At 40.7% G+C, this 124445-nt stretch overlaps 3 protein-coding genes across 11 annotated transcripts in view; 2 read left to right on the forward strand and 1 right to left on the reverse strand.

Moving 5' to 3' along the window:
- The window catches only part of PI4KA (phosphatidylinositol 4-kinase alpha), a 91262-nt gene extending 68076 nt beyond the window's left edge, over positions 1 to 23186 (reverse strand). For both annotated transcript variants that reach the window (XM_024219476.3, XM_024219475.3), the window contains exons 1-13: positions 22987 to 23186; positions 17812 to 17928; positions 16493 to 16586; positions 12708 to 12796; positions 12092 to 12164; positions 11430 to 11689; positions 10591 to 10657; positions 8244 to 8392; positions 7425 to 7490; positions 5483 to 5579; positions 4883 to 5074; positions 3311 to 3411; positions 2026 to 2155 (exon numbers count right to left, since the gene is read on the reverse strand). In XM_024219476.3, coding sequence (XP_024075244.1) covers positions 2026 to 2155; positions 3311 to 3411; positions 4883 to 5074; positions 5483 to 5579; positions 7425 to 7490; positions 8244 to 8392; positions 10591 to 10657; positions 11430 to 11689; positions 12092 to 12164; positions 12708 to 12796; positions 16493 to 16586; positions 17812 to 17928; positions 22987 to 23145 — 1594 coding nt within the window. In that variant the 5' untranslated portion in view covers positions 23146 to 23186. The remainder of the gene's footprint in view (positions 1 to 2025; positions 2156 to 3310; positions 3412 to 4882; positions 5075 to 5482; positions 5580 to 7424; positions 7491 to 8243; positions 8393 to 10590; positions 10658 to 11429; positions 11690 to 12091; positions 12165 to 12707; positions 12797 to 16492; positions 16587 to 17811; positions 17929 to 22986) is intronic.
- Positions 23187 to 23556: 370 nt separating this feature from the next.
- On the forward strand, positions 23557 to 46839 carry SNAP29 (synaptosome associated protein 29). Of its 3 annotated transcripts, none has more exons than XM_024219474.2 (7): positions 23557 to 23644; positions 25208 to 25604; positions 28954 to 29150; positions 31218 to 31303; positions 32506 to 32610; positions 34558 to 34743; positions 46821 to 46839. In XM_024219474.2, the coding sequence occupies exons 2-6, from the start codon at positions 25353 to 25355 to the stop codon at positions 34713 to 34715; spliced, it is 798 nt and encodes a 265-aa protein (XP_024075242.1). In that variant the 5' UTR covers positions 23557 to 23644; positions 25208 to 25352; the 3' UTR covers positions 34716 to 34743; positions 46821 to 46839. The 3 variants fall into 3 exon arrangements, with proteins under 3 accessions (XP_024075242.1, XP_024075239.1, XP_029768489.1); XM_024219471.2 differs by lacking the exon at positions 46821 to 46839 and adding an exon at positions 44098 to 44880; XM_029912629.1 differs by lacking the exon at positions 46821 to 46839 and having other exon boundaries at positions 34558 to 37851.
- An 8020-nt stretch (positions 46840 to 54859) lies between these two features.
- CLTCL1 (clathrin heavy chain like 1) lies at positions 54860 to 110070 on the forward strand. 6 transcript variants are annotated; one of them, XM_024219493.3, is made up of 34 exons: positions 54860 to 55009; positions 71139 to 71346; positions 72245 to 72247; positions 76981 to 77249; positions 77646 to 77807; positions 78958 to 79071; positions 80862 to 81035; positions 82199 to 82396; positions 82876 to 83076; positions 83220 to 83372; positions 84116 to 84238; positions 85140 to 85277; positions 85659 to 85823; positions 87068 to 87248; positions 87674 to 87837; positions 88795 to 88920; positions 89512 to 89654; positions 91731 to 91965; positions 94103 to 94225; positions 95922 to 96067; positions 96637 to 96820; positions 97410 to 97602; positions 98107 to 98264; positions 98435 to 98599; positions 99212 to 99319; positions 99727 to 99894; positions 99984 to 100133; positions 100674 to 100805; positions 101255 to 101365; positions 102165 to 102335; positions 104175 to 104396; positions 106002 to 106022; positions 108231 to 108306; positions 109916 to 110070. In XM_024219493.3, exons 1-34 carry the CDS (start codon positions 54968 to 54970, stop codon positions 110029 to 110031), a joined length of 5043 nt encoding a protein of 1680 aa, XP_024075261.1. In that variant the 5' UTR covers positions 54860 to 54967; the 3' UTR covers positions 110032 to 110070. The 6 variants fall into 6 exon arrangements, with proteins under 6 accessions (XP_024075261.1, XP_024075264.1, XP_024075262.1 ...); XM_024219496.3 differs by lacking the exon at positions 106002 to 106022; XM_024219494.3 differs by lacking the exon at positions 72245 to 72247.
- The last annotated feature ends 14375 nt before the right edge of the window (positions 110071 to 124445 follow it).

The raw sequence follows: 124445 nt of genomic DNA on the forward strand, positions 1-124445 counted from the left end.
ATATCTTTCCTTGAGTTATGTATACATAAGTAGAGAAATACCTGGCAAGTGAATGCAAAACAGACTAGGACACAGGTGAGAGAGAGACTGGTGCTCTGAAGAACTTTGGTACCATGTGAAGCATGGCTACCAACATGAGCTATAAATTTATTTCATTACTCAATTCACTTTCAGAAATCTCCACCCTTCTCACTTTCCATGGTTTTGAATATTGCTTTAGTATTAGCTAAAATAATTTAATTGGCCGGCTCAAAGCAGAATACTCAAACTTACCATTAGGATTTTTCAAATCAAATCTGCTGGATGTGAATAATCAGTAAACAATTTATTAAACTGATTTTACATTGCCTTACTTTTAATATTTGCATCTACCTTAGTATCTCTAACACTCTGAAATATCTTGAGCCAGATTCATTCCTGGTGCACTCTGAAGTAAAAAAAGCTACAGGAGGGATTAATTTCCCTTCGTGTGTTTCAAAGCGTGGTTTAATCTGATTCTTTAATCTAAAAGAACTATTGGGTAAAAATGAAGTCTCCTACTCAACATATCTGCTCCCTGTTCACCTTCAAGTCCATGCTACTTATTTTTCTTGATAAAACAAGTTTTCACTCCTGTGAATACTGCATAGACAATAAGGCTATGGAAAAGCAAGCTATTCTACCTTGGGCATCATTAACAAAATTGCCATCTAAATTTTAGCTGCAGACTCTTTACTAGTTGTGGTACTGTAAGAGGCAGAAGGAGCACAGATTCACATTCAGATCCAGGGATATTCTGCAGGACTGGCAGTTAGGAAAAAAAAAAATCAACATTCAATTTGTAATTGAAAACTTTGATATAGAAATCCTGGAGAACAAATAAAAATGGAACTCCACGTTGTCAGTGAGTCGCTTTTCCGAAATTAATCATAGCAATATCCAATATGTAAAAAAAAAAAAAAAAAAAAAAGTTTATGATTAAATTTTTTGGTGGTCAGGGAACTTACAAGTCATAACATTGGCTCACTCGTCTATACACCAAACGGTCAAAGCGTGTCTTTAAATAGACTACCATGCAGCAATGAGCATACACTTCTGCTTTCCATCTAAACTGTTTGATTTGTGGTTCTCATCCTCCCAAACCATCCCCAACTAATTGGTCTGTTTCATACACCTAACACAGACTGAAAGCAGCCCAAGGCAACTGGCTGGCAACTCATGCTGCACATAAGAAGTGGTGGGATTTTCGGGGGGGGGGGGGGGGGGAAGAGAGAGAGAGAGAGAGAGAGAAGGAGCACCTAATCTTCCTGGGTATGAAACAGAGGATGGATGGATGGATGGATGGATGAACACAATTCTTTAGTTACACTTCAATCTATGCGCTAACAGATGAAATTACCAAGCATAACCAAGATGTCACAGTAATTTTCAAAAACAGGCTTAACATCTTTAGACATGACACAAAAAATAGATCATTTAGAACCAACCAAAAAAATTTACAGAAACTAGGTTATTTGACCAACATGAACACACATTTGTTGTACCTTCTATTACAATCTTGCTATTTCAAAAGTCATAATTTTCTGCTGATATATTTGTTCATAGATATATATACTCTCTCTCACACTCACATACACACACACACACGCTACACATTTAATACCTTGATAGTATTGTGGGTCAGAGGGGACACTAACTGTTTAAGAGAATGAAAGTTACTGAAATTATAAAATATGACAATATTAGGCAAAACTGACTTTGCAGGGTTGAGAGAGTAGGATGCAATGGACTTGTATTTCTGTATGGTTATTGCTAGCTCTGAGACATCAGGGTGTATTTTTGCATGAATTTTTTTTGCATTCCCTCTCTTCCTCCAAAACAAAACAAAACAAAACAAACCCAACCCACAAATAAATAACTTGGTAGAAAATGAAAAAACCTTTAAGTAAGTTGTAATAATAAAAGGAAATTTAAGAGCAAATTAATGTTGTTTGTGGTACACCACATGACTGGACCATAGATGGAGCTAATATTGCTTTCATTTACCTGTATGATACTGGCTGTGGTACTTGTAAAGTTTCACTAGCACTGGGGAAGGAATAACGAGGAAGTCCCTCAAAGACGGAGTGACAGAATGAACCACAACAGGGAACCTCTCACACAAACGACCTAGACCCTAGAAGAAAAGAATTGACGCATTAGAACTTCTAACTTTCTTGCTGTATAAGCAAACCTATTTTTATTTTAACTGTGTGCTCATGGCTTTAAAAACAAAAAAAATCACTGCTGAGGGATTTGTACTCCAGTGAAAGAATGTTTCAAACCTCTGATATAAAGGATCACTCTGACAGCATGACAAGTAAGCAATTTCTTGCCCTTTTCTTCCCAGGGGTTTCTCAGAAGATAGCATCTAGTATATCAAATGAACAGGCTTCCCTGGAAGCAAAGTTATGGAATAAACACATTTTAAAGAGCCCTGAGGAGTAACATGTCTTTGCTATTCCGGTCTTGATTACAGAATGACAACTGTGGACTAGTTTTGCAAATTGGATAAGTTTCCAACTAGAATGAGGCTGATAACACCATACTCCTTTTTCCCTTTTAAAAATGAATTTTCTACTCCAGGATAACACCACACTGATAATCCTAAAGGATCACGTACATTTATCGACAGATCATGTGCAGCATGGGCAAGTTTCTGCACACTACCCTGCCAATATGAATCAACTCTGACCTGAAAAGAGATCACCATAGCAATGAGAAGGCAGGTCAATCTCCAGGACTTTTTCCACATTGCCCTTTACACAGACTGCCAACAAAGAGGTTAATTAGTTCCAAATGTGGTAGGGCCTTTGTGAATGGGACGCCTCACTTTCTAGGCTGGTTTGCGTCCGATTTAATTAATTTCACACAGGCTACTGAAGCATCATCAGATGGTCTCAGGTTTTGACCACTACCAACCTCTGTTGGATTTAAACTGGTGAACAAGAGGGGAAAGGTTTCATATCTTGACTAATCCCAGGAGCCACCCAGTCTCACTTCACTTTTTAAAATTGGTCAGGTAAAGCAAATATGAACCCAGGGTTGACAGAAATAAATGGCTGGTACAATAACCTGTTGATTGAATCCCACAAAGAAAATCTGAGCTAAGTAGATTCTGGGAAGCACCACCTCACTGTGGTTTCGAGCCCCTAACATGCAGAGGACACTGGCAAGTAGTAATAGAACCAGAAGATGAGAAAACTGTTAAATTAGTCTGTAAACCCCCAAGCAATGTTACTAAATGATTGCTGAAATCAAAATACTCCTTTTCAATCCTTTAAAGACAGACCTGCAAGCAGCAGATCAGCAGCGGCAAGTGAGCAATGATGACTTTGCTGGAGGTCTTGGACTGCAGCTTTTCCGACAGCTTGATGCACAGGTTTTCTGCACCTTTGTTCCAAAAGAAGGAAATCAATAATAGAGCTGAAGAATGTATGTGAATTTATTAGCCTAGCTAGTACCATGTGCTTACTGAAGACCATAAAACAGGTAGGGAATTTGCTGGATTCACCTACTCCAGAGTGCAGAGACTCCGAATAATTTCAAGTATCAGAGGGGTAGCCGTGTTAGTCTGGATCTGTAAAAAGCAACAGAGGGTCCTGTGGCACCTTTAAGACTAACAGAAGTATTGGGAGCATAAGCTTTCGTGGGCAGAGCATCTGACGAAGTGGGCATTCACCCACGAAAGCTTATGCTCCAATGCATCTGTTAGTCTTAAAGGTGCCACAGGACCCTCTGTTGCTTTTTACGAATAATTTCAGTTTTACAGAATGTTATCCGTGGTGTTTTGATTTGGCTTGAATGGTTTAGGAGTCTTTAAAACTTTGCTGGTAACATTTTGGTAAAAAGTTTGGGAATCTTATTAATATCTGCAATAAACAGTTCTTTCAAATATTCTGAACTGAGATAGCTACAGGTCTCAAAGACAGCTTGGGTTTGTTTGTTTTTTAATTGGATAGCCATCTACAGGTATTTAAAATATTTAAACAAATGTTTAATAGATCAGTGGGTAGAAGTTTAAATTTAAAGAAAGGAGGAAAATGTAGGTAAATATCAGGAAAAGCTTCCCGACAATGATATCTACGAAAAAGTGGAAGCATCCTGTTGAGACATTCGTCGTCTGGATGAACTAATGGGCCTTTTCCACATGATTTCTATCAGTAATTTTGCAAGATTTTTAGAAGATCTTGCATGTCCATGCCTATATTTCTGATACTGTAAAGTTATATTTAACGGCAATATATGCAGAATGTATGAGATTTAATGCAAATATCACTTTTAGGGGGATCTTTCCACTCAAGTCAGAGTATCCCACATAACACAAACATAGTATGACCTTAAGTCAGGAAAACATCCCTATTCAGAAAAGCACTTTCTTACTTTAAAAGCACGTGATTAGGTGCTTTACTGAATCAGGTCTATATTAAAAAGATATTCAGAATGATTTATAGCAACTACAGTTAACATATTCTGCATTATGGAGATGTCAAAGCCTCTCTGTAGGCAAGGATGAATTTAGATTTGCACTTCATGGTGCAATAACATAGTGCATTCTCCCCAAACTTACACAACTTAGTCTCTGAATTCAGAAAGTTCTCAGAAAATCCTTTAAATCAGTTAACCAGCTTATGAGTTACAAGCATTTTAAAATGACTCTTGCATTTTTTCTGGCAAGGTTGACTTTCTTTGGCTTTCTCTAGCAAAAAAATTCCTGAAGTTTATCATTAAATGTATTTTATGGCAAGCATCATGTAATAGAAATGATCCTTCATCAACTACTGACAATGGAGAATGAGTTGTACAAAACACTTCTGGCAAGACAAAAAGACATTCTGACGAGACAGAAGCATGTATTTTTCACCTTGCTCATCTTTCACAGCCCACACCATGAGATCCACACAGGCTGCATTAGCCTGGCAACGCAATTTCAGAGGGCTCAGTTCATTGTGTAGCCGATCTACATCATGCAGAATTTTCTGAAGCTCTGACTGGCTGCTGTTGAACTGTTCCAGCACAAAATCATGGATTTCCTTAACAAATGAGTTTGGAAGATCTGCAGGAATAAGAGGGAAAATATATTCTAGCAGAAAGAAAGTAACTGTGCCCCAGATAGCATATACATGAGATCAATCCATTTTTATATTAAATATAAAACATTCATAAAAGATTTCTTTCCAAATGAGAAGTAAAATAATTTCATAGCAAAGACCACTGGGAAATTAACAAATTGAATGCTGATTGTCCCTCCCCTTGGCAGATGACTACAACAGATTAAATAATTACATTTTATAGGGCAACTTTTATACCAAAGTGCTTCACAAACTGTATAGCATACATTCAGCACCCATGAAACACTGCACCCTTCCCAGCCACTTGGAGCACAGTATTCAATGCACACACTGCTTATATTCTCCCCCATCATATTACTTCGTAGAAAGTTATATTATTATAAGTACCGTACCTTTCATGTAGTACAACGTGTCTCTTAACATTTTAAACTGGGCAAGGTAAAGAGGGTCACTGAATGTTTTATAATAGAGATCTGCATTAGGACTTATCTGTAAAGGTAAAAAACAGCTGTGAGTTTCAAAAGGAAACGAAACAACATTTTCCTATGAAATAGAAAACTGAAGAACAAATAAAACCCCTTATTCAGATCAGGTAACTGTCATTTTCTATATTAGAGATGTAATTGTGATAACTGGTACTGTTTACATTATAATCACACACCACACAGAAAGGGTTTGGGTTTTTTTTGTCTTCACAGTTAATCAAGATGCCAACTATACCTGTTCAATGCATTAAATAGTACTTAGCTATCCCATCTATTTAAACACCACATACTGTAACAAAATTCTCTGTCTAATGAGAGACTCCAAAATCATTTTTAATTGGAAAAGCAGGAACAGAGACGACAGTTGTTTCCATCAAAACCTACGTTTTGCACTAGCAAGAAAGGCTGTAGACAAGAGCATAGTTCTTTTCCACAGATGAAAATATATGAGTTTGCTACAGCTCTGAACATACACTCAGCTCAGAACAGCTCTATGTCTAAAATTTCTGAGATCACTAGAGGTGATGTTGATAGAGGATGCTGTGCAATTGTAAACAGTGTGAGCAATCAGTTAGCCCCAGAAAGACTTATATTCCATGCAAAATATGTTCATTGAACGTAGTCATTCACTGGGTCAAAAGCAGCTAAGCTTGGAGGACATCTTGAAAATACAACAGTATCAAGAACTTCCAAGCCAAAAACAGTGAAAAGCAAACGAAGGTCAACACATTTTTGTTTTGTTCGGGAAGTGAGAATGAATGGGAATTAAATTAAAGGCCTTTACCAAAGTTATACCTTTAAAAAAAATAATAATCTTTGGGTTTACTCTATTTAGGAAGTATTAACAGGCTTACACATCCTTGCCATGTAAATATCGGAAACAAAGCAATAATTACAATGGTGAGGTTTTTTTAAAGAGACGTTATAAAGTATTATAATCACCTGCTCTCTCTATTTAACAGGGTATTACCATATTACAGAATAAGCATGATTACAACAACTATGACATGTAATTTCTAGTGATTTTATTAAAACTTGAGTGAAATATCTGATTATGTATATTTAACGTCTACCAAATGTTAATAATAAAAAAAAATGGACAGGTGTGCAGGATTTTTTTTTTCCCCCCCAGATGAACATACTTTGTCTGGGTATTGAATAAATGGTATCCAAATATCTAAGTATCTATTTGTCTTCAGTCTGTTTCACTGGGTACATTGTTGCATTAATTATTCCATTACTACCATCTCCCATATTTGTTAACCATTCTTCTACAGGTGGACTACTTTTCTTTTTCCAATGAGAAGCTATGAGTAGCCTAGCAGCTACTAGCAGATGGGAGAATAATAATTTGTTTTCTTTTGTGTGACCACTTCCACTGGGAAGCCCCAGGAGGATTACCAAGGGATCATTTGGTAATATATATCCAACAATTTGTGATATGTGGTTACAAAATGCATCTCAATACTCTCTAATGACTGGACAAGTCCGCCACATATGCATAAAATCTCTTTCCAAAGAATTTTAATAACTAGTTTCAAATTCTCCATGCTGAAGTGCTTAGGATGCCAATGCTGCAGGGGAATGTGTGTTTAAAAACAAATATTTCCACAGATTTCTCATAAGTTAATGAAAATATTTCTACTAGTCTTAGGCTTTGAAAAAACTAAATTCTTATGAATCAGAAGCATAAACCAAACATTAGTTGAGTGTCCCTTATCACGTCCCTTATTTTTATTCATTTTATTTTTAGTCATCTCTTACCTTTGATTTCACAATAGTTAGGACTTTAAAAACCATGTGGGATTGTTTTTAAACATTTCAAATGGTAAATTAAACTAAGACATACCTCTGCAACTTCATCTACAACGGCATCTAAACTTTTGAGAACAGAATCCCCAACAATCTGTTTCACCTACACAGAAAATAGAAGTTTGGTGTTATCATTGGCATTGTCTTGGTAGAGTGTTTTACCGTCACAATTTAGGCTGGTCAAAGAAAGCACTCAATCATTTGAATATTAAACATCAGACTAAATTAAGGCGGCAAAAAGTTATATAGTAATTCCTATTATCATCCTTTGTATTACCACAAAGGCCCTGAGCAATTACACAGGATGTGCCTAGAAGAGCCACCAGGCTCTGCCATCAGATCCAGTCCCAATAAACCATCCCCACTAGAAAATGGCACTGTTCTCAAGTTACATCAGATTAATTTGCCTGTCAGGTGCAAACAAGATGGCTTTGCCAATGCAAACATTTCAATACTAACTTTATTACTTTAAATTACTAACATTTCATGAGCAATATTAATTAACAATATTAATCATTAAGGCCTGATGTTAATAATAGCATAGAAAAAATATCCTTCTATTTATATGCTAAGGTAAACACAGCATGGACACAACCTACATATATGTGTGTGTGTGTGTACACATACATACATACATACATACATACATATATGTGTGTGTGTGTGTGTGTGTGTGTGTGTGTGTACACACACACACACACACACACACCCCTACCTTACATTGCCTAATTACACAAGGCACCTCCTCTTATACACCTGAAAGCTGCTCACTCTGCAGCTTACACAAAATACCCTCAACTGCTGTGTCTAAAGTGAGCACACAGAACCCAGACCTTAACATCAGCTCATACTGTACCATGAGCAGCAGCTGGCGGAGCATTTCCAGTGGAATATCAAATTCCTTGTTACTAATACCATTAAAGAGAGGAGAAACTGAGAAGCTAGAGCTGATTGTAGAGAAGTAATAATCAGGGTCCAATGCACTCCCATCAGGTAGGTAGGACCCTGCAGACAAGAACACAATAACATTAGGTTATTTCAAAATGTTTATTGTGTTCTTTGTTAAATGTGAAGGAAGACTCTGGGGCAAACTATGAAAAAAAAAGGTATTTTGCTCTTACATTTCAATACGGTAATGGTCTATCCCTGATAAACCATGAAGGGCTTAATCCAGTTCCCAAAGAAGATGAATCAATCTATAACAACTATAATAATTGATATCCATCTATAATCTAATGTAAACTAGAACTACAGATTCAGCCATTTGATACATCCAAGGTTAGAGAAAAAATTCTGTTAAAAATATTTGCATTCATTTTGTAAACAGCATTTGGTAGGACTTTTGCTCAACTTCTGCAGTATGTTTACTTCAAAAAACCCTCTGTGCACATGATTTTGGATGGAAATGTAGAAATACTAGCTAACAAATTAATGAGAAAATCTTGCAAAACTACGTAAGTTTAAAGTCATACTACACCTTCCATCTTAAATAGAAACCAAGATACTGTTACAATTTGAAGGTACAAGAGAAATCAATATATAGTTTTAATACTAGAGTACACTGGTCATCAAGAAGCCACGTATGAACTTTTGGCACCCCATTCCCTTTCTGGCATCACAAACTTGCTTTTTGTAACTCCTCAGCTGCGTGAGTTAATACAGTGTTTTTCTTGTGATTAACAGACTTTCAAAATGTATTATTTACTGAAAAACTAAAAATATATATATATATATATTTTGTCCAACTCCTGTGTCTTGGATAGAATAAAAACAACAAAGGCCATCAATTCTCTTGCATCAGAAAGTAAGACTATTACAAACTCGAGTCAGGAAAAACCAACAAGTGTGTAATTGTCCAGGTGCATTATGGGGGATAACGCAAGGTTTATCTGCCTTTGAAGCATTTGATAGAAGCTAGTGCTGAAAGCAAAATACCTAAGTAGAGGGACTATTGGTCTGTTCCAGTATTATAGTTCCTATGGTTCAGAAAGGGAACCCCTAAGAAATTCCACATACATCTAGCCCAATCCACAGTATGCCCCATTCATCTACATTTTTCATTAACAGCGTAAGAGAAGAATTCTCTAACTCCCCCTTTCCTTTTTTTTTTTTTTTTAATCCAAACGTGAATACCTGAGCTGAAGAGGTGTAGGTGGGTATGACAGGTTGTACAGATTGACCTAAGACAGGAAGGAATTAAATGAACTGCCCTGTGACCAGGTAATTAGGCCAGCCTTCCTCTGAAACCCCTGTTCAAACTATTGATCCTGAAGGGAGAGTCCTCCAGAAATAATTAATAGGAAGGACAGATAGGAAATAAAAGGGAGAAGACAAACTTAAGCCAGAGTTGCCCAGGAGAGGGAGAACACCATTCAGTCAAAGGCTGGGAACAGCCCAAGCAATAAGGCCCCCCCAAAAGGGCTAAACAAAGCCAAAAGACAATGAAAGACCCAATAAGTACAGAGCTCACTCTCCTCCCACTTCATCAAGAGTATCAATTTATTTTTTCAGCTCTGCAAGTGGCCCACTGAAAGGTGACCGGCTCATCTCATTCACAGCTGGAATTCTACCACTTGATTTTAGTACTGTATCCATAGCAATGAGTACATACATAGTCAGTATAGCCTTTCAAGATCTCCCTTTTGTGAGTTTTAACTCTGACTTTTCCATGACAGTTCACAATTTTGGCACGCCAAAGTAAGAGTTCCTATAACCTACACATACCAAATTTATTTCAAGTAAGGTGCGTTACTTTGGGCTTATACAACTTGCCATCAAACAGGATTCAAGATTCCAATCCTCAGTCTGCCATTTTAGCTGTACAGTGAAGTACAATATAAAACATTTGTTATGTAAAGTTATTCTGCCTAATCTTCTAAACTATGTTTTGCCCCAGTGTGATTAAGCTCTCTAGGACTAGGCATAGACTGCTTAGCAGTCAGAAAATGTCTCTCTTGGAAGCTAGACAAAAAAACATTGTTGTTGGAAACCACTATTGCTGGAAATAAAGATTATCCAATAACTTGTTAATGCAAAATGTATCAGAACTCTACCACATACGTGCCAAAGAATTACTACCAGCAACCCTGAAGGCAAAGAGAATGCACGGAGGTTTGGGTTCCCTAGCCTTCCTATTGGTAAAGAGTGACAAAAAACACACTGCTCTTTGGCAAAATAGTAAAGACTGGAAGCTGAAGCTTTACCTTCAAAGTAATGAATGGCAGATCCTCCAGGGGAGCTAGGAGGGGGAATTCCACGTTCAGGACTGACCTGAAACACAAGATAATAGTTACATTTTATCATTAAAGGCCGGTGAAGCCTTGAGAAATCTAAGATGATATGGACTCAAATATATTTTCTCTTTTAAAAATGCATATTATCATTAATATATCCAGAAAGGTGCTGATGAGACCCCAACTGCTACTGAAGTCAATGGGAGTTTTGAGTGTTTAGTAACTCTCAGGATCGGGCTTGAGTCAGGCCACAACTTCAAACACAAAGGGGCACTGATGAAGAAGGGAGTGAGTGTCCTGGTTAACGGAATGCAGTAGTCATCAGGATTCCTGGGGTATATGCCCAACTCTGCTAATACCTCATTCTGTGATTCTGGGCAGGTCATCTGAAGTCTGATTTTCCAAAGGGGGTGCACGCTTACAGCTCCTCCTGAAGCCAAAGGGCATTGTCGGAGGTCATCACCTCTGAAAACTCAAACTGTTAACTTCTCTGTCTAACTTTCCCATCTGTTAAACAGGTATGCATTATTATACCTGCTACACAGGGATAGTGTGAGGCTTAATGATTGCAAATTCTTGGAGATCTTTTAAGTAAAAACTATTAATATGGAGGTAGCTAGCTTAACTGTCATCAATTATTCTGTGGTTCAGGGAGAGCTGAACAACTGAAAAAGGGAGAAAGCTTTGAATCTGTTCAAGTACAGCACTGAATGACTGTCAGTGGACATAATTTTGAGCATCTCTTAATTCCACCAAAGAACAGAAAAGGATTTAAGCGCTGTCTTCATTGTAAAGGTGGCCACACAAACCTGTGAGATGCTGGACACACTGCTGGTCTTTCTCTTTAAGGATCCTTCTTGACAGACAGTGAGAAGAGAGCTGGGAAGAATTGATCTAAAATCATTAAAAGAACGTCTGCGAATTCCTTCAAGTTCTTCCGGGACTCTCAGGGAATGTGGAAGAGCTTTAGGGAAAAGCTTTGAGAGGAGAGACTCTTCTGAATTGCTGTAGCGACCAAATGCTCGTGAAATTCCAATCAGGCACGGGACTGCATATTTGCACAAGTATTCTAGAAAACAAAATTAGGTCATGTATCTTTCTTACTACAGTATACTACTAGCAGCTTATGACTTCCTCTTGCTAGCTTTGCTACAAGCTCACTAAAAGCATTGCAGCACAGTATACATCACAAAGCCAGACTTGCATTATTAGAGGAAGAACAGCAAATTTACATCATATAAGTAAATATGTATTTTCAGCATAGCTCAAAATTTACCAGTCAGCATACAAACAAAAGACAGAATGCTCTCACCAATTATGGACATTCTATCATCAATTACAGCCCAAATGATGAATGCTAGTTATATAATACACCTTTTAAAAAGCATGGTGGTGAAGGTTAGAGAGCAAGTGAAGTTCAGATGATGCTAAAATAAAGATGCAACACCAATTTAAAGAACTGTTCCAATACCTTTCTCCTGGTTTTGTGGGGACTGGCACATTCCCAGCAGGAACTGCATCACTTGCAGAATTGCCTCTAAAACCTACAACAACCAAGGAAGACGTACAAAAACATTCTTCGGTGAACACTTTAAAGCTAGCACATGCCAGATCATTACATTAAGTCAAATGAAACTTGCAAACATTAATTTTGAACATCACATATTTTAAATTGAATGGGTTTTTGATACTGTCTGAAAGAAAGATATGTTTCTCTCTAACTCATTTAACTAAAGAAGCCTCCTTAGCTAAAGTAATAGCCTAAATAAACTCATAAGCATTAGCATTTTGAGAAAGCAATATCTCCAACTCCGGTATAAACACAATAATTCTGAGTCACTTGGCTTTGTTATGGGCAATGTTTTTGGGCTCAAACCTCAAAAGACATGTGTGAGTAACTTTTGAGCACCACAGGACTATTCACAGAAGTAAAGTTATTCAACTGCAGTGTTTATGTGATCGCGTCCTTTGTGAAGAAAAGCAGCCTTGGTATTCTTTATTTTAAACCCTTTTTGCACCTTTTTGAGATAGTTATTTAAGCAACAGACGTCTAAGAGTGCACATTGAAAAATTTCAGTGAACTCTACCTGTTCTCTAAGAGTGGCATCCCTATAGGCAACATCTGACAACAAAGTCACCAAGCAGAAGCTGAAGTTTTCTGCAACTGGAAGCATGCCTACAGAAGCGGGGAGGGAAAGGGTGGAGAGAGGAGAGACAACATTACAATAGGACTTGGGTCAGCCATTTGAAAATAAGAAGTAATATTTTATTATTGTCACAAGAAGTCATAAGGCATCCTTTCAATAATGCCCCATGGCACAGCTAAATCAAGCAAGTCAGTGTATGAGTAACTCACATATACATGAAGATTTAAATCATACCCTTTAGCCAGTAATTAGTGAAAAACAAGAGAAATATGTTGCTTTAGAGGGAATAATAAATATTCCTTGTTTCATATATAAGCCATGGCAGAAGACAAAGATTGAAAATAAAGTAGTCATTTGGCATTAACATTCAGACAATGAACAAATTCCAGTGTTGAAAGAAAGCGAGAAAGAAAGGCATACTGATTCCAAGTCTGAGAACTAATGAAAGATGCAATAAAGGAAAAGGAGTAAGCGCAACAGAAGCGGAAAGATTTGCTAATATGGAATAGTCATTATTGCAACAACCTATAAAGCTAGCATATCTGTTTCAGAAAAGCCAGTGTCTTCCCAACATGCAGGAGAAACCCTATTGTTTAATAATCATAAGGGCCGCAGGATCAGGTCACAGGACAGGACTGACATAGGCTGCAAGGCAGGATATGCTGATGAGTAACAACTTCACTACCACATTATACCCTGACAGGTTATCCACTGGTGACAATAATGGACTGGAGTGCAGACAAGACAATAGCATCATTGTCCAAGAGAGCTGGCTGTATTTTAAAGAATCCTTATTGAGGTTGCAGGAACAAACCATCCCGATGTGTAGACAGAATAGTAAATACGGCAGGCGACCACCTTGGCTTAAAAGTGAAATCCTTGCTGCTCTTAAACACAAAAAAGCAGCTTACAGGAAGTGGAAGCTTGGACAAATGACCAGGGAGGAGTATAAAAATATTGTTCAGGCATGCAGGAGTGAAATCAGGAAGGCCAAATCACAATTGGAGTTGCAGCTAGCTAGGGATGTGTTAAGAGTAACAAGAAGGGTTTCTACAGGTACATTAGCAACAAGAAGGTGGTCAGGGAAAGTGTGGGCCCCTTACTGAATGGGGGAGGCAACCTAGTGACAGAGGATGTGGAAAAAGCTAATGTACTCAATGCTTTTTTTGCCTCTGTCTTCACGAACAAGGTCAGCTCCCAGACTACTGCACTGGGCAGCACAGTACGGGGAGGAGGTGACCAGCCCTCTGTGAAGAAAGAAGTGGTTCAGGACTATTTAGAAAAGCTGGACAAGCACAAGTCCATGGGGCTGGATCCACTGCATCCGAGGGTGCTAAAGGAGTTGGTGGATGTGATTGCAGAGCCATTGGCCATTATCTCTGAAAACTCGTGGCGATCAGGGGAGGTCCCGGATGACCAGAATAAGGCTAATGTAGTGCCCATCTTTAAAAAAAGGGAAGGAGGAGGATCCGGGGAACTACAGGCCAGTCAGCCTCACCTCAGTCCCTTGAAAAAATCAAGGAATCACTTTTGAAGCACTTTGAGGAGAGGAAAGTGATCAGGAACAGTCAGCATGGATTCACCAAGGGCAAGTCATGCCTGACTAACTGCCTTCTATGATGAGATATCTGGCTCTGCGGATGAGGGGAAAGCAGTGGATGTGTTATTCCTTGACTTTAGCAAAGCTTTTGATACGGTCTCCCACAGTATTCTTGCCAGCAAGTTAAAGAAGTATGGGCTGGATGAATGGACTATAAGGTGGATAGAAAGCTGGCTAGATCGTCAGGCTCAACGGATAGTGATCAATGGCTCCATGTCTAGTTGGCAGCCGGTATCAAGCGGAGTGCCCCAAGGGTTGGTCCTGGGGCTGGTTTTGTTCAATCTTCATTAATGATCTGGAAGATGGCGTGGATTGTACCCTCAACAAGTTTGCAGATGACACTAAACTGGGAGGAGTGGTAGATACACTGAGGGTAGGGATAGGATACAGAGGGACCTAGACAAATTAGAGGATTGGGCCAAAAGAAATCTGATGAGGTTCAACAAGGACAAGTGCAGAGTCCTGCACTTAGGATGGAAGAATCCCATGCACTGCTACAGACTAGAGACCAAGTGGCTGGGCAGCAGTTCTGCAGAAAAGGACCTAGGGGTTACAGTGGACGAGAAGCTCGATATGAGTCAACAGCGTGCCCTTGTTGCCAAGAAGGCTAACAGCATTTTGGGCTGTATAAATAGGAGCATTGCCAGCAGTTCGAGGGACGTGATCATTCCCCTCTATTCGGCATTGGTGAGGCCTCATCTGGAGTACTGTGTCCTATTTTGGGCCCCACATTACAAGAAGGATATGGAAAAATTGGAAAGAGTCCAGCGGAGTGCAACAAAAATGATTAGGGGGCTGGAGCACGTGACTCATGAGGAGAGGCTGCAGAAGAGAAGAATAGCTGCTTTCAACTATCCGAAAGGGGGTTCCAAAGAGGATGGACCTAACCTGTTCTCAGTGGTACCGGATGACAGAACAAGAAGTAATGGTCTCAAATTGCAGAGGGGGAGGTTTAGATTAGATATTAGGAAAAACTTTTTCACTAGGAGGGTGGTGAAGCACTGGAATGGGTTACCTAGGGAGGTGGTGAAATCTCCTTCCTTAGAGGTTTTTAAGGCCCAGCTTGACAAAGACCTGGCTGGGATGATTTAGTTGGGGATTGGTCCTGCTTTGAGCAGGGGGTTGGACTAGATGACCTCCTGAGGTCCCTTCCAACCCTGATATTCTATGATTCTATGATCATTTGAATCTCTTGGACAAAAAAAGCAGCTAACAGTGGTTGAGTAGATGTGCCTTTCAGGTGGCAAAGATTTTAATAAAGCACCCCTACCAATCCTTGCTGAAACTAAGTTGAAACTGAAAAGAACCTGAGTAACTCATTCTAAGAGGTTTTAAACAGAGAAGGCTGGACATTCTCAGTAGGAGAGGAAAGTACAAAAACCAGCTGATGTCAGAAAGTTGCAAACTATGAAGTTCAGAGTTGTTCCCTGGTAGGAAAGTGAGATTTGAGAGGAGAGAGAAATGCCCTACGAAAAACATATCAGACAGGTGGGCTTAGTCTTTCCTGAAGAAGGGAAAAATAGGAGTTTCCAGTTTCTATAGCCTTGCTGTGAAAAGGGAAAATCCTAAATATGTAGCGCATAATTTAATAAAAATAAATAAATAAACGAACAGCAGCAGCATGCACTCTAATTAGGAGCTTTTCGGGATTTCAAAATACTTTTACAAACATTAGCAAACTAAACCTTACATACCCCTACATGGTAGAGAAGTATTCTCTCTACCATTTTAAAGATAGGTAAATTAAGACGCCAAGAAGTTAAGTGTTTTACCTAAGTTTGAACAACAAACCAGTGGCAAAGCTGGGAATAGCACCCAAGAATCTTGACTATCACTCTCCGCTCTAGTCATTATATTGTCTCCTAACAACTTAGCCCTGAAGATGTGACTGACTGGTATCGAATTATTTGGAAAGCAGCTAAGCTGACATCAGGAAAGGTGTGAGCTATTCAACTTCCTTTCTGGCCTCTCAAGAAGAATCAATTTTACTGCTGTATCTTTCCAGTACAGGCAGTTATGTCAACAGCTAAAAGCACAAGGGAGCTGATCACTTCCCTTAGAACTAAGTTCTGGACTGAGTACAATTTCCCAAGCACATACTCTGAAGAGTAAAACTTAAAACAACCTCTGCCTTTTCGTGCAGTGCTTTCTTCTATCCATTGTACTTTGGGAAGACCCCTCAGAAGCCGGAGAAGATAAGGAACCACACTGTCTTTGTGCTGAAAGAGAAAACATTTGTTTGAAATGGAGGATAAAAATTGAGTAACAGTTTCAATACACATTAGTCATGGAGAGGAAAGGTAAAGTGACTATATATATAGAACTCAAGTCATCTAATGATTACTTACAGGCTACCTAAATATCGCATAACAGACTTAATACAGATAAAGGTAAATCATGTAACTAGTCCAATGCTATAGATAAAATTGTTCCATCCTGCCAATTGCTAAATGAGACAGGACACTGTTGGTCTATCATGCAATTTGGGGCTGATATGTCTTGATCTTTTGTCTCTAGTATGTTGACTTGAGTCTAACAAGGAGCAGAAAATCATTTTGCTAGATTGCTAAAACAGTGGAAACTCCCAAATTCTAATGCCAGCCCTGCCTCTGTTGCATTCCATAGCCTTGAGCAAATCACTTAACCTCTCAGTACAGGCGCTCAGTTTCCTAATGTATAAATTGGGGACAGTACTAACTTCCCTCGCAGGGGTGGATTAACACTTGTTCAATGCTTTGAATACATAAAGCATCATATAAATGCCAAGTTCCATTACAAGTGATGTGGTTTGCCCAGTTCTTAGTAATGAGTTCACATCACAAAATTAAAAAACAAAAAAACAGCAAAGCTGTTAATAATATCGCATTCATCTAGATCAACCAAGGGGGAGGCTAAAACAGAAGTGGCTTATGGCCTGATCCAAAACCGACTGAAGTCAATGAAAAGATTCACATTGAGTTCAATGGATTTTGGATCAGGCACGTAAGGCATCACATCTCCCTCCTTCTAGAGATGACACCCCCTTTAGGGCAGACCGAAGCCTTCGCATCAGCTCATAGAAACATCATGGCTGCCTGTCCCAGAGAGGCCAGACGTTTAAGATGAATGTTAGTGAACAACATAAACAGCATTATATGTATAGGTTTTCATCCTAATCCCTCCCATGCATAAAAAGGAAATTATGGGCCTGATTTTCAGGTGTAGGTATATGTTCAAACATAATGTGTGTGAAAATTTAAGCAAGCAATTGCACATTACATTTTTGTGCAAACCGTTCTAAATATCGAGTCTAGATAGAGGCTACGTTCACTTCCATACTTGGCCATGTCTTATTTCAAGCAAGGAACTGCCATACCTACATTTCATTCACCAACCAACCCCATTTAGAGATTTATTCAAAAGTATTTCAGCTAAAGAAAGTTAAAATGAGGGAGAAAGTTGTACCTGAAGGTCAGACTCAATGAGAAAAATTCCCAAAGCAATCACAGCATCTCTGCGGCGCTCATCTAGCTGGAAAATCCCATGGAAATCCACTGGGCACATACATAGCAGCTTCTGTACCTGCAGAAAGAAAAAGAAAAAAAGGAATCTTAGAACACTGCATTGAGGAACACATAACATACACATTAAAACTCTGACTGCCAATACCCACAAGTGACCCTATGGCTATGTCTACACCAGGGATCGGCAACCTTTGGCACGCGGCTCTCCAGGGTAAGCACCTGGCGGGCCGGGCCGGTTTGTTTACCTTCCGCATAGGCTGTTTCGGTCGATCCCGGCTCCCACTGGCCACAGTTCGCCGCTCCAGGCCAATGGAAGTGGCGGCCAGCACATCCCTCCTCCCGCGCTGCTTCCCACAGCCCCCACTGGTGGGCCGCGTGCCAAAGGTTGCCGATCCCTGGTCTACACTATGAACTAGCTCACATACACATACTCGCACTAGTTCAATGAGAAAGCAGAGCCGCGGTAGTATGGGCAGCAACAGCAGAGGCATGGCTGAGCTGTGCAAAGTACAAACCCACCTGAAACTACCGCCATTGCCACTGCCCATGCTACTGAAGCTACACTACTATTTATATTTCTGCTAGCTCTCATTGAACTACTTTGAGTATGTGCACACAAGCATAGGAATGACACCCCTCGTTTGTAATGTAGATATAGCCTAAGAAAACCAAATTAAAAGCCCTGGCTTTTCATTCTTAGAAATCAGAGATGGAAGAGACCTAAAAGGTCATTGTGCCATTCCCCTGCCAAAACAGGGTTCTTCCATACAGTACATTCTCTAGTTTTTTAAACATACCAGGCAATGGGGCTTCCACAATTTCCTCTGGGTAGCCCCCAGTGCCATCACTAATGTTTTTCAGGGCGGAACACTGAGTTTACTGCATCAAGTCAATTCAAAGAGTCAATTCCACACCAAATGTCCTTTATTATTCAGCCTTTTAATGAAAATAATCAGGTTCCAGTGCAAGTGAAGAATGATGTTTAAAGAAAGGAAAGAATGGATGCCAACTGTCCACTTTTATACTTAGGGTAATTTAACAATTCTCTTCTACAATTGTATAGTCTTTAGGTCTCCAAGAAGTCTTTCTGGAAATCTTGAAACTTTGCATAAATATCGTATAGTATATGACAGGGCCCAATCCTGCATTCCTTGTGCACTGAAAACTCCCTTCCACTGAATTCACTGGGTTTCTGGATGTGCAAGAAATTCACAATAGGACTTTATATCATTATATTTGCTCATCTCCCTTGAATACAGAAACCTCTTCTTAACCATGGATGGAAGTAGATGTTGTCATTGCTACAGTGATGCTTTCTTCATACACAGTATTGCTAAAGCAAGCAGTATTGCCTAGCTGGGTGGGACAGATTGTTCAAATCCTTGTAACCACGTAACAGAATAAGTTGCCAGAGCTAAGTATTATTCTACCATTACCTTACCTACTACTGTAGTATCTGCTTTCATATCTACTGAATACACAAGCACAGACTATATCAAATCTTACAGATGTCTGCTTTACATACCGAAAGCGGACATTATTTAAAAGGAGAAACCTGTAAAGACAAGTCATCAAAATGGCCTGACTTTCAAAGGTGTTGAGTACCCACAGATCCTACTGATGTTGAAAAGGGGTGCTCAGTACCTTTGTCTGTCAGGTCACTTCTTACTTAAGAGCCTAACTTTAGGCAGTCAGGTTGAAAAAATGTTGACCAAGTATTTTAATATCCGAAAAGGAGTATTTTCTACTGTAAGACCAGAAAGGAAAACAGTTATTTTTATTATGAACTATTATATAAGAGTACTCAATATGTCTTACTGGATAAGTGTCATTTCATTTGCAATTCAGATTTTCAAATCACTGTATTTCATGGTTCTCTCATCCAAACTTCTCTAACACTGAACAGTTTTAAAAAAGGTTCCCAAACAATATGCTTTAGTTTATAGTACAGAAGCATAAAAGCAGTGTCCCCCCCCAGCATCTTGTGTTGTTCAACATATTGATAAAAAAGCTGGAAAAAGGGGTGAACAGTGAGGTGGCAAATTTGCAGACGATATAAAATTACTCAAGATCGCAGTCCACTTTGGATTTAGGTAAGACTTACAAAGGGATCTCACAAAACTGGTTGACTGCGTGACAAAATAGCAAATTAAATTCAATGTTGATAAGTGGAAAGAAATGCACACTGGAAAACACAATCCCAACTATACATATAAAATGATGGGGTCTAAATTACCTGTTATCAATCCAGAAATATCTTGGAGTCATCGTTGATAGTTCACTGGTAACATCTGCTCAATGTGCAGTGGCCACCAAAAAAGCTTTCTCCACACCATTCAGGTGTGATGGTTAAGGTTGAGCATTGCTTACTGTTAAAATATTTTATCATACCACACAAATGACATTGTTTTGACTGATGTAAAATAACACCATAGGTGGTTATGTGAAATAAAAAAAAATCCAGTTTATTTTACTGCTCTTTGTTTACTTTTTGCATTTCCCACAATTTAAGGACAGCAGAAAATAAATCAGTTTCACTCTCCCTCCTTCCCCCTCCCCCAGATTTCACTTTCAGGTTCTTTAGCAGTTATAGTTCTGTTCTCAAGCACTTTGGGAAAATATTTATTTTTATGAAATTTATTTTGGGTCAAAATTGAAGGTGACATTGTCCGGTAAGCACCATCAGTGTAAAGAAAACTGGGGAGACTTGGAATTTACTCCACTGGGCTTGCAGTCTAAAAGCCTGTCCCTGCCAACAGTTAATACCAGGCATATTGCTTAATATTCTGAGTAGATTACTTAAATGAGAAGTAAGCATTCACATTAGTAAGCTCTGTGCCTGGTAGTCTCAGTGTGTTTGGTCTTCTGCACAGAACTATATTGTATGCTGGGGCTCCGATTTATCTTAGACTTCATAGTCATTGATAGGGCCATAGTTTCCGAATGCGCATGTCAGAAGTGGATGGTTGTATAGAAAGTGGGCATAAATGTAAATTTTTGTTATATTAACAAAGTACCTGCATTTTAAATAGTTTTTTTTTTTTTAATTAGGCATTGTATCTTATGACTGCCACCTGGGACTTGTTCATTGTAACAGAATAAGAACGGCCATACTGGGGCAGGCTAATTAATGGTCCATCTACCCCAGTATCCTGTCTTCCGACAGTGGCCAATGACAGATTTCTTCAGAGAGAATGAACAGAACATGGCAATTCTCCAGTGATCCATCCCCTGTCATCCAGTCCCAGTTTCTGGCAGTCAGAGGTTTAGGGAAACTCAAAGCATGAGGTTGCATCCCTGACCATCTTGTCTAATAGCCATTGATGGACCTATCCTCCACAAACTGATCTAATTCTGGGAACCTTAACCATCACAGTACTGCCATTAATCCTAAAACACATCCCTATCTCCTAACTACATTATTCATAGCGTACTGACAGTTAATCTTCTGCATCACATAAAATTGTTCAAATAGTAAAAAAATAAATGTAGTTATTTTCAATAATCTAGGGTAGTTAACAACACAACAAATTTATTTACCGATAAATAATCTGACAGCATCCCTTAAAATCAAATAATAACCCTAATCCAGGTTCCCATAAAATACTCTAAATACGGGTGAATCTGTAATGAGAGGACTTTATTTTTAGTTGACTACCACATCAGAGATAGACGTCTTGGTAGTCCATCAAACAAAATTAATTCTAAAAATGTACAAGAATTGGCTAGGGACAAGTCAGATACTGTTGTTTACATTAATGCAGAATTTTCATTTTGGAAAACTCAACTACCCATTCATTTATGTTTTAGTTCAAACAATTTTATATGCAATAATAATCTAGTAAATTATAACTTATCATTTTATCATTGTTATGTACTACAAAACAAAAAGAGCTCCTACGAGCCAACCGTTCTTTGTGAGCATTAAACACCTACGTTAAGGACCTATTCCAGGCCTAACATTCACATATTTAGGCTTTGCTCTCGTAGGCTTGCTTTCACTACACGTTTTTAAACTGATTGCCAATTAACTCAAGGTAAGAAGCCTAACAAAGACATACCCATAGGTCTAAAGTCCTAGACCAAACTGATGCTCCGCAGGTACCATGTCCTACTCAGCACCCTTGGGAGACTTCCTATGCCTAGTCTAACTATGCTAAAAAAACCTGTTGGAACAGCACACTTGCCATCAACCTAGCCTTATACATTCCTAGCTCCACTACATACCAATACCAGGCATTAAAGAATGTTGCTTTAACTTGACATGACACAGGAAAAAATAACTTGATTTCTTATACATACCATAAAAACAGATCTAATTATTGTTGTGCTAATTCAGTGGTTCTCACACTTTTGTACTGGTGATCCCTTTCACAGAGCAAGCCTCTGAGTGAGACCCCCCTTATAAATTAAAAACACTTTTTTATAAATTTAACACCATTATAAATGCTGGAAGCAAAGCGTGGTTTGGACTGGAGGCTGACAGCTTGTGACCCCCCATGTAAGAACCTCATGACCGCCTGAGAGGTCCCAACCCCCAGTTTGAGAACCCCTGTGCTAATTCCCCTTAAAAAACTAGGTTCCTTAGGTATCTGTGGAAAACTTTCTCTCAGCAGGCTGTTAGGACAAGTGCTCTTCAAAAACAAAACCACCGGATATTTTGAAAGCCTTCCTGACCATTCATCAACGTTCGTAACCTGAAACCAATTTCTGTTAAGCTCTTCTATAGGTGAGCCACACAAATATCATGCACAGATCCAGCATCCACATAGAGACATATAAACTCTGACACACCGCCTTCACCACACACTGACTCCATCCCCAGGCATGACACCCAGCTCGTCACAGGAGACACACACCCTCCCAACATGTATGACGCACGGAGCACCCCCAGGCATGAAACCCTGTTCCCTCCATGTATGACACCTACCACAGAGCGCGCACCGCCCTCTATGCAGGACACGTCCCCCCCCGGGACACACGCTGCCCCACATACATGACGTACAACTCACATACGTGACACTCCCTGGCGCCCCACATACATGACACCTGCCGCCCCAAGAGGGGTGGGAGGAGCAATGGGAGGAGCAAAGGGAGGACCCCCACCCCCCGTTACCTTCTCCAGGGGAGCGGGTCTCTGCACGGCCAGCGAGCGGGACAGCGACAGCACCGTGTTGAAGTAAAAGCCCCGTGAGGAGCCGGAACCGGAGCCAGAGCCGGAGCCGCTTCCCCTCCACGCAAACCCGGCAGCAGCCGCCACCGCCAGGGCCGACATATTGCGGGCCAGCCGCAGGGCGCAGCGCACCCTACGCTGTTATCCTCTCCCTAGCTCCCTCACCACTCCTCTCGCGAGCGTCCCCCACTCCCCGCGGGAGCTCCGGGCTCCAATCAGATAACACCTATGGCGGCGCCTACATTGACTTGACTTCCGGACTGGAAACCCATCCACTCACGGGCAATGGATTATCCCAACTCTCAAACCACCCCCCCCACTCCAGTACTAGCAATGGATTATCCTAGCCCCAGCCTGAAGGTTCCCGCTTCCCCAGCCTAGAATGGTTTCCCGCACACCCCCGCCCGCGGGTAGGGATAGTTTATTCCAGCCGCTTCCCCCGCGCAGGGGCAGCGATGGTTTAAGCCAGTAGTCACGGGGTGGAGGAGGCCGGCGGGTGCTGGCACCGCTCGGGCGGGAGTCGGGGTCGTTGGCGGTGGCAGCGGGTGGGTGAGGACTGGCGGCCCGGCTCGGCCCCTCACCGCGGGAGCGAGGCCAGGAGGTGATCTCGGTCACAGGGCCCCTCGGGGGAAGCGGCTCCCTGGCCCCTGCGGGGGGCGGTGTCCCGGCTCCGAGGGGTTGGGGCCCGGAGCGCCGGGAGTGGGGGCGTCTCGGAGACGGAAGGGGCGTGGGGCTCCCCCGATGGGCGGCGGTATAAGGCGGGGGCTGGGGTGAGGGGACCGCGCCGCCGCGTCTGTCCGGGGTTCAGACACCTCCGGACCAGCTGTGTGGGGCGAGGACACACACGTACCCCGGGGTGGTGCTGGCGGAGTAATTCCCGAGCGCTTCCCGGGGAGCGGCCCACCGCGGGGCAGAGCTGGGGATCTGGGCCGAGACCGGGGAGAGCCCCGTCCCCGGCGGAGCTGCCGAGGAGAAGGCTCTCCCGTCTGCCGCGTGACGGGTCCGGGAGGAGAAGGCGAGCGCTAGCTAGCAGGAGGCTCCCTGAGAGAGAGGCTTTAGCTCTCCCGTGGTAGCTATTAAAACAAGCTGAATGCCAGTGCAACTGCAGTGACTTTGCTTGTCAAAGGGTAATGCTGACTCCTTTCCCCGCCGCTCCCCCTCCCCGTTTTAAATAGCAAAGGAGAGAGACATCTGCGGTGATTTGTTTAGTCTGTTCTCTACAGGTTCTTATACTGCCCCCTCACCGTAGTATCTGAGCACCTTCTAGTAGTGTATTAAGCAACGTGACTAATATCTGTCACGTGTGGCTCATTCTTTCTTTCATCCTCTTCCCCAGGGGAAAATTGAATGTGCAGTGTCATGTTTTGTTTTATAAATTCGATGTACACTGTGCTGTAAGTATTAGCAAAAGCAATGTTAAATAAGTACCTGTTATGCGTGAAACAGAAGGTGGTGCGATCTGTGATGGCTTGTAGATCCTGTGGGAGTCTGTTCCACAGTCTTGAACCAGCCCCTGAGAATTTCCAGGTGCCTGCACAGATGAGTTTTACCTTACAATGGAGAGTTCCATTGTGTCCCAGAAGAGGCATTTGTTCTACTGGGGGAAGGAGGAAGGGCCCTGCAGGATTATGTGCAGAGGATCAGTGTATGTGACTGAAATACCAAGATGCAATTTCCCACCCAGATATATAATGTATGTGCTCCTCTCTCCCTTATGTATCTTCTGTGGCTCATATCACAGCTTATATTTTTATACCTTAGTGAACAGTTTTTCTTAAAAAGAACAAGGAGTACTTGTGGCACCTTAGAGACGAACAAATTTATTTATTATTAAATGGGCCATCCTGATTATCACTACAAAAGTTTTTTTTCTCCTGATAAATAGCCCACCTTAATTGATTAGTCTCGTTAGAGTTGGTGTGGCAACACCCATTTTTTCATGTTCTCTGTGTGTATATATATCTTCCGACTGTATTTTCCACTGCATGCAGCCGATGAAGTGGGTTTTAGCCCACGAAAGCTTATGCCCAAATAAATTTGTTAGTCTATAAGGTGCCACAAGTACTCCTTGTTCTTTTTGCTGATACATAATAACACAGCTACCACTCTGAAGTTTTTCTTAACTCAGTGTTCTAAAGATAAATAAAAACTGTTTCCTTTACAGGTAAAGATCTTTCATCCTGTTGAGGTTCAATTCCTCTGAAACTAAGCAATTGCTGTAGGCCCTGGGAATACCAGTGTGACTCCAACCTCACTTATCTCTAGTTTCACTCGCACTATAGCAAAGGGAGAAAACAGGAATTGGCATTATGTCATCTTACACAAAAAACTATAATCCCTTTGATGATGATGATGATGATGAAGGTTTGAAGCCAGTAAAGTGGAACAATGGAGATGACATCGTTGATGACCCTACTGAAAGGCAACATAGGGAGGCTACAGATAAACAGAGGTATCTTCAGCAGGAAGTTCTGAGGCGGGCTCAGGCCACAGAGGCCAGCACTAATAGATCTCTTTCCCTCATTTATGAATCTGAGCAAATTGGAGTAGCCACATCAGAGGTAAGTTCTTAATAACAGTAATATTGATTTTATACCAGATATAATCAAAACTTTACATAAGTGCCCTTTTTGTTTATTTAGTCACATATTAGACTGACTCAGCAATATTAACACTAAACATAAAGAGATCGGTAAGGCCCAGATCTTGTAAACATTTAAACATGTGTGTAACTTTCCTCAGTAGAGTAGCATGGGTCTAAATGAGTGCAGGATCAGGGGACAAGTTTGATTGTGACAATATTTTCATGCTGAGTGGCTTCAGTTTTTAACTAACCATATCAAAAGGGTCCATATTGGCCTACTGGTCTTATTAAATGTCTGAGTAGTCTACACAAACTTCAGAAACACCTGAAACCAGGAAAAAATCTAGTTCAATACCTTAAAAAGCCTTAAATAAAAGTGCCTGCCAATATTTTGCCTGCTGTCATGGTGAACTGCTTTATAAACTGTATTTAAGGGGGTTTAAAGTGAAAACTTAAAGGTCTTTTATCAAACACTTCTATTAGTTTCTCTTGGTAGTCTGTAGAAACTGTTCATTGTTGCCGGGGCTGGGAGGTGATAATGACAACGAAGCTGTTAATTAGGTGTTTTTTGTTTGTTTTTAAATCCAAGTTGCAGCTTCCTTGGCTTCTTTAAAGTCTTGAGGAGAGCGTACCTGAGTTCTCACAGTAAAGCTTTCCTTTATAGAGTCTGATTAAGACTCTGATAACATTCGTCTGATGTGTATTTTGATAAAAATGCCAGTCAAAAATTAGCAAAACCTATGTAGGTATTCTGTTACCACAACTGTTTAATGAAAATGATGGTTCTACCTGTGTAAAGTCTGATAGACCTTCTTTTTCCTGGTAAGTTGTGGCCTGAAACTAATACAGCACTTGATGCAATGTGCTTAGACTCATCCCTGTTAATCATTTCCCTTAGTCTGATGGGGATGTTTCAGAATAAGTGGTGATGATACCTGTTCCAAGTATTTAGAGTCATTAATTTGGTCTTCTGGGCTGCATCATCTGTTGAGGGAGGATGTTTGCTCAAATGGTAGTAATTTGTTTGCATATACTATTCTGAGGGAATGCATATACACAAGTCATATAATTGTCTATAATAACTTGCGTGAGTAACATGATTTAGATAGTGAACTCTTCAATATACGTACTTAGAGAATTTTTATTACCTCTCAAATAGTGAAAGGAAAAATCCAACTCTTATCACAAAACAATTTGGTCTGTTACCGAAAATCTGAAAGAAATTTGCAATGTAAGCCTGATTTAGTGTTAATGGTAGAGTCTGAATGTCACAGAACTGGTTGCTTGAGTGGGGAAACATAAAATAAAAAGACACTGCAAGACTGCTCATCTAAAATTCCGTATATCTAGGAGAGAATATGGACAGCAGTTCTGTTTTTCATTAATGCAACTGCAAGCAGATGGATTCTGGCTGTGTATCTTTAAGCCTTTGAAATATCAAACTGCATACCTGTGTGCTTTAGAATTTTAAAACCATAGGCTGTAGGAATCAGTTAATGCAGAAAAGACTCTTAGAAAAATGTTAGTGTTATTTTCTTATATCAATGGATCCTTTCTGAATGACCTAGTGCAGACTATTAGTGTGAAAATGATACCCTTGGTTAGTGAAAATGTCAACCAGGAATTGAAATAATTCTAACAGCATTACTTGCCTCACTAGCGTAGATTCTGCATTGGTAATCTCTTTTCAGCTCTGTACTTCCATGGTACAATGTAACATACCTTAGCAAGGGCAGATAAAGGTGTTAGCCACAATTTTTATCAGGTCCTGTAACAAGTTTCTAGATCTTGTTCACAGTAGGTGGCAGGACGTTGGCATGTCTTAGTAAGAATTGTGGAGCTAATGAAGGCTACAGTTGCCTTGAGCTGGAGTTGGCAGTTCTTGATTTTAGTGCCACAGGGCTAGACGCCTTAGAAATACTTCAGGGAGAAAGAGGCACTTTTTTGTTCAAGCATGTCTGTTTTCCTCTGTCTCTTTGCATTTTTTGCTTTCTCTTTTTTTGGTTCTCCTCCTCTTCCTGGAAGCTTTTAGTCATCCTTTTTCACAATTGCCACCACCCTGAAATGTAATCATCAAGTTCTTGTCACTTTTGTTTGCATGCATCTAATGCTGAAGACAAAATTAAATTAATAAGGAATCCCGTTGTTTCCACTTTTCTACTGAGCTTGTACTAAGGAATAGGAAAATGAAACTAATTCTGCTTCTCCATTTTCGTGGAGCAGTAAGAAGCAGTCCCTTTGGGTGGCGGGCCAGAGAGCTTAGCGAAATGCTGGTTTGATTCCTGATCATAGCCTGCTTACAACTGCAGGGTAAAGATTTACAAACATTTGTACTAGCAGGTAGAGGGGTTCAAATCTGGACCGTTTCTATTTGTCACTTTCATCATCCACATTAGGAATTGCTGCATGCATAATTAAATATGGTATGAGGCAGCATGGTCTAGTGGATATAGCACTAGGCTGGGACCTAGGAGAGCCCTGTTCTGTTCTTGACTCTGCCAGTGACCTGCTTGTGACCTTGCCCAAGTCCCTTCTTTTTGTGCCTCTGTTTCCCATCCACCGTTTGTCTGTCTCTTTAGACTATAAACTCTTCAGGGACTTCAAACAGTGCCTTGTGCAGTGGGCCTCAAGGTCAGTTGAGGCCTCTAGGCACCAGCATAATATAAATAATAAATAACAATTGCATAAAGGAAAGTTAGAGCCTGGAGAACAATGGGTTTAAAATGTAAGAAAATTTACACTATATTTATCCTTGATTCTTGTGAAAATCTCCCATTGACATTAATGAAAATTCTGCAGGTAGAATGAGAATAAAATAGCTTCTTAAATGTACATGTATTTCACAAAGCTGTGGTATACAGTAGTAGTTATTGATGGGCCAGGAAATTGAAATTTTATATAAAATTTCCACATATATAATATAAATTAGAGGAAAAAAGGTTACAAAATATTGGAAGTAGCATGTCATGGAGGGGGGTGAATATAACTTGTTCAGTAGTCTAGACATATGTAAGCAAGGAGGGCTTAACTCAAATTTCAGGAAGGATTCAGTATTCTGGCTTCCTGTTTCCATCTAACTGGCTCTCCTGAGTAAGAGCAGTATATTAAAGCTGTGATACTTTAAATGCATGTGTGATAAACAAAGAGGATCTCTTATATGCTAAGGAGACGTATAGCAATTCTATATAATTATCCATAAAACACAGCCCACTACAAACTGAAAAGGGGAAATGCAGCTCTTGAAATCTTATTCTAAATGTTAAAACCATTGACATCACAATCCCTTGACTTGACTGACTTCTGTTTTTCTGTTAATTTTCCTTTAGGAACTTGTACGTCAGGGTGAGGCATTAAAGCGCACTGAACGAATGGTGGATAAAATGGACCAGGATTTAAAGATTAGCCAGAGACACATAAACAACATTAAGAGTGTCTTCGGTGGTTTTGTAAACTACTTCAAATCGAAACCTCCAGAGACCAAGCCTGAGCAGAATGGAGCCCCTGAGTACCAAGGAAACAGCCGGTGAGTAGAATGAGAATTTTAAGAGTGGTAGTGGTCAGCTGGAGTTGGCAGCATAGGTGGGGCATGTGGGGTTTTATTCATCCTTTTTCACAATTGCCATTGCCCTAGATTGGCCTGCAGAAGAGGGAGAAGGGCTCTGTTCTGCCACTGCACCTGCCCCCTAGCATGCTTGGCCCCAATCCCAAGCAGCCCCCACATGTGACATGGGACGGGGAGAGCACCCAGGCTGGTTGCGGGGGGGAGGGAGGTGTCACTGGGCAAAAAAACACGTGGGATGGTCATGTGTCCTCCTCTTTAGATTGTGCCCCTTCCTCCTCCCAGTATGGGGAGGCATGAGTCATCTATGGTTGGCAGAGAGACCTGCCTCTTAGCAGAGAAGTCTTGCAAACTGATTCCGTGCACTGCAAGGTGTAGACAAATAGAACACTACTCCATCATGCCACCCCTATGGCAGGAATAGCTTTCTTGAGATGATCTGCAAGGCCACTATCCCCTTCTCTATTCCGATTCCTTCTTAAAATCTACTTCTTGCACAATTTAGAAGCAGCCAACACATTTTAGTTTAAATAACATAACCTCCATTCTCCTTTATTCCATGCTGTGTACTAGCCTGAGTAATGGTCATCTTACTGACTTCTACTCTGTTGTGCTGTGTCTGATATTGAACCCCAATTCTGCGCTGGAGTCTGCATAGGGACCAGACTGCAGTGTTGAGGCTTTAGTTTGTAAGCTCTTCAGGTCAATGACCAAGTATTTCATCTGTATTGTGATCTCCTAGCACATACTTCAGTACTCTATAGTAATAAATATAAGCCTCTGGAATTTTGATCAAACCAGCATGCGTTTCTGCCCACTAAACATGAAGTCTTCAATACTTAAATGGACAATCAGTCAAATATTGCAAAAAATATTTGCAAAATAACTTGTTCATTATATGTTAAAGGCAGCTAAATCTTTAATTTTCTAACTTGATTTTAAAATTTGGAAGAATGAAAGAATGTTTTTAAGCCTTAGTCGTGGAAATCGTATTGCTGCGAGTTTGTACTGGTACATGTAGATATATTTCATGGAGTGATAAGAAAATTGAATATTTAAAGCATTTGAAGACAAAAGTGCTGTATGTGTGCTAAGTGTTTTTCATGATCTCTAGAGAATCAGTATCATCACAGGATGGTAAGAAACTATATTAAATATGGCTGATCTAAAACTGAATCATTTTTATTTTAGATGTTATAGAATTTGCCTTACAGTAGTTCTGAAATGTTCCAGTTTTCCAATGACTTGTAATGGGAAAGCAGGTTCTTTCAGTTGTACGTTGTAAATTAGCAAGATGGTGACTATTTTCTTCTCTGATGCTTTTGCTAAAAAGTTCTGTGAGTTTTTGTTTGTTTGTTTGTTTTTTGGTACTTGTGGTAAGAATAATTTCATATTATCTAGAAAGTTCCTTTAATGGGAACTGTGTAGAGGTTTGTAGCTGTACAGCCTTGTATGTTTGCGAAGTTTTTTTTATTTAAAAAAAAAAAGGGGGGGGGGGGGAATCCAGAGCTGGACCCCTGCCTTAATCAAGCATTCTGAAAAACTCCCTCTTAAATATCATGTGGTCTTGAACTATTTCTCTTCCCAATTTACTAACAACTCTGAATAAAAACAAACAAAAGTTAAGCTAACTGACTTCTTAGAGCAGAACCATGTGACATTCACCTTCAAAGCAGCAGCAATGTGTGAATAACACAGCAACATTGTACGTGTATTGTTGTTTCGGGGGGAGAGGAGGCAGGTTAGTGTATGGTATTTGGCTATATGTCTTGGCGAGTGCCTCTACTGGTAAAGACTGAGGGCTTGATTCTGTTCCCACAGAAGTTTATAGGAATTTTGCTGTTGACTTCAGTGGGGGCATGATTGAGCCATGTAAGGTTTAAAAACGAATGTCAAGAGAAGGGGAACTGGTTCTAAGTAAGAAGCAGTTAGCTATTCTTAAAGGAATATAGGGCCTAATTCTGTTCAGTCGGTACAGAATTCAACCAGTGGGCACCAAGAATATTTCTTCATTTTTTTTTTTCTCACCAGATTAAAAGAAGCCATGGTCTTTAGTAAAGAACAGGAGTCAAAGTACCAGGAGAGTCATCCAAATTTAAGGAAGCTGCGTGATTCTGGTTTGTTTGTTTATTTGATGTTGCCCGTCACTTTGGGTGTACTTTACATAGCTTAGAGCTGTGTCTATTTAGCCTTCCTGGAAAGAATATCATCACATTAGATGCTAACAATAAAGAGGGTTAGAAGCTTGCAAAATTCAGCACCATTCCTTCCTCCTGCAGATGCAGCCTAAGCAGTGTACAAGAACCTACCTAGTGTGTTCAAGTATAGCCATATCCTGTCTCTGTCAAATGATTAAAAATGGTTCAGAAGGAGCATATTTGAACCATGTCTTACCACAGCTTTCAAACGTGGCTGACTCCCTTATCAGTACAGACGTAGCTAACCCTGGTCCAGGAGACACGTCTTATTCATACAAAATAGCATGTAGGCTTTTGTTCTGTCCCTTGCTCTTGTACTAAGCAAACTTCAGCTAATGTTGTCTGGTGCTGAATGGCCATAGCCTGCTTTAAATAAGGGCCCATTTTATAACTAGTTTTCATTTATATTTGTGAGGGTTAGAAAATACTGAAGTCTTTGAACTAGATCTATAAATAAAGCAACACTGTACCTTACTGATCTAATGCACACTGAAAACATAACAGTTGAGTATAATTGTGTGAACTTGGTGTTTGGCACTTAAATGGTTAATTTCACCACTTAGCATTTACCTTGTTATAGGGGGTGCAGAAATGACACTTCTGGCTCTCTATTGTTTGTCTGCCAACAGATTAGAGAGCTTCACTCTGAAGATAGCAAAGCATTAATTTACAACAGAAGGCTAGAAGCCTTTCAATTAAAAAGCAAACACAACATTTGGGATTTCTTGTGTTTAAAACATCTAAATAGATCTCCAACATATGAAAGCTGACCACTAGAGGGTACAAGAGCTTCCTAGCGACTTGCCCTTAAGGGCCACTGTTTGGCTTTTGTGGCTTTGGTCCAGTTTTTTTCCCAGCTAAGTAACAGAACTACAGAAAGCAACACACAGACTTTAGTTACTGCTTTAATTTACAACCAGGAAATCCACTTGCAAACTTGTATCTCTGCATATCATAAAGCTAGACCTACTGATAGTGATGTTGGATTGAATCTATTAGGTCTCACTGACAGAGTCAGATGACAGAAAGCCAGCTGTCAGTCAGCTAGAGCAATTCTTAATAGTTCTGAACCATTCCTTTGTTTATTTATGTGGACTAGAAATGTCTTATGTTGTTAACAGACTATGATTTCAGTGGAACCAATTCAGAATCTTCTGTCCAACCCGATGTTTATCCAAAGAATCAACATCTCCGAGCTTACCACCAGAAAATTGACAGCAACTTAGGTGAGTTAGAAATGGAAGTTCTGTGACTTAACATGATTTCCATATCTTGCTGTTTAAAGCCTGAGAGAATTCAGAGCAGTCTATTCCCAGCTAGCTCTGTCCTTAAAACTTTGTTTAGTTCACACACAGACCTTTGATCATAAAAGATCCTCTGTGTATGCAGTTTCTATTTCAAAAGCTTCTGCCTGGTAGATCTGCTACATGCTTTAGGCCAGTCTTCACGATTAAGTCCCATCATGTTTCACACATACTATGAATTTTAGTGGTCCACTTCTTGTCCAAAATGGATTTTGACCAGATGGCAGACTGTTGTAGGACAGATGACACAGATTAGTAATAGATCTGAGTTAAAAATGCTTTTAATGTAAAACCAGCTATAGATTGAAACTGGCTAGGATTATTGCAATAATATAAATCTGTATGGAAACTAACAGCTGCAATGGGGTATCCCTGCTGGGGTCTCAGCATTTTCTGTTCCCTGTGCTCCTATGGCTTTTCTTTCAGTATTGGACTTCACTAAGACAAAAACAATTATTCAAAGATGTTCGGTTACTGAACTGCTGAACAATTTATTTTTTAAAGAAAGCCGCACCACAGTCATCCCAAAACTTTAACCTGATACCAGTTGCTACTTTGCGTAATTTAAATATCTTGCCTTTGACTACATCAAAATAATATCTGCTGTATGTTTAACCAATTGCTGTGCAGATATTCCTATGCAACATCTCTTCAAATGAATGGAACAGGGCCAAGCAGGTTCATCCGGCTATGCTGAAAAAGCACATTAGCTGGGTATTACTGATAAGAATACCAGTGAGGAAATACCCATGTTAGCATTTAAATACCAAAAATATGAATACCATAGTCTCCTGTAATGTAGACTGTACCATTTATTTTGCATAGAATGTATGAGTTTATATGAATGTCAGTAGTGCATCAATTTGGATTCTGAAGCCTTCATAAGCAAATGCTTAAAACTTTATTTTAATGAGCTTAAAATTCTGGAGAAAACGGAACAAATTGGAAGGAATGAAATCCTTCACGTGTGGATTTTATTATCTTTCTGCATATATCTCTGAAGAAAGTACAATCGTAATCTGTTTTATTCTGTATAAAATGCCTCTGTAGTTGTCTGCTCTGTCTGACCTGGAAAGAGTGATATGGAAGAAAACAAATACATGAAGAATCAGGCAGCTGAGCCAAAAATGTTAGGATAGATATAACAACTGTTCTACTCCCACCCCATTCTGAATTTGTTAGTTTCCAAAACATTTATGCCAGCCAATTGTGCAATAAACATCTTTTCTGCAGCTAAGTACTTCAAAGAACACATTCTAGGATATGGGAACAAGTAAACCTGCTCATCCACATTAAACAAACTTGTACCTTATGGAAGGAAATGCTCTAAAAATCCGTGTACAGAAAGTGGGTGTACTGCAAGGATTGGGGATTTATAGAATTAACCATTTTTACACCTGTGTATTTTGATCGATCTTGACAATAAATATCCATTTAAAGAACTAACTGTGTTGAGAGACTGCTCATGTTAGGGTGTCAAATGTACAGAGGCAAGGAAAAAATATATCCATCCTTAAAGTAAAGGGAGAAAGTTAACATGTTTAAATATATTTTAGACACGACAAATACCTTAGTTTATAAAGATCAAATTTAGTTTTCACCATTTATTGTGTCTTTTAGTTTACAATGTACTCACTTTGAGCAATGAAAACAGATTAGTCACTTTTCAGGTACCAATGCGCTACCAGTGTTGTAACATTTGTGTTGCAAATATTGTAGGGGAATAGTTAAGCAGCTTTCACTGACACTTGGTTTAATTAAAGATTTTGGGGGAAATAGGGGGAATTTTGACAGCACCCATTTAAATGGCACCCTATATCTTGTAATTCCTGCTGTTTGAACCTTCATACTCCCTCTCTCTATTGGCAGATGACATGTCCTCTGGGCTGGGCCGTCTGAAAAACCTGGCTCTGGGTCTGCAGACAGAAATTGATGAGCAGGATGACGTTCTTGATCGGCTAACTGGAAAAGTAGACAAACTGGATGTCAATATTACAAGCACTGAAAGAAAAGTCCGACAACTCTAAAGACTTCTCAGAAATTCTTTCCTTCAGTGTAAGATCTTCTTGGATGTTTATCTTGCTGGGGGGGTTTTTTTGTTTTTTTGTTTTGTTTTGTTTTAAATCTTGGGCAATATCCATTTCTTACTTTCAGTGGCTTAGCTATCATTAAAATTGCAGAATCTTGAGTGCAACATAAGATCTTAAAACACTTCTTAATATATACATATGTGTACATTGGACAGCACATCTTTCTGCATCTGGTTGCAATCCTTCACTCTGGATACCTGCTCATTTGTATTATGATGTGCCATGTGCATATAGGAATTTTCAGTCTACATGTTTCAATGCCCTTACACTTAGAACTGTGGCAAAGAAAATAACTAAATTTTGCAAGGAATTGTTTAAGAATTTAAAAATAGCTATATGTAAACATACAGATTACCAACTGTAAAAATAATTCTGAATGATGTCCCCTAGCATTTCTGTGTTTGTTCCTAAGGAATCTCAGAGATCTCCAAACAACTGGAATAGTTGTCAAATGTGACATGCAGTGATGCTGGTACTAACACTGTGCCTAGGGGGAAGTGATTCTGCATGCTCAAAAATCCTCCACTGATGGTGGCGGTTGTCCTTTATGTGCTGCTTTTTGCCAGCCTACTGAGTAAGTGGCTATTTGAACAGCAGCATCTCTCTTAAAAATGGAAATTTGGACTAGTAATTCAATTTTAAAATTTTTAATGTTTTCAAATAGGAAAGGTGGAGTGGGGGAGTTCATGCCATAGTCTTATGTGATGACTATTTCTTCCACCCCATCACCATTGTTGAGAAGTTAAATTTGCACATATACCTACATGCTCTCCAGCTCTCTGGCTTTGCAGTTTTTAGTTCCTACAGATGACAAATGTTTTAATTACTTCCAGTTTTCCAAATCCAAACTGGAATCCACCTGCTGGGGTTTTTTTTCCCCTTATGCCTTTGTAAATAACACTGTTAAACAAAAATCATTTTAATTCTACAGCCGTGGGAAGGTAACAACCAAATGATCATCATCTATCTGCCTGATTTGTGATGTCTCTAAAACGAGCAGATAATATCGATTCAGATCTTACTGGACAAGTGTCCATATTGCAAAATTCACCACCACATTTGACAGTAAGAACCTGGTTGGCAGTCCCAGCAGAGAGGCCAGCAAATTAAAACCCTGTTCACTGCGCCTGGTCCCTCCAGGTTGTCATGGCATATCGATTGACACTGTGGAGAAACTTGCATTGTATACAGTTGCCTGTACTTCATGTTGTGTTGATAAATGGAAAACCAAAGTTTTCCAGGTCTGTTGATTCAGTACCTTTCATAATCACTAAATTCACACATTTTTCTCTTTTAAAAAAAGACTTGTTCAAACACTTAAAAATCCCATCTTCTGCCTTGGTGTGAACATACTCCCTCTAGCGCATAAAGGACTAGAGAATTTTCAACCCTCTTGTTCTATACAGTCTGTGTAGGAAAGTAAAGCATTAAACCATCTGAACTTCCTTGCTATTGGGGGCAATGTTACTGGAAAATAACTCCTCTAGTTCTCCTGGTAATTACATTTCTCTGATGTGAAACCATTTGAAAACTAGTTTATGCTGCACCCTGCCCTGCTGGTGTCACAAATATCACTTTGCAAAGAAAGTGACTGCCACCAGCTGGAAACGCACAGGTGCCAATTATAAGAGTATTCTGCCATATATCTTTCATTACCTTTAATTTTCTTTTTATCTCCCATTTGGAAGTTTTGAAAAAGCCTGTTACTGCCTACACGTCTTCTGCCCTTGTGTATACATACCATTGCTAGTGCTTTTCCCCTATTGCCAGGATATTCATGAGTGATTAGCTGTCTCTTCTTAATGTTAAGGCATTTATTTAGGAAGTAACAGATATCATTAACTTGTAAAAAGCTGAAAGCGTGTGAGGGGCAGGAAGACTCAAATGTTTGTCCTGCCTACCTTTGATGGCTTATTTAAGTACTCGTCAGAAAAAAATGTGGGGGTGGGGGGGGGGGAGAGGGAGGTTTTTGTTTTCTTGCTATAGAACACAGTGCTTCTTCCAGAACACAGTGCTGATTGACAGAGGCATCTTTCTTTTATGCGCCCAAGCTGTGTGTATATGTATTCTATCCCGAGTTTAAAAATTTGTGGAAAATTCCACTACCAGTTAGTAACACTGTTAACTTATTTGAAATCTGCCTTCACGTGTATATGCTTACCCCGCAACTAGACTTTTCCTAAAGCAAGACCTTGGTAATCAGCGTGCAGGCTGAATAGTTTTCTCCATTGAGTTGTAGCTAATGGAGAAGAAATGTAGCTAGAAGATCTAGCTATGTGTTCATGTATATTGAAAAATGAGAGGAAGATGGGGCTTGGATATGAACAGTGATGGCAATAGATTTGTTAGTTTAACTTGGATGCTTTCTGACATAATTTATTTTGTGAAATAAATTCTATTTCTTCTTAAAACAGGACTTTTTTTTAATAATGTAGTTTTATCAGCCTTACTGAAAGCTGCTTGTGTCCTTGGGGGAGACCTTTGCTATAAGAAATCTACTTTGGCTTTTAGAACATTTTTGATCATTACACATTTCAAACCGGAACTCAGAATTACGTGGGAGTTCTACAAAGGCCTAATTTCTCATCTCTTTACCCCATTCACCCTTGCCAGTTGGTGATATCTGCTATTTCCTCATTGTTTACATGCTTCCTGATCTACTTACGTCTAGGGTCCCGTTTTAAAGGGTTGCTTTCCACATTAGGGCTCTTTTGTGCAGATGAGAGTTGTGTTTAAGCATAAACTAAAATCGACTGCAACCTGAACTCCTTTCCTAGCTTTCATAGAAAATACTTTACACTGTCTGCTGCTAAAGAACATAAACGTTAACAATGTGAGAGAGCAATGCTGTGTTTTGTAATACAGTGATGAAACTCTTGCTGACTAAAAACTATTTTACAAAAAGAGGAAATAACTGAAAAGCTGACTTTTTTTCTTTCCTAGAAATTTCTGCCTTCCCATGCTGCTGAAGGCTTAATTTCTGTATCTAGTCTTTTAGATCCTGTCTAAAATACCATTTCATCTTTCTGTCGGATACCATTTGAGAAACATCCTTTCATGTTGGCCTAAGCTTTTTAAAAATGATTCTGCAAGCTTACCCGTGAGTGCCAGTTCAACCAACTGTTCTGCTTAAGTGTGCCTGTTAGCCTTTCTTTACAGCAGAACTTCAAAAACAGACTCCAACGAGAAACTGCTGAATTGGAATTAATTTGCAAACTGGACATCATTAAATTAGGCTTGAATAAAGACTGGGAGTGGAGGGGTCATTACACAAAGTAAAACTATTTCTCCATGCTAATTTTTTCCTCTACTGTTACTTACACCTTCTTGTCAACTGTTGAAAATGGGCCATCCTGATTATCACTACAAACGTTTATTTTCTCCTGCTGATAATAGCCCACCTTAATTGATTAGTCTCGTTATAGCTGGTATGGCAACACCCATTTTTTTCATGTTCTCTGTGTGTGCGTATATATATCTTCCTACTGTATTTCCCACTGCATGTATCCGATGAAGTGGGTTTTAGCCCATGAAAGCTTATGCCCAAATAAATTTTTTAGTCTCTAAGGTGCCACAAGTACTCCTCGTTGTTTTTTACTGGTAATACTGTAGACTAGGCAACGTTTATTGGCTTGAGTGGCAGTTAGTGTTAAATATCAAAATAAGGTTGCAAAAACTTCTATGCAGGCATCTTTATAAAGTAAGACAGGCTCCCTTGTAGGAAGATTTATTTCTTTAAATGAGGTTAGGGGTATTACGATTATTCAGAATTTTTATCTGTCTGAGCATAGATTTGACAATAAGCAGCCTTCTTTTAAAAAAATAAATCTGGCCATTGGTTTGTAATAAATTGTACCTATAAAACTGTTCTTGAGCATTGAACCAAAACTGCACTAAATAATCTAGGGCAGCCAAGATATAGGCTCTAAGGCCCTGTTCTTGCACTGGGAACTGCACAGGCTGAGTCTGACTGAAATTGTTGGGGCTCTGCCTGGGCACACGGGTCTGCCTGCATGGTACTCTGTCCAGGATCATGGCCTACGACTTTGTGTGTACCTACAGAATGTCTAGAAGAAACTCTTTGCTGTATTGAGGCTACTGTATTTAGATTGTATGCAAACAATACTCTGAACATTTAGCTTGTTTATGTCTAAAATTTCAGTTTTTTACAAGATTGAAATGTAAAATATTTTGATGCTTAATAGCTTTTGTGAATGTTCAGCTTATGTAAAACTAGGAAATAGAAAATACTTTTTCTAGCCATTCAGCCTTCAGAACAAACTGACTTTTGTTGTTCCTTTTACATGGATAAGTCCATAGAAAAGATAATGTGTTTGGCTTTGAAATGTGTGTGACATCAGCCTTACAGGTAGCGATTATTTGACTACAGCCCTGGCCATTTTTTTTTAATAGTAACATAATTATACACCACACAGATTTAATTATTTTTTATGCAAATAAAATTGAAGTCTTTCTCTTTCTTTCTTAATGAAAGATTAAAGTAGATTATAATTCAGCAATTTAAGATGTCAAATGGAATCTATATTGAATGGTGAGATGCTCATTAAAGGTGCTTATTGTACATGAAGACTTGTTGCATTTTATTTCCAGGATGAAAGTATCGTTGCCAGATGCTGGACACCATCAAAGTATATTGATTAGATTTTTTCCAGTAAACGGATATTCTTTAACTGAGGATATTTCCGTTATAAATAACATTCTGTCCACTCCCATAAGCTGCTATAGTGTCGTGTCATTCTTGGGGACTATAACTCTGGAAGAAGATGCTTTAGCAAATCTTGTAACTTCACCAGTCATTTCCTGCTGAACCACAACCCTTAATACTATATAGGAAAACTAGGATTTCCAATGCATGAGCCTATTGGGATTGCTGTGCCTGGTAGCAGATACTTTTGAGAGTGGGGTGAATTTCTGCCTGACTCTGTGGTGATCACTCTAGTACCTGAATCTTGGGGTTTGGCACGCCCTCAATTAACATGCATAGCTTTAATTGTTGGTAATAAAATGTAGACTTTATTTAAAAACATCAAAATCCTGCCACAGTATTTGAGTCTAGCAGTGAATATCACAGGTTGGCTACATTCTGTGTAAGGGGCAGCTCTTAGGGAATAAGGCAATCAAATTATGTAGTGTGTTGCAAGCTTTAAACTAGGAGGGATGTAGTTTAGGGCATGGTCCCCAGTCTGGTCATACCAGTATTTTTGAAGGTGCCTGTAACCGTGGTAGTGATAGTACTTGTATTTGGGGAGAGTAATCTAGATTTTGGAAACCTCTGTGTGATAGGGATTTAAATACCTTAGTGCCACAGGAAAGACCCTTTGAAGATCTTATTGCAAGAAATTCTCAGTAGAAATGAGGAGCTAGTTCTTAGAGGAATCAGAATGGTGCTTAGAATTGAAGTATCTACTACAATTCTAGTGCCACTTGTGTCCCTCCTGTTTGTAGGAGATCCATGCGGAGTTGAGAACCCCTCTGTCCTCCCACCTTGTAAATGTGGCAGACAAATCCTAGAGTACAGCAGAGATGTTGGAGAGAAGTTAGAAGCACTGTGTACACTAGTCTCTTCTGGCTCTCCGCTCACTGTACTTACGTGCAAACTTAGATTTCTTTCACAATTGTTAGAATTATCTGGCTTCATGTGAAGGTATGGGGGTATTTTCTTTATGGCTGGCCAGGTATTTTCTCCCTTTTATGCTCTCTTAATGGGTTTCCTTGACCACAACTGAATCTTTGGCATTCTTGGAAGTGAGAAAGGGTAGGGGAGGTGAAGGAGAAATGCTTATGCAGTTATGTCGGCAAAAAATGGAATGAATGTCCTTTTGGAAGAAACGGATACCCTAACCTCAGCTGTCTGTCTCTTTTCCTCCCCCAGCCCCTTCTTCTTTCTCGTCATTCTCAACTTCCCTCCCCTCCCTCCACCACACAAACCTCCAGGAAAGAGGGAATTCTCCCATTTTTCATTTCCTTCAGTGTGCCTTTTCCCCAGGGGAACATAAGATTTATTATAGAATCCTGGGGCTGAGAGAAAGATGGAGTTGGCCCCAAAATAAGAGGGCTGCCAAACTGTTATTAGGAAGCTGTCTGGATGTCTCACTAGGGGCAGGGTTATCTAAATACAATAACTTGGTAGCTCTGTACCAGCTATAAAGGGCCTAGTTGGAAAACAATCAGGCTGTGACTACACTGTAGACGGAGTGGAGGTCCCTAGCAAACAGATTCCCATTGCTGTGCATTGATGCCTTGTGGGAGAACTGACCTCATTGACATCCTAATTCTGTTTTTCTTGGTTTGTATAGCTTTCTTAATTAGTTTATTTGTAAATATGATTTTCCTGTTTATGGAAAATCAGTTCTATCCAAAAATGAGCCCAGCACTCTATAAGCAGGTGACATGCTGCCTCCAACAGTGTTTGGTCTTGTCAGTACACCTGACATCCTTCTGTTTTAAACAGCAATTGGGGCAACAGAGATGTGGAATGTGCTACTGAGACACTCTGGGTTGTTTCTTCCTTCATCATGGCAAGGAAGGGAGAGGAGAGGGGTTGGAATTTATAAATAGTGTAACCAAAATGTCCATTGTCCCTAGAATGTGCTGGACGTTGCCCTTAAGAGTTTATAATCTAAATAGACAATATGCATGCACATAGCAGTGGGTGAAAGAAAGGAAGTTGCATGAGATGTTTTTAATCTCTCATTTTAAAATGTTTATCATTTGCCTTTATTTATGTAAAGCTGTACCCAGACTTATCAGATGTGTTTTAAGTAAAACACACAAGGATTAATGTTTATGTATTTTGTTTTTATGTTTGTTTCACCAATACCAGTCTATTTACTCATTGGTTTTAATCCCTTCCTATGGTCATTTTAATTCTGCATTCTCCTCCTCTAACTTAACCCTGTCCCTATACCCCACTTTCCCTTCCCCTGTGTCTCTGCACTGTGACCTTTAGCTTTCCCCCTAGCTTCCTCCCTATTCCTCCATCTCAATATTTATCTCCTTCCCTTCATTGGACCTACCCACCATACCCCAGTGGAAAGGAAAGGGGTTCTGCTGATGTTGATAATTAGACCTCTCTTCCCTTTGCCCCTCCCTTGAGTCCAAATTCTTCTCAGTGCAGGTAGTGGGCTGGAATTCAGGAGACATGGGGTTCAGATCCTGGTTCTGTCAGTTTCTTTGTGTAACCTTGGGCAAATCCTTCTGTACCTTAATTTCCTTTCTGAAAAATGGGGATTGTAATATTCTCCTATTTCACCGGGGTAGTGTCAGGTTAAATTAACCAATGATCAGGAGCTGCTTGGATGCTATTGTGATAGGGGCCATAGTTAGCTAGCTAGAAAGCTGTCTGTGCTAGATGCTGATCTGTTATTGGCTGGATCCCTTCTAGATGAGCACTGTGCCGTTTTAGCTCATTGAACAGTTAGTGGTTGGGTTGTGGTGTCTGGGGGAAAAAGTTCTTCAGCCACAATCACGGCCTAGCTCTTCTTTTGAGGAAGACCAATACTGTAATTAGGCTTTCATCACAGAAGCTGAAAGCAAAGGAGATGAAGATGATTCACAGGTGCATAGTACATTGGCCAAACCGGACAGTCTCTACGCAAAAGAATAAATGGACATATCAGACATCAAGAATTATAACATTCAAAAACCAGTCAGAGAACAGTTCAACCTCCCTGGACATTCAATAACAGACTTAAAAGTGGCAATTCTTCAACAAAAAAACTTCAAAAACAGACTCTAAGAAACTGCAGAACTGGAATTAATTTGCAAACTGGACACCGTCAAATTAGGCCTGAATAAAGACTGGGAGTGGATGGGTCATTACTAAGACCAGCTCCAGGGTTTTTGCCATCCCAAGCGGCGAGGGGGAAAGCGATCGCAATTGCGATCGGCGGCACTCCAGCAGCAGCTCCACCGCGCCGCTTTCTTCTTCGGTGGGAATTCGGCGGCAGGTGCTTCCCTCCGAGAGGGACCCACCGCCGAACAGCCCGACGTGCTGCCCCTTCCCCTTGGCCACCCCAAGCACCTGCTTGCTGGGCTGGTGCCTGGAGCCGGCCCTGGTCATTATACAAGCTAAAAACTAATTTTCCCCCACTAGTGTTACTCACACCTTCTTGTCAACTGTTTGAAATGCACCACCCTGATTACCACTACAAAAGTGATTTTTCCTCCTGCTGATAATAGCCCACTTTAATTGAATTGTCTCATTAGAATTGGTAAGGCAACCCCCATCTTTTCATGGACTATATATATATGTCTTCCTACTGTATTTTCCACTCCATGCATCTGATTAAGTGGGTTTTAGCCCACGAAAGCTTCTGCCCAAATAAATTTGTTAGTCTCTAAGGTGCCACAAGTACTCCTCATTGTTCTGGCTACACTGGCTTTCCTAGCATTTCTAGGTTAGAATTTCTGGAAAGGCATTTCCTTTCAACAATCTCCATAAGCTAAATAAACAATTTAAAAAAAAGTTTGTTTTACTGATCTGCATCTGGACTGTACTATTTCCCACTCCAGCTAGTGTGCTCCAGTGCTGGGTTTATGTTGGCAAGCTCTCAGGAGCCTGAAGGCTTCACGTGTGTCCAGGGGAGGTGAGCATAACCCCTCCCCATGTGTATCACATGGTTTCAGCTGAATCCTTAGGCTTCTACCAGGCAATAACAAAGCTCACTCTGGTTAAGATGGAATAATGCTATTTTCTGGACTGTGCCCCATTAACAGAGATGAAGGAGGCAGCAACCTGTCACCCTAATTCAGCAAGGCATGTGCCTAACTTTCACCATGTGGATAGTACAATACAAGTCAATGGGGGTTATTCGCATCCTTAGTCAGACACATGGTTACATACTTGCTGAGTCACTCAGGGCCTGTGGTGTTTGGTATCTTGGAGCATCTTCAATAATCTAAGGAAACTTCTTTCTCCTCCAGGCTTGGTGAGTGTCAGTACTGTCGGGACAGTTGAGAACATATTTTTGTTGTTGTTTTTTGACCTTTTGTGGTTCTCTTTCAACTTTTACTCCCTGGGAGTAATGGCATATAATAGAATTTGAACAGTTCAAAGATTTGGACTGAAACTTGATAAGCTTTGTTTAATTGTTGAGTCCTTTTGTTGGGGATGTATATAAAATGAGATGTCTTAGCAGAGAAAAGAGATTCATTCTTGAGATATTTTCTTACACTCTTTCTGCTATGATTTTTTAAACTATTCAGTTAGCCATTGGCCATGTACTATAACAGCCCTACCTGACTTTTATTTTGAATTTCATCAACTGCTTTCCCATTTTGATACCTCTTTCTGCAGTATATCATGACTGGAATGTTGTCAAATAATGAAGGAGCTGGGAGAAAACAGCCGGGAGGGATAACTTGAAAATCTGCTGACAAGAAGCAATTAAAGGCAATGTTGGGATATAGTGAAAGATGGAAAATATTGAAACTCGCCAGAAATATCAAAATAAACATCAGCAACCGTTGTGTCTCTGAAGTAAATTTCTCTGGTGCTTTGCACAGCTATCATCGAAAGAAAACAGATGGACTGTGAAATGTGTGAGCAGACTGACAAATTGGAGTCTGATCTTCAGAAACTTGTCCATATTGATGTTCATAATATCTTTTCCCTAAAATAAGGAGATAAATAGCTTCCATGCACTATCATATTTTTATAATACAGAGAATAGCTGGAAAGTTAGCCTCAATGTAGGTCAAATATAACTGAAAGCAATTTTGCTTGTATTATGTGATGGTGAGTAGATATGAGCAGACAAGCACTTCAGTTCATACTGGCTTATTTCTTCCCTAATCCAGTAAGTGAAAGGATAACATTCCCATGAGGCTAGTCAACGGAGGGCCACATTGGCAATTTGCCAGGATCATGAGGGCCCCGCAAGTTGCGCAGAATGGATCATGTTGCATCTGCCTCATTTTTAAGATGTTGTTTATGGTTGGTCAGGATGGAGCAGAGCATTCTGGGATCTGTAGCCTTGACTGACCACCCTCATTTGTAATACAAGGATAAACTCAGGCTCTGTTGTAAGTCTGTGGGCTGTATTTGGCCATCCCTGTTTTAATCCAAGAGTATAATGGGGTTGGAGGGATAGCTCAGTGGTTTGAGCATTGGCCTGCTTAAACCCAGGGTTGTGAGTTCAATCCTTGAGGGGGCCATTTAGGGATCTGGGGCAAAATCAGTACTTGGTCCTGCTAGTGATGGCAGGGGGCTGGACTTGATGACCTTTCAGGGTCCCTTCCAGTTCTATGAGATAGGTATATCTCCATATTTTTTTTTTTTAAAAGCACAATAAACTTCCCCTCCCCAATTCCCAGAAAATTACCTATACTCTTTCTCTTTGTGAATGAGTATGGTCAATCACAGCCCAGGCTTTGCTCACTTCATCACCTAATCAAGGCTTACCAGTATGTAGTAACTAAAAGTAGCAGTCAAACTCTCAGGAGCCACATCTTAAGCTGGGCCATTCATGTTCAGGGTTGCTAGAAGAAGATCTGGATGTTATTGAGGCATCTTTGGGAGGACCCATGAAAATAATTTATTTTCAAAAATAACTATTCATGTCAAAATTAATTTCCTCCTTTCACGCACCCCTTCTCCTCTTCAAAGGCAACCAAAAATCAGTTTAAGGACTGAGGCTCCCTATTAGTAGCTAACAATTCTTCCTATTCTAACAGTTAAATTTCAGCCTTCATAAAATGAAAATAGGGAGAGCCTGATACAAAAAGGAGCAGATTCATTTCTGACCCTGGCTACACAATTTCACTTGATGCAGGGTTTTTTCATATGCTCACATTAGGACATTGTTGAATCAGAGAGTGATGTGTGGATGGTCACAAAAGAATAGATGGAATTCTGAAAGGTCCAAGTAGGACTCAAGACCATTTTCTCCCCTCATTCCTTTTTCTCTTGAGTGCGGTACTGCTCAGTGCTGACAGATCGTGGCTCAGCGGCAAGCCGCTTCACCAGAGGACCTGCATAAAATCTTTAGGGGTGTCGATTAATCGCAGTTAACTCTCACAATTAACACAAAAAAATTAATTACGGTTTTAAAAAATTAATTGCAATTAATCGCAGTTTTAATTGCACTGTTAAGCAATAGAATACCAATTGAAATTTATTAAATATTTTTGGATGTTTTTCTACATTTTCAAATATATTGATTTCAATTACAACACAGAATACAAAGTGTCCAGCGCTCACTTTATATTATTATTTTTTATTACTAATATTTGCTCTCTAAAAATGATAAACAAAAGAAATAGTATTTCTCATTGCACTACAGTACTTGTATGAGGTGAAATCTCTTTATCGTGAAAGTGCAACTTACAAATGTAGATTTTTTTATTATTTTTTTGGTTACAAACTGCACTTGAAAACAAAACAATGTAAGACTTTAGAGCCTAAAAGTCCACTCAGTACTACTTCTCATTCAGCCAATCACTAAGGGTACGTCTACACTACCCGGATCGGCAGGTAGTGATCGATCCCCGATCGCTCTGCCGTCAACTCCAGAACTCCACCGTGGTGAGAGGCGGAAGCGGAGTCGACGGGAGAGCAGCAGCGGTCGACTTGCCACCATTCTCATGGCCAGGTAAATCGTCCTAAGATGTGTAGCTGAAGTTGCGTATCTTAGGTCGATTCCCCCCCCTCCCAGTGTAGACCTAGCCTAAGACTAACAAGTTTGTTTACATTTACGGACATAATGCTGTCTGCTTATTATTTGCAATGTCACCTGAAAGTGAGAACAGGCGTTCGCATGGCACTTTTGTAGCCGGCATTGCAAGGTATTTACATGCCAGATATGCTAAATATTCGTATGCACCTTCATGTTTCGGCCACCGTTCTAGACACATGCTTCCATGCTGATGATGCTTGTTTTAAAAAAAATGCATTAATTAAATTTGTGAACTCTTTGGGAGAGAATTTTGTCTCCTGCTCTGTTTTACCTGCATTCTACAATATATTTCATGTTATAGCAGTCTCGGATGATGACCCAGCACATGTTGTTTGTTTTTAAGAACACTTTCACTGCAGATCTGACAAAACGCAAAGAAGGTACCAATGTGAGATTTCTAAAGATAGCTATGGCACTCGACCCAAGGTTTAAGAATCTGATTAGCCTTCTAAAATCAGACGGACGAGGTGTGGAGCATGCTTTCAGAAGTCTTAAGAGCAACACTTCAATACAGAAACTACAGAACCCGAACCACCAAAAAAGGAAAAACCTTCTACTGGGTGGCATCTGACTCAGATGATGAAAATGAACATGCATTGGTGCGTACTGCTTTGGATTGTTATCGAGCTGAACCCATGAGCAGCATGGATGCATGTCCTCTGGAATGGTGGTTGAACCATGAAAGGACATATGAATCTTTAGTGCATTTGGCATGTAAATATCTTGTAACGCTGGCTACAACACTGCCATGTGAACGCCTGATCTCACTTTCAGGTGACGTTGTAAACAAGAAGTGGACAGCATTATCTCCTGCAAATGTAAACAAACTTGTTTGTCTGAGCGATTGGCTTAACAAGGAGTAGGACTGAGTGGACCTGGAGGCTCTAAAGTTTTACATTGTGTTATTTTTGAATGCAGATTTTTTTAACATAATTCTACATTTGTAAATTCAACTTTAATGATAGAGATTGCACTAAAGTACTTGTATTAGGTGAACTGAAAAATACTATTTCTTTGTTTTATACCGTGCAAATATTTGTAATAAAAAACAAATATAATCTGAGCACTGTATACTTTGTATTCTGTGTTGTAATTGATATCAACATATTTGAAAATGTAGAAAACGTCCAAAAATCTTTACATAAATGGTATTCTAATATTAACAGTGCAATTCATTGCAATTAATTTTTTTAAATCGCTTGACAGCCCTAAAAATCTTGTGAAACAAATAATTCTCAGATCCATCTTCCATGAGGGTGAGTGGAAATAAGCATGAAACCCTGGCCTTGTAGCCACCTACCTGGACATCTTGAGTGGGAGAGTTGGAAAAGTAAGGATGAGCTAGCTCATGCAACAGCCAGACCACATCCTTAAAGGTGAACTACAAAGCAAAAATGAAGACTAAGGTAAGTACAGATTTCTGTACAGCTCCATTCACCAGGCTTTGGAGGGTATTCATCAAATAAATGTTTTAACTAGCCTTTTAAAAATGTTTTCCCCTTTCTTAAATTAGCATTGCACATCCTCGCTTGCTGAAGCCCTGCCCATTCTGAAACATCCCAAATACCAGGGTTTGCAGTAAGACTTCTTGTATGTCTGATGTCACAGAATGATACCTTCTGTGATTTCTTCAAAAAGCAGGAACTGCCAAGAACTCTTTTAGAAGGGAAAAATATTTTTAAAGAGACTTCTGTAGCAAATTGCCCCGATATCTTGGTTAGGCTGTGTCTGCACTAAATTTTTTTTTTTCTTTTTGTGCCACTGCTACCAGCAATGTTGTTAATACTGAAATCACTAGTATCGATGGGGCACAGACATTTTAATCACTGTCATCTATATGTGCTCAAAGCAGCTCTAGATGCACAGTAGCTAAAACACTTATGCCTTGTCCATTGTATCTCTATCACTGGTGTGAGAATCAGTGGGGCACTTTTTTAAAGAGTGCATAGGCCAGGCCTGTTTGGGGAGGTTCATCACACATCTGAGCTTAACTCGATTTTATTCTTGCTTGGCAGTTTGGCTTGAAACTTCTTCAAAATCAAAACTCAGTAACAGTTTCCTAACTGCTGAGCCTCCTTGAGAATAATCTGCATGAGAGATGCTTGTCTTGAGAATCCCAGCTCGGAGCTAAGTTCTAGAAAAGAGATTCCGTACTATAGCGAGACAGTGTGTTTCATTAAGATGCATGGTATGGAGGAGGTTTAGTGAGAAGTGACACTGAATGCTATTCCACAAATGATGTTGGAGAAAGGGAAAAGAAATGTGGACTCCACTTATGGTGAGGTCTTGTTTCTTCTCATTAGCTTGGAGGGTTCCATCCTGTTTGGAGACATAGCAAAATGTCACCCAGGTTTTTTTACCCATCACAATTTTTTATGTATCTTATAATGGAAGATAGAAGATGTACTTGTGACCTTCCAGGGTGCAATCCAGAACACTGAGGTTCTGTCACCACCTGCCCTGCAAGGCGGGGTGCCTTACGATGCCTTGCTGTTTGCAGCTCTCCCCTGAATTGCTCACAAACAGCCTGCTGGCATGTAATTCACTCCCGAGTGTCTGTGTGCAGCCACAGCCCTGTCCAGAACCTCTGATTCCAACATCCTGTTAGCAAACACCAGCCACACCCAGGCTTTCATGAGCCGAACTCCTAATATATATTATTTCACAAATCATTTATTTATCTATGGTAGAAAACTGACTCCTTCAAGGCACACTTCCCCTTTTTTTCCTGAGCTGTATTTAACTGCTCAGCGTTTTGCTGGCTCTTCACCTAGCCTATTATAACTGTAGCTGGCATTCTGCCATTCTAGATCTAGAAGAATTAGCTAGAGAGGCATGTTTGAGATATATTAGTTAGTTCATATTTTTTCATTAGTTATATTTTCAAAGGGCAGGTTTAACAGCTATCCTTTTGAGGGATGGGTTGCCACAGCAAACACTCTGGAGGAATCCAGTTTCTAAAAGGATTGACGTAGTGAGCGGCCATGACCCATCTGTTGTGATTTTGAACACAGACATTGACTCCCATGCGTGCCCTTCACTCTGTTTTGCATCACTGTTCAGTAGACGTCTGTTTTATAAGGCCAGGACACATAAGCTGCAATTTCAGCAGCCTAATACGCAGTCATGCAAGTAATTCAGGATCTGTACTGCAAGCCCTCGAGAATGTAAGTAGTTTAGTGTCTAGTGACAAATTACCAAACTATAGTGCAAATACTACAGAGAGCCTGCATGGCAGTGCATTGTACAAAGCAGGATGAAGATGTGTTCATTAAGTGGTAACGCTTCTGGGAGAAAAGTCAGGGATATTGCTTGCAAGCCATGAGTGAATTACATACCATCATGTAGCCTGCTCTGTGGGGGATGCTTGCATAGCTGCTGCCTGCTTTGTGACTGGCTCTAGAGATATGGCTATTTGCTTAGACTTTAAATGCCATCAAAGTTTGTCAAATAGGACAGTGATAGTTATGAACATTTTTAGCTGGAGCTTTGCCTGACTGAGTAAGGAGTGCACCTGAAAAAATGTAATAGTATCAATTCATAAAGTGAGCTGTACCAATTTATTATGCTTGGAATTAAACTTAAAGAGCGAGCACACTAGCATATGTTTGTTTGTAATTTATTTCTTTAAACATATATATATATATGTGTGTGTGTGAGTGTATGTATGACAGAGAGAGGATAAAAGCAGACATGCATTCTCTCTCTATCAGAGTATCTTTAATTTCCAAATTGTTTTTAGAGCATTAAACTAACAGTTAGTTGTCAGGATTGTGCACAGTGCTTTCTAGAAACCTCAGAAGAGACCCTCACAGGCTCCTGAAATCCCTTACAGGTCTCCAGAGCCATGGCTTGAGTATTACTGCCTTCAAGGGTAAGACAAAATTATAGCATTCAATAATAGTAACAAATAAGAGCAGAGGAGGATTAGAAGCAAGGGAGAAAAATAAGTTTCCAGTGGAGGTTTGCAATTAATTGGAGAGCCAATAAGGGGAAAAAATAGGCAAGAAGTTTCTAGATAGTAGGAGATATACAGAGGAGAAAGTTCTTGAACCAGCAGTAATGACTTTCCGGAGAAGGAGAGAGAAGAGGCAAATGCTAGACAAGCAGAAGAAAAGGGGAGGGCTCCCAAGTCTCGGACATAGGCTGGAAATAAGTCTTTGCAGAGAGGGAGGTGATTTTAAGAACAAGCAAAGCAATTTTGAAGTGGATCCTGAAAGCAATGGTGGACCTCTTTATGTGGGACAGGGTGTCATGTTTCTTGCATGTGCTAGAACAGGAACTTTGGCACTATTATGATGTTATTGAGTCTTGCTATATCATAACATGTGCGTACCATGAAGCACTGGCACACTTACTTTCCTTTGACGTTTCTGTTTGTTAAAATCCTGACAATCATATCGACTCCAAAAGATCAGTTATCATGTGAATGGAAACAGATCCACAGCCACCAAAGATTCAGTAGTCCTCACTGTACCGCATGCTGCAGTTTCCTAGAACTTTGTGCTCATAAGCAGAGAGAGTATGTAGGATCCTCAGCTTCTGAAGTGTAGTTTCCTACCACTTGAGTCAGTATTAGGACTTCACGCTCAAGGAAGTCTAACATTCTGTCCAGTAGAAGGCACTGGCAATCATACACACTACCCAAGACATTTATGAGTGCTATATTTGTCATCAAACTAGAAAAGGGGACTAGAGATATGCAAATTAAACAGTTTCTAGCTACAAAGCGACCCTGAAGAGTTGTGGTAAAGTGGGGACTCAAGAAGGAGCACTTTAAAGGGGTATATGAATCTTCTGAAGAGAGACTTAGATGGCTGATTTTGTTGGGAAGGACGGTGAGGTCTTTTGTAGTGCTATTAGCTTCTCCATTTAAATAAAAGCTCTTCCAAAGCATAAATGCTGTTCTTCTAAGAGCTGTGAAAGATTGGCACCCTACAGGCCAAAGAACAAGCAGCATCCAGAGGAGAGCAGATGTCCCAAAACTGAGGGGGGAAGCAGTTTGGTGAATGATAGGCAAGGCTACCCCATTGCATTGTAGTAAATGGAAAGTCTCCCACAAACTTCAATAGACTTTGGATCATGCCAATAATGCCTTTCTCCTAAAGGATCCCAAATTACATACACACAAGCTGTCCCCATCTCTGAAATGCCACCATCTCCGGAGTAGAAGGGCACTAGGCAGACCACCATCACAACAGCATAATGCACAGGGGTTGGGAGGACAGGAAATTCTAGCCAGAGACACCAGGGTAAATCCTTACCCTTATAAAAAGTAGCATAGGATCTCTAATGTCCACAAAGAGCAGACCGGACCGCAATTTGCAAAGTCTCATCTGAAATGCCCATATACAGTAGACTGTGTGGAACTCAATGTATCTACCTGAGAAAAGTCCAGGAAGTTGAAAAATTTAGGAAAATTTCACAAAAAGTCAAGATTATTTTTTGTTTAGTTTTGTTAAAATTTCAGAAACTTTCAAACAGTTCTACCTGGAAGGAAGAAGAGCTGGGTCAATTCTGTCAAGGATCAAATCCCTGTAGCTAGAGTGTCTATGTAAATAAAAAATCAGATGCTTAGACTATTAAGTACCCCCAACAAAGCAGTAACCCAGTAGGAAGGGTAATAGACTCACAGAGAGATGTGCAACAGAGCCCACATGAAGAAAGATGGTTTTTCTCTTGACTATTAAACACTGAGCACGATGTTTTGAGTGGTGTCCATTTAACAAGAAAAAGAATGGAATGCTGGAATCAGGAGGACTTGGCTAATTGGTAGAGTCTATCGGTATTGGGCATTAGGTAATTGCTGGATTTAGGAAGCTGGATTGGAGAGCAGAAAGAGACTAAAAGAGCCCATTTATTTTAAGAGTCTTTGTCATTAAACATGTAAATATTTGCTTATTTGTAATCTTTGCTAATAAAGTTATTTCTGCCTGTAAAGCTTGAGATTCTGTATCCTGCCAAAACTTTGAGCTTCCCCAAATTTTTGAGCCCCTGATTTGCATTCCTTATATCAGTCCTCAAGAGTCATAGCACCATAATCAGGGTTGGGTGCAGTTTTAAAAGTAGACTCTAGAAGAAATTACATTAATGCATATTTTGGACTTGTTTGCATTTTGGAGCGTATTTATAAAGCTCCCAAAGACAAATTTCATCAAGTTTGTCTTTGTTACTAATTTCTTTAAAATGTAACATTTAAAATGAGTCAAGTCCCTACTCTATTTGTAAAATGGCTGATTTTGCAAGCCTATGATTCCAATCTCTGAAGATTTCAAATATTGTTCTCTGTAAATGATAAATCATAGACCCCTTGATTCCATTAAGCTTTACTGTACAATCAGGGAGTCCAAAAGAAATTAAACTTGCTGATCATGCAGCAGCCATGACTGTGCCACTTTAGTGAACTAAAGAATTCCTATTATAAAAAAAAACATTTTTTACCAGAGCTGGCTAGCTTCAAATTTAGGGGACAGGAGTGGGTACCCTCCAAAATTGCCATGTAGGGAACAGAGGTGGGAGCACCAGCCCTTAGATTTTGGCAATCACGATCATCAGTTTGAATGTGCGGGAGGTGGTCAGACAGATACAAGTAGGGATATATGATTTATGTGAATCAATAGACTATGTGCTGCATGTGGATTTGTCTACACACAGTTTTTGGACCTATTTAACTGCATCAGTTTAGAATCCTTAAGTGATCAGCTTTCATCTCAAAGCATAATAGATTATTGCAGTTGAGCATGAATACTACAACTATCAATGTTATTATTCACCTCTCTACCCAATAATGATAATTCATCAACTGAGGGAGAGAGGGAAAGAGAAAGGAAATGCTTATGCACCCAGTGCTTAACATAAATAATAATTGGTCATAAAACTACTGAGCCACATTTTTAATGCAGCATCATTATTTGACATAGCATGTTACCAATGTAATTACTCTGCCCCAAGATAGGTTGGGGTTACCAGGGATTCCAACTATGACTCAACCTCTACTTTTAATAGCCAAAGCCACTACTAGCTCTGTTAGCTAACGCTGTGCCAAGCTCATAAAACATTGTCTGTGGCCTAGCCACCACAAAAAGGGAACACTGTGCCACACTGAATGGGATACACCCAGTTTTTGGCATGATTTTCACAGACATTAAGTGCCATTAGTACACATTGACTTCAATCAGAGTTGGGGTCAGTATCTTTGAAAAACAAGCTATTTGCTTGAATTCTGAAAAAAATAGGGGCTGGTAGAAATTAACAGTTTGCTGGCAGGGATTTTTGTTTGGGCCTTTGTAATGCACAGGATGTAGATATTACGAGAAAGATTGATGGGGTAGCGGAAGGAATTCTGCTTATTAACAATTTGACCACCCACTCTGTAGAATATGATCGGGATGGGGGCGCGTTTTGCCAACCCCAAGCTTTTCCTTTCTTTTTGGCAGTGTGTGTGTGTGTGTATGTGTGTGTGTGTGTGAAATTAACTGCCTTAGTATTAAATCACAAGGGAAACCCTCTTGCTGCTGCTGACAGATCAGCTTTGACAATAAGGGAGATTTAAAGAGAAAGGCGCCAGTAAGATTTTAAAGGTCTCCATGAAATACATAGGGATGGAGTGGGACAGGGAGAGGGGCAGCTTCTGAAAACCGCCTTACAATAAAGGTTTCAGAGTAGCAGCCGTGTTAGTCTGTATCCGCAAAAAGAACAGGAGTACTTGTGGCACCTTAGAGACTAACAAATTTATTTCAGCATAAGCTTCAGGAAAGCTTATGCTGAAATAAATTTGTTAGTCTCTAAGGTGTCACAAGTACTCCTGTTCTTCTTACAATAAAGGCAAATGCTCTCTGTGCCCTACCATAGAGGCAATCAATATTAATGGAAAAGAAGGGAGCCTCTCCACCCCCCAAACGAGGAAGCCTTGGCAGCTCTGCTGGAGTGAGAGCTCTGCCCCTGGCAGCATCCCTGAGCCTGGCCCCACTGCAGGGATCCTGGACCAGCTAGGTGGAGGATGAGAGGGTGGGGGTCAAGTCACGTGACACCTTGGGGCAGGACCGGACCCAGGCTCTTGCGGAAGGATACCTAGGTCTTGTCAAGTGACTCCGTCTCTCTTCTGGGTTGTGCATCTCTTTAGAGGATGAAGCCCCTCCAAAGTGCCGTTATGAACGCGGTGATGCCTTCTCCCCCCTCCAGTGGGAATGGGAGATGGAGGGAGAAAGGTGGCGGAGGTGTGAGGCTAGTGAAGGGACTATTTGTTTGGAGACCCCGGCAGGCTGAGGAGCGGAGTGATTCCGAACAGGGTGAGTGGGCCCGAGGTCTGAGTCAGAAAAGGAGCTGAGGGGGCTGGGGACAAGATCCTTGAGCGCCGATCTGCGCCTGCGCCGCCCCCCCGTCTCCTCCCTGCCTGTGTGCGTGCGGGGTACAGCAGCGCCTGCCCCTCAGCCTGCCGCGGCCGGGTCCTGCGCCTCTGCCCTGGGCACCCTGCACGGGCTGCGCGCAGCCATGGCCCAGATCCTGCCCATTCGCTTCCAGGAGCACTTCCAGGTGAGCGGCGGGGCCTGCGGGGCTTGGGTTGGGAGCGCCCGAGCTTCGTCTGCCCGGCGCCTGGGGTGGGGGCTGCGGGCCGGAGAGGTGGGGCGGCGGCCGAGGCTGCTCTCGGGGGTCAGGGCTGTGGGAAGCCTGTATCGGGGAGCAGATCCGTCTGGGGGTGTGTGGGGGGGGCATGGGGAGCGGAGACCCCCGATGGAGGGCCAGTGGAGGGGGAGCGGAGACCCCCCCCGGGGGGGGGGGGGCGAGTGGGGGGGGGGCGGGAGGGAATGGGGAGCAGCGACCCCTCCGGAGGGGCCAGTAACTGTTAGGGGGTGCGTGGGGTGGCCTTTCTGCCATTCCCTCGGGCTCCCCCTCTGCAGGAGGGACCATGTGGAGGATACACACAGACTGTGCCTGCCTCTTGGCTTGACTTTCCCACGTCGTTGCACAAATATCCCTGCTTTAGACTAATGTAGGGGAGGGCTTGGGTTGAAGCTCGCTTGTGGGGAGTGGGAATCAAGTCAGCTTAAGGTGCGGGGTCTGGAACTGGCCCCCTCATTCATTGCTATCTCTCTTTTTGTTACAGCCTGTGCTATTTGTGCAGAGTCACTCCCTGCCTGAGTGACTCTCTTTTTAGGGCTGAAGGGGGAGGTCTCAGAGCTGCTTGTCGGCTTTACTCCAGCAACGGAGTGTATGAGGAACAGGGATTGGCATTATTTGTCTCTGGGGCTGTGGGCAGGAGCTTTAGTTTAGGTGAGCTCACTAATTTTACAGTGCTGTGTTTCATAAATGCCCATCAGTCTCCAGATTGCAGGGATTCCTGGGGGACCTTGCAGCCTGTGCTGCAAATTGGGAGGGATTTTGCAAGATAAGGAGCAAAAAATAAAAAAAAAATCTGGACTTGGAAGTTGCCCACCTTCCTACAAAGAACACTAAAACCCTCCCTAAAAATGATCTGTAGCTATTTTCTTTTTCCTGTGTAAGGAATAATGGCAGCATTGGAAAATATCCATGAATATAACAGGGCAAACGTGCTTGAATGATGGAAACAAGCTACAGCAGTGATGTATAGACTAACATATTTTTCTATGAATTGGTGATTGGGGAGGATGGTGTTTGTAAACTAAAAGTGAGGGGAAATAGCTGCTTCTGAACAGGCAGTTCAAGGCAGGAATTAAATGAATTCACTAAATGAATGAGAGAACAGGAAATGGACTTGGCAAGTGCTCTTGTCTTTGCACTGTCTCTGTCAAATTAACATCCATTTCAAAATGTCAGTTGTCTGTCACAGTGCAGGTTTATTGACTTTAAATGTTCTCTACAGCATCTTTTGACTTTATTACATGCCACTCCCCCTGTCTACTTGTGTTGAAACTTGCATTTTGTTTTCCCTTACTGAGCTTTAGAAACTCTACTATTAATATTGTGCCTTCTTTTGAGATGCTGTTTATTGTTAAAATGGGAAGGATGGGTCAGAAACTGACAAACTTCATTCAGACGCTATCTCTCTTCCTTCTTGCTTAACATTAGGGGAGCAAACCCTTTCTATCCCAACCAGCTCCTCATGGTTTGTGTTCATGAACACTTGAACATAATACTGAGGCAGGAAGCGGGAACTGGCTGGTATGGACAAAAATTATGATAACATGACTTTCCCTAAATTAGGGACACTTGTGTGCCTCTATATGTAGCATCTTGTCTGCTGTTACTTAACTATTTGAGAAAGCTAAACTAGAAGGTCCTCCTGAATTGCTTACTTTTTTTAGTTCAGGAGGAAAGTGTTTAAAATTTGTGCAAGCACACTTGTCTCAAATTACCTCTCCTTCCTGTCTGACTCTGGCTCCCTTTCTGTTATTGCCAGCCCTTTTTAGATAACCAATTGTTTCTGTGGGGACAGGATTGAGTGCAAACAATACTAAACTGTTTCTGAATAATCAACCATTTAAACTTTGAAGTGCATTGTAGGTGTAACTTCATATATGGTTTATAAAGGGGAAGGGGTTGTTAGAGAGGTGTTAATTTGAAAGAGCTTACTGAGTAGCATTTTAAATATTTGAAGTAAAATTGGCTATTAAAAGGGTCAATTTCATTGGAGAAAATGAAGCCTCTGGTCCTATTTTGTTAACTGCACTCAAAACTGGATTAAAATCCTTTCGCCAAGTTTGATCCTGAACATGCATAATTTTTTACAAATTCTGGAGAAAGAAGTGAGGGGGGCTAGTCAATTCACTAACTGTTCCCTGATGCCAAAACAAAATGTGTGAAAGACTTGTGGCAGTGGATATTACGACATGGTGTAAAATACTATTTTGATAGCTTATTGAATTTTTTTAATTGTAGAGGGTTGTTGTATAATACTGAACGTTCTTCCAGCCTATCATAAAAAAACCACTATCTGTAATTATACATTTTACTTTGCATTATTGCTAGATGTTTCTGACTTCTTACACTTGGCCATTTAAATGATTAATGTAACACTTCAGGCATGAGTAATTCTAAAAGATGACTAAACCATACTTAATGTTAGCAAAACATAGCTTTAACTTGCCTCAGTGCATTTCTAATACTGTATGGGGTTCATCTATATAACAGTAATCCTGCTTAAAGAAAACATTTTTCTTGAATAGTGATGAAATATAGGTGAAAAGCTCTCTCTAGGGAAACTTGAAAGCTTACCAGCTGTAAGAGATGGTGTAAACTAGCTAATCAAAGTTAAAAACATTGAAAAGGGAATTGTATGCATCTAGAAATGGGTAAATGGGCCAAGTCAAAAATAATTCAACAATATGCCTGCTGCCTTAGGAGGGTGGGGGAGAAAGACTGACCAGAAGACCTACTAGACTTTTGAACATACGCAGCAGCAGATTCAAGTGGTTATGATGTAGCCATGGTGGTGTCTTGAATGGACTTCCATATCAAACAGTACCTTGCAAGTCATCTTTCTTCAAGAATTGGTGGGGAAGGTTTCTTAAATCCCTCAAAATAACATCTTCCAACCTCATTTGTGATCTGCCTCCTGAACTGCTTTCTTCAACTTTAGGTCTATTAAACTTTCTGTAAAAGCATATCTACCACCTTCTGCACATTAGACATGACCTCACCATTGTGATTCTTATTCTCAACTGGTCGACAATCCAACAAGTTGCAGTTTTACAAGTATCTTCTCACTTGTGATGAAATCAAACTTATCGTATTTCTCTAACTTTTGACACTGAGAACGGTTTAATTTCCTCTCCTGAGCTGTTAAATTGCCATGTTTCTGCTCCATGTAAGTTGTCATCACTGCTGCATTGAACACTCAAATCTTAGTTGTCACATAGATATCCTACTGCCCAAACAGGCCTCTGAAGATGCCAAAATGCCATTGACACAATAATAATCTGCTGTGTGACATCTTTGGTTGACAGCAGGAGGTTCTGTATCCCATTACCCAGATGTATCTATTAGGTGCATCATATACATCTAAAGCAATCTAATGGAGGATTCTAGTGATCATTCAGACAATAGTTAATATTGCTTGACAGCCTACATTGGTCTAAAACCCCATGTGAGTGCTGAACTACCAACACAATGCAAACTAAATGTGAAAGATATCTATAGTTCACAAGTGTAGTTCCCACAATGTAGTATAAACTGACACGGAATCATGAGGGAGTGAATGCAATGAAGAAAATAATCAATATTTAGTGAATTAATGGTATGATCAGTGCAGTAAAAAAAGACTTGAGCTCTGTTTCAAGGAGTTACTGTCTGAACAAATTAACTGATCATCCTATAAACTTGTTTTCAATGTAAAGCCATTTTAGTGGATAGTGAAAACTGGCGAAGGTTGTGGCATAACAACCTTCTAAGCAAATCAGTAGTACTTCAGAGTTTGCTCCCCATGATCATCTGTTTTAGCCCTCTGTTACTCTGCAGCAGAATACTATGCTCTGTTCTGGCTTCATTATCACATGTCAAGTTGTTTGGCACACAACTGTTCTTAACCATGTGCATTGTAACCGGGATGATTCAACCCACACCAGTACATGGCTCCCTGTGTTAAGCAGCATCACTCCTCCACACATCTGTTGTGAGGCTGCTACAGCCAGAATGGTTGAGAAGATCAGGCCCCAAGCCTACCACTATACAGACCTCTTTGATCACCCAAGAGCACTCTTGCCCTACCCAGAACTCTCTGCAACATAGATGTCATGAAGAATGGCTTGCATCTGGTGTCAGAAACCTCTTTTACAGCTGACCCAACCATGCATATACCCATCTTTGATTTGCCATGCTACTTGTGGACCCTTCAGTTTTGAAGGGGGCAGGGTCAATGTGCAGCAGGCCTTCACACCTGAGGCCAGTGAGAGGCTCCCACATGTAAGTGTGGTCAAAGATCACACTGACAACTGCCCTTGAGCAGATTTGATGGTGGTCTGAGAGCTCTGTATTTAGGTGATGGGGCTGCCACAAATTGGCTTGGCAAGCTGAGTGTCTGCTAAGGAAGGAGTGGATAGTAGCTTAAGTTTAACTTTAGATCTGTCAACCTATTGGCTAGTAACAAATCTTTTTCTACTAGAGAACTGAACCTAATCTTATACATGAGGTTTGTGGGACTCTTACGCTGGAGGATCTTGACACATACCATTATAAGATTCTGAAGTTCCCCTGTTCTCATTATAAAGCGGAATAGTACACCAACATGCCTGCACACTTTTCTAAACAAATAAGCTGAAAATTACAATTATATTGTCTGACTAGAGCCTGTCTGCAAGCTCTCTGCAGGAATTACTGTCAGAGTTGTGCAACAGGCCTGTGACTCAAGATGAACAGTAGTGGCACTAGACTGAGCAAGGCTTTCATGGATCTACTGCAGCTAAATATTTGACCTCTGAGGAAAGTATTCATAGAATATTTGCAAGTTGTAAATCGATGTTTCCTGGAAACATGACAACTTAACTAAAAGTTACTGTATCCTAAATTTTGTAAATGTAGTTCTGACTTTCATACTTCTGATCTTAAGCACTTTGAGCTGTCCAAGAAGTCATGATTGCTGTGAGTGACTTGTTCTGTAGTGGATAGAAAAGTATGAAGCATAATAAAGAGAACTTATCTTTCTACTAAACAAGTAAACTGATTCAGTTTTCTGACATAAGCATTGAATTGTAACCAAAACCCAGTCTCCTCTCCTATGCAATTGTCACTTAACACTGAGCAATGATAAATGTACAGAGATTTGATTCAGAAATCAAGAGGCAGCATTCTTCTCTATTTTGGTGATGGTTCATAGGGCTGTTGCCTTAAGCTGTCAGAGCACAGCATGATGGAGTCTGACAGTTTTGTATAGCCTCTTTTTTTGAGGCAAGAGGGTGGGGATGGACTTAAGCTTCTATTGTAATTAGTCTCCTGTTGTATGCAAACAGTACTAAACATTTACAGTGTGTACACTTCTGTAGAACTACTGTTTAGAGCTAGCTCCCACCATTGTCCAAATACTTAAGGGTTTTAGAATCTTGAATCACCATACTGTAAGTTATGCCTGCGGAGGAGATGCTTTACTATAGTCAAAATTTCTTGGACCAATCTCACCTAAAACTCCAATGTTTAGGGATTTAGGGGGAGGAGGAAATAAGCAAGTATATAGAGTGCAACCTGACGAACTAAACTGGTCACTTTATACCCCTTCACCGTATCTAAAGGCTATAATTGAAATGCTTGTAGGCTCTTAGTTTAGTTGCACCACACTTTTGTTTTCTGACCCTCCACTCAAGTAGACCATTTGGCAATAATTAAAACTGATTAAAAGCTTTAAGGCTGTAGACATTCAGATTTAGCTGACTATTACTGGTAGGACTAATACTTGCCGCAAGAAGCTATCATTAATTTAGATTTAAACATCCTCTGGGGAAATAAACTGACCTGATTAGGATGAGCCAACAGAATAGGAAGTAATATCCAGTAATTTTTCTGCACTTCATACTAACTGCTTTGGTTCTGTGGCCTACAATAGCTTTATAATGGAATTGAATGAAATTAACAAAAATGGATTTGTCAATAAGGACTGAAAAGGTTTTTTGAATACTAATTACAAAAGAATGCACATATACTGTGCCTTCACCCAACTCTGTAACAACATGCACCCCTCACATTAAAGTGTAGTGCAAAAGGTGTGGAAGTAGAACTAAATAGTTCATGGCACATGCATGGGCCTCAGAGTAACCCACAAGTTCGCAAGACTTTCCTTTTGGGACCTAATGCACTTGCATTTTTGTCTCTAGGTGACAGACTAATCTGATCTACATATGGTGCTATTGTGTGGTTGGTCTCAACTTTGCCATTAAGGGACCTCAATCCACATTATCAAACCCAATGACTATTAAAAGTAATGTTTGGCAGAGCACATAGTGACCTAGGACTGAAATTACATGTGTTCTGCAAGTCAGATGCAATATTAACTAGGTATTGGGTAAACTTGACAGATATTTTTGACACCATGCTGAGACTATTTAAACAGATAAGGATGGAAAAAGCATAGTCAAGCACTCCAGTGTAACCTTGTTGCTTTTAGGAACTAATTCTTATTTTTGTTTGTTTTTAGCTTATACTGGCTAGTTTAGCTCAAACATTTTACATACATCAAATTAAGCAAGAATAGACCCAACAGACGGAGTTTTTCCCTGTCTCTACACTTCATAGCTAAATATCATGACACAGCATGATAGAAATACATGTCTTACATGAAGTTAGGTTATGACAGATTTTTTTTTTTGATAAATGTGATTTGCTATTAAACTGTGTTCATCCTGTTTTAGCATAATAGAGGGGAAGTAATATTGACTAAAGGTACTCAGATCATACAAAAACAACTTCCAGGGCTGTCACTGTAAGAAACAGGAAAAAGCTGAATTAATATAACTTAGCAAGTGAGTTCTTCAAACCTGACACATCTCACTACACAAAATAAACTGCATAATTTCTCAATGAAACTCTAGGCATTCACCTGTAGCTATATTACATTCTAAGACCGAATAGCTGTCTACAGAAACTTAGTGCAGGCTATAGACTTAACCCAGAACTTGACTCAAAACCCCAGGTAACTTGGTTCACAATTGGCAAGATGGACCATTAAGAGCCTAGTCTAGTGTCTGGATTACTTTATAGCATTTATGAAGTCTACCAAGTGGTGCCTTTTAGCCATGTCAGTTCTGTGACATGGGTGTGTGTTTTTTTTTTTTTAAATGCATGCTGCCTTAGGTGGTAGCATATAGATGGCATGACTTGTACCATATTTTGTAAATGGAATGGTCATTGGGGAGGAAGTGTTAGAGGAAGCTTACCAGGTGGAGTAGTGCAAATCACTCTCAAGGGGAGGGGAGCTAACTTTGTAACTTAAATGCACAAACTGCCACTATTTGACAGGTATATAATCAGCCTTTTCTTGTCTATATTAATGTACTTTTCTACAAAATAGGAAGCTGTGTTCCTTATATGTAGCAGCTAAACATGTTCTGATGGCCATTACCTCACTGACTTCACCTGAAACTAAAAATGCTATGATCAACTTGAGAGCTACACTGTAAAAGATGCTCTGTATCTATGCTGCGGATGGGGATGGAAGGCTTACATTTAAAAAGCTCTAGAATGTAACTGACTCAAATGTGGGCTGATCTCAAGGCTTGTTGCATGTTGACTATATATCTGAAGCTGCTGAATTTTGCCCTTCTAAAAGAACGCTATGGAGAATAATCCTAGTGTTATCTAGAATAATAATTCTGTCCTGCAAAAAAACATGCTCTTTGTTAATCAGAGGAACAGTTCTGTTCTAATGACTTCAGTATCCCTGAAATTTACATCTGAGTTTGCTTGCTGGTGAAATAAGATTTGCTAGTGGAGCAAAATGATATTTAGAGAATTAGATTTGGGTGTCCCATGGAAGAACTGGGCTCTGCTGAATAAAGCTTACCCTTGCTTCTTGCAACATTATGTGGCAAAACATCCCACTTGACCCAAGTGAAGTAAAGTAGCAAACTTTGTACTAGCAGGTAGAAGTTCTTGCATCAACTTATAACAAGTGTTGCATTTCAGTAGACTGGTCATCCTACAGAAGAGGTTTAGGACTGAATATATAGTGGATTGGCACCAATGGCAGAATGATGTAGGCTGGCTTGCATTGGGCCTGTTGGCACTATATAAAGGCTGCTCAAATATTCCCAAGCCTATAAAAACGTAAGTCCTTTGCCTTCTGCAAAATAGCCTCAGGTTAGGAGTTTCCTCCCAACTTGAATAGATGTGGAAGCTCTTCTAATTTCAGAATTGAGAAAATTATACCTATCCTAACTTTTGTGTATTTGTCTCATAACAAATTTGTTACGAGGTCATTGTCATCACTCCAAAAACAAAACTTCATATAGAAGTTTCACTGCTAAATTTCTACCAGAATACTATCCAAAAGGATAAAGGCAACTTCAGGAAATAGCACACAAGTGTAACTTTTTGTGGTGAGTTGACCTGTGCTTCAGTGTAGCAAAATTCTGCATTGAAACTAGCAATTAGTAATGCTAATGTATCTACTTTTTTTTTTCCCCAGAGATGCATGCTCAAAAACAGATATTGATATACTTTAATACATCAGCTTGTAAAGATGTGACATACAAACATAATCTATTTCTCTTTATTCAGTAGGCTTTGGTGTTCACTGAGGGCTAATCCTAATTTTAAAATAGGATATGTTAGGACTGCTGTCAAGACTTCCTATTCATAACAATGTATTAAAGTCCTAATATTAAATACCTCAAATCTCTGGCCGTTCCCATTTGGGTCAATTATGTGCAATTGCAGACTTGATTTGCTGATACTTGCTCCTAGGCTACAATGAGACCAATGTACTTCACCATCTCTCAGGAGCCAAATGAGCCTACTGTGCTATCTTTCCTCTTATTTAATGTAGTAATTGTTTAATCCATGCTTTATCTTGTCTCTCCAGATTTACTTCAGGTGGCAGGTAAAAGTGAACTGCAAAGGCTAAACTCTTCTGTACAAATCCAAAAAAGGAATTGCTTATTAACTGCAACTTGTACAGTATTCACCACTGGAGGCACTTGCCGCCGCCGCCACCACCACCATCACCACAAGATCTTAGAAAACTGAACTGCAAATTTGTGAGGTTATTCTGACAGAGGAGCTGACAAATAGTATAAACAAAGGGGGTAAAGGGTTTCTATGTAGGGGACAGTTCAGCAGGTTAACGATACTGTATAATCCCTGTGTAAACACATATTCCAGTACAATAATTATTTTTGAGTGTAGTTTAAACCCAAACCCTTTTTGTACTGAAATAAGGGCCTTTACAGAGATTATCCCAATTATATTGACTTAAATTCACACCTTTTTAGGTTAGACTTTTTTCCCCTGTGAAGACGAGACCTGAGAATAGAAATGTAGAACAGAATGGTAGTTTTGATAGCTCTATGAACAGTAGGTCCTTGCTGGCTTCTCTACCAAACTTATCCGGCTCTGAAGGCGGCAACATTAAAATGCTAGTGTTCTAAAAATAACTACTTATACTCTGCATATTGCATACAAATTTTAACTGTTCAGTTGGCATTGTGGACAGCACATAGGGTCAGTTATGACAGGTAGATTTTTGGTGAATTAGCTGTTCTTCCCATGAGATATAATTTAGCTAGCTAGAGAACAATATGTGGTGGTCGGGGCGGGAGGAGATATGCTAGTGAAGAGTCCTAACAGAACACTGTCTCTGCTCTAAGCTTTTTGTATCAGCTCTTAGTTACAGTAGAACCTCAGAGTTATTACCACCTCAGGAATGGAGGTTTAACACTGAACAAAAGATTCTGTTTGTTCTTTCAAAAGTTGACGACTGAAAATTTACATAGTAACATTTCAAAGCTTTATTATAAAGAAGAAAAATGCTGCTTATAACCACTTTAATTTAAATGAAACAAGCACCAAGTTTCCTTACCTTGTCCAATTTTTTAAGCTTTCCCTTTTTTTAGTATTTTGTTTAACACAGTATTGTGCTTACTTTTTTCTCTGCTGTCTGATTGCATATTTCCAGTACCAAATGAGGGGTGTGGTTGACCAGTCAGTTTGTAACTGATGTTCTACTGTAGTACTGCAGGAGTTGGAAAGATGCAGCTGCCCCATTAGCCTCATACACCACACTGGATGAAGGAGGAAAAGGCTGTAGAAGTACCAAAGTCATACTCTAGAAAATACTTTGAAAGCTGTCTAGCATACATAAAGAAACAGCTTTCCACTCTGCCTTGGATAATGGAAGATTACTAGATTACTTCCACAGTTCTTCTTATGGGTGGGTTGGGGACATGAGGATTACGTTCCTAAATGTAATCTTTGGAGAAGAATGGGTTAGACTCCCTTGGGCAGCTAAAGCAAGATAAAATATATGGAAGGGCATTCAAATGAGAACCTTTGGAAAAAGTTCTGGCTTAGACAACTTTATTTATGTTGTGCTTGAAATGATAGACTGACCATCAGGGTAACTACAAGGCTCTTTAGCATTAAGAAGGTTTGCCAAAGTTTTGATTTCCTGGGGATTTTAACTGTCTTGATCAATTGGGAGGGGGTGGGGGGGTGGCAGAAGGTGAAACAAACTTCTGAAAACTGTTTCTAGAGTTGGGTGCAGAATAACTTGACTTTATAGCTCAACTAAACAATGCTTTATAGAATGGGAAAGTTGAGTTGGACAGTCCCAAGCAACCTAATAGCAGAGAGTGAGCGTCAGTTAATCTGACCATGAAACTACACCTCTACCCCGATATAACACTGTGTTCTCGGGAGCCAAAAAATCTTACTGCGTTATAGGAGAAAACGCGTTATATCGAACTTGCTTTGATCCACCGGAGCGTGCAGCCCCCCTGCCCCTCCCCTCGCCCCAGAGCGCTGCTTTACCGTGTTATAGCCGAATTCGTGTTATATTGGGTCGCACTATATTGGGGTAGAGGTGTATTGAAATAATGGGACACCTGCACATGGAACGGGAGAACACGCCTCTGAGTTTCAAATGAAAAGTGATACTTGGGGGGCAAAACCTGGACATCAGAAAGCTGACTTTGAAAAAGTAAGCAAAGTCTTCAGGAGTCTTTATCCTATATCTGAAACAATACTAATGAGTGACTGATAAGCTATATACATGACATCACTGAAGTCTAATCAGGGAGGAGGGTGACATGCTAAAGGAAAGAGTAATAAGTCAGGAGGGACTCTTACCCTCTTTTAGAGTATAAGTGGGGTAAATAGCATTTTTTGTTCTACTTCTAATTGAATAGTCTCTCAACAAGATTCTTGATAAGACTAAAATGAAAACTGGATTGCTAAAATACCTAGTAAGTAGAATATCCTGGGTAAAGAAGGGACCGATCTAGCAGTAGTTCACTGCTATCTCTACTGTAAAGGGGATGCAGGTCCCAAGAGACTGTTCCTTATTGCTAGGTAGTAAGTATATAAAGCGTAGATATAAAATGGACAAAATACCAGATAAGGGCCTCCCAGCCTCTTTTGAGAAGAGAAAACATTTATATTTTTTAAGTTCTAAAACCTCAATTGGATTCCCAAGCACTGTAAAATATTATCAATAACTTGGACTTGGGGGACTATATATTGGTGAAATTTTAAGGAAGGTATACCATAATGACTCAGCATTGCAGGTTCCATGGGAGTCTGCAGAATAATCTAATCCATATATCTAGAGGATAAAATATTTTATTAAAAGAGTGGGGAAGTGACTAATTGAACTCTGACACTGACACAAACTTCTTGAAGCTCACTTACTGGTGTATGTGGCTTAAGGGAGGGCTGTTGGGACACAAATGAGGTACAGGAGTATGCAGTATGGAAGGGAGAATACATAATTGGTGATATGATTACTGAGTAACAGTAGTTAAATCAGCATGTAAAGTGTTGCATTCTGTCAACACCATGGGAATGGTTCTTTACTGACTCAGAGGTATATGCAATGTATGTAAGCCTGCATAATTCTAGGTACTAAAAGTGACCCTTGAAGGTTATGCTGTTAATGGGAGGCATCTCATGAATACGCTCAAAGGGGAGGAGGGCAGCAGCGGGGAAATCACTTGTGAAGAATGGTATATAAGTGAACAGTAATTTCACAGGATACAAAGCAAATATCAAGAGACTGGGAAGAAGGGGATTATAGGGGACATGAAGTTCAGTGCTGGTTTACTGCTACAGTGAACATTATAGAAATGATAGATGAAGTCCAAGCAAAACAGGTTCCTCCCCCCCGCCCCCCTTCTTTTTAAAGTTGGCACCTGACTTGGCCTAAACCCTTCTGGTATGGCTAAATATGGAGGCTTGAGGTAAAATGCCCAAGAGAATATACACTATTACTTCCAAATAAGCATGTGTGTCTTGGAGATTCTCTGTATGCACAAATAGTCAGTTTCATAATCTATATGATTGCTAAACTATAAATGAAGGAAGTGCTTAACTGGATATTTATGTAGAATGACAAATGATTCCTTCCTTCCCACTCCCTATACACTAGGGGAGCTCAGTCCCAAGTCAGAGCATGTGACTAGGAGCAGAACCCCTGAGTCCTAATCCCTGCCCTTGTGGCCTTAGGCAAGCTATGTAACTTCACTGCTTATTAAAGGGTGGTAATACTTTACACTCCATGTACTTCAAACACCACTTCTTACAATAACCCTTTGAAGTATTATGTGAATTGGAAATAACTTCAGATAGTTAATGCTATAAATCTCTACTACAGGTAGCAAATGGCCTTGGCATATTACACTGGGGGCTGATTGTAAATGGCAGTCTTATACTTGGCAAAGTATACGGACTGCATACACAGTTTGAACTTGTATCAAAACTCATAATTCAGAATCCTGAAATCTGACTTTAGCATACAATTTATATATGCATTAAAGTCTCTACTTTGGCAGCCTCTTCACTATAGTGTTTTGGAAGTGAAGAGCTGTAAGTGTTTAAACATGGCATGAACACCTTTTTGAATGAATGACCCACAATGCACATGTTAGTTTGTTACCTGGGCATATTTAGATATTATGCTTTCATGTACAGCATGGGATGTGGGAGGGTCCTCCCTTGAATTGCCACTAGGGCCATTCTATCTCAATGACTTCCCAGATGTCTTCACACCTGTTTGCTTTCTGCTTTACATTTTCAGTCTTTTGAAGCAAACATGGGTCTGTCAGGACTAGCCCAGAATTACAGCAGTGCATTTCAGCATTGCATTGGTAACAATTTAATAATTGGGAGTACAGAAGTGATCCCTGAGGCATCTTTAGAGATCTCAGCTAAGAGTACTGGACCACCAACAACAAATGTAATGTTATCCGTTACATACCTAATGTATGGTTTAGTGAGTGTCTCACTTCAGTTGTAGCCAGCTCTGATCAACCAGATCAAAACGTATTTAATAGCGTATACATGACACCAACAATATGACCTGTTCATTGCCTTGGTGACTTTAGTCTCACCTTTAAAAGCACTGCTGGAATGGATTGGAATAATGTCAGTTGTGATATCCCTGGTGTTTTTGTTCTAGGGCAGTTTTTATTCACTTCTAGTACAATCAGAATGGGGTGTTAGTGTCAATTTCATTCAGTCAGAAAGGGAATCATATTAGTTTAATTGACGCTTTTAAGAGATTAGCAATAAGATTCAAAAACTCATAAGTGAAGCTACTAGTTGAGACAGTGAGACTTGCAGTTTGCTATATTTAGAAGCATTTGGCTCTGTATCTGACTCTTTATTTACATATTCATAAAAATTAGAATTTGCTTAAGGCTACCTCTCCCAAAAAGATGGGCTCTGAAGTAGAAAACAGTAGAAGGAATCAAATTCTAAACTAACCCTAAAGGGCTAAAATCTACAGGAGATGCTTCAAGTTTATAGTAACCAGTCATTAAGCTGAGAACCATAAAAGGAATATTAAATATAGTATCAAAATGGCTCCTTTCCACCATGATTGATAAACATTAATTCTAGGTGGTGCTTTCTGCTCTGCTGGGACAACCACTCAAATTGGAATTTCTTTAACCAAGCCATCACTAGTTCTTGGCTCCCAGCCTCTAGGTTCAACTTTAAGTAGAAGATAGGTTATCTATCTAGAGATCACAGAAGACCTTAAGTTATGTACTTTACTTGAGTGATATGCGACTAAGTAGCATGGCGATGAATTTGTATGTAGTAATCAAGTAACTGACCAGAATGACTGCAGTTATTGCTTTTCTGGATTTGATTCTTTCCCCGGTGGAGGTTTTTATGGATGTTCTCAAACTAAACCAGAGCTGGGCATAACTGAATTTCAGTGACCCAAACAGTTGTTACCTGTGTTTGGCAACTTAATTTCAGAGCCTGGCTATAAGCTTTTTAGTGCTAATACTTGCCTAAAAATGAATGGGAGGGGGGCAGCAGGAGTGAGCAGCTGTTCCTTTCTTCAGACTTAGGGTATGTCTACACTACCCGGCGGGCAGCGATTGATCCAGTGGGGGTCGATTTATCATGTCTAGACTAGACGCGATAAATCGACACCACCACCACCCCCCACGCGCTCTCCTGTCGACTCTGCCTGCATCTCTCACGGTGGTGGAGTATAGGAGTCAACAGGGGAGCGGCAGTAGTTGACTCACCGCGGTGTCTTCACTGCGGTGAGTGGGTCTAAGTATGTCAACTTCAGCTATGTTGTTCATGTAGCTGAAGTTGCGTAACTTAGATTGGTTCCCCCCCCCAAGTGTAAACCAGGCCTTAGACTGGGATTTTCCTGAAGTGCACATGTCTTGCCCCAGACACACAGTCCATTGATTGACAGTGATTCAGTCTTGCCCAGGTACAATGCAGTTCCAAGTGCATTATTCAGTCTAGGTTGAAATAGAAGTGCTGAGGCTTCTAATTCCCTTAAATTATTCGGTGATAGAAATCACTCAAATTTCCCCCCAACCTCCAGTTGAAACTTCCCTTTGGCTCAATCCTGTTCTTGTACTACCTTGTATCTTTACCACTCTAAACTTCCACTTTAAATATTCAGTAATTTGTATTATCTCCTTTGCTTATTTAGAAAAGTCTCTCTCCAATTCTTAAGTTCTGTTGCTCTTCTCAGCACCTTCATATTTGTCATTCTGGTAACAAGGAGCCTAGTACCAAATATAGTATTCCAGGAAAAGACTCTAAAGCTACATGACAGCTCTCTGCTAGTAGGAACTTTAGTCTCCATACTAATATTACTTCCTTGATACAGGCCAGTCCCCAAAATCTAGTCAAGGATGGACCTTCTGTACACAAGATTATTGCACTACTAGCTCTGTTATCAAGCTGCTAGTAGAAGCTCTCCGTTAAATAGGCTGTATCCTTCTTTAATGCCTAGAGCTTATAGGTGAGACTGCATCATCTTAACTAGCATTTTATCCCAGTTTCTAAATCCTGAACTAAGACCAGGCAACTTGACACCCAGTCTAGCTGCTTCTGTTCTTTTGTTGTATTGCTCTGTTTTGGACTCTTTCATATTATAAAAAAAAAAAAAAAAAAAAGTATTCTATACCTATCAGAGAATGAGACAAGGTAGGTAGAGATCTTTTATTGGGCCAACTTCTGTTGGTGGAATTACAAGCTTTTGAGCTAAACGGAGCTCTTCAGGTCTAGGGAAGGAAGCAGTGTGTCTGAGTATTGTATTGGAGAATGTCAGACATGGTACACTGACAATTATCTATTGCACAATCCTAGTACAATTAAAAATACTGAGCTATTACTACCAAATATCTGGTGTTCATATTATCCAATAGAACTGTTCATAAAACAACAATGTCTCTCTCAGGAAATTCCAACATCTCAATCTTTTTATCTCAAATTGGGATGGAAAAATCAAAATAGCAAAAACAGTGAAACAAATTTAGACTGCTCATATTTCAAAAAATCCGTTTGATCAGTCTTTTCCCTGTGGAAGACTAACAAAAGCACACTTTCTAATGGGGATGCTCTTCAACCTGCTATATCCAGTGTTCTATTTGTTTAGTTTGTGCTTGCATTCAGATTCTTTGAGTAAGGAGAAATGCCTCGCTTCCAGAGAAGATTATACAAGCCATCAACTTATTAAACAAGTTTTTGTCAAAGCATAAACAACTTTCTCTTTTTTGTTTAGCTCCAAAACTTGGGAATTAACCCAGCGAACATTGGATTCAGCACCCTAACAATGGAATCTGATAAATTCATCTGCATCAGAGAGAAAGTAGGGGAACAAGCACAGGTCGTGATAATTGATATGAGTGATCCGACCACACCCATCAGACGTCCAATTTCTGCAGAAAGTGCCATCATGAATCCTGCTTCTAAAGTCATTGCTCTGAAAGGTGAGTTGATGCTGTTTTCAGTAATGTCTAACACGCAACCAAACATATGGCAACATTCAGCCAAAAGGCAGTTCTGAGTCTGTAGTGAACCTTAGTTTTACGCAGGACTTGAGTTTCTCGACTGTATGGTCTTGGTTATAGTATCAACTCTGTCTTGGATTTAAGAGGTTGAGCTAAGCTTGCCTACACAGAGTGGTAGTAAGCCAAACCCCTGTAGAAATGTATGACTGCATTCCATCCTGAAACTGGGAGGGCATTGGATATGGAGAGTCCATAAACTTTGGACTTTCCTATTTAAACAAATTTGCTGAAAAGGTCTTTGAAAAGACCAAGTGCCAAGACCAGCGTGCTGAGTGAACTTTGCAGAATACGTATAGAGAACACATCAGACTACTATTGCAGGGTAACAGATGTGAGAATGAAGGCCACTGTACAGCTTTTTAAAATGTAATCTAAGTCTAAATGTGTATTAATGTCCTTAACCTCAAAATAGAAGATACTTAAAATGTATCTGGAAAGATGTTAATATTAAAATCACATAAGGACAGCCAGTAGCTTATTGTAAGCTGAAATACTTGTCTAAATAGACATTTTATACTTAAAAGTTGGCAGAAGTCACAGACTTAAAGTGGAAATTGTCTCTGGTGCTAAAACTTTTGAATGCAGAATATATAATAAACACTTGGAAACGGGGTTTTTGCGATTAACTTTAAGCTAGTTAAGTTGCTTTTGGCTTTCTGGGTACCACTTCATGAGCTACTGGAGCACCATGGAATAAAAACTTCCAGCCTTTCCGAAAAGCAGAATAACTTGCAAGCTAGTTGTTTAATCTTTGAAATAAATGCTTCACTCTGTTACTGACTGTGTACTTTTCTTCCTGCATTCTTGTCTTAAACAGATGGTGAGTTAACTTGTCCTGACATTTCATGTTTTAGTGGTACAAAATGGTCTAATCTCATAAAAAGTACTGAAATATTTACAAATAGCCATTTGCTATCCTTTTTACTTTACAGCTAATTGGGAATTTGAATCCTCAACTTAGTAACTGCAGAGGGAAGAAAACCTTCTCCCTTTATTGATGTGCCATTGACCATTTGGTTGCTTTGACTATTGACTGTACCAACTAAAGACAATATTAATATATGCAATTATAGTACAGTTGATAGACAAAAGTGAGTCGCAATACTTTTATGAGAGACCTTTGCTAGCATGATGTCTTGTGTGCCAGTCATTTCTGCCTAAGTGTGCTATTTAGTCTGAAAAGTCATGGTGATATTATCTAGGGGTCCAAGAAATCATCTGTCTAAAATCTAGTTTTGAAAACTGGAATAAATTCTGTTTTCTATCAGCCTAGACTTGAGGTCAAGGCTGTTTTTTAAAGCAAATAAACAGTCAATGTTTTGATTCCAACTCAAATTGTATTTCAGCTGTTGCATGCATTTCCTTCAGACTACTGTGAACAGCCTCCATGTATGAGAGGTGGGCAGAGGTGCTGAACAATGCACTTAATCTCTTAATTTGTATTACCTCGAGGTTCGGTACCACATTGATTGGCATCCACTCTCCTTAATCATAGTCTTGGACCCCTGTAAAGCAACCTGTTGGCAAGGAAAGTGCATCCTGTGTACTAGTAAAACTTCATCCAGCACTTAAATGGAAAACTGTTAGTCTGCCCTGATCTGAAACTAACCTACTAACTATAAAATGGGTTTAGTGTCATCCAGCTTCTAACAATCTAGCTTTATTTTTACCAACATTAGACTTAGTCAGAAGCAATATTGTCCTGCTACTGCAGTGTGAATGAGCTAATGTAGTCTTCCCAGAGATGTCATTAGACAATGTGTGATGTCAGAGTACTACATAAAAATGTTTGTCAAGGTCCCGCAAACCTGTGGGGTGACACGGGGGATACAGTATCTCCAGAATGGATGTGGGTGAAAGGGGGGTGGGGGGCAAGGAGTGTTTAAAGACCAGGGATACTGTCACTTGCTTAGCTATCCTTGGACAATGGTACACAAATTATGGAATTACAACAATATGACTTTCTTTCATAAAAATCCCGTTTCCCAAAAATGTAGACTAGATCAGACTTTCTCTAGCATTTAATACTTGGCTCCCTGACTAAAGGGTGGAGCAAGCCAAACTTTCCCTGCTGATGGATTGTGAAGACGGCAGTCTAAGCTGTTACTTTTATAAAAAAAAAAGGCACAGTATGTATGCACCATGACTGAGTTGCTCACTAATGCTCAAATTATGAGCAACAGAATGTACAATCTCAATCTCCAATGGGAAATGAAATATTTCTAAAATTAGCAACTATTATGGGGTGTGGTATAAATGCATAAAAATTGCATTTCTGGATTGCATGTAGCATTCCCCTAGTGTTCTAAGTATGACACTTTTTTGTCTTTGTATCCATGTATTTCTTTCTCTTGCTATGTTCTGTACCACAAAAGCACAAAACAAGTGGGGAATGCAGTGTTTTCAGACCACATTTCCATACATTAATCATGGGAATGTAAAAATGCAATTTCATGCTCTAGTATTACAGAAACTTACATTCTTCCACCTCTAGTAGAGAGAACTTTTTCCTATAAGTAGACTAAGGAAATTCAGACTTGCATTGACAGGGCAATTGAATGCCGGTGGGGTGTGTGTGTGTTTGTTTTTTTTCTTTTTAAGTCACTTAATGTTTAAAACTTGAGTTTGGGCCTAATCCTTTTGAGGATACTATCCGTTGCAAGTCTTAAACAAGTAAGCTAATAGGATATTGGGGTAGAAGAGCAAAAATCTTGTGACACTTGCCTCTACCCTAACTCCTTATAGCAGAACATTAACCATTCCAATAAATGTTACTTGGATAATAGACGAAAACTCTCTAACACCATACTACAACCTGCCCCTTAATGCAGTGCTGGATATAAGAAGAGAAGGCTCTCCTAAACAAGTCTGTTACCCGGTGATTAGGGTCTGTAAAATTCAGACCTAGAGTATAGTTTTCTTTCATTTTAAGATATACCATGATTGCCACTGCTCATTTTGTCCATTAGATCAGGGATCATTTAGCTGAGTATTCTGCACTTCTAAAACAACTACTGTTTCAAATGTTAGAGCACAGTAGTTAGAATTGCTTTTAGACGTAGACATTAAATATGCACTTTAGGCATAGCTGATCCAGATCCTCCATTCTGAAATAGTGATGCCAGGATGACTTGAGCTGGAAACTTAAAAGCCCAGAAGACAGTCTGGGTGTCCTTCCTTTATATACATGATACATAAAGACTCTATGATCAAAATTAGCTTGCCTTAATCCTGCTAATATCTTCATTTGAGGATATAACAATTCATAAATCTCTGTAGCCCTCCTAAATGTGAAACTAAAGTTTCCAGAGGAGGCTGGTGAGAGTAGGATGCTTTCATAATCACTTAGCAGCTTCTGCTAGAGGAGGTCTCTAACATACATATACAGAAGATAATGTAGCAGTGTTCTGCTTCTTGAAGTCTCTGTAATCATATGGCTTCTGATACCTTCAGTGATATAGTGACTTAAGCTAACTCCATCTTCGTGTCATGTGTAGGGCTTTTAGTATGTAGCTATGCAGAAGACTTTGAAACAAATCTTCAAGCTTTGTAGTGTAAAGTTAGGGCAAGTCTTTCTGGGTAATGCCTTGTTTGAAAGAAGATTGTCAAATACCTTCCCTTCTAGATGGTTAGGGGTGCTTTGTCAATTTATAAGCTGCCATTTGGGTAATGTGTGTTCTGGAATCTTCTGTTGAGTATCTCCTTCATTAAAGGGAAAACCACTTTACCCTTTTTGGGAAAAATAACTAACTCAACCAGTTATTAGGACTATCCAGGAACTAGCAGTTATAGTTTATCTGGTATTCTGTTCCCGAGAGACCCACACTCCTGCAATAGTCATATCTTAGACAATGCTGTCTTGGCTCCAGGCTGCAGCTTACGCTTTTCCCACCCCACATATAAAAGGAAAATCTCTATCTAAATTACTGTTTAATTGCTGCCTACTAGCTAATATCATAGTTAAATATTACTAACCCTCTTATTGGAATGGGAATCAGCTTGCAGCTCCATAATCATATCTAACGACTGCAAGTCAGGCTAGGCCATTAGGAATTAAAACAAGGTGAAATTAATTCTCATCTGGCTTCTCTTGGATGAAAGGAATGAAGTTAAAACTAAGCTTACAGGGCTTCTGCATGGAAGGTAGCAAGGCATTTTAATAAAAATCTAAGCCCCTCCCCATCTATTTAGCGTGGTAGATTCATCCCTGGAAATCTTGTCCCTTAAACTGGCAATGGCTTTTTTTGTTCTTGTTTGGTGGAAGCTAAAATATTTGCACTCTAAACTGCTAATTGCAGCCCATCCAACTATTGTGCTTTCTAAGGCCTGGTCTGCACTGTGGGGGATCAATCTAAGTTACACAACTTCAGCTACGTGAATAACGTAGCTGAAGTCGACGTACTTAGATCTACTTACCACAATGTCTTCACTGTGGTAGGTCGACCGCTGATGCTCCCCTGTCGACTTCACCTATGCTTCTCACTCAAGTGGAGTACTGGAGTTGACGGGAGAAGTGCTCGGCGGTCAATTTATCGCATCTTCACTAGACGTGATAAATCAACCCCTGGAGTGATCAATCGCTCCAGAGGTATGAGTAGACATGCCCTTACAAACAGATACTTTTACAGAGCCAGCTCTGCTCCATAAACAAGGGAAGATGTAAGTGACTACGGAACCTGTAACTTTTCCTTTAAAGTGGGAATATGGGCAGACACTAGTGTAGTATACAAGTTGAAGGAACTGGGTATATTTAATTAGACCATTTAAATGGCACATGGAGAGCCTGCCTCGCTTGTCTTAAAGTAAGATTCCTTTGAAGCAGATGTTAGGTTCTGACACTACTGTAAACTTTGAACTTTCCAAATGTGAGCTAATAAATACCAAAATAAGCAGAGGCATGCTGATTGGAATGCTGTACATACTTTCACTAGAGATTATTAAGTATGACCTATATCTTTGATCTCTAACTTCACTATTGAACCACTTATCAAGATAGTCAGCTTGATATGCCAGTGCTACTTGCTCACTGATTATTATACCACACTCAAAAGGAAATATGCACACACAAAGGGGTGTAACTTTGTATCTGTGTAGCTGTAGGCACTTGACTATAGTTTAATCTTGATGAGGCAGTTACTTGTGACTTGGAGTAAAGTGTTATCTGATCAGCCCAGTCTTACTTCATAAGTCAGGACTTGTCTGTCTCCATTGACTCACTTCTCTAGGACCCAGTAAAGAGGAAACTTATATTTAAAACATGTTGCCATAAAGTGTTCACTGCCTGTGCAGAAATTAATGTTAAATCTGTGTGGTGCAGCATCTGTTACAAGATCATTGAAATGGCCTAAGCTGTAGCTGAAGTCATTCTGTTAGGGCAAAACTATGGCAACTTAACTATCTTTATTCTACTCATCTTTATTGGAATGTTTAAACTGGAAAACTAGCTTATTGCAGCTAAACATTCTAAACATGCCTCCCAATACATGCAAATTATAGGGCTGAGTATAATTTAATGTCCAGAGGTCTGTGATTCTTTTGTATCTCCCACACCAGCAGGGAAGACACTTCAGATCTTTAACATTGAGATGAAAAGTAAAATGAAAGCCCATACTATGGCAGAGGAAGTGATCTTCTGGAAATGGATATCGGTAAACACAGTTGCCTTGGTGACAGAGACAGCAGTCTTTCATTGGAGCATGGAGGGAGAATCTCAGCCCCAAAAGATGTTTGACAGGCATGCTAGTCTTGCAGGCTGCCAAATCATCAACTACAGGACAGATGAACACCAAAAATGGCTACTCCTAATAGGAATTTCAGCCCAGGTAAGGGACTCTTCAGAATAATATACAGGAAAAGTGCATTATGAATACAGGTATAAATCTGAACTGTGCAGGAAAATAGGTCAAAATTGGATCAAGCACTTGTTTTCATTTCATACGGACTGTAGTTCCTTCTGTTTAACAAAACGTAACCCTTATTTCAAGAGTGTTCTGCAGTAGGTGGGAGACCTTTTTCCATAAGAATGTTTTCTAGCCTTTCCTTTCAGAAGTATGTACAGCATAGTAAAAAATTTTGTTTTTGCTTCTCCGTTCTGAAAGTGATAGTGGTTCAATTCCTATGCTCTTGATGCATACGCAACTCTTAAGTACTTAGAAAAAAAGTTTTAAGCTGACTTCTCCTTCTCCCTCTTCCCCTCTCTCTCCCGCCCATATCATTAGCAAAATCGTGTGGTTGGTGCAATGCAGTTGTACTCAGTTGATAGGAAGGTTTCCCAACCTATAGAGGGTCATGCAGCAGCCTTTGCAGAATTCAAAATTGAAGGAAACTCCAAGCCTTCCACACTCTTCTGTTTCGCTGTACGGAGCCCTGCAGGAGGCAAGGTAAAATTTATAAACCATACTGACTACTTTCAAGCTAATGTAAATTATCAGTAACCTTAAATCTTTCAGTTACCACTAGAAGCTTTACAAATTAAGACTAGTTGTTAAATACTTCTAATTGTGTTAATTTAATGCAATTGACTTCAGTAGGGTTGCACTGATTAAATTAAACAAAGTTGACCCCTTGTTTTTGAGGAATGGTGGCTGTAAAAAAGTGGGTGCTGTTTGTTCAGTCAAGGCTTTGTTTTACTGTGAAGTAATCTTCTGCCTTTTTTAAGGAACTTCATAAAATTAATGTAAATAAATATTGAAGGCAGTGAAATACCTGAGTCTAAAGGTGCCTTGACTCTCAATCTGAATAAAGCTCTCACATCTTGTAGCATGGTTCTCAGCTGAGCAAGCTCACTCTGCCTCTTGTAGGCCTTAAATTGATGGCAATTATAATATAGCAGCCTTGTTGAAAAGCTAAAGCCTAACTGAGTCTCAAGTATTGACTCTGAAGTTAGATTCTTGTGCCTTAAATTTTACAAGTTGATGGAGTTCTGATCAAACGTTCTAAAAGATCACAAAATACAATGTGCCACACTTGCTAAGCTGCCCTGTAGTGTGGAGAATAACTACTTGAGTTTAATAGGCTGAATAATATTTCAATAGCTTCTTACAAGATGCAACATCCCTGGAAAGACCAAAAAATTTGCATTTGGACCAAAATCTTGACAACTTGTCCATGGCAAACCTTTTGCTCTTGTATTGAACTGTTCAAGATTGAGTACATCTGAAACTGCCTAGTCCAAGAGATGGCAGCGATGGTGTCGTAGAACAAGGCTGGCACTTTTTTTAATGTGTCTGGGCAGTGCTTTATGACTAATGATTTGGAAAGTGAGAAATGGTTTTATCAAAAGCACAGAGGTTCTCTCCCGCTTTAAGAGTTTTTATTAAAACAAGCATCTTGGACAACTCTTAAGTTCTAGAATCATGAATATTGGCTGAAAAGCTTCATGGGTACCTTTGCATAAAAGGTATTGAAATAGCTAGTTGCCTGGTTTGTAGCCTGTTTGGGAAGCATTTGTTGGGTAGAGGATCAACTTGTTTCTTAGCAGGATTTTGCTTACAAACTTTGTCTTGGTGACATGCAATTCCTTCTTCCCAGCTGCATATAATAGAAGTAGGTCAACCTGCTACTGGAAACCAGCCCTTTGTAAAGAAAGCTGTTGATGTGTTTTTCCCTCCTGAGGCTCAGACAGACTTCCCTGTGGCAATGCAGGTAAGGTATACAAGAGTGCACACTAAACCCGTGTAAAGCTGCTCATGAACTGGCCAACATAGGCATGTATAATAGCATTTCACATACTCTGTGGTGGAGGATATGTGGATGTAATATGTATATGGCACATCTCTGAATAGAATCCTAGAATAAGTGACCTCTGTTCTTATTCCTCGTCCAAGAAGGTGCATTCACTTCAGGCCATGTTTTCAGTGGTGATATCTACTTTTTTATGTAGACTTGCACATAGACACAGCTGATTTAAAAAAAAATACCAACACTTTTCATGGGGAATTCAAAGTTTGGGGCATTTGAAAGCCAAAACAGTCTCCTAAAAACAAGAGAATTTGGACCAAAATGAGAACTGACTTTGACCAAACACTCCTGATGATAAAGATTTTTTGGCTCAAATTTCAAAGTCTGTGTGGAAAATCTAATTCTCCATTTTATGAACTGAGTCCTTTAGGAATCATAAACCTCACTTTAAATAGTATCAGTCAGAGCTTTCCCTGTAAAGAGTGTGACTTCACCATTGCTTTGTAGATGTTGCTGTCAAATCAGCCATGGATTTTATTCTTCCATAACACAACCAATGCTGGAAGCATAGCTCACTCTAAAGGTAGAGGTCCGAAGTGTAGCATGGGGAAGACCACCCCACATAGGTGATACTTCTCAAATTTAGTACTCCAAAACTGCTTCCAACCCACTTCTGTAAAAATTGAACTAGCAATAAAAAGCACCTCACTGGATACAAAAACTCAAGTTGCTATTACACATGAGCATTCTATTTCAGAAATTCTCCTACCTGTCCAAATACAAACGTACTATTAAAGTCTGCTGAAATTAGCTGTAGTTTTGTGATTTGGGGATAGAGCTGGGAATAAGAACTGCAGAAGCCTAATTCTGGCTCTGACAGACTTTCTCCTTGATCACATCATGTCTCCCCATCATGATTTGAGAACTTGCATAAGGGGAGTCAGTCATCTTTTGACCAGATTTGCAAAGTATAGTGGAAAACTACATATGTTCAGAGGCAAAAGTGCTAAAATAACATCTTTGGCTGTCATGGATGTGAAATTGCTAGCTAGCATAGTAGTCCAATTTTAGCAGAAGATACTTGTTTAATTTCAGATGACTAGCTATAGTGAGCAATTTTGACTCTGATCTTGGGTAACAATAGACAGCTGCCTCTTGACCTAATAGTATCAGTGGATTAAAAAATTTCACAAGCAGTTGTATACTGGTGACTACTTCCAGTTGAGGCTTTCAGTCATAAAGCCATCTCTCAACACCACTGCTTAACATGTCTCAGTTGAATTAATGTCTCAAAGTGAGACTTGCATAATTTTACAACTACATTTGGCATTTTTAGGTTAGTTGACTGACTTCTCTAGCTATTCCAATCTGGCTGACCTTCCTAGAAAAGAACGGGATTGTAGCACTAGTTTTCATGTTAACTGAAGCTCTTAATGCAGATATTCTAGCTTGTATAATCAACATCCTAGCTTAGCCATGCATGGCTATCTTAACTTCTACCCTGGAGACCGATGTCTTGTCTTCTACCTGCCACTAGTATGGAATTGCAGCTCTGTAAGTGACCAACAGGATTGTTACACTCCTTCCTTGCAACCTGAGAGCTTACAGCTGCATCTTCACCTTTTGTCAACTAAACCATGTAGTGAGAATATTCTCCTGCTACACAGCACTGCCTTAAGTTTCTAGTAGCTTGTATTTTGACAGTTCACTTAAACTATATTCAAATGTTCCTAATTGTCTTTCCCTTTTGGCAGATTGGAACTAAGCATGGCGTTATCTACCTGATTACGAAGTATGGATACATTCACATGTATGACTTGGAATCTGGAGTGTGTATTTACATGAACCGTATTAGTGCTGACACAATCTTTGTAACTGCTCCTCATGAACCTTCCTCTGGCATTATTGGTGTGAATAAAAAAGGACAGGTAAATTGAGTCCTGTCTGCTCTTGAGCCTCTAACTGAGCATAGGAATACCCTAGTGACTTTTGCGCAGGACAGCTAAAGGCATAGTCAGTACCATTATCTAATCAAGAGTACCATACTACTTTAGATAACAAAATCTCAGACCTTTGATTTACACTGCCACAACTGTACAGGAAAAAGTGTGCAGTAATGTTTTGTAGTGTAAGGAGGAACACACAGGAGAACATTCTGTTCCCACAACTCCTTACTGAACTTGGGCGAACTGCTCTCCCAGTTTTGAGCAAAATTGTTTTACAAGGCAACTATAGTGCATATGGCAGGCAGCTCAAGGTTGTCATGGTTTGTTCATTGTTATTTAGTGAATGCAATGCCTGGCTTCCCTGTATCTGGCCACTTATTTTCTTGCAGTGGTTTGACAATAACTTCTCAGCCTTCCTCTCCTTTTAGTCTGATGGGAAATGGCAAGGAAATGTGCTGTGACTTGACTGTATTTAGACCATGTAGAAAATTGTTACCACAATCCAAGGCACTCAGCATGCCAACTTGCAACACTAGCATGTACTTGGAATGGAAAAGTTCCTTTTAATGTGGAAAAGGGGTGCCACTGAATAGCTGCTTAGAGAACATGCATCTCCAGACTTATGATGTAAAACTTCTCTTAATTAAATCTTAGTGGAAATCTAGCACCTGAAACAGTTTTAACACTTATTTGCCACTATAATGTTGCTGATTATTGGATATATTAAGGTATGCCAGCAATGCATACCTCAAAGTGAGCCATTAGGCACTCAGCAAACTTGAGATTAGCATTACATACTGCAGTGTGTAATACTAGAGGCCTCAGCCCAATTGTGATGGGCACTGTACAAACATAACAGATGGCCCTTTCCTCAAAGAGCTTATATAGCCTTAAAAGGCATACAAAACTTTAGCATAGTAGGAAGAAACAATGTGATGAAATGGCCCTCAGTTATAGGTTGCACTTTTAGACAATGGGTAGACTGACAAGCTGAGTTCTAAGACCCAAAACAACAGCAATAGAGGAACTATAGCTTTATCTACTTTATTGATGAGCTTCTTGGACTCTTAATTCCTTTGCTCTATTACTTTGAGCTGCTGTTTTCAGCAGGATGCTTCTGTTAAGGCTTTTTTTATCCTTTCCAGGTGCTTTCAGTTTGTGTTGAAGAAGATAACATTGTGAACTATGCTACTAACGTTCTCCAGAATCCAGACCTGGGTCTGCGTATGGCTATCCGCAGTAACCTGGCTGGGGCCGAGGAACTATTTGCCAGAAAGTTCAATACACTCTTTGCACAAGGAAGCTATGCAGAAGCTGCTAAAGTGGCAGCATCTGCACCAAAGGTGAGTGCTTTCAAAGATGAAGACTAAGGATTTAAGGTGATGCTTATTCTAACATCCTAAATACACAACTAACTCTGCCACTTGGCAGTTACTGCACTTTCAGTCAAATGTGTCTTTATCTTAACCAAATTATCATCTTTGAGTTAAACTTGATGTACAAAGAGTAAACTGGTAAAGAGATGTTTCTGGTTGAAGAATCTAGCTTGTTGTGGACCCTACAGAAGAGGAATAGCTTTTCACTAACAACTACATTCTAGGTTGGGCATAGTATACAGAGAAGAGCACAATCAGAAGCTGCTCTTGTTGTTGGATCAAAGAACTGACTGCAAATTAAAAATACGCAACACATCGGCATGTTTTGAGTTGGCTACTAAGCAAATAGTTCAGGTACAGAAAAAGGCAAGGATTATTCAAATGGTTGTAACTGAAACCTTTTTTTTTTAAATCTTGGGTCTCTTCCCCTTCCCGGTATCTTTCAGGGAATCCTGCGTACCAGTGATACTATCAGGAAGTTCCAGAGTGTACCAGCCCAGCCTGGGCAGGCCTCTCCCTTGCTGCAGTACTTTGGTATCTTGCTTGATCAAGGACAACTTAACAAATTTGAATCTTTAGAACTCTGCCGTCCTGTCCTGCAACAAGGGCGCAAGCAGCTCCTGGAGAAATGGCTGAAGGAAGATAAGGTAGGCAAATGTTTTGGTTAAACTTAATGCTGCAGTGTGTCTTGTGCCAGTAGACTGCTACATGTTTATGTACTTAGTGGAGATGAACCAACTATCTGTCTCTTCTGTTCTGCCTGATCATCAAATGCTACTTCTGCTTTCAGCTGGAGTGCTCTGAGGAACTAGGAGACCTGGTGAAGACAGCTGATCCGACCCTTGCACTCAGTGTTTACCTTCGTGCTAATGTGCCAAACAAAGTCATTCAGTGCTTTGCGGAAACTGGTCAATTCCAGAAAATAGTGCTCTATGCCAAAAAGGTAAATGTTTTTGTTAAAGGTGTAAGATTGTGTAATACCTCTCTATTGCTAGACTCCCAGTACACATCTGTGTGCAGTACTCTAAGCTGTACATACTCTGGGTATCTTCCATGAGATAAGACAAGGCTTTAAACATGCCAGAGTCTGTAAAGCTGATAATCAGTTGAGAGCTGCCTTGCTCAATTTGTCATGTCATGACACTCCTTTCTAAATGAACCATGATGCAGTTCTGTCCCGTGGCAGGACTAAGCATCAGCTTAGCTCACAAAGAATGTGAACTCCCAAAATTTGAGTTTTGGAACACTGGAGAACATGGTCTTAGACCAGCCATATAATGGAGACTGAACTTGATAGATAAGATCTGCAGTTTCATTGTGTGGTCACAAATACAGTAACTTGTCCTTTGTCTCCCCCACCTTAAACTTTGGACAGCAGTTGGTCTAAAGCATTCCCCACAAACTAGTCTTCAAGTGTAGAGACTGAGCATCTGTGTCTTCCCCAGCTGGAAACATAGGGCTAGTCTACACTGTTATCTTAATTATCAGTGTATGTGGAAACTTTAAACTCACTATTTTCACAGCTTGGGATGGGATAGTCTTGTGTGAGTAGGTTGCATTGTGCTGGGAATAAACATGTCTGCAGCAGGTGTCACTGAACTAAAGTATGAACTTGAGAGCAAAATCTTGTAAATTCCTAAGCATTTCCAGGGAGCTTTGACTGCTAAAATTGTGTAATTGTTCTAGGTTGGATATACGCCGGACTGGATCTTCTTGTTGAGAAGCGTGATGAGAGTCAGCCCAGAACAGGGACTACAGTTCTCTCAGATGTTGGTGCAGGATGAGGAGCCCCTGGCTAATATTAACCAGGTAAAAACTTGCAACTGGTAAGGACTTGTAGTCCCAGCTGAAACTAATGGTGTTTGTAAAATAAAGTCCAATCCAGTGAACTTTGCTATACTCCTAGTATTTGAATTAGCTTGATTGGGCTGGCCTATGGCCATGCAGTATTTCTAGTAATAGTTCCTGTAATCTGGCATGCTGTTAATCTGCTAACCCAACTACCAAACTAGCTTCAGAATTGGCTGTAGATTGAGTTCTGCAGATCTTCTTGGCTTTCACAAGGAGAACAGCACCTCCTACATTGCAAGTTTGTTATGCTGATTGATGGAGACTGCCAAGCTTCAGAGTCAAGAAGGCTGCTGCTGTTAGCCCTAATTGTGGGGGAGAAGGGGGGGGGAAGACTTCCATTCAGTAGGTAAACTAGTCCCCAGAGACTGATCTAGATTATAACTTTTTTTGAGGTTTTTATTGTAAAACAAATGGGCACTTGATATTGAAATCCTTTTTCTTTGGGGAAATAGTCTTCTACTTATGAAGTAGAATACTATAACTTGTACATAAATCTATCAAACTTGCTTCACTTACTGGTTACCAAATAGTTGTTTGACACATCAGCCAAAATGACCTCTGTCATCAAATTCAGATGCTAAAAGTACAAGTCTGAACTCTCCCTGATACAGTGAATAAAAACATTTTAAGGGAAGTCAGTTTGAGAACACTCTCAAAAGGTAAAATGTAAGTAGAAACACTACTACTGTAGTACAATGCTGGAAGCTTTAACATAACTTAACCAGTTGGTTACATAGAGGTGCTGCATATGTTGTGAGATGGCTCCTGTGAGGATCAGCTGCAATACTCGTGACTTGTACTCAAAATTGTATAAGAACTTATGTGGGTGAATGACTGATTTGATTACTGTCCACTTCAGATCGTAGATGTATTCATGGAGAACAGTCTCATTCAGCAGTGCACTTCCTTCTTGTTGGATGCTTTGAAGAATAATCGCCCTGCTGAAGGACACCTTCAGACACGTCTGTTGGAAATGAATCTGATTCATGCACCACAGGTAAGATTCCTCAATCTAGTCTCCTTAAAATAAGTCTCCTTCACCCCTTCTTGAAAAAACAAGCAAATTTTTAGAACTCCAGCCATTTAGAAAACAATGCTTTTGATGGTAGCAGTCTCCAGCTACAGGCATAGTTGAGACAAAGCATTACTGTGGAGAGTGAAAGGGTGGATGTGCAGATACCTATTGTAAGGGTGTTGTAAAGTGATATTTTAGAATAAACATCTGTAGAAGTGCAGTGTAACTGACTAATTGTTAGTCAATGTGGTCTGTTTCCCGGAAACTCTCCTTTTATGTAGTTTCCTTGCATGATAACGTTACATCTTGATTGTGGATGGAAACTGGAAGCTTAAAGTTCAACAACAATTCGTATCCTCTTAGGTTGCAGATGCCATCCTTGGAAACCAGATGTTTACACTCTATGATCGTGCTCATATTGCCCAGTTATGTGAAAAGGCAGGCTTGCTACAGAGAGCATTGGAGCACTACACTGATCTTTATGATATAAAACGAGCTGTAGTTCACACTCACCTCTTAAACCCTGAGGTAAGACTAGTTTCAGCTGAATTTTACTTTGTGGGTTAAATGTAACTAAATTTCTCCTGCTGTCACTTACCTGTCCATAAACTCAGGGCCGGCTCCAGGCACCAGCTTGGCAAGCAGGTGCTTGGGGCGGCTACTCCGGAGAGGGGCAGCACGTCCAGCTGTTCGGCAGCAATTCGGCAGACGGTCCCTCACTCCTTGGAGCAAAGGACCTCCCGCCGAATTGCTGCTGCAGATCGCGATTGCGATCGCGGCTGCTTTTTTTTTTTTTTTTTTGGCTGCTTAGGGCGGCCAAAACCCTGGAGCCGGCCCTGCATAAACTAATTCCCTTTTCAGCGGGAAAGCTTAAAGTAATACATGTAATGAAATCCCCTAGACCCATGGTTCTCAACCAGGGGTACATGTATCCCTGGAGATACAGAGGTCTTCCACAGGGTACAGCAACTCCTCTAGATATTTGCCTAGTATTACAACAGGCTACACAAAAACACTAGCAATGTCAGTACAAACTAAAACTTCATACAGACAATGGCTTGTTTATACTGCTCTATATACTATACACTGAAATGTAAGTACAGTATTTACATTCCAATTGATTTATTATAATATGGTAAAAATGAGAAAGTAAGCAATTTTTCAGTAATAGTGTGCTGTGACACTTCTATATTTTTTTGTCTGATTTGGGGGGGGGGGTTAGCAAGTAGCTTTTAAGTGAGGTGAAACTTGGAGTGTGCAAGACAAATCAGACTCCTGAAAGGGGCACAGTAGTCTGGAAAGGTTGGGAGCCACTGCCCTAGACGAGCTCAAACGAGTAGCTTCAGTGACTGGCCAGTAGGTGTTCAGCCATACCTCTGTAATTAACTTGAGGAAAACCTTAATCGTTCAAACTCAGTCTACATTGCCAGTAGCCATTCTAAACCTGAAATCAATCTCTTGGCAGCAAAAACGCCTACCTGGTGAACTAATTCTTGCCCACAACAAAATCACATGGGTGTTCAAAACAGAGTATTTGACTTAATGAACTATATGAGGTCGTGTGTAGCAGAGTCCTTGTTGCTATCCTTAATTTTTAGGAGGGTTAAACAGATATCAGCCCTATTGTCATTCCCGAATTCTTCCTGTTGCACATCTGGGACAAGTACATATGTTTCCACCTGCCAACCCTGCAGAATGTAATTACTACTTCCCCTGCTGAACTTCAGCGAGGTGTATACAACTACTAAAACCATTTTAACTTTTGTTCTTAGTGGCTTGTAAACTTCTTTGGCTCTCTGTCAGTTGAGGACTCTGTGGAATGTCTGCGTGCTATGCTATCGGCCAACATCCGACAAAACCTACAGCTCTGTGTGCAAGTAGCTTCTAAATACCATGAGCAGCTTGGCACCCAGTCTCTCGTGGAGCTTTTTGAATCTTTTAAAAGTTATGAAGGTGAGGTGTCCTTATGTTCTGAGGGAGGTACTTGCTTTCAATCTGTTTTGAGATGGAAGGAGAGTTGACTGGCGTACTAGTACTCAGTCTTTCAGTTTGAACCAAGCATTAGGTTTACTGTAGTCTGGTGTTTGCAACTGTTTTGCAGAAGACACCTAGTTACTATGATGCTCTCCTGGAGACATACATATCTGGGTGGAGGAAGGAAACTATATGCGTAGCTGACAGTCTGAGTGTTCCTGTTGGCAGCTTTCCTTTGAGACTATTGTGGGACTATTTAAATTCACCTGTCCTGTCTCACCACTTATCAGTGGCTTCCTTCCTTATTCATAGTAAATTATCAAAGCATATAACTCCTTATCTAGGTGATGAGTTGAACTCTAAATGTTCATAGCTATAAGTAGGTAACCTCTGCTTCTTTCTAGGATTGTTTTATTTCCTGGGTTCTATTGTGAACTTCAGCCAGGATCCAGATGTCCATTTCAAATATATCCAGGCAGCCTGCAAGACGGGTCAAATTAAGGAGGTAGAAAGGATCTGCCGTGAAAGTAACTGCTATAACCCTGAACGAGTGAAGAATTTTCTCAAGGTAATTTTCCCGACTGTTGGCTAGAATAGTAATAGTAGAAAAGTAACCTTTCCTCAGAAGTCCAGGTCTTCTAGACCTCCTGACTATATTTTTGCTTGCCCCTGGACTTTCTCTGATTTGTCCACCTTTCCTAAAGTTCACTGTCCAATTTTGGGCACTGTCTTCCAGCCCAGGCTTCACCAGTGCTAAGTATAGCAGGACAACTATCTCCGTGTCTTACATGCCACTCTCCTGTCATTACACCCAAGAATGGCATTTGTTTTTTTGCAATTGCATCAAGTTAGCTCATATTCAATTTGTGATCCGCTATAACCTCCAGATCCTTTTTAGCAGAACTCAAGGATGTTTGTTGTGTTATGCTTGCCCAAGTTTCAGGGGGAACTTACTTCCAACTCTGGGTTTGGGGAGGCAAGCATTCCTTCCAGTGACTCACCTTATTAATCAAATCAGGCTTTTTACTGGCCATTCCAGAAGAGTGGGGGGGGGGGGGGGGAGTGACATTTATGCAGCTTGGCCCAGGTGCATGTTCTTTCTTGCTTGAACTTTTGGCTTCCAGATTCTTAACCCTGGTTTAAGTGATTCTGGGTGTCCAACTTGAGACTCCTTTTAAGGGGCCTGACTCTCAAAGTGCTGAGCATCCACTCTCAGCCAAGACCTCTAAAGGTAGATATCGAAGTGCATCCAGGATTTGCTAGTCACTACTAAAGTAGAAATGCACCTCATTTGGCTGTCTATGATGGGCTCTTTAATATTTGTATTAAAGGATCAGACTGCAGTCAATTTAGAGTCAGCATTTTTCTGAATCGTAGCCTTTTGCTGGTCCTAAATTAGGAAAACAGTTAAGGCTCTCTGCTCACATCCCCGCATAATTTGTAAAGATAGTGACTTATGTGTTTTTTGTTTTTTTTTTCTCTTCCTTTTCAACTCCTTTCCATTTCCCTCCCCCCAAACATACAGGAGGCCAAACTCACAGACCAGCTTCCTCTGATCATTGTTTGTGATAGATTTGACTTTGTTCATGACCTGGTTCTCTACTTATACCGCAACAACCTGCAGAAGTACATCGAGATCTATGTTCAGAAGGTAAAATACAATCTGTTCTAAAGAATAAACTCCAAGAAAGGGTCCAGCCTGTATAGTGGGAGCTTTAGTTTACCTGAGGCTCTGTAGTTCAGAAGTGGTTCAGCCCCATAAGACTTAAACCTTCTTATTGGCTGGTAGAGCAGAATGGAACACCAAGATATCAATGAAGTGTTGCCTCCTTTTCCCCCCACGCCCTCTCTTTTTTTCCCCCCCCCCCCCCCCCCATTGCTATAGCAATTTAGGCTTATTGATCACTCTGATATATGAAACCAAGGAATGCTATTTCCCCAGCACTTAGGCTGGGGACGTTGGTCACTAAAGTATGTTCCTGATTAGATTTTTGGGGAGAGAAGGGGTCAGTCGCAGGTAACTGTGATTAGTCTTTTGGTGGGCTTCGTAGAATATTGCTGGTTAACACCAATTTAGTGATGGATTAACTTGTACTTGCTAAGTCTCACTTAAGAACACATCAGACAACTAATTAAGGTAGTCCTGTTTCCTACATTTCTAAACATTAAAGAATTGTTTTTTTTAAAAATCCCTCCAGTTATGGCACAGTCCAGAAACCATTCTTATGGTGGTTTATTCTAGGTGAATCCAAGCCGTATACCAGCAGTGATTGGAGGGCTTCTTGATGTGGATTGTTCTGAAGATGTTATTAAGAACTTGATCATGGTGGTTCGAGGCCAGTTCTCAACTGATGAGCTGGTGGCTGAAGTGGAAAAAAGAAATAGGTAAGAATAGAATATAAAGGTACTTGGTATAAACAGTCATTCCATTTTGCTCCAGTAAAAGGCTTCCTCCTTGGTATACAGGAGTTGCATCTGTTGCTCTAAGTCAATCCCACTTTGAAAGATCGAAGTAAAAATCATGAAAGGAATTAATATGGTGCTCGCTAATGTGGGGCAGTTCTCTTGAGTAAGCAAAGGAATTCTGCATGTGGAGTTTCAAAGACACATGAGTACAGTATGTAAGAGGGTGTCACAGTATCACATTCATTGATAATTCAGACCATATATGGCAGTCTTCAAATCTGAATAGCTCACTTTTTTTTGTGTCCCATTCATGAATATGGGATCGGGAAGATCACTCAGCCTTGTGTAATGGGAGAAAAGAAACAACCCCATGTCTAGACTTGAGTTTTGACACACAGTGCTTGACTAGAACAAATAGCTAATTGTAGGGAAGTATACATGGAGAATGTATGTGAGTAAAAACACACAATGACTTTGACTAGCTTAGTAGAACTGGAATGGAGAAGGGGCAAAATATTGCAAATGTTGAGACAATGTGGTTCCTCTCTCCCACTTCCTCAAATTCGGGGAAGAAAAGAAATAAATCTTTCTAACAGGAAAGCCTAAAAAGCCATCGCAGAGCATTGTCTGTCAGTTGAAGGACTTGTTTTTGCTGCATTTTTTTTTCTGTAAGTAGTGGGACCAGGAAACTAATATCATACAGGGTGCATTAGCTATAAATATAAGTGTCCACTGGGCTCAAATCCTAATCACAAGCAAGAATTTGCTAAAACATCTTGTTCTGAAAACTTCCACAAATTATTTCTACAATACTAGAAGTATGGAATCCATGAAGTATCCTTTCACTATATCATTTAAACTTAAAGCCTAAATCACTCTCTTCTCTCCTAATAAACCTTGCCATTCTTAACACTTGCAAAATTCATTTTGTTCCTATCTTACCCTACTGAAAATACCTGTGGTCTGGTTAATTCTGTCCTTAACCTAAGCAGAAGGTTACAGTAGTCATTAACCCAAAAGTCAATTACTAAAGCTCTTTTCCTATTGCTTTTAATTTTTTTCCTACTACCTCAAGTTTTTTCTCTAGCTTCCCCTATTTTAAACTTTGGGTTTAAACTATTCTGATGTACTTGTGTTCATCTACCCTTGCTGCTTCCTGAGTTATCAATCCTTTTCTGACTCTGTCCTCTCCCAGTACAGCCGCTTTAACATTACACTTTGCTTGCAGCAGGTTCCCAGTTGATGTATAGCATGTTCCATATGCCCTACTCTCAACTTGTTAAATGAGTACAGTATTTTTAAAGTGAACTCTCCTCTGAGGGACTCAGGCTAGGTCTACACTACAGCGGTGTTCTGACCTAAGATACGCAACTTCAGCTACGTGAATACCGTAGCTGAAGTTGCGTATTTTAGGTCGGCTTACCTGGTGGTGAGGACGGGGGAAAGCCGACCGCTGCCGCCGACTCCGCTACCGCCTCTTGTCGAGGTGGATTTCCGGAGTCGACGGCAGAGCGATCAGGGATCGATTTTACCGCGTCCTCACGAGACGCGGTAAGTCGATCCCCGATAAACCGATTGCTACCCGCCGGATCGGCGGGTAGTGAAGACGTAGCCTTACTGTGCACAGATCACCTGTACACTGACACTGCTTTCATCAGTTAGGTTTTACTCTAAACAAGCATTCTTGAGGCACCTATGGCTCCAGAAGCACTATCTTTATTTGAGCTATGACTAGGTTTCTTCCAGTCTCTCCCCTCTGTCCTTCCTATCAAGATTTTTTCCTTTAAAAGGATTAGAGAAACTCCAAATAGTCTGTATGCATGCCTCCCAATGAAAAGCTTAGGGGCATTTTAAATCTTAAAGGGGTTATTTTGTAGATCAGTCGAGGTTAGAATGATTTGATCCAGGAGACCAATATACTGGGACCACAGCCTTTCTGGGGAACAACCTTGACCTTAAAGTTTGCTGGCACTCCTCTCAAGTTAAGGAATCGAATTGAAAACTTTAGTAGCACATTTGGTCTGCAAACTTAACAAACTTTATTTTCCCCAAAAGGCTTAAGTTGCTGCTGCCATGGCTGGAATCTAGAATTCATGAAGGCTGTGAAGAACCTGCCACCCACAATGCTCTGGCTAAAATCTACATTGACAGTAACAATAATCCTGAGCGGTTTCTCCGGGAGAACCCATACTATGACAGCTGTGTTGTAGGCAAATACTGTGAAAAAAGGGACCCTCATTTGGCCTGTGTTGCTTATGAGAGGGGGCAGTGTGACCTTGAACTCATCAAGGTTAGCAAAACTTGCTTTTGTATTTACAAATCTGCTGTAGTCTAATGTTAAGAGGTTTGAGTGGTGGTGGGTTTTCAAATGTCAATATTGGTGTAACCAACGTTCTGATTAGATTTTTAACCATAAGTCTTTCTAACACTGGCCAAGTCCTACATGCCTTAACTTAAAATCCCATTGAAGCTAGCAAGATTTGGCTATGTAACGTTAAATTATGGAACGGCTGAGGTTGGATTTATGTTTAAATAGCCCTAAATAAAAGCTATTACAGTAGTCTTAGGGTCCACAGTAAAAAGAAGGTACCAGGTGCAATTGGAAAAAGGACCCTGAACACGTTTCATTTTAGTATTAGTAGGCTTGGATAGATTGTCTTGGTTTCCAGAGTCCCAAAAGGGAATGGACTCCCTCTACCATGTATCCCTTGCCAGCTCTTCCCATTGCTTCTGCCAACTGGTCAACATAAGCCTCAACAAACTCAACTTCATCAACAGTTGATCACTTGTTCCAGTGCACAAGCCAAGTCTGTGGTGGAAACAGCTGAGTAGTATCCGCATATGGAGCACCCTCTAGTCCACACTTCCATAACCTGTCCCAGCCTGGAATCACTGCCTGCTGGAATGTGGTGTGGTTCCTTAAGGGATTACCCTTCCTATAGGTGTACACTAATTTAATGGTTCAGCATGAAAGGCTTGGCTGTGTCCACTGTGTAGCAGTTGAGTCCAGTTTTTACATGCTGTCTTATGGAAGTGTGTGGAAGGGAGAATATAGCCACAAAAGTGGTGGTCTTAATAGATTAATTCAATATCTGAATCAAGAGTAGTTTACTCTGAAGTTTATTTAGAAACAGTTTTCCAGGTTCAGCTCTTGAAAGTGGACAGACATGGATTGTGACTATTCCATGCTCCCTTCTTGGATTGTTCCATGCTCCCTTCTTGGGTTGTGAATTCTGTGGTACACTTGCTTTCTCCTAACCAAGGTGCTCTGCAAAGGGCTTTTTGTCTTCCAACAGCCAAATTTTCTACTACAGAAACTGATCTCTTCTCCCCCCCCAAAAAAAAAGAAAAGAAAAAGAATCGAAGGCTCTCCTCTGGGCATAGGCCCTTTCCTAGGGTGAACTGGGAATCTTACTTTGGCCACCTGTTTCCTGTGCAGCTCACTGCTGTGAGAACTGCATAGCAATGAAATGTAACCTTTAACTACTGTGCACATATCCTCTTGATAGAGCCTGGCAACCTCCCCTCCTATCTGCACTTACATGATTTGAGACCAGCTCTGGTCAGCCTTCAGTCACAGAACCATTTTAATTATAACAGTTGGTGTTATAGGCACTCCATAAAGTCAGGAAGTGCTAACCTTGGTACCCAGCCTAGGCTTAAGCAGTAATGGAAGGAAGGATTGGACTCTAGGCTCCTATTAAAATGCCTTGGAAAACAAAACATACCTTGCTGTCCATTGAAGCTGGTGCTGATAAAATGTAACCAGGTTACATTGAGTCACAAGATTCAAACTGTGCAATTAGAATCAGTAGAAAAATACAAAGCCATTGTGAGAATTTACTTCCTCTGCTGTATCATTGATAAGCTTCTGCACAATGTTTCCATTAGGTAAAACTGTAGCCCACAAACAGTTACTTAGAAGCTTATAGTTGTGGAAACATTCTGTGAAATTCAAAAGATTTTACAAAATAGAAACATTCTGGTGCTGTTTGACAATGAAGCTGAGTGAAGGCTTCAGATAAAATAAAACTGACCTAAATTTTCTCCACTCCAAAATGAATCCCCTTCTAGGTCTGAAATTTGTCAGAAGCCTGTGTAGTTCATGGCTTCTGACAGCAGTAGAAATATTACCATGAGAAATTGTCATAATATTTCTATTGGGCAAAAGCAAGAAAAGCTTGTAACTTTGCAAGAGATCCTGTCTGCTGAGAGCCTTTTAGATTAGAGGCTAGGTAAGAATCCAAACTTGAGTCTGTGTGGCACTTAGTGATGGCCAACAACTAGTTGTATTCAGAAACTGTTGTCCGTTGAGTATGGCTCATTATTAATGTCAAAAAGCCAAACTTATGTTGGGTGGGATCTCATTGTAAGTGTTCCCTTAACTATACATGTGTTCAGTGTTCATGGCTTTCTCTCTTTTTCAGGTTTGCAATGAGAACTCCTTGTTCAAGAGTGAGGCTCGCTATTTGGTACGCAGAAAGGATCCAGAACTTTGGGCAAATGTCCTTGAGGAAAACAGTCCATTCAGGCGACAGCTCATTGATCAGGTACAGTAAAGTAACTGGCTCTACAATTAGAAATGAAAGCTGTTATCCAGTATCTTATGACTTCAGAATGACTCCAGAATCCCTTGCTCGCACCCCCCCCGATACTTGTGCCAACCCTATCAGCCCCTCTACTTCAGTTTAATTTATCTTCTGTCCGAGGGGTGGGCAATAACTTTTGCTGGGTGGGGGGGCTGTTGTGGGAGCAGCAGTGATCTGTATGCTCTGTAGAACCTGTATGTTCAAAAGGTGTGTTACACCGCCTCCCCTCCCTTGAATACCTGTGAAGTGGCTTTCCCCCTCCCTCCTGGAATGCTTGTGGAATGAATGGGCTGCTTGAACAGCTGGAAGATCAGAAGCGCTCCCAGGTAGACAAGGGATATGTCCAGACGCAATATATCAATCCCCGAACGCGCTCCCGTCGACTCCGGAACTCCACCAGGGTGAGCAGCGGTAGTGGAGTCGACGGGGAGCCGTGGCCGTCGATCCCATGCTGTAAGGACAGGAGGTAAGGCAAAATAAGATGCGTTGACTTCAGCTACGCTATTCCTGTAGCTGAAGTTGTGTATCTTATCGACCCCCCGCCCCCTCCCCCCCCCCGTCCCAGTGTAGACCAGGCCAAGGTGTCTGGGACTTGTGGGTGTGACCCCTCCCCCTTCTTTTGAGCTCAGCTATCAGTATAATAAATGTGTTGCTTTCTGCCAAACTCTGGTGGGTCATTAGTCCTCCCTAAGCTTACTAGCTGGCCCAATTTCAGGTAAGTTGTTACGGGTCGCACATTTTCTACTATATTAATGGAGGGGGTGCAGGGTCTGGGAGGGAGTTTGGGTGCAGGAGGGGGTTCTGACCTGGGGCAGGAGATTGGGGTGCCAAGTGCAGGCTCTTGCCAGGAGGTGCTTACCACACGCAGCTCCCAGCCGGCAGCTCAGTGGGGCGCTCAAGCAGGCTACCTGCCATCGCCCCACACCACTCCCAGAAGCAGCTGGCTGCTGGCACCATAGCACATCTCTACATACCCCTCGTGGGGAAGGGGGCAGCGGGTCTCCATGTGCTGCCTGCAACTGCAAGCACCACCCCCACAGTGAGAACAGTGCTGGGGACGGGCAGCACATGGAGCTGCCTTCCCCCTCCTCCCCTGTGTGGTCCCCCCACCAGGGGTGCGCAGACATGCCAGCAGCAGCCAGCCAGGAGCACCTCGCTGTGCCGCAGGACTTTGGCTGCTATCTCTGGACCACACAAATGTTAGGTGGGCCGTATTTTGCCCACCCTGTTCTATAGTATCCAGATTGTTTCATCACGGACAGGGGCCAGTATAACTAGCACTTGTCTGGTCTCTTTAATGTAAAAGTAATTGAATCTTATCTGGGATAGTTAAAACTAAGGGAGACTGCTCATACTGTAAGGCTAGTGCTGTGGTATGCTTTATTAAATAGCTGTGAAATGCCCAGTATCACACACTAATACTGGTGAATCAATATTTCAAAGCCATCTACATGACCGATTGAAAAGAATCTTTGGTAGCCAGAATCTTCTAACGAGAAGTTGCAGTGTTTGTTCAGCTTGATGTTTCAGAACCTTGTGAGGTTCCTGACTTAATGTGTGTCCTACCTCAGTGGGCTGATAATTTAGATTCATAAACAAGGGGTTAAGACTAGGAAAAGCCCTTTCAACTGCTCCTTCCAAATGTTTTCAAAATTAGGTTGTCCAGACAGCCTTATCTGAAACGCAGGATCCTGAAGAGGTTTCTGTTACTGTGAAAGCTTTCATGACTGCTGATCTGCCCAATGAACTAATTGAGCTTCTTGAGAAGATAGTCTTGGACAACTCTGTGTTCAGCGAGCATAGGTAGGTGGAAGGTGATACCCCTTCTGTTGGAAGAAAAGTAGAAGTGTTTTGTGATGTTTTAGGTTGTCCCCTAAACTTCTGAAATACCTGGCTGCTCTGCACTCTATACAGTCTTTAATTGGATATCCTCTTTTTGGCTGCGCAAAATTTGATCTAGCAGCATTAGGTGATGTGTACTAGAGAAGGTGAGCAGCCACTGAAGTGATTAAATGGTGGTATTCAAGGATTTTAATTTTAACTTTAACTTTTGAATACAACGGAAGTAGTGCAGCCAGTGTACTAATACAAAAGAATGCTGGCTCTCTTTTATTAGAAAGTGAATTGATAGTGTAACAAGTAACTTAATCTTGTACTTCTCTCCATTTTGGCTATAAAAATGGGCTAGTCAGTTTGCTATTGCAGGAGACAGTGTCTAAAGCCATCTAATCTACTAGACTTCTGTAAAACTCATTTTAAAACCTTAATTTTGGACTTCACTGCCTGACAGTGGCATTTTTAGGTCAAATAGTGGGTAGCACCTAATACCTCCTTTTTATAGACCATTTTTGTCCTGCTTATCCCATTTACAGGAACCTGCAGAATCTTCTGATTCTGACTGCCATTAAAGCTGATCGCACTCGTGTAATGGAGTATATCAATCGTCTGGATAACTATGATGCCCCAGATATTGCAAACATAGCCATCAGTAATGAGCTATATGAAGAAGCCTTTGCTATCTTCAGGAAATTTGATGTTAATACTTCTGCAATACAGGTGAGATGCAGTCATGGCTACCAGCTCATGTTTCCTAAGGGTGTACAGTTCATAGGAACAGGTAGAAAAAAAGGTAAATAACTCCAGGGTGGCCGGTAGACTTTTCTAGAAAAGTCCTACTGTACATGTAGATAAAACTACAGTCAACCTACCACCAATACAATATGTTATAAATATTCTGTGGAAAAAGCTGCTTTTCAAGCACTTGAAAGTTGGGAATGGGGCAGAAGGGAAGACAAATCATCAATCTGAATGTAGGTAACATAATTGTTCAGCATCCAAATGAAGTAATTCAGACACCAATCTCTTGGGAGTTTAAGTGAGTTAAATTTAACATCAGTCAGTGTTGTCTTTTTGCCCCAAGGAGATTGTTCCTCTTAGTAAGAGGAAGACATTCCCACCCTGAAACACAACCATTTATAGATGAGTTTGAAAGGGCTGCTTTAAATCCAGAATGTGGTTGCATGCTTTCATATCACTATGGGGTTCTTTTGCTGCTCATCCTCTGGTATGGGGAAGAGCTCTAGCCATTTGAAGATTAAAGGACTAGAATGTCAACATTTTTCAAGTGTATCTTTTAATATCATAGGTGCTGATAGAGCACATTGGCAACCTGGACCGTGCCTATGAATTTGCAGAGAGATGTAATGAACCAGCTGTATGGAGCCAACTGGCTAGAGCACAGCTCCAGAAGGACTTGGTGAAGGAAGCCATTGACTCCTATATCAAGGCTGATGATCCCTCTGCTTACATGGAAGTTGTTCAAGCAGCTAGTAGAAACAGTAAGCTAAGTCCTCATCAGTTCTGTAGTTAAGCATGGCTTGTTAATGAGAACATAGGAAGACTGAGCCAGATTAACAAAGGAGTTCAAAGTTAATATATATAACAGTACTGATTAGTGTCCCCAATGACTAATATATGAAGTCTTCAGTTCCAGTGTTTCAGCATGGGATCCATTTTAAAGTGCTTTCACTGACTTAAATTCTCAAATCTCTACATAAAATTAGAACTATAAATACTAACAGCGCACAACTCATTCTCAAGTAATCCTGATCCAGAAGAGATGTCTGGATGTTAAGAGTTGATCAGCTCAAGGAATGGTACCTAGTGCATTTTGTTTGGCTGTGGGGTCAGCTAGTCCCAGCTGGGCAGTATGGCTCTGCAGAGTAGCTCATTAACTGACTGTTCTCTTGAACATAGTTTAGACAATGGGAAATAATTCAGAATGAAAGGAGTGGAATAGGAAACTTTGTTTGTTTGTTTGTTTTTTCTTCTGTTTCTTTAAGGTAACTGGGAGGATCTGGTTAAATTCTTGCAAATGGCCAGAAAAAAGGCCAGAGAGTCCTATGTAGAGACTGAACTTATCTTTGCTTTGGCAAAAACCAACCGCCTCTCAGAGCTGGAAGAGTTTGTGAGTGGCCCTAACAATGCCCACATTCAGCAGGTATGTCTTTTATGTTCCTAATAAAATAGGAAGGCCTTTACAAATAGCCTTGTCAGGTCAGAAATTTCCTGACACTCTCTCAAAGAAAACAGGACAAGCTTTCAAAGTTCGCTCATTACCCTTTCCTGCCCCCATCAGTCCAACTCAGTTTATCCTGGTTTTCTCTCTAGGTTGGAGATCGCTGCTATGAGGAGGGAATGTATGATGCAGCAAAGCTGCTCTACAACAATGTATCTAACTTTGCCCGCCTGGCATCTACCTTGGTGCATCTTGGAGAGTACCAGGCAGCAGTAGACAGTGGCCGCAAAGCCAACAGCACCAGGACCTGGAAGGAGGTAGTTCATCTTGCCTCATCTTTAACACTGTCAACCCAGTCTGTAGAACCCTTTTAGTATGTGGTGCTGCTTATAGAAAATATGTGCTCCTTCTCCCAGGTGTCACATTCATATTAGCTTGAAATGGTATCTTATTCCTAAACAAACCTGGACTACTAGTCTTCAGAGCACTTGCTGGTCATGTAATGCTGGCTTGCCATGCTTCCAGCTACTAGATCATATCAAGATACTCAAACATGCTTTCCTAATATTAGTCTTCCATATGAGCAATTTCTTAGTTGCTATGTTATGCAGTCACAAATAGGGGATGAGGTTTCACAAGAGCAATATATACAAGATATGGTCCACACTTTGGAAGTCAGAGCCTCAAAGGCCATTTTAGAACCTTTGTCTTAAATGAGAATTCTTACTCCTAATGGAGCATGAGGATACTGCTTCCAGTCTATACTTCCAAGCGCCTTGATTAGTTGTCCTACATCTGATAGTGTCTTCTTTCTAATGTATAGAAGGAACTTTTTTTTAGTCTTGCAGTTATATAATTCATTTTGGGTAATGTGGTGTACTAGTCTGGGTGTCTAACATCAGTTTGACTAAAATGTTCTTTTGTTACAGGTGTGCTTTGCCTGTGTGGATGGAAAGGAGTTCCGCCTTGCACAGATATGCGGCTTGCACATAGTAATCCATGCAGATGAACTTGAAGAGCTGATTAGCTATTATCAGGTTAAATTGTTTTAATGATCTAAGGGAATAATTGTTTGCTCCCTGTTTGCAGGATTTATTAATAGTGATCCTTAAAATCTGAGATGGCAGCAACTACGCTACCCTTCAGTGCCATGGTAACAGTTGGCATTCCCGGAACTTTAACACATCCCTTTGAGGATTTTTTTTTTTTTTTAAACCACTAGTGAAACAAGCTCATTTTAAACAAGGAGCTGTGTTTAAACTGGAGACCCATCTTCACTGTGCAATGGAGTAAGTAAAAGGGCCAGTACTTCTCAGAAACCTCAACCTTGAAACCCCAGTCTTAAACTTAAAACTTCAAATCACTGTTTTTCCCTACTATGCTGCTAAGGGAACTTTGAACATCATCCCTTTTCAATCAGTAACCTTGGCCATCTTCATCTTAGGATCGCGGCTACTTTGAAGAACTGATTGCCCTCTTGGAAGCTGCTTTGGGCCTGGAGCGTGCTCACATGGGAATGTTCACAGAACTTGCTATCTTGTACTCCAAATTCAAACCTCAGAAGATGAGGGAACATCTGGAGCTCTTCTGGTCCAGAGTCAACATTCCAAAGGTAGGTATCTTGCTGCATTAAACTGTTAAGCAGCTAGGCAAGTGTTGAGCAACATGCAACTCCTAATATTATCCTTTTCCTATCCCTAGGTGCTCAGAGCTGCAGAACAAGCTCACCTCTGGGGAGAACTGGTCTTCCTTTATGACAAGTATGAAGAGTATGACAATGCAATAATTACAATGATGAACCATCCCACTGATGCCTGGAAAGAAGGGCAGTTCAAAGACATAATTGCTAAGGTAAATAGCTGTGATCTAATTACTGGACCCAGCTAGCTTTGTGAAAATTGTTACTACAAAGCAAAAATTGAAATGATAGAGCTTTAATCTTACAGCTACAAGGTTCAAGTACCTGTTCAACAAACTCCTGAAATAATTAAACAGGAAGCTGCTGAACTCTTTCTTCTGGGCTTCCTGTGCCTAGCTTCTCTTCTCTCTTCTCCCCCCCCCCCCCCTTCCCCCGCACCGCCCTCTTAACTCAAGGCTGTAGCTGTGCTAGTAAAATGTTTTTGTACAGTCAGGTTGGGATCTGAATCTTGTATAGATTCCTGGAATCAGGCAGAGCAGGAAGATGACAAGTACTAGCCATCTAAGTGAGAAGTTTAATTTCAAATTGCAGCTGTGTACATGGCCAGCATTCAAACAGATACCTGACATTTAGACTTTTGCAGAGTTGACACTTTTTTTAAATCTGGTATTCTACTTCACTTTCCCTGCAACATAGTTAAACTTTCAGATGCAGAGGCAGCCTTTGATCTAATCAGTGTTTCCTCTATCCAGGTGGCCAATGTGGAGCTGTATTACAAAGCCCTGCAGTTCTATTTGGACTACAAACCTCTGTTGATCAATGATCTTCTGCTGGTATTATCTCCGCGGCTGGATCATACCAGGACAGTCAGCTTTTTCTCAAAGGTGAGCTATAGTCATTATAAATGGATCAGGTATAGAAACTAAACTCTGTTCCTCAGGATTTTTTAGTGCGTTCTTGTCCTTGCCCTCTGAGATGAAGACTTGAGGGTCTAGAAGATCTCTGCCTCTTGCAGTAGCAGACATGCTGCTAGTGCTCATCAAATCACTTGGAATAGGGCAGTTCCACAGTCCCACCACATGGTGATGGGAAATAGGTCCAAATATCTTCTGTAAATTTAAATCCTGACTGTGTCTAGCTCTTTCATGCCAGCAATTAAAGGATAATTTTTTCCTAAATATCTGAGCTGCTGGCAGCTATAATAGACTTTCTTGGGCTGGTTTAAAAATAAGTCTATAGTGCTAAACTGGAGAGCCTGTTTCTCTAGAGTATTTAATTTCCTTCAAAGCAGTACTCCTAATCTAACATGTCCTTACTGCTGTTTTGCTTCCAGGTTAATCAGCTGCCTCTAGTTAAGCCTTACCTGCGTTCAGTCCAGAACCACAACAACAAAGGAGTCAATGAGGCTCTAAACAATCTCCTGACAGAGGAGGAGGATTATCAGGTGAGTCTCCCATACAGTTGAGTTACAGCAGGCCTACAACATCTGAGTAGAGCAAATGCACTCTCCCTTCTCTTCACATGCCTGCTATTTGTTAATCAGCCACGCTTCATGCATTGTAAGAATTATTCACTTGGTCTCAAATTGACTGAAAAGTATTGGCTGGAATGTAAAGGTGGGGTGGGATGGGGATAAGTCTACCTCTTCTGGAGGAATAGCAGCTATGACCAAAGATTTCAAAGGTCAGGATAAAGTAGTGATAGGTAGAAATACCCTAAAGCACCCCGCACATAAATAGCAGATTCCTTCTAAAGTTATTTCTCTAGACTGTATTAGAATACAGAGTCGTTATATCTTGGCACGCTATATGTGCCGCTGTATGGGGATCTCTTTAAAAATAAAATGCCTTGTGTATGTAAGAGGTTGCAGGCTTCTGTGTCAAGTGGACTAGGGAGGCAAACAGACCAGTTACTTCAAGTGTGCATAACTTGTCCACTGCTAATGGGACACTTAGCACTTGTATCAATGTTTCTGTACTTCAGCAATCCCTCTATAGGCAAAGCCAGCATCATGGCTTTAAGTGTGGGGGACTGGCTCCTTTGGAGCAAACACCTCTCTTCTGAATTTTCTAATCGGAGCAGCTAGAAAGCAGCCAAGTCCATACTGCAGTAACCTAGAACTGTCAGCCCCCAAAACCAAAATTAATTCATGCTAGCCATACTTCTCTATAGCCTTGTTTCTCCAGTGGCGTTTAGAAGCTTACTTGCTGTTCTGATAGCTAACAGAATTTTTCTCTAAATAGGGCTTGAGAGCATCTATTGATGCATATGATAACTTTGATAACATCACACTAGCTCAGCGCTTGGAGAAACATGAATTGATTGAATTTAGGCGTATCGCAGCCTACTTGTACAAAGGTAATAATCGTTGGAAACAGAGTGTGGAGCTCTGCAAGAAGGATCGTCTCTACAAGGTCAGTTAACGTTTAACGTTTAACTTTTTCCTTTTTTAATGGTATGGAAGAGGCAATTCTAAGACATCTCCAAAACAAACTGCAGTGAGCTTTCTGCGCTGTCACTGCAGCGTGGATTGCACCTCCCTTCACAAAACCTGCTACAAATTTAGGATTAGAACTAATCTAAGAGGCAATGACATTAAAAGTAAATTCCTTTTCACATGTATTTTCTCTCTCCTCCCTCCCCTCCCCCCAATAGGTTGTCTTATAACAAACTAGTGCTAATTAGGATGCTCACTTGACAGGAGTAGGTCTCACTTTCTGTGGTTTTTAAAAAAAAAAAAAAAATTGTAAAATTAAGGTGCATTGTATCATACTTCAGATGTGGAGCCCTGATGCAGCTGAATCAATGTGCCATTACTGAGGCTCTAGCCTCCATTAAAACTTAAGTGCAAAACAGTATGTGATGTGGATAGCTATATACTCAGTGGAGGTATAACACAAGCACGATCTAGATCTATAGCAAAAAACACTAGTTTGTCTCGTACACAAGTCTGAACACAGCTTTGTCTTCTGATACTTGAACCAAAGGTGGAACTAATGGTTACGCCTTTGCCAACTTCTTTGGGGCAGAACATTCTAGAAGGAGGCACTTGAAGGCCCTGTAAACCTATCAACCCTAATGATAGACTAGCCTAAGCCACTTCTGGTTTTGTGTTGAAGAATCTCTGATATTAGTGACTTTGCATATTGGAGTCATCCCTATTTTAAAATGTCAGTACAGAGACTGCAGTGAGATGCTAGAAACTGAGGCTTACTGCTTTTTTAAAACACCTTTACTCACACCCAAACACCATCTGTTTTGGACAGAGACCTCATTTGTAGTTCTTGGAGGAAGTCTCTTAATCTCATTTGACTGGCTTCCTTTAATGCCAGCAACTGGTATTTTACTGTTCTAAATACCATTAACTGAAAGGTCAAGTTGACAAACCAAATCTGATTTTAAAATGGATACTGATAGATAATAACTCTTTAGCTAATCTATAAGCGCATTCTATGATCCTATTCTGGGTAGAATAGAGCATCTCCATGACACTCTCTAATGCTTTTGTATAGTCATGGAATACATGCAGAAGCTGTGCTGTCCATTCTTGGCTTCTCCTGTAAATGCTTTAGTTCAGTGGTTCTCAACCAGGGATACATGTAACCCTGGGGGTATGCAGAGGTCTTCCAGGGTACATAACTTATCTTGATATTTTTGCCTCTTTTTGCAACAGGCTACATAAAAAGCACTAGACAAGTCAGTACAAACTAAAATTTCATACAGAAAATGACTTGTTTATGCTGCTCTGTATACTATACCGTGAAAAATAAGTTCAATATATATTCCAATCACTTTTATGATAAAAATGAAAGTGAGCAATTTTTCAGTAATAGTGTGCTGTGACACTTGTGTATTTGTGGGTCGGTGTGTTTGGTTTTGTTTTTTGTTTTGTAAGCAAGTACTTAAGTGAAGTCTTGCATACCCTCATGTTTCACAAAATGGCCTCCTGAAAGGAGTACAGTAGTCTGGAAAAGTTGAGCCACTTTTTTAGTTTAACTGACATAAGCTGATGATAAATAATTACTGCAGGCATTATGACCACTAGTGCACGGAACCAGTGGCCTCAATTTAAAACTACTCACTTGGAAACCAATTACATTTGGCTTTGCAGCATTTGGCATTCTCCTGCCTTAGGATCAGCCAAACTACCTCACTTGGGGGAAACCTGTCTGCAGAATTCACTAAGGGGAAAAATAAATAGTTTTGAAGGGGCCAGGTGGTAACTCTTAAAGTATGTGGCATTTCACTTGTAGGATGCCATGCAGTATGCTGCAGAGTCCAAAGATGCAGAGCTGGCAGAGAAACTGCTCCAGTGGTTCCTGGAGGAAGGCAAACAGGAGTGTTTTGCAGCATCTCTCTTCGCATGCTATGACTTGCTGCACCCAGATGTGGTCCTTGAGCTGGCATGGAGGCATAACATCATGGACTTTGCAATGCCTTATTTCATCCAGGTGATGAGGGAGTACCTTACCAAAGTGAGTATTGCTTCTGTTGAAAGACTCGCTACTTTGTACTAGATTCTTGCACATGTTTAGCATTGTCCAAACTGAACTAGGTAAGACCGTGCTCATGGATTGTTGAGATACTGAACCTCTGTTCCAGAAATACCAGTTTGAGGTGGAGGTACATAAACTTCAGCACACCTCAGTGAACATGCTACATAGTACATAACAATGAACCAATCACAATTAAACCTGATGCTTAGAGGCTATAACTGTTAATTGCTGAAAAGACTGAACTGTTTCTCTAGCTGCTATCTGTTCTTCTGGGAACTGGTGAATCTAGACTCCAAGCAAAAAGGGCTAATACTGTGCATGCTGCTTTCTTGAATACAAGGGCGGTCTATTTCTCTATGGTACTTTAACCATTTGACTCCTTAGGTAACTGTCATGCTTTTGCCTTCCAGTTTATACATAAAAACTACTTTTTTTTTTTTTTTTTTTTTTCTTTTTCTCTAAAACTTGGGCTCACGAGCTTTCAAGCTGTGATGTCTCTTACCATTCCTCTGCCTTTTACCAATTTAATTTTAGGAGGCCACAGTCATCTTGCCTGAGACATAACTAGCTCTCTTCATGGGAATAGTGGGGGGTAGTACTTTGTGAAGCAGCTAGCCTTCTGAAGCCCTCCCACATCAGCAGCTATGGGCATACATATGTGTAGACTCCATAGTTGTAGACCTATGGGACTACAGAACCTTTGTCAGGAATCCACTGTGTGTATGTGTGTATAATTAGCCTATTTTAAATGTTTCATTGCTAATCTTTTAAGCTTTCTGCGTTTTGCTGAAATTGTAGCATCATTATTTACTGAGACATTCAGTAGTTCTGACATTTGGTCACACAAACATGACCTGGAGGGGGAAGGAGCTACTGTTAAAGCCTGAAGTTGCGTTTGTGTTATCTCCTTAGGGCAAGATCCTCAGCTGATGTAACTCATAGTTGCACCACTTCAATAGAGCTATGCTGACTTACACAAGCTGTGGGGGGGATCTTGCCCATAGTCGTTTTAACCATCTGTCTGCAAATCTGGAGCTGCTAAATCCCACAGCATCAAACAAAACTGACTTATCACAAACCTAAAGCTAGAAGAAAAGTACTACTTTCCTGTAGATACATAGGAGATGCATGCCTCCAGATCAGTCACAACAAGGTGGAAGTCACTTTTCTACCTCCTTAACATGGGTAATGATTCACTTTACAGTGCACAAATCTGCAAATACTGTCCACGCCTAGAAATTCATGATTTAAGTACATGGCAAATACTATGTACTGGTGGAGGAGTTGCATTTATCATGTAAATGGCATGTCTTAAACCATAGCAGGTTATATATGGTAAATCTGTATATGCTGTTTAATTACCAAGTAATCTGCCAAAATAATTAGCTGTCTGCAATTCTAAGTAAGCTGTAATGTACATGATTAGACATAACTTGTGCACTGTAAAATAGTGACCAAATGATTTTCTCTTAGCACTAAATACTCTTGCCTTTATTGTCCCAATGTTTAGATATGGTTTTTTGCTTCAGATTTGTTTTTTTGAATAGTCACTTGATAAGTATTCCCTTCTGAACTTTCTTGCAGGTTGATGGGCTGTTTAATAAGGTGACAGTCTCTGATTTTAAACTTTGTGTTCATTTGTGTCCCTTAATATATATCTCCTAGGATTCTGTTACTAGAACCTAGCTGTAGCTTCTGCCAGAAGAGCAGCATAATCTAGCTTTTTGTCTAACTCTGTTTCCTATTAACTTCTAATGCTGTAGAAAGACAGCTTCTTACACACAACTTGAGAATCCAGCCAGACTTAGCTCACTTTCAGCTGGGGAAAACTATTCACTGAAGAACACTGTTAATAAGCATTTGGGCTAATGATTCAAAAAAGAAATAACTGCATTTTTTGCCTTGAGTCCATCATCCTTAACTCCTGTCTGGTGTACTACATATTCTTTTTTTGTAGCAGATAGCCCATTATCAGAACCTTGCAGCATAGTAAACCACAAGGTCGCAGGATCAGTTGTGAAGAGGGAGGAAATCTCTAGATAACTGATATTCCCAAGTGTTCTGCCTTACCCGCAGTCTACATGTAAACAAGTCTAGCAGCTTACATACAAAGTAGTATGACATCTTTGGAGAAGTGATGGCCCCTGACTTGGCAAGATAAAGCTTCCCAGCAGACACTCTTGTCTGCATGCTCAGAAACTGCTTTGGACTGATCTTGTATGCAGAATCTTCAGAATTTCCGCACAATACAGTAGCTTCAAATAAATCTAAGTCTAAGCCACTTGCATATAAGAGTGGGGCAGTGGATTTCTCAAATAAAAAATGAGGGTTAGATATTAACTTTAAACTGCTGGCTGGATTTACAGGTGACAATTATCTACTAAATACTAGAATTTTTTTTCCTAAAGTGAAATATGCATGAGTCTGATGTGCAGTGAAACTAATTTAGTCTGTGGAATTCGAAAATGGGCTTCCTTTACTTAAATTTGATATGTTCTGTACTTCCTGTCATGTAGGCTGAACACTGTTGCTGCTTCCCTCTAGAGGGAGTAGTATCCCCTATTTTTGGATAGATGTTAGTTATGCTATGGACTACACTAAAGTTGTAAGCCTCTATCTTATTTAACAAAGGTCCTTATTCAGTCCAGAGAGTTGGAAACTCTGAAGGTGTGATACTTCAGTAGGCATCAAATTTTGGGGGGGGCATGGGTGCTAACTGACCAGGCCATTTAATTCATAGCTAGGGATTTTAGTGCTAGCAGTTGTATTGTGGTGATAAGTAGTGGCTGTCTAAGGGTGCGTCTACACTACCCACCAGATCGGCGGGTAGTGATCGATCTATCAGGGATTTATCACATCTAGTGTAGACGCGATAAATCGATCCCTGATTGCTCTGCCATCGACTCCTGTACTCCACTGCAGCAAGAGGCGGAAGCGGAGTCGACAGGGGAGCGGTGGCAGTCCCGTCCTGTCCCCCCCCCCCCCCCCCAAGTGTAGACCAGGCCTAAGATATCAAAGACTAAACTAGGTGTGTATAGAGCAAAATAAACAATTTGAGCTATACCCTTAGCTTCAGCCAATTCCCCCTATAGGACCTCCTCAGACTGTCTTCCCGTTGAAGTTCCAGGAGCTTGCATTACTATCTAGTAGAAAATAAACTCGTACTACCTCTAAATTAAAGTGAAAATATTTTAAAGCAATATACCTATAGTACTGGCTCTGAAGCCTATTACTAAAAGTTAGCTGACCTTATCTGGTGTGCCAGTACGAGTGAACAGAGCTTACTATTTGCTGTTTTAGATCTATTCACTTTACATAGGGTACAACATTGATTATTAGTCAAACCATGTTTCATGCTGTCTGGTATGTATGGCTTCCAGTGTCAAACATACTGTAGGCATGTGTTTTCAGAATTTCTTATTGAAGATGTGGTTAGGTAGTAGCTGTCTGCCAAACAGTTCTTCATGCAGACTTGACCCTGAAGCTCTGAAATGGAAATTGGCAGCTTGTGTTGCAGGACATAATGTTATCAATGGATGGAGAGCAAGTGCTAAGTATTACACTTGTATTTCAGGTAGTGGACCTCTTTGTATCCAGCTAAGCAAAAATTGATGCTTATTTCAGAATTAGTCTCCCCTCTCCTTTTGGGTTTTGGACAACTTGGAACACACAAGTATGTTCTATGGCTTCAAAATCAGACTTGCAAGGGCAACACTTAAATACTTGAAGCATTTGGTATGAGACATACCACTAAGAGGACATGACTCTTAGGCAAGGCCTTCATACACTTCTCCTGTTCACTTTATAACATAGGTGGATAAACTTGATGCTTCTGAAAGCCTAAGGAAAGAAGAGGAACAAGTAGCTGAACCCACTCCAATAGTATTTGGTAGGTGAAAGACTTGGTTTATTTTTATTTTTAGCAAGATAATCTTATCAGTTAGGGCTCACCATGTTGGGCTTTAAATAGGCCACAGGAAAGTGACTATCTGTGGTATGGATATCCTCCACCTCTAGTCAATGAAGCAGTTTGTCTTCTCCCAGCTAGTGATCACTACTTGGGGCCCTTATCCTGGATAAGTATAACCAGTTATACTTATTAATATGCTTGAAAGTTTTGTGCAACACTTAAATTTTAAACATTTGAATGAGTAGCAGTCTTCAGCTGAAACAATCCAACTTGGCTTATTCCTCCTTTACCGTACCACTCCCTTAGACAAATCATAAATCCCAAGTCTTTCAGTGGTGGGGGAAGGGAGGAGAAGGAGCTTTTGGGTTACCAGAGTCTCTTCTGGATTTCCAGATGAAACACATTCCTCCTTGTACTTCCTGTCTGATACCTTGCTACCTTTCAAAGATTGGAAGTCTGCCTTTCCACTTAATAATCCACTCACTGCTTGATTTGTTTTTTTTTTTTTTTTAATGGCCTGTCCTAGAAAAACCTTGTGTTGAGCAGGTAAATGGAAGGTCTCTTTCACAATGGACTCTGCAGAAGGCTGCTTCATAGATTGTTTTGTGACCAGGCAGATTCTGCTCACTAGCACATCTTGCAGCAGCTCTGGGGCAGAGAAATACATGACTCTGTGGTCCACTCTCTAATGGAAAGGTTATCCCTGAGTTGATTGTCTGCATGAGGCATGTGTGCTATTGGTGTTCATAAGATGCATTTGCAATCTGTGGATTTATTACATGTACACAAGCTGCTGGAAATTCAATAGCTTGACTTGCTTTGGTCAAAATTTTGACCATGCATGAATCCTAACCATATCAATTGTTTCAAGGAATCAGTGTTAATCTGTTTTATTGGGAGGCTATGTAGCTGTCTCAAGCTCAATGGATACTTTTTTTTTTTTTTTTTCACCCACACTTTCTATATCACTTTGTCCTGTCAGAGGTGGGCAGATAGTGGATTTTTCATTACATTGGCAATTTCAAAAACCCAAAATTCTTTTCAGGTCTAACAACACTTTGACACAAAACAAGATGCTTTAAAAATGCTCAAAATCAGAATAAACATTTTAATTTTATTTTAAAAAGCAAATTTTGAAACTTTTTTGTTTTTTTCCATTTTTAAACACTTCCTTCTGAAATGTTGAAACAAAACACTTTTGGGGTTTTTTGGAATTCTTGTAGGCTTTTTCTAAATGAACAAATGGACATATTCATGAAACGTTTTGGTGTCATTAAGGTTTTTTGGTTGGGGGGGGGGGGTTGAGTTTTTAGTCAAAACTTCACCCAGCTTTCGATACTGTGAATTGCTCTTAAATCTGTCTGGCAGCAAAAGCTAGATACAATGATGTGAACAAAACAGGCTATCCTCTCTCATCAGTGAAGGAGGTGTAGTTTAGGTTCTCCCATTGTTTATATTAAAATACAAACATGCTTGCTAACCAGCTAGATAGCCATTCTAAATGCTGGCAGTTTAACACCACCTCATCACTTTTTATTTCAGCCATTTGCAAAGCTTTGTTTAAACAAATTCCTTCTTCCCTTTCCAGGCCAGCAGCTAATGTTAACAGCAGGCCCCAGTGCAGTACCTCCCCAGGCCAACTTCCAGTATGGATACACAGCTCCAGGATTCACCCAGCCGCCTGTTTATGGTTTCAATATGTAACTAGCTCTTTGACAGATCTACAGTCTGGTGGTTTTTTTTTTTTTCCTCCCTTCCTGTCCCGCTAACTTCTTGGAGAAGTTTACAATGGTCCTAAAGGCACAGATGACCCCTCGGTTGGTTGAATACTTGCTGTCCCACTCAGTGAGGAGATTTCCAGAGGATACCTGTTACTGTTATTTATTGCTATTGTCCGGTTACATTTCAACCTCAAAGGCAGCTTTTGTTAATTATGTTGCAAGACTCTTGACTGAAGTTGAGGCACTATTTATCTAAAACTCAGAATATAGCAATAACTGCTTGAGGCCAGGGGGAAGAGGGAGTGCATATTCCTTGCTGCAAACCCATTGCCGGCAGTGGTTGTGCTGGGGAATCACCTGGCACCAAGTCGTTAAAGCTTTAAAGTACTGTAGCTGAAGCTACTAAGTAGGTAGCATGGATGTTCAGAATTGAATTCAGCATCTTCTTACTGGTGGACTGTTAGAAGTTTGCTTAAATCTGACTACCCCACTTTATTTGCAACGTTGTATGCAAACAGGAGAATGGGCTTTCAAATATTTCTTAAAGTACTCTGCAAATTGTTTGGAGGAATATTGGGGAAATTTTTTGCAGAAAGTTATTTGAGGGGGGTGGGGGGCAGATTGAGCCTGTTGTGTACCTTATGGAGAAGGTTTGAGACTTAATTACTGAAAGAGAATAAATCTGATCATACCAGAGAGCGAGCAAACTTCCCAGATGCTTTTTTGTTTAACAAGAGGGGAGAGCATGTTACTCATTGACATTAAATGGTACAAAAGGAAATCTCAGCTATATGTATGGCAAGTTGAACGCAGCAGGAATGTGTGTGTGGAGGGGGGGGGGCTGCCAAAGTACTATGAGCATATGCTAAGGTAACAATGATTCAGAGTGCAGTGTCAGGATCGGGGAGGGATATATTGCTGAAATATTTGAGGTAGTGGAGAGGGATATAATCCTGGTTTTGCACCTTTATTAACTCTGATGCTGGAGTCAAGGTTTTCTGCTCCACCATGTTGGGCTGACTCAAATTCCTGACCGGCAACTAGAGGCAGTGTCATCTGATCTGACAGGGTTCGGCAACTCTTGGTTTTGCTGTGCTGTAGTAGTATAAATGGCGCATCCACCGCACACCTTTTTCTTTGAGAATGCCAACAGGGCTGTATTACTTTGTGCCACTCTTCAAATACATATATCATTAACGTTTTATGTACTGAAATTAGATAACAATGTATAATTTATGGTTATGAACTTTGTGCTAATCATGAATATTATAAAAGTCCAATTATAAATGTAAAACTGGTGTACACAGTGGTTGTAGTCTTGATATTTTTTGGCAGGGGGAGTTGTATCTACCAACAGTGATGGTACCAAACTAGCAACCATCAAAGCTAAACTAGGCGTTTGATCACTGCCCTCCCCTCTACATTGCCTGCACTGTAGTAGGTTCAGAGCACTTTGGACTAAGAATACTTACACTGTACCTTCCCACTGTAGATGTGCTGAGGGGTGAATGAGGAAAATACAAGTATCTGACAGTTCTTCCACCCCTTGCAGAGTGTCTTGCAAGCCCTATGTGACATTAACTTATGTTATGAACACAGTGCCCTAAACTTCTTATTCCTCCAGTCTTTCTGCTATACAAATTTTAGATGGATTTGTTTGTCCATTCTCATCTTGGGAACAAACTTAGTCACGGGCTTCAAAAAGTGCCCAGCCTAGACTTATGTCCTTTACTGTACTTCAGTTGTACTGTAAGAGGCAGCCTAGCTTAATACTGTGATGCAGTCTTTCATGGGTCTTTCCCAAAAGTGAAGCTATGTAAACTAAGCAGAACTAAGTGAAGGTGAAACTCAACTACTGGAAGCTACCAAAAGAACTAGCAGAACATCTTCTGCTGTAAGTCATTCAGTGCATCTTGGAGCACTGCCTCTCCATCACTTCTACACACTATAGTAGTCAAGAACAGAACACAATACACACCACTACCTCCTTCAAACCAGGAGCATGTTGGAGTAGGAAAACCCTACAGCTGCATGTGCAACTGTCAGCCATATGTGGGAAGGCTGAAGGGAGTTGGCTTTAAGCATTCAAACCATCAATAGCAGCACTTCTGCTAAAGGGCCATTTAAGATGGCTAATGGTATAGGCAAGCTCAAATTCACAACCTCGCTGGTAAGAGTACTATAGGTCTTTCTTCCCCGTGCCCCCTCCTCCCCACCCACTTCATCTATTCTAGCACTCTGCTGTTGTGCAACCACAGCTCTAACTTGTATATCCCACCTACAGAAAAATGCCATAGGTTTAAAAAAAAAAAAAAAAAAAAAAAGCTTTTTTCAGTTGTTTATCAGGAACTCTACATAAATATTTCCCATATACTCCCCCGAGAGCGGTCCTCTAATGAACATGAAAAGGAAACTATTAGAGCAGATGTTAACTTGGATACACTCTTCTAGAAGCATGTGTTACACTTCATACTACTGCAGATGGAGGCTCAGCTTCTCCTACACAACCAAAGGGTTTCCTATCAGGAGAACAATCTGTCAGTTATTGATCCTAAATGAAAGCTAATAATTCTTACATTCCCTTCTATTTTAAGCTAGTATCCTTTTAACAGATACAGAAGTATAGCAGTCTTGCTATTAGCTGTTACTAGACCAAATCTAGGGTGGTGAACAAACTCAATCTCACTTTTTAGTGAAAGCCATCACAAACACTGAATCCTAAAACGAAGTTTTTTTTGTTTTTTTTTTTTAAAGAAAATCAGATATCCCATAGAAGGAAATGCACTACTACAATATAAAGATGTCTTCTGTAGCTGTCCCATCAGGCCTGTTCCATATGTGACTTGGCTAGCTCAGTAGAGCAATGATACTGACTTCATCAGGATTACTTGTGTGAAGAAAGGCTTTAGAGTGGGACCCCTGGTTCATATGGTATATTGATTGATTGACCATTGCTGCTTGTAGGATGTCATGGCTTGTGACCTTGCTTAAGCAGTGGGAGGAAGGAAAGAAGGCTTGAAAACAAATTATAGTTAGTTGCTATAATCATACTTTGTGGTGGTTGGGACAGTTCCCATTAATTTACTATTGGCATAAATATCAGATGAAATGTAGGTAACCAATGTAGTTCATGGGGGAAGGGAGATGGAAAGAAGAATTCTACTTTTAAACAAGTGCCAAAAACCTGTAAGATTTTAAACTAGTAACACAAAGACTTAAAACTATAAAAATTTGTTTTTATATACCTGCCAAGGCTTTCTCCAGCAAGAGCTATGATACTTTAAGGAGCTGAAACAATTGCAGGGAATAAAGTTCCTACCATGCTGCTATGGTGAAAATTTGCAGTGCAAGCACCTAAACCAGAGAACCTCAATTTAAAGTGTCTGTAGATGTAAAGGAAAGGGATTATTTGTAATCTCTTAAATGCAGTTCTGGCAAGTACTTGCTTTTAAATTACCAACAGGTGTTTAGGCATAGGAGGAGGGACCAAAATGTCATGTTTCTAGTATGGCTCCAGAGATGCACTACTTTTCAGCATAAAACTGACAATCTATTGCTGCTGTTGGAAGGTAGCTGATATAGAATGGGTTACTCTTCAAATCCAGCCACTATAATTGTACTTTCAGTGTAAATGTGACAACCCTGCATGCTATAAGGTTACTGTTTCACTACCTGCACCTCAAACTCCTCTGCAATAAAAATGCAGGTTTCTAAATGGCAGGAAAAATCAGTCTGCACAGGTAATAAAACAGATTAAACAAAAGACTTTGTGTCACACATACATTTTCCAATAGAATAGACTTCTCTCCCCCCTCCCCCCCCCCATAAGCCCTAAAGAGGCTACACTACAGACAATCAAACTGATCACATGCTTTAGACTTGAAATCAAGCTTATTTGTGGGTAGGAAAGTGGAAACTAAGCCAGTCAGTTTTCTTGTTCCCAGCCTTGCCTAACTTGTATTGGGGAAGAGTGCTCCTACTGAGGAAGTAATGACTAGCTCCCATGTGTCTCTTACAACAATTGCACCAAAACTTCTGTGATGTATAATGTTCCAGCAAAGGAGGGCGTGAAGTTCTCTGCTCTTCTAACAGGATAACAATCCCTGTTGCCCAAGACTCTTCACCCACTTCATGTAACTAAAGCAGCACATCAGCAGTTACTGCTGTAGAGGAATATCCATTCACATTAGGGTAATGAATAAGTCATGTGGGGGGAAGGCTGTTTCAGGAAGGATATGAGAAAATTATGCATAATAGAGGGCGCTCATACATGTGTCACCTTGTCCTTCCACCATCTGAGAATGGGCTTCTTTCTTTGCAATTAGCCTTGGCTATACATCAGTCCACATGGGATCTTTGTTTCCCTCTCCACTTAACATGCCGTGGGAGAATATTAAACCCTCTCTACTCCCACTCAGCAGGGAAAGCCTAGCCCAAGGTATTTGGGATCCTGCAAGCATTGCAACTTGGCTGTTAAGTGACTCACCAGGCTAGATGGAAATAGATGGCTTAACTCTCAAGTTTGTAAGGGACCTGTGCTGGCAAAGATGTGTACTGTTCCTTGTGCTCTTGATAGAAATCCTGGCCTGTGTTGGGGTGGGCTAGCTGGGCATCTACTTGCATAGAAGCTACCATCACTATCCTTTGCTCCCTCTCATGAAGGTTGGTTGACTGACTGGTTCCAAGAAGGTCACAAACTGATGTTCTGTCAAGTCTGGAAGTAGAGAGAAGGTGGAAGGATGCCTCTTGCACAGAAACAAAGTTGCTCCTGACGGCTGGCTTTTCTAAGACCCAGCTCTCTGCTCTGGCATCAAACCCGTGGGCTAAGCCAGAAAACTCAGGAAGACCATTTTTCAACAGTAAGCTCCATTTTCTTGGCTATACAGAAAAACTCTTGATTGCAGGAGCTGTTCTGCCTTACTTACTGCAGTCATGCAGAAGCCCTGCCGTAATGCCCTAAAGTGCTTCAGTCCCATTTCTAGTGGGGAATGCAGAATGAACATACTGAAGAGCTCCAGCCAGGCAAGATCTGGTTGATTTAGTGATATTGTTATGGCAGTGTTCCAAGTGCACATGGTATAAAATAGGAGTAATTACTCCCGGGTACCAGAGTTCATTTCAATCTGTGTTTAATATATTCTCTATAAAATGTCATCTTTAGCCACAGCAGTTCTAACACACAAACAGCTGGTATTTAGCCCAATATGCAACTTTGTCTGTGCAAATAACCCTGCCAAAGACAGCTTGCTGTCCTTTCCTAGCCAGTTGGCAACAGGCATTTTGTAAGGTATGTCAAAAATAGCTTGACAAATCCTTGACCTATATTTGTTTGTATCGAAAGGGAAAAAAATAGGAAAGAGTTGTTTACCATTTCTTATGTCCTCTGCTACTTATTTATATGGTGTAGACAATTTTAAAATTGTCTGTCTCTTTATAAATGAGGGAGCTGAGTAAAGCCAGTTAGGAAAACTAAAATTACTACATAGCTAACCCTTCTGTCTGACCATATCTGACTTACTGATTAAGAGTGTTAGGAACGCTAAAACCACATTCCTAAAACAGAGTGCTTCAGTGAGTCCAAGTTGCATTGAAAAGGCTATCTGACCTAAAATGACAAGTTAGAAAACAACTGGATCTTGGAGGTTTTAGACCTGCTTGCAGCAGGTCACATACAACTATCTGTTCTGAAGGTTACAGTGGAAACTGTTAGGCAATGGAATGCCCATCTCATTTATAGCATTTGCTACTATGTTGTTGTAATCTCAATATTCTGCTATATATAGCTTGGCTCATCACTTTGCTCCCAATCTAAACATGCTTGTGTGCTCACCCTAAAATACACCCCAGGAGAATGCTTGCTTGAATCTCATTAGTTCCCACAGGGAGTGGAGTTTCAGGGCATTTTGAACCTGTAATAAAATGCTGTGCACTATATATGAGAGGTGCTGTGTGGGAATAATGGGAGTATTCTTTATAACACTGGAATATAACTTTAAATTGTGTAACATGGAGTGGCTTTGTACTTGCTATTGCAAGCTGCAGGGGCATCATTCTAGCATAATGGATGGTAATTCTACCTACTGTCTCTTTTTCTGTTGTACCTTACCCTGCAGCAACTTTCAGCCTTTAAGAAAAGGGTTAAGTACAATGGACGAGAGCTAGTGGTCTTATTTGTAAGTTTCTGTCAGTGCTCACAATGTGCTGTGTGCTCATGAGGCAGACACGTGGATCCTGCCTCAATGAACGTACAAGCAAGATTTAAACTCTTCTAGACAGGAACATTCCTACCCTGAACTTTAGTGTTGGAGCCTGTTAAATATTTGAATGAAGCAGGCAGGAGTTGTGCTTTTTTGAAGCTGAGTATTAATAGTATTGCCAGCTGCAAACAGTCAAAAAGTCACAGGTCAGGCCCCAGAAAACTATGAGATTAGCTTAAAAATCACAAGATTTTGAAAACAAATGCACTCTGGATTCTCTGTGTCTCCTGATTTTTGAGCCTTTTAGGGTTTGACTTTGTTTTTTCCCAAACTTTCCTCCACCAAGAGGCTTAGAATCTTATTAAATGAAAGGCAAGAGCCTCATCTAACTAAAACAACGAGGAGTCCTTGTGGCACCTTAGAGACTAACCAATTTATTTGGGCAGAAGCTTTCGTGGGCTAAAACTGATGAAGTGGGTTTTAGCCCATCAAAGCTTATGCCCAAATAAATTTTAGTCTCTAAGGTGCCACAAAGACCCCTCCCTGTTTTTGCTGATACAGACTAACACGGCTACCCCTCTGTCATCTAACTAAAAGATTCCTGCAGCTTCAAGAAAAATACCAAATAGCACAAGAGTCTTCATTAAAATTGGCAGAGTTGCCCCTGGGAGGAATCTGTGGTGGTGGTAAAAAGGTTGTTCATAGCAAGATGACCTAACTTGGGTGCTGAAGTCTGCACAAAGAAAAGGCATGTAACTGGTTTGTCAGCCCTGACAGCCTCTCTGTGCTTCATTGTGTGTCCTGAATGTGAAAGCAGACTTCATGTATGGGGAGGGTGTGTGTGTGTAAGGAGCTGTACTATGGCTCTCCTTTCTGGACACAAAATTAGCTCCGAAGGCTGATGGGAAGTCGCATGTGTATGACCTGATGAACTTGACAATACAATATGTCACATCCGCCATTTGTGTAGCACTCACCTAACTACCAGCATTCTAAAGGGCCATACGACATTCTGCAGATTCAGCCGTACAACAAAGCTCAAAGCCATAATATAAGAACATGGGACTCCTAAAGCTATGGCTACACTGGCGCTTTACACTGCTGCAACTTTCTCGCTCCGGGGTGTGAAAAAACTAATCCCCTCGTGGAGGTGGAGTACCTGCAGCGCTGGGAGAGCTCTTTCCCAGCTCTGGCGCCGCGACCACACTCGCACTTCAAAACGCTGCCGAGGGAGCGCTCCCGCGGCAGCGCTTTGGAGTTCTGAGTGTAGCCACGGCCTAAGTGTACATGATGCTTTCATGGTATTCCCTATAATCCTGCCTAACATAGCTAGCTGCCAGCTCATCACAGAAGAGCTACTGAGTGCCTTTGGCTTGGGGTCGTTACTGAAGATGGATGTGATGAGGATCCTTCCCCAAAATACCTCGCAGAGATGGATTGAAAATGATATTTGTCTGGGATCCTGGGGAAAAGATGCCATGCATGTATAATGAATTAAGGGGGGCTGTGTCAGCTTACACTTAACAAGTTCAGGACTTTTTTTTTTTTTAACATCTTAGCTGTTCTTTTTAAAAGTTCTGATAATTAAATTCAAAAGGGGTGAAGAAACAGCCATTTAGTTTCACTTCTGTTTCTAGGCAGTTTCACTATCATTCTCACACTAGCACATAGGTGAGGTGTTTTGGGTTGCAAACTCTGCATTGGGAATGTTTAAATCCAAACAAAAGTTTTAATTGGATTTTTTACAAACAGCCAAAACATGGAAACATTTCCTTTGCCCTAATGTCTGTAAAACCTTGCTTTCTTACAAACTTGAATTTGGAGCCTAAAGTGGGTATTTTTTTTCCCCCCCCCCCCCCCCCCCAAGGGTGGGAGGAAGAGGAAGGTGGAAAGGGCTAAATCTTTGCAAAAAAGGCCACAAGTAGGAGCATGACTTTCTCCTGGCATATCCTTTCCCCAAATATGAAATGCAGACCAGTATAACAGTAAAATCTGATTTGAACTCCTACCTGTATGATTGTGAGGCTACGTCTATGCTATGAACTAAGGGTGTGATTTGCCCAGCTCACAGACTCATACCTGCAGTAGCTCAAGGAGAGCTAGCACAAGTATAAATAGTGGTGTAACCTATTGGTGTAGCCATGATAGCATTTTCAGTCACAGTGGTGGCACAGCTTAGCTGGACTGAGTACATATTTTCTCATTTCAGGAGTGTTTGTACTTAGCACAGCTAAGCCACGCTGCTGCTGCCCGCACGACTGCAGTTACACAGCTATCTATACTTGCCTTAGAGCTCAGGAATCACACCCCTAGCTCATGATGTAGACATAGCCTTAGGAGCTTGTTCTTTAAACTGAACGGATCGGTGATCAGTCCAGTTCGAACAGATCAGTGCTGCATCCTGTGTTTAGCTTTTGATCAGGGCTGGTGGAAGATAATCTCTTTGTGCCCAAGAGAATTAATGAAATTGAGGAGTTAGAAAAACTGTACCAAAATCTCAGTGAGATTACAGCTGGAATGAGATGTTCTGACCCATTTTAAAGTACTGAACACTTCACCTTTAAGAACAAAGACCTCTGAAGTATTGGGCAATTGCAAGGAATAGAGCAGAAGAAAGCTTCCTTAACTTAATTTGGCAATTTAAAGGCACTGTATCGGCTGCCCTGCCCTGCCCCGCCCCAAGCTATAAAGATGCATTGACTTCTTTTGGCATTGGTACTTGGAATTCCTGAAAATCAGGTTTGCATGCATTCATGGCCTACCCTGCTCTTAAAGAGATGCTTAAACCAGTTGACCTAGAATTAGTTTTGTAAAATATAGTACCTTTTTCCAAAAGCCTTATACCACTAGAAATGTTCCCATTCCATTTTTAAATTCTAAGTTTTATCTATCAAACCTTCTCCTGTAGTGTTTCATTGACCCAGCTGAGAAATGTTTTGTGGACTCTTAATAAAGATTTAAAATCTCTTATCCTAAGGCAGTGTTTGTAACCTTTGTGGAAAAAGGGCAACCAGAAAGGACTAGCAGAGCCTCTGGCATGTACGTTAGCCCAGTGGCAAAGTTCTGAAGCATTACAATGTATGATTGAAGAGAAATCCAAGATTCTGAATTGGGGGAGTCTGTGGGAGGGTTGCCCATCTGAGAACTTGAGGGTTTTTAATCTTTTGGAATGCTGTTCTTTTGCAAGAAATTCCCCTCCCTATCTCCCCCCTCTTCTGAGTCAGATGGTACAAATGGACACATTTAGGGTAAATTCAATCCTGGGTTTGTCAACTTCAACTTTTTATTTATTTTTTTTAAAGCAACAACATAGCTCATGCCATGGAGAATGCACTTACCATGCTCTGGTGGAGTGGTGATAACTTGTAATGTCCTATCTAGCACGTGTCAGAGTTGTCTTCTCCTGGATGGAGAGTCAGGCTTGCGTAAAGATGGTAAGACCTTTATTCTAGCTGTGTTGCTAGGGGGCCTGTGCCTTTGGATCAGAAGCTGAGTTCTACCCCCACTTGAAGGTTACACGCCCCAGAGGGCCACAACATACCAGCTCGTGTGGGAAGGGAAATCCTTTCAGACTTAATGTTGCCTCACAATGGACTCTTGTTTGCAAATGCTGCTCAAACTGGGGCCCTGTGAGACACTGTAGAATAGTGTCCTCAGAATCCTACTGGTTCCAGGAAACACCTAAAGCTGACTGCATGCTCTGACTCAAAAGCCCTAACATGACATCTCTTCATCTTCAGTCTGCATGATCATGCGTAGCAGACTATAGACTTGATGTAAGGAACCTGTTGGAATACTGGTGAACCTTCACTGCTGGAGAAAGGAAATCTAGCTCACTGCCTCCTCATCACAGAATAAACTGGTGTATTTTTGTAGCAGGTTGGAGGAGCTTGTAATGGTAAATTTCTGGGTAGCATATCTTGACCAATTCTACTATTCAGGTAGTGCTTCACACTTTTCAGATTGCTATATAATTAAAGTAGCTGTGCTATAATGTGTGTAGGTGTGTGATAAGGTGATTGGCATGCTTTTGGTGCAATACTTCAACCACCTAAAGGTTTCTGGTAAAACCACACCATTGGACGTGAAAACAATGTTCAGTGCCCGCAGGAGGTGTCATCAGTAATATTAATAATCCCCGTTCACTCATTGCTTGGAGTCACTGCATCCTGTGTTTTGGGACCGTCTTTAGATTGTAAATTCTTCAGGGTTAGGATTGTCTTCATTGTGTGTCTAACGCAGAGCCAGACACGTTGTCAGCTTATCAAACAACATGATCATTTTATTTTGTAAAGATCTTTATAGGGTAAGAGTAGGAGTGGAAAAATATCTTTCCATCTGAATGGCCCCAGACTTGAGGTGTTTTTTGGGTCTGTAGCCAATGCTTGTCAACCAGCCCTTGCAGTTTTCAGTTCCCACTCAGTCCTCGAGATCCGAGTCCTCCCTCTGATATTCTGCTGCCCTTTTGGTTCCCAGTAGCTTTATTAACCCCTGGAATCGAGGGGACAAAAAAAGGAAGGAAACGGTTAAAGTTATTCTAGTACTCTGTCATAAATATGGTAATCGGGCATTTGTTTCCATGACAGCAGAGGCAAGAACCCGCCATCAGTAATGGAAATGGATTCTGGTTTTGCCAGATAGTTTGCTTCCATAGAAATTGTTGGACTGACAAAAATAAGAGACAAGACTTAAAATTCTACCTCTTAAAGTTAACTCTTCTTTTTATCTTTAATTTTGCCCATGTACTAGCCCAGGGTAATACTCTTGTAGGCTTCAGCTGGCAGCAGAAACTTGCATGTAAAAACCACCTATGGATTTTAAACATCTCATTCTACAGCCACTAGTACAAAGGTCAGCTGTTCTCTACAGAGTACTCTTTCTCTCTAGTCTCTTCCTGGTGATGGGTATAATGATTTCTTGGAGGGCAACTTGTGTAACAACTTCTAATCTGTGCTTGTGCTTCATTACTTTGCTGAACAGGGAAGGAGTTCATCACATGTTTAAAAGTTAAGCACCTGCTTATATCTCAGTGAGGTAAATGGGATTTAAGTATGTGCGTTAGGTTAAGAGTGCACTTGAGTACTTTGCTGAATAAGTTTGAGATCATGCACATTGCTTAATGGACTTGATGAGTTAGGACCTAAAAAAGCCAATCTATTGCTTAATGAAGAGTTGGTGTGTACTGAGGATTGGGTAAAGCAAGTGACCTCACCTACAATAGCAATGGGCATGTTATAGCATTTGCAGACACAACATACAGTAGTGGCATGAGAAGCAAGCAGAGAGCTGCGGAGATCCATCACAAGTTTAAATCTCTTGCTGTTTTCAGACAGTTTACAATCTTTGTTTTCTGCCATCCAAACAATGCTGTTAACCGGAGTTCTAAACAGCTGCCCCAAATCTATGACTGTGCCTACATTCCTTCCTTCCTATAGGTCAGGTAGGTGGGAGGAAAAGGACTGATGGTTAGTCATCCTACTCTTCTAGCAGATCCAAGCTGGAGAGAACCCAGAGAATGGCTTGAGTGGCGCTTGTGGCACCTTTCATATAGCTCCTGTAAACTCAAATGAGCTGATCTGGGGAGTCAGGGTGGAAGATGCTCAGCAGTGCACGATGGCATAGGCGCTGACTCCGTGGGTGCTCTGGGGCTGGAGCACCCACAGGGAAAAATTGGTGGGTGCTCTGGACCCACCGGCAGCACCCCAACCTGCCCCTCCGCCTCTGCCTCCTCCCGTGAGTGCGCCGCCATGTCCTGCTTCTCCCCCTCCCTCCCAGCGCTTGCGCCGTGAAACAGCTGTTTTGCGCAGCAAATGGTGGTGGTGGGGGGGGGGGAAGGAACGTGGCGCGCTTGGGGAAGAGGCAGCGATTTGGGGAAGAATCCAATAGGGGCAGGGAGGGGGAGGGGGTGGGGCCAGGGGGGCGCGAGCACCCACCGGCGCCAAGGAAAGTTGGCACCTGTGGACGATGGATAAAGCAAAGTGAGCTGAATAATAACTTAACAATCTCAGCAAACAAATGGCATAGCATCGTTCCTTCCTCTGCTGGGTCAGTGGGGTTAGTAGGAAAATGGAAGATTTGGGAGCTGGGTGTCTAGCTTCCTATATAGGGATGAAAGGTTTGGACCATGCGTGGGCATGAGATGTGAGCTGGATATTTCCACTGCTGCATCTGTCTCTGCCTGGCCTCCCATGCCATAAATGCGCTTTTGCTGCCAGTCCTTACAGCTCTTCCGGTCTGGTCTCTGACTCCTAACCTCCTTTCTCATTAAAATTATAACCTGTTCCAAGCTTTCCAGCTTAATTAGTTCCTCTGAATCTTGGCCTTTGTACTCTGTTACTCTGCCCCCACATACCTATGCATACTGCATTTATGGTATATTATACACTATATCAGTATGTATGTTTTAACCATGCTGTGAAGCCACCGGTAATACCTCTTATACAAGTAAACAACTTCCGTATTTCACCTATAGTAGTTCATCTCATTTTCCAAGAAGCTGCTGTGGATTGAATGTAATCATTCAGAAAAGGGGATGGAGGGATGAGCCCAAAGGAGAGAGGAGGCCAAGATGGATGCTGGTGCAAAAAACACAGCCATTTTGAAAGCTATAGGTAATCCTTCAGCTTTGTGCCATGGCACTGGTGAGACACACAATGAGGCACTCAGGAAACCACTTTACCTTACAGCTCCAGATTCATGTTATGGTAAGTAATAATATTACCAATAATCAGGATTTTGGAATATATGCTTGCTACTAGTGCTGCGACTAGGGTATGCCAAGAGCGCCTGTAACGGACTGGATACTAATGAGAGAGGATGGGGCCTGACAGTGGAGTCAGACAAAGTAAAAAGCGGACTCAGTATGGGATTTGGGTTGAAATCCAATGAACAGTTGACAGCCATTACTGTGGGAACCTACACACTGAACAGTCACGGAGACCATCTGCACTGCACCCCTGGCTGCATAGAACCAAACTAATCCGCCCAGCTGGATGTGAGGAGTGAAGAGACTGTTTCTCCTAGCCGTGATGCAGTCCATCTCTGAGACTGAAATGGCACAACACACACTCACTGATGATGGATCTGAAATTCAATACAATCCCTTAACAGTAAAAGTATTGCAAGTCACATGAGTTCTGAGCAGGGAGCCTCATTGTGCCATGGCTATAGATCTGAGAACCTAAGGCCAGGCATTGACTGCCCGCAATTGGTGGCTGAGACCAATATAAAGTATCTGAATCAAAGATGAACATAGAGCCTGGCCCCTAATGTTCACTTGAGGCTTGACTATAAAAGAAAATTGACCGCTACATCCTATGTCCTTTGGGCTGAATAATTGCACTGCTGTAGAGGTACCGATATAACCCCCTGGGGGTGGACACTCTGTTCCAGAATAAATAGGACTTTATTCCAGTATAAATCACTCTATTTCCAAAGTAGAGTAAAGTCCTATTTATTCTGGAACAGTGTGTTCACACAGTAAGTTGCACCAGCATAGCTGCAGTGGAATAATTATTCTGCTAGAGCCATACCAGTCAATTTTCCCAAGTACACAATTAGATTCCATCTGCTAACAGACTCCTCAAACTTGCTGGTGGGAAAGAACAACATGAAGGTGCACAGACCACAGGACTCAATGAGAGCTGAGTTGCATCTAGCGGAGCTAGCTACAGTTGTCGGAGGAAACCTATGGAAGGTAATATTAGTTAGCTTTGGAACAGGCTAATTGCTCTGTTGTGGAGGAAAGTCTGCACAGGTAGACTTCTGTGGATTTAGGATCTCCCTGCAAATTTTTGGAATTCCCTAGGTCTTGTGCAGAAAACTGACTCTGAATTCTGATAACAAAATTGCCATTTAGATGGTCATTAACTTTGGAATCGTTTAAACTTAGTCTGTGCTGGATTTTGTTCTGCTTAAACTGGACTCAACCAGAACCTTGGATCCACAATCTTCCCCATCTTGGGAAAGTCCGTTTCTGATCCAATTATGAAGTGAACTTCTCTCAATATATTCACGTAGTAACCACCATTTCTACTAATTGCCTTGTGTTTAAAATACAGATAAAGGAGGACAAGTTGGTGAAGGGAACTCATGGTGAGGATATAGATATCTAAGCCACCAGTTCAAGTTCAGCTAAAGTTAACAGGGGCCAAAAATGTACTCTACTGGGAGAGCCATTTAGTGACTGATGTGAAAATCT

Source organism: Terrapene carolina, unplaced genomic scaffold (assembly GCF_002925995.2).
Source record: "Terrapene carolina triunguis isolate 2854851 unplaced genomic scaffold, T_m_triunguis-2.0 Scaffold234, whole genome shotgun sequence".
NCBI classification, from domain to species: Eukaryota; Metazoa; Chordata; order Testudines; family Emydidae; genus Terrapene; species Terrapene triunguis.

Coding starts and splice junctions, on each gene's coding strand:
- SNAP29 (XM_024219474.2), top strand. CDS start 25,353: ATGTCATCTTACACAAAAAACTATAATCCCTTTGATGATGATGATGAT. Junction 29,151..31,217: donor GAGTACCAAGGAAACAGCCG/GTGAGTAGAATG, acceptor TTTTCTCACCAG/ATTAAAAGAAGCCATGGTCT. Junction 32,611..34,557: donor GAAAATTGACAGCAACTTAG/GTGAGTTAGAAA, acceptor CTCTATTGGCAG/ATGACATGTCCTCTGGGCTG.
- CLTCL1 (XM_024219493.3), top strand. CDS start 54,968: ATGGCCCAGATCCTGCCCATTCGCTTCCAGGAGCACTTCCAG. Junction 81,036..82,198: donor GTGTGAATAAAAAAGGACAG/GTAAATTGAGTC, acceptor TATCCTTTCCAG/GTGCTTTCAGTTTGTGTTGA. Junction 100,134..100,673: donor TCAAAGACATAATTGCTAAG/GTAAATAGCTGT, acceptor TCCTCTATCCAG/GTGGCCAATGTGGAGCTGTA.